Source organism: Rhamphochromis longiceps, linkage group LG18, assembly GCF_057381845.1.
Source record: "Rhamphochromis longiceps isolate RC_006_pf linkage group LG18, R_longiceps_female_GT1.1, whole genome shotgun sequence".
Taxonomy (NCBI): domain Eukaryota; kingdom Metazoa; phylum Chordata; class Actinopteri; order Cichliformes; family Cichlidae; genus Rhamphochromis; species Rhamphochromis longiceps.
Window position 1 is genome coordinate 21,802,353 of NC_140574.1, and position 142,304 is coordinate 21,944,656.

A 142,304-nucleotide genomic window follows, 5' to 3' on the forward strand; every position below is an offset into this window, starting at 1 on the left:
ATCCCCGTTTTAGGTTATGCATTTGACATGATGGCATACTCACAAGATTTCCCTTCACCCTGCTGGTGAAGCAGCAGGACTCATTCTCCTGTCGCGGGGGCGCTGATCGCAGTTTCTTCTGATTCTGCAGCGGGGAGTATTTCTTTTCTTTTTTAATTTTTTTAATTTTTATTCTTACTCCCATCTTCTTCATCCGACACCAAGTCCACGCACTGACTGGGCGCCTGCCTCTCTGATCCACAGATTACGTCTGTTTGAGGGGCAGAAGGGAGGGCATCCGGTTTACAGGGATCACTGAGTGGACTGGGATTGGCTCAGAAGAGATAGCTTGATAAAATGCGCGTCGGCTATTGGACACAGGGCCGGCGCGGAGGAGGGGGCTGAAGGGAGGAAGCGCAGGAGGGGGTGTCCATCGTGCATTATTCAGGAGAAACCGGGTGGGGAGTAGAGGAGGAGGATACTCAGGGCAAAGAGGCATATGCAGACAATGCCCCGTGTCTCAGAAATTCAGATTTCATTGGTGGGACTTATCCTCCACAGTTTTATGGCTTCCCATAATCTCTTCATATGGACTCAGAGTGAAACTGGAGCACCCAAGTGCGTGTTATTAGTGTTTATAAAGACCTCAGCGCACTTTATGTAGGCTCAGAGACCGCTATAATAACCCACATTACGGCATAACTTAATATGGGAAAAATGATGTAGCAGCCTATAGAGAAAATCCTAAATTTTACAGCATTACAGCAGCGTGCTTCTGCAGGGGTTTTTTTTAATCCGTCTGCTTGTCCTATTTTAAGATTAATTTAACAAAAAAATATGCAGAGCCATTCAGATGGAAGGGAATGACTATAAATAAATCAAACAACTATTATTCTGCAACATCAAACCTCAACGCTGTGTGTGTGTCTCTCTCTCTTGCTGTGTGTGTCCCTAAGCACAATGTTTATGGGGCCCTGAGTGTGTGTGTGTTTCTGCTGTATGTAGGCTACGACAAAGCTGGAACTGCAGAATTTTCCACACAGGAGCAGGGGAGGAAATGGTGCATGGATAATTCTGTCTTCAGATCCTCTGGTACTCACTCCGAGAGTAGTCGGCTGAATCAATACAGCTTAAAGCTTTCTCATGTTCCCCCTTCTCACATACTGTTGAGAGGCAGCGCGGTCCGAGCTGATCCATTCTAGGTGAGATCCTGCTTTTAAAAAAACCCACCACTCTGGCTCTATAATTATAATATTAAATCACCTCTTGACCTGTAACCCTCCTGAACACACTCACTCACATTCGCATCCGTAACACAGACAGTGAGTGGTTAACCTGTGCGAGCAGACAGAGAAATCCTAATAACCACAGCAGGGGTCTGTCCAGTAGCCATGGTGATTGAACACATTTCTCCACACAGCAGAAAGGCGGCGTGTCTGTGGCACACCACACAGGCCTTTATAAGGCCCAGACCCATGCTAGAAGGAAGGAAACACCAAGTGGAGGATCACACCCCGTTTCATTGTAGCTCTACGATTTTACGACAGCCACGAAGAAGCCGCAAAACGAGGAGGCGCCGCTCTCGTCCCTGTTAAACCTATAAAATAAGCACGCTCAAAGCTCCAAACAAAGCGCCACATCATTCGATTATTGTGTGCATTTTGAAGGCTAATTTGCATAACTGGTGGGAACGGTGCTCTCGAAAGTAAAGCACCTAGATTTATTCACTATTCGGTCTAATTTCCAACATCCAAATGAGAGCAACAGCCTTGGCTTGATTTCCGTTAAGCTTCTAATCTGTCTTTCCTCTTAATTTAGCCCCAGCTTCAATCACAGCTCTTTCACAAATCTAACCACGTGGGTGTTTATGCGCGCGGCTGCTATGGTGTGAAAACCTTATAATTCCTTAGTCGGTGCAATTCATCTTTCCTTTTAAACCAAAGCGTCACATGGTTCTCGGTGACTTTAAAGAATCTGGGTGCCCCTTTTTGACAAGGTATAGTGAAATCTAAAGTTCAGGGTTACCTTTTAGCTGACCTTCCTTTTGTATTTGATCTGATATGACATGGAATTCATCAGAAATGCAAAAGACACTGAATTCACAGAATTACATGTCATTAGTTGTTTACGATTGTTTCAGCGGTCCATTTTTAGCGAACACCACTCCTGTGTTCTACAAACACATTGTGTGAGCTAAACCAAACACAACACCAAACAAGACAAGATATCATACAACAGCACTGCTATTTAATGAAACTTCCTCCTGAAGACCTGTGCGGCGTCTGATGTGCTTGTCCTCTTCATCAGTTTTGCACTGGGGCCCCCCACTTGTCTTTCTGCTTTGGTTAGGGTCAGCTCTGTTCTGTGAGAAGGGTAGTATATGTGTGAAATCCCGGGGTTTCGGGCTGGGTGGGTTAGTTTTTTTTGCATGAAATTCCCTTTCAGTTCTGCTGACTTCACCAGGAAAGAGTCTTTTCGGTGATTAATAAATGCAGGTGTAACATGATAAACTTGCACAGTGACAGTAGCTGAAAACGGCCTTGCTGTAAAAGACAAACTGAAAAGATCCTTTTTGTCTGCGTTTAATTCGATGAACCACTCCTGGAACAGAACGATCCGTTTATCACAGAGCTCTCCACTGGGTTGGAATGTTCTTACTAGCGTGTTAACATTTATAACTACAGATACAAATTTAAAGCCTCATTTAAAAGAAGAAAAAACACCCCACATTTACTCATTACATACATCACATAATAACTCCAAACTTAAGGCTTCTTTGTTTGCTTGTGTTTTTACACTGGTAGAAAATGCACACTAATGCGAGAGCAGTTTTAAAATCAGTTGATTTTTTAAGGTATTTGTACTTTCATTGAGCCCTTCCATTTTATTCTGCTTTGTACTTCTAGTTAAGCACATTTAAGTTTCTTAAAAGCTAGCCTAGGTTGACAATCTAGATGACTAATTTAGAATCACAACATAACTATGAACGTGTCTTCTAACTGTGGAGGGAGACGAAGGCCAGAGTAAAGTAAACTCACAGAAAAACCCCAACGAGCTGGTGGATTCAAACCTGTCATCTCATTGCTGTGAGATGACAGCGCTAACCACTGCACCACTCTGTGTTATAGGTTAGCTCCAATTTCCTCAAACAAAACAACCCTCGATGCTGTACAAAATCCTATAATTTTACATCACCATGTGGATATTTTGAGCATGAGTTCACTGAACGGTGCTTTGATGAGTGGTCTTATGTTTTGTTTGCATCTCATTAGGACACATACACGCAAGCAGCGGGACGGCTGCCGTACATTTTGCGGTGGCTGGCTTTCATGTTATTCTACTGATACGTAGTGATGTGCCAAGAAGCACTGAAATCCATTGCGGACGCATAATCACATCTGATGTAAATAATGCACATTTTAAAATCTGCAGAATACAAAGTACGTCAGCTTTGCATATGAGGAGGAAAAGCTAAGTTTGGCAAATATCAAGCGTGTACTCTGTGCATTTGGAGAAAAACACTCACTGTAAAGAAATAAAACAGGAAAATTAAAAGGATTCCTTTGGATTGTTTGGAGTATTTGTTATAGTGTGGTGTTTCTCTAAATAATGCATCAGTCGTTACTAAAAACCATTTATAAAGTGATACACATAATCATTCAACTGTTCTGGATGATTTCATCTCCTGCAGATGAATCTAATAAACTCCAAATGTGTTTTCGTCTGTGTGACAACATGCCTGTCTGCTGAGTTTATAAAAAGCTGGCTTTTTTCCCCCTTTTTTCCGAGGACAATGAGGCTCAATTGCAGCTGCGTCCGCGTAAGCTCAACTGATGTACGTATTTACACTTACTTCCACGTGCCGCGCAATCCGGGAAACGAGCCGGCGCCGGACTCAAGGCAAGATGATAAGAGTCCAATGTGTTACTGTTAATTTTCATGACAAGCTGAGGCTTAAAGCCGTGGATGTTCCATACTGTGCCTAGTAAGAGTGACATCTCCAACTGCTTCAGTAATGAGCTGTCTAACATGCTGTCATCCACTACAGATGGAGAACATACAGTGGGCCACCCAACACTTTTGATAATCATCCAATCAGAGACGTCTTAAAGAAATAGTTTGACATTTTGAAGAATGTGCCCGTTTTCTCGCAGAGATTTGAAAAGCTTGACGCTTCATATCTGTAAACTGAGAGTGTTAACTTTGCTTAGGTCAAGAAGTATAAACACAGGGAGTCTAAATGTACCAACATCTCTAGAGATTTACAAATGAAGGGTAGAAATAACACACAGTAGTACAGATCAGCATCATTTGGTTGGAAAAGTTATTTTAGATTCCTGCTTTTATCTTATGCTAAGCAAATGTCTGACAGCCGGTGCTTCACATTTAAGTTAAACAGTTCCTTTAAAATGTCCTTTACATACAAGATACATCTACAGCTAAACAACATAAAAGGCTTTAGTGGATTTCAGGAATCTGGATTCCAGGTTTCTCAGAGCACAGGGGATAATACCAATATCCGTAAGTACCTATAAAATCCAGGTTATCGTTAGACACACACAGGTTTTGTTTACTTGATGGGTCAGAAAATCTTCACATAGCTGTTTTCTAGTAACTCTTCTCATACTGATAATTGCGAACCAACAGCGCGAGCGCCTCATCTAACACCATCGACACTATGTTAAAGTCCCCGCCAACTCTGGACCGCAATCCCGTGCGCGGCTCTGCCATCATGGATGCCTCCTGTTGGGTTTCATTCGTGCTCGATGCCAGAAGCGAATTCGGCGTCTCAATTAATCACTGAGTTTCTAATGGAATGCTTCCCTTCAGGATGAGGCCCATCACAGAGGGGGCTGCAGTCAGTGCTGTCGGTGAAGCTGCTCTGATTGCCTGAATACACTCCCAGCTTTGGAGTCACTGCAGATGTCTGCTAATTGTGGTGATTATGGTGAACGGAGGGGGGTAGGAATATGTAATGAATTTCCCATTGCTTTCACGCCTCACATCCTTTGGTTCTGTGCATCTGCTATAAAAGCAGAGCATCCGCAGGGTTTGGAGACGGACAAAAGTGACATGGTGGATTGGGCATGGGCTTTTGGATGGGCAGCCATTCTAGCACCAAGTGCAGCCAGATTGGGTCCATTTATTCTTTTAGTTTTCTTCATTGCCGATACAAAGCAAGTTTTAATTCCTCTCCTCTTCACCATGTTCTTATTCTTTCACTTCCTTTCTCCCCTGCTTTGGGTGAGTGACTTTAATAACATTTAACAACCTTTTTTCATTGGATAGAATTAGAGCCATCAATTTGACCATCACTATAAACTGGGGGGCGGGGGGATTCTCACACTAAAAAGAGGCTGAACGAAGGGGGGAAAAGAGGAGAAATAGAGGAGGGAAGAAATTAGCTCTCATATAGGCTATATCACAGATTATATAAATGGGGGAATCCCCTCAGCGGAGCTTCCTGTTTCATTTAGAGGTTATAGCGAAGTATAAAAGAATAGAAGGGGTTAAATTTAGGGGCTAAAATAGTCCCGAATGTGCTGGCATCTTTGGCTAATGAGCATTTAAAGCAGAAAGGCAGATTAATACTTAATACTGAGGAGTGAGCACATTTTCGTGCGCTGCAGCTGACGGCATGGAGATACTTGTTCTGTAATAAGAATGTAACGACACCCCACGACCTCACACACTCTCAGGGTTGTGTGAGTTTGACTATGTGAGCAGGTACAAATTTCCCTTTTTTGGGATTAATAAAGTCATCTGAACATGAATCTGGATCCCTCCACCCGTTCCTTCTTCTGACAGTACAGCTGTCATTAAGTTCCCACATGCTGTACTTCAGCATCTATAGTTTTTTTAAGAGCAATTTCTTTAGATGCGACTTTTCGAACAGCTTAACAAACACATACTGCATCCTGTTTCTGTTCAGAGGACAGTGAGTCTGCTAGCTAAATGGACTATGTGCCAGACTAAGAAAGAAGACAGAACAAATGATTTCCAAAGGTAAGCACTGACGTGTGGTAAACTAATTCTGGTTTAATTCTATATTTCTTTACAGTTTTAATTGGCTGTTGAATATGTTGATAGGTCGGGGGGGTCCATTCTGTGAATATCTTGCAAAACAAACTGAACCACACTAATTTTGTGTTGCTCGAAGGTTACATGAAAATATGAGGTAGTTAGTGCAGGCTAAACTGGTTACATTTATGGTAATGTACTGTGTTGAACTGGTGCAGAGCAGATTGTGTTGTTCATGCTCAATGCTAGATTAAATCAAGGGCAGCAGACAGCAATTTAAATTTAAGATGATGATGCTGATTAGATTCACTCACCGAATTCATCCTTTGTACAAGCTTTAAACTGTACAGGGTTGGAAAACCAGCATGATTATGTAACCTCTGCTTATATCGTGTTGAATTTCTTTGGCTAAACAACAGTGACTCTCAGAGCAGCTGCAGCAGCACAGGTCACATATAAGGATGTAATATAATTTCACACAGCTTGAATAGAAATGTAACTTCACTGCAGCTGAGAGTGAATGAATAGTGGCATTGTAAAGCGCTTTGGGTGCCTTGAAAAGCGCTATATATATATGCAGCTCAATATAAAAAATTATTGTGACATATTTCTAAGTGACCCTGTCATAAGGCCTTTACACAACTGATGCATAAAAATGTGTTTTGGGCTCACTTATTCATAATACAGCCTGATTTCGCTGGATGATTTTTTTGTGGCATTTAGCTCAATTTATAGGATCAGAATAAATAGAGCTGACCAGTCAGATCACTGTATTTGGCAGCAAGTGACCTACTAGTGCAAAACATACACTAGTACTGAATATACAATGATACTTACCTCTGACATACAGCTAGACACTGCTTGGTGTCAATCGGCTGTCTGAAATTATTTCTCTGCCTCCTCAGATGTGGTCCCAACTCTGCCAACAAGAGCTCAAACTGCTGGACTGACATCCTAAAATATGTACGAATCTGCCTTCTATTTTGAATTATATGAATCTGTTTTGTATTTTTCTTGTTTAGAAACTAGCTCGTCATGGTTTGATGTTAAGTTCGTTTTTTCACATTTCATTACACAGGAAGTTCAGATCTCATGTTGCTTTTTCACAGCATGCTTTTTGTGTAAAGGCCTTCAGGGTTATCCTAGCTGCCAAATCCTACTTTATCCCCCAATTAGAGCTCATAGCTAGTTCTTTTTAAATTTCTTTTAACGCAAGCATGAAAGTATAAAAAAATGTTGACTTCCTACACCAATAACAAGTAACAGAGAATTTGAAGCAGTGGCTACTTTGTAGCTAATTGTCACTGTCAACCAGTAGTTTGGAAGCTTGTTCCCGCCACAAAAATCAAATTTTCAAGTTAGTATCTCTAAGTCTTACTCATTTAGAAACAACATGTAATTTCAAGATGCTTATTTTTTGTTTTTTGTGTTTGTTTTGTTGTTTGAAATTATGTAAGCTAGATACATAACTCGAGTGGTTATCTTGAAATTTTAAGTTATAAAAAGTTACAAATTATTGAGGAACAGCAGTAGAATTACAATATGGACTGATTCTACCGCTGCATTATCATATAATAATATTATTATATATTTACTTTGTTTACTATAACTAGATTAAGAGATTGAAAACAGCTAAGCTATAGTCAGGCAGAAGCTAGCTTAGCTTAGCTGAGAGTAGAGAAAATATTTAGACTTGCTCATTCTCATAGGTGTGTAATTCATAAATAAATATATATGCTTGTTTATTTTATATATAACTTATGAACTGAAAAAAACAAAAAGTTATGGTTATTTGGTTGTTCTATCATTTTCTTTCTTTAACCCTTTAAAACCTGTTGGAGCAGCATGCTCTGTTTTGCGTAACTATTTTTAAATCCCTGTAGAACCGGTGTTCTGAGAAACCATCCTACTCTGACAAAATGTCCTACCCGTATTAAAATTTGACAGTGACTTGCGACTAAACCTAACCCTGCCCCTAACCATAACCATAACCTTAAGAAATATTCCGGATAGGTGAGAGAAAAAGAAGTTAATTCGGGGTTGGTGTTGTGCGCATGCACCGAGTCTGCGCAGAACCATTGGATAGGATGTTATTTCAGGTAGGATGGATTCCCAGAAGTACACTAGTGCAATAATTTCTTTTGCTTAAGAAACTGCAGGAGTTGTACTTACATCTTATGCCATCAGCTTATCCTAAGTCATGGTTTCCTTCCACATATGGCTTTGCAAAAACTGCATAAAAAGCACTTGCAGCAACAAAAGCATAATATTCCAGAAACATGCTTTGCCATCCGATCAGCTGTTCATAACACTTCCTATGTTGGAACAGACCTCAGCATGTCCGCCATTACCTGCCCGAAACCGGAAGTGACGTCATTTCGCAGAGAATGTAGTTTTTGTTTTGTTTTTTACCTTTGGGACCTTATATGCCTATACTGGTGTTTTTAAAAGTCATGTTTGACTTCATGCTTTTCTGAATAGTTTCTGGGATGCTTAGAACTCAAATTGCACTGCTGGAAATAGTTTCTTTTTATGCACATGCTTTTTTTGTTTGTTTTTTTCACAAATTTGCATTACAATATTTATTTTTGTTTTTCCTGCAATATATAAAAATTGGTGTATCTCAAAAATAAAACTATGAAGACACTCAAAATACATTTCCTGTTGTTGGAAACTATTTTGTGCAACTTTTTTGTATTTACAGTTTTGAGGGATAAACCTCGGAAATTTCTCTAACTAACTCTTTTTTTTTTTGTAGTTTATTGCACTTTTTTGCAATTTATGTAGTTATTATGCACTTAATGCATACATATTATTAACATTTCGGCTATGACGGTTGTATTGATGTATAACAACTTGAAATGCTCCCAAAAATGGCACTACAGCATGTAAAAATATAAAGATAAGCTCCGGTGGACTTGGTTATATGGTAGGTCTTAAAGGGTTAAGTTATCTGCTAACTTAAGCAAAGCTAAACAGCTCCAGTTTGTGGCCTCAAATCTAAGTGACAAACATGAATGTTGTAATCTTCTTATTAACATTAAGCAATAAAACCTAAGTATCAAACTGTTCCTAATTAATTATCTTCAATTTTATATACTAAGAGGAAATATTACATCACCTTAACCGTATCTTATATCGGTGAAACGCTCCAGCAAGCAAAAATAAACAAAATCGGGGATTCTTTTAAAAGTATTCTCCGTGTCAGGACATTTTTTTTTAGGAGAAATAAAAGTGGTACTAATTTAAAAGCTGTATGTAAATTGCTTGTGCAGAGTAACAGGCTGTTAAACTGAGCGGATTATACATGCAACCTGAATTTCTGCACATTCTGCTCTTTATGGTTATCATGGCACTATGGACATGCTAGTCTGGACAGTGAACTGGAACAAATCATATTCATACATTTAGCATATTAATGAAGCTAAATATCAAACGTTCTCTCCCCTCTGTTGCAAATGCAAGCACGCCTGATTTATTGTGGATGTGCTTTTTTTTGTGCAAGGCAGGAGAGTTAGCTAATTCCTTTGGGGCGAGTGCCCTTCCTGTCACACTGATCAAAGACTTTCTTTTGATATGAGCATAAACTGCTCCATGCCGCATCACCGTCAATGTCTGTGCATGCGTGTGAGTTTGTGCGCGTGCGCTTGCACAAGTGAATGTCTGCGTGTTGTGTGCACATGAGGTAAGGTGGGAGCTCTGTGTGTTCGTATCCATCCCCCCATCACCAGAGGCTGTATTATGCATTGTTGTTGGCATGGCCTACATGCTCATCCAAGCATGGTCCAGTGTGGTACAGTACACACATCTTCCCATCCCCGCTGCACTCCCTTGTCGTGTCCGCAGGCCCGCTTCATTTACTTTTGCTCCTGAATTAATGCTGGTTAACTGTCACATTAGCTCAGATCTGTTGGCTCACTTTGTCAACAGCATAAACTAGCCTCAGTATGTGATAGTTTATTTTTGCCTTGATACACAGAACACGCCTGAATGTGTGTAGGCTACCTAAAGCTGCACCCATCCATCCATAACCTTTATCTTAATCTGAACAAAATAAACTGTTGCGTAAGCTTTTAAAGCTGTATGCTGCTTTAAACAAAAATTGCAGAAAAATGCAAAACTTTCCCTCAGAGTGGAGCACTGGCCGTAACGCAGGTGTTTCTTTTAGTGTTCCAGTGGAGGCCAAAAACAGTGGGTGGGCAGTTGTGGGGTGCTTGTTTGAAAGAGTGCATGGCTTTGTATGCGCACGTCTTCTCATGTACATGTGTGCGGAGAATATATTTGCTCGCCAGGAGCAAGTGTGTTAAATTCTCTTAGCATGTGTGACGAATCAGGTGGCTGGGAAAAAGAGCCGTGCATTGCGCGGCCTCTCCTCTGTCTCTCACAAACTGAATTCTAAAGAGCCTATCGATCAGTCAGGGTCTCACTTTGTCTTTCGCTAGGCACCTATCTCGCTATCTTATCTGTCGTCTACTTCCTGCTCATTTTGAATGGCCCGTGTGAGAGATGCAGCAGTGGGTGAGACATAAAAAATAGAGGCACCCCCACCAACCCCTCCAACTTGCTCCATACACACTCATATGTCTTTCATCCTAATCTTTAGTCTCTGTCCAAGGAAGGGCCCCCTTTTCACTTGTCTGCCCTAAAGCCTCTTATATGTGACCCCTCTGTGTGTCCCCCGGGGCCTCTCTCTCTCCCACGGCCAGAAAACACGCTCACAAACACGTAGACATACACATGTTTGCATTTCAGCTTTGATAAAGGGAGAGTTGCATGTGTGGCAAACCACGTCATGTTTCCTGTGCGATGTCGGGATTTGCAGAACTGACACAGCCTCTTACTACATGATTTTGCCTGCAGGTGAAGGCAAATTTACTGGCAGGCTGACTAACACAGCTGCTGGGAGAGCGTGTCTCTCGTTAGAAGAATTGTCCTCAATAAAGATGGACGTTTGGCAGTGTGTTACGTAACAGACTGAGGATGATCCCGAGGGTGTGTGTGTGTGTGTGTGTGTGTGTGTGTGTGTGTGTGTGTGTGTGTGTGTGTGTGTGTGTGTGTGTGTGTGTGTGTGTGTGTGTGTGTAGCAAACCTTGCGTGCAAATCTTATACAAGGGCATTTAATGGTGTGTGAGAGTTCATAAGAAAATATATATATAACATATGTGTGAAAAGGATCCTAAGGGTGTCCAGCTTTTTTTAATACTTTCTTCAGATTCTTTCTGTGACATTAAAAACACTATGGCTACCTTTTTCCCCCTCAGTATCCTAAAAAATGTGAATTAACAGTATTTAATTCAAGGTTTTACATTTTCTATTAATTACATACCTCAGTTAAAACCTCAATTGCACCTGAAACCTGAAAAGATTTGTTTAAGTGTCACAAAATGTTCCATATTTCACCTTTTCTAAATTTCAGCATAAAGAACACATATTTGTTAATTATTATTCTTAACCTTAAATCAAGTCGCAACTCCAAGAGTCACGTATGCTGCTAACTATACACTAGATGGTTTTATAGTACGTACAGTGTACACTGACTTGTCTCTGACGTATAAGGATGGGTTCTGAAAGGCAGTCTCAGTTGTGCGCACTTCCAGCTAAAATCATCATATTCATGAGCTCTGTGGACAACAAATCCCTCTCTGAATCTTTCATTTATTAACTCTATTACAGAGTCTCTTTTGTCTCTTCATGGCAAAGCTGGTAATGTACACAGAAGCAACAAAGCTGTTAACAAGTCTGACGGATTGACATTAGTCAACTAAACCACTTTCTGATGCTGTATTTGCATCACGGTACACACAATACGCGGGTTGCTTAAATATTTATCTGCTCTCCTTCATGTTTAAGTAAGAACTTTGGGGCATTTTCTTTATAAAGCTCCACCTCCCCTGTCTGCTGGTGTTACCCTATATTCTGTGTGACCTGTCAGTTTATGTAGCCTGATTAAAACTTTAAAATGGCTCAGTTTTGATTCTAAACATGATTCAGAATCAGGAAAATGTTACAGAAACCATCTTGTGTTGCATAATCAATACAATTGAGTCTCACTGATTCTTTTGTCATTTATTAGTATCTTTGGGCTTTTTCATGTAGACATGTTCAAGACAACCTTGTAAAGTTCAAAGTGAGCATCAGAATGAGGCAGAGATGTGATTTGAGTGACTTTGACAGTAGCATGGATATTGGTACTTACGGTGGCCCCTAGAGACAAAGCACGTACAAACTCCAAAACACTTGCAAACTCCAAAACACATGCAAATTCCAAAACACATGCAAACTCCAAAACACTTGCAAACTAAAGAACACATGCAAACTCCAAAACACGTGCAAACTCCAAAACACTTGCAAACTAAAAAACACATGCAAATTCCAAAACACGTACAAACTGCAAAACACGTACAAAACCCAAAACACTTGCAAACTAAAAAACACATGCAAATTCCAAAACACGTACAAATTCCAAAACACTTGCAAAATCCAAAACACATGCAAACTAAAAAACACATGCAAATTCCAAAACACGTACAAATTCCAAAACACTTGCAAAATCCAAAACACATGCAAACTAAAAAACACTTGCAAACTCGAAAACACATGCAAATTCCAAAACACAACGGACGCTAGGGGCAGTGTTGAGCTCGATTTGCAAAATAAACGGCAAGTTTGTCTGTATGGGACGGTCTAGTCTCCGTCGCCCTTCCCAGGTTGCCTAGCAACCATGATACTAACCGCTGGAAACGTGTCATACAACTTGGTTTGACAGAAATGAGGGAGAACATATTTTGTTCATTTGTTTGTTTGTTTCTACAAGAGCTTTGTGTGATTTGATAAGTATCTGAGGCTGAGACCACAGGACAGTAAAACATGATTTTTGGGCTTCATTTCTGTACTGAACAGTCATTTAAGATTAGTTAGTAAATAAGAATTAGCTGATGTTGTTCATGAGACTAAAGTCATATCACTTTGGTAATGTAAATATAATATGGCCAATATTCTAGTTATTATATTAATCATTATTAGCTATTACAGCAGTGAACATGAACTCTGTTTCAAATACTGAGCTTCAGTACAGATTCAGTTATTTATATGTCTTATCACCTTAAATCTTCACTCAAAGACAAGTATCTTTGACAGTGCATATATAGGTGTATCATATATAAGAGACAAATGTTGTTCCTTCAGTATGTTGGCATTACTAAATTTGGCTCATTGCTTACATATATTTATAAAAAGAAAATGTACAAGCTGTGATAACTGTTTCTGATAAAATGAAGAGTAGACTGATATATGAAATATTCCTTTATTGGGTGAGAAAATCAGACCATGTCATAACTGCTTTCAGTCATACAGAATAGATATCAGAGCCTTAAACAGGCTGGCTTCTGCTAAATGGGTCAAACTGGGCAGAAAGTATACAAACACATAACATCCTTATAGAATATGATGTAACACTATAGATCAACTTAGCTCAGAATATATAAAGCATATAAACAATTACAGCAATATGATGCAACAAACACAGCAGTGCTACTGATCCAAAATACTCAAAGCTTCATAGAACTGGAACAAACATTTATTTTTAGCTCCATTCTGCTGCTGATACATACTTTAGGTTTCTGAATATTAAACTTGTTGCTGCCTTTCATAGTGTGTAACTTGAAGGCCCTGAGTACTTTCTCCCACACTGAAAACACTGGAATGATAAAATTATTTGAACATTACCTAATAAGACTGATTCAGGACAGACAATTAGTTATTTTAAACTTTTCTAGCAGTCCTTCACAAACAGGGAACGGTCTGTCTATTCTCTCCATCTGTCAGCTGCTGCTGGCTCTTCCTCCTCCTCTTCCTCACACACTGCTGAGTTTGTCCTGGTGGATCATCAGATGATGTGCAGCAGTGGGTCCCTCAGTCTGTCCTCACTCTGGACACTTGCAGTTGTCACACATGGAAATCAAATGTGTGATAAGCTGCAGGATTCAAACACAAGTGTGACTTATAAACACATGTTCATACTTTTATTCCACAATCAGAGAGAAAGAAACAGAGAGAGAGTGCAGGACAGACAGACAAGTGACAGTCTCAGGTGTATACACTGCTACAAAACAGCACAAGAGAAGGAGGATTTAGTGTTTGTGTTATTACGAAACAAGAGGAGTTCCCAGATGGTACAGTGGACACATGTGTGACTGCTGTGATTAAAGCATCTTTCTTTCAGCTTAACGAGTGAACCGTCAGCTGTTCAAACACACGTTAAAGTCCGTTTGGCTCGACACCACCGAACAGAGGCAGCAATATAACATAGCTAACATTAACAGTGCAGTGAATCCTCCTTGTGCTGTGATATTCAGGACTGCAAACCGAGCAGCATCACTGACTTTCAGCTTGTTGTGTTTGTGGATATATGACTGACTTTAATTATCCATAAAATCATCACATTCTCTGTAAGATTAAGGTCGACTATATATATATTTTTTAAAGTAAAGGCTTTAAAACCAAGTTAATTCTGAAAGTACAGACATCACTAATGTCACATAACTTTCCCGACATGTGGCCAACAATAATGGTTTAATGTTCTTCATTAAAAAAATATTTGCGCATAAATAAGTGACATAATATTCAGTACTTACTTCTGAAAGTTTACTCTTCCTCCGCTCCGCTTCCACCGTTTTTTTTCGGCAAAATTATCCACACCACCACCGTACTATGAAGTCTGGGATATGTTGGGCCATGAAGGCTACACCGACCCATCCTTAAAATTCAGGGAAATTATGGACGCATTTGAGGGCCGCATTTCGAGCAGCCTTTGAATTGGGAAAGCCTTCTCTTGTCGCTGTGACGTAATCGGCCTTAAAATGCGGCCTTTAAGGCTGCAGACCCCAAATCCGGTCATTGGTACTTCCTGGCTTGTGTAGTTACTAGGTAACAAAAGCTCAACACTGCCCCTAGCGTCCTGGAGCACTTCCGTTGTGTTTTGGAATTTGCATGTGTTTTTGAGTTTGCAAGTGTTTTGGATTTTGCAAGTGTTTTGGAGTTTGTACGTGTTTTGGAGTTTGTACGTGTTTTGGATTTTGCAAGTGTTTTGGAGTTTGTACGTGTTTTGGAGTTTGTACGTGTTTTTTAGTTTGTACATGTTTTGGATTTTGCAAGTGTTTTGGAGTTTGTACGTGTTTTGGAGTTTTTACGTGTTTTGGAGTTTTTACGTGTTTTGGAGTTTGCATGTGTTTTTTAGTTTGCAAGTGTTTTGGATTTTGCATGTGTTTTGGAGTTTGCATGTGTTCTTTAGTTTGCAAGTGTTTTGGAGTTTGCATGTGTTTTGGAATTTGCATGTGTTTTGGAGTTTGCAAGTGTTTTGGAGATTGTACGTGCTTTGTCTCTAGGGGCCACCGTAGGTACTAGATTGGCTGCTGTGAGTATTTCTGAAATCACTGATGTAATGAGACTGTCCCGCACAACCATCTCTATGGTTTGCAGAGAATGGTCCAAACAAGAGAAGATATCCAGTGAAATTCTTTGTGTGAAAATGTCTTGTTGATGGCAAAGATCACAGGAGAAAGGAAAAACTATTTTAAGCTGAGAGGAAAGCAACAGGAACGCAAATTTGTTAGAGCCAAGCTATGCAGATGAACACACAACAGGTGAAACCTTGAAGCAGACTGGGCCACAGCAGCAGAAGACCACACTGAGAACAGGAAACTGAGGTCACGCTTCACATGGGCTCAGCAAAGTTGGACACTAGAAAACTGGAAAACCATTTCCTGGTCTGATGGGTCTCAACTTCAACATTTAGATGGTAGGTTCTGAACTTGCTGTAAACAACACGAAAACATGGATCCATCCTGTCTTGATTAATGTGGTGACGGTGTAATGGTGTGGGAGCATCTTTTAAACACCACAGTCTGACTGTTCTTGCTAACCATGTCCATCCTTTTATGACTGCAGTGTACCCATTTTCCGATGGCTTCTTCTCAAACTGGTTTCAGCGAGTTCACTGTACTCAAAAGGCCTCCACAGTAACCACACTTCAGTCCTGCGGTGGATCTCTGAGGACTATTTCGAGGACATTGTTGAACCTGTATCATGAAGAATAAAGGTTGTTCTTAAGGCAAAAGAGGGCCCAACCCAATACTAGCAAGGTGTACCTAATAAAGTGGCCAGTGAGTGTAGATTAAATGTATCATTCATATGGTTTCTTGATTTTGGTTTTCTTGGCTTGCTGTCAGTTACAGAGGAGGGTGTGTGTGTGTGTGTGTGTGTGTGTGTGTGTGTGTGCTATGTGTCTTATTCCATAAAGAAACTGAAATTCCAGCCTTGAGATATTTAAGGAAGGCATAAAAACCACACTTCCTATAGAGTCACATTAATCCTTCAGAAATGGTTACGTGCAGTAAACTGCACTCAGAACAGAGAGGCTCTGTGTCTGCGCTGCATTGAAGGACTTGATCTTGGTTTTCAGTGTGCCTGGTGTGACCCCACCCCTGGTAAATACAGGGTTGGAGGTTTCCTCTGAGGATAAAAATACACTTGCCTCTCAGCCGAGAGGGGAAAATGCCAGAATTCCTCTTCTCTTGTACGCCCATTGTGCTCAAGACTTCCACACTTCCCCGCAAGAAGAGATCTTTTTTTCTTTGTCTTCTTGGCAGATGCAAACTATATGAAAAAGTTACCATACTATATGAAAATACATGTTAAAGTGTTAAATGTTTACATTATAAATAGAGGCTCTTAAGGACGGTACAGCTCTGTAATATGGAGAACCCACGGGAGAGCTGTAGTCTCAGTTGGAATTGAGGCTTCTTCCTGCTTCAGTCTTTTGTCCCTCTTGAGCTCCTGTACTTCGCAAGCTGTGACATCATCAGTATGTCCTCCAAAATTACTTCAGGCTGGCAGAGGCCTACAACTTCAGCAGGTACGTTCACTGGAAAAGTTTAGTGTAGAAGTTTGAGGAGACTTATTGAGGCTAGGGTTATTCTGAGGAATCATCGGTCTCTCAGAGCCTTGTTTTTGGATTTTAAGATAAAAAAGTTTCTATCTGAAAACTTAACTGAAGCAGAAAAGCACTCTTTGGGACTTCCTTATTCTGAGCTAGAAACACACACATAGCTCAGTCATAGCTTTTGGAACATGATGCTGGTCCTGATTTCCGTTGTTTTAGTCCAAAATGATCAGATGAAAGTTTATTTTACCTCTACAGAACATAATCCAAAGAGGAATAATGAAAGATCACAAGAGGGAGACAAAATGCTAAGCTTGATGTATTAAAATTCATTGAAGTTACTTTTTGAATACAGTTGAAGCACATCATGTTGTGACCACGTGTTAGCTCTGTGATTTCTGACACGTTTTCTTTTTTTATGCCTAAAGAAAGAGGAACATACAGGAAACGGCACTTCTTCAGCAACTCAAGTCCCTGAAGAACTGAGAATGGTTATGCTCGACAGTCACATGTGATCCCATCGACTTTGTTACACGCTGGCTCACAGGTGAAGTTGAAAATGAGTCTTGAGAGCCGAGCCAACCATGGGACAGGACTGAGGGATGTCTTTGACCTTCTTGTTAAGACACCTTCAGAACGACTCCTTAGTCTGACATTCCAGTTGGGTGACTCTCCTGAAGATAAAATCATACACGCCTTGTGTCTCATCGTCCTCCACAAGGAGGTGGAAGCTCTCGACAAACTCCAGATGTTGACGGACAGCTCCCTCGCTAAGCATGTGGCCGAGAAGTGTCAGATGAGAGGAGGCAATTTGGAAGATTTTGGATCTCATTGCGGTCTTTTTGAAGCCTTAACGGGAGAATCATTGGCAGAGCTGGCTCATGTTTTTAAAGTTTTGACAGAGCAGAGGCTGTGTGATCCACTGCTGAGAAATCTGGCATACAAGCGTGCTCTTTCTAGTGACTGCGTAAAAACAAGAAATGGTAATGACCTGGAACTATACAACTATGAATTCCTGGAGGAAGCTAAAAATGTCTGTGGGCCTGAGTGTGCAGAGTGGATGTCCCCCTCCAGTGATCAGAAGGCAGAGCCTGACTCCAATCTTCTCAGTAGTGTGGAAAAATCTCAGGTTTCATCAGCTTCATCTCTTCCCAGCCCCCTCAGTGCAAATCTCCCCTCAATGCCCTCTTACCCTACTCATCTGGAGATAAGTATGCCCTCAACAATCTTGTTTCAAGCACACAGAACCTCTCCAGGGAACCCAGGAAACCCCAAATCGAATCCTCCCGTCCTCAGCGTTAAAGAAAACAGAGCACAAAATGTGACCGAGCCACCTCAGTCATCTGAAGCTCAGCCTAAGACCACTGGATCTCCTCCATTTGACCCAAAACAAGACTCAAGTAAGTATGGCGCAGCAGCAGCAGCATCACTAGTGAGCAATGAGAGTGACACGAAATCAGACAATCAAACAAAAACGCCAAGTCCTAAACTACCGAAGACGAGTGTTCCTGGAGAAATACATGAAAGCAAAGCTGTGGAAGAAGAGGAAGAAGAAATGTTTTATGCATTTGTTATCTTGCATGCACCGGAAGATTCAGATATGGCCGAAAGCATAAAGGAGAAAATAGAAGCAGTCATTGGTGGTGAATTTGAAGGTGCGACTTTCTCTGACTTTTCCATTGCCGGAAAGACCACTATAAAGAGCATGGAGGACGCCATCAACAACTCAGCCTTCACCCTGCTGCTGCTTACCCGCAACTTCAACACTTGCATGCTGGATCTAAAGGCGAACGCTGCCCTCGTCAACTCTATAAACAAGGCACATAAATACAACACTGTGATCCCTCTGCTGCCACGAGAGAACTGCATGCCCAAACAGGATATGCCTATGGTGCTGCAGGGAGTGAATCCACTTGAAGAGAGAAAGAACTTTGAGAAAAAGATCCAAAAGTCATTGTTGCCTGCAAAAATTAAAAAACAGAGATGGATCTGGAAACAGGAGAAAGCTCAGAAACAGACAATGAAGCATTTAAATAAAATAAGCAATCTGACAATCTCAGTAGAACCAAACCTTCGACCAGGGCCCCCGACGGCTGCGTGGCACCCACAGCCAAACATTCATATTGAAAATGCTAACTACATTATGATTGGTAACGACTCTCGAATGAATGTGGATTTGGGTGGAAATGCAAACAGGGAGGATTCCAATTAAACAAAGGGGGAGCAGTGAAGCTGGACATTTTATGGCACGTGTGGCATCAGTTTATATGCTGAGAATGAAAGAAGTATTCATGTTTTTCCTGAACACTAAAGTGTTAAAGCTGTAACGACCACTATGAGGAATTTATTTGCTGTAGTTTACGTCAGTGCAATCAAACCTGTCAGCGAAAGAAATCCCAATAGAGCAGCAAAAGAGCCATTAAGTACATGAAAACAGTGTAGTAGTGATAAAGTATGCTGAACAGAGCAAGGGCCATTTTATGGTATAATTGGCATAGGAGTGCCATCTACTGACTAATAAGAGAGGCTTCCTTTTTAACCTCTTCAGCTGTATGAGCTCTTTGCAGACACTAGGGTGCAGCGCTCTTACACACTTCTCATCCATTCCCATGACTGCAGTCATCTTGCATAGTCACTGTCCAAAAAGTAATTTTAATATAATTTCCATATTCATCTCAAGTGCTGATTTGAGTATGGCCAAATGTAATCAGTTCAATTCAATTCAGTTTTACTTATATAGCGCCAAAACACAACAACAGCCGCCTCGAGGTGCTTTATACAGTAAGGTAAAGACCCTACAATAACAGAGAGAAAACCCCAACAATCAGACGACCTTCTCTGAGCAAGTACTTGGTGACTGCAAGAAGAAAAAGCAGAACCAGGCTCAGGGAAGGGCAGCCACCTGCAGGACTGGTTGGTGGGGAGGGGAGGAAATTGCTGTGTAAACTTTGGAACAGATGTGTAACATTTGGATGATGATTAAGTTGAAATGAAGGGGAAAAATGCAACAAGAAGCAACTTGTTGACAAACGGTGATTGGTTGGAAAGATGATTTTAAAGAACTTGCTGATCGGGTCATATTCATGTCAAAACAAACTACCAGGGAAAACTTTTAAAACCTTTCAAAAGAAACGTACATTTCCAGATGTCTTTTTAGTTCTGCTGATTCTTCTTCTTCTTCTTTTTTTTTATTTTTATAGATTTACTGTTAGTGTCATTGATATTTCATTTAAGTTCTCCTTGTGTGTCACATTTTCTGATGTAATATCAAACGGTTTACTGATGGTGATGATGATGATGTCTTTGTCAAACACATTTGTGCTTTATTTCATGGTACTTTTGTCTTCTGTGACTGATCCTCAGTCTCAGTTGCTAAGAAAGCATCTCAAGTTGTTATGACCTGAACTTCTGTCATGTAAGAATTTTAGTCCGTAAGCTTTGAACTACTGACATACTTCAGAAGGTTATGAGAAACATTTGCTTTTTGCACTTTATTGTGATATAAATTTATTTTAAATAAATTGAAGATAATGATAGTTCTCACATCATTTCCACACAGTCAAAGTCAAAATGTTGATTATTAGCATGTGAGTTGTGTCGCATCACGTATATTCACCGGGCACTGAAATCTAATGCAGCATTTCTGCTATTAATTCTATTTATATGTTCTCTATTTTCAGTTTTCAAACAAAATGTTGAAAAGCTGATAATTCTTCTTGGCGTTTATTATGAGGCAGCAGACGTTGGTGGTGGTGTACTGGGACTGTCTTCTTTCTTCTGTACAATATTGTCAAAGTTATGAGCATCCTGTCTCAGAGTGATGCTGAAAAACCCACATTTCCTCCAGGCTGGATTATTGTAATTTCTTATTACTGTGAGGTCCCAACAACAATCATCCAGCTGGTTTCAAATGTAAGTAAGAGTGCTGACAGAAACTAGAAAGAGAGATCGTATGCTTTTCATGTTAGGATCTCTTTATCTGCCTTTGTAATATCCAGAGGTAGCTTTGAAGTCCCTCTCCTCACACACAGAGTCCTGAATGGTCTGAAGGTCACATATCTTAAAGATGCCATTCTATCACGTAAGTCTAATAGAGCACTTTGCTTTCAGACTGTGGGCTTACCTGTGGTTCCTCGAGTTTCTAAAAGTAGAATGGGAGGCAAAGACTTAAGCTTTCAGGCTGCCATGGAATCAGCTCCCAGTTTGGACCTGAGGCTCTGTATGTTGCCTGAGAATACTTGGGTATGTGGACTGGAGAAGCAACAGATCAATCCACTGACCTTTCAATTGTTAGATGACCCAATCTACCCACTGAGCCAACTGAGAAGAAGCCCAGAGCCTTCTTCTGATTATAAATTTTCTTCCACATCACATTGTCAGGTTTCTGTGTACATTTTGTAAGGATGCCAACAGTATGTAACATGATACTATGTCTGTAGCGACAGACGGTCGTACACTGTGGGAGACTCTGTGCGCACCACTGATTGAATATTTTAAGCACATTTTTGAGGTGGGATGCTACTAATTCTGTCCTCATCTCCTAACACTTCAGTGAACTGCGGATCGCCTCACAGCATTAGGAGAACATGTTGAACTAGCTGGAAGTGTATTTCTCCTTGGAAACAACATCTGGGATTTAGTTAACTCCACCTTGGTTTATATTACACTGTGGCGACTCCTGTCAGGACTGAGCAGAGTGGGTGGGTGGATCGCGCGTGCGCAGTGCGCTCCATCCTCCGATCAGTGCGGCAGGAAAAGCGCAGGGGAGACGCCGCCGAGATACAGAGGGTGAGAAAACAGTTAGGAAAGGGGAAAAAAGAAGAAGAAGGAGAGCGGCATGAACACCAACAGCCAACTCGGTGTGACCGGGGAAGTGCCCCGTGGTGCCGGGCTCTAGCGCTCCTCCCGTGCCACACAGCTGCTCCGTTATGTCGGGAGACCGGAGGATAGTAATGTCAGGGAATGGAGGAAATCTTCAGAAATCCTGCCACTAAACTGCGCCGTGCTGCCAGGGTTTAAGGCTATCACGGAAACGTAACGCTGAGGATGGAGCTCATATGAACCGAGGGGCGCCGTTTCATTTCCAACTCGTCGTGCTCTCAGAAACCAGGCCAAAGTTGTTGGGTTTTTTTCCCCCTTTGATTCTTTTCGGTTTTTTTGGGAGAAGGAAATTTTGGTGCATTGAATTCCTCTGGACGGGATGTTATCCGCAGTCAGGAGGAACTCCTGCAGACTGAGCCTCCAGCAGCAGCAGTAAAGCAGCGGGTCCCTCACAGTGAAACAATGGGAGATGCGGCAGATGACAGAGGGATGAGACGGACCTTCATCGTCCCTGCCATCAAGAGCTTCGATCACTACGACTTCACCAGGGCCAAGATATCATGCAGTCTGACGTGGCTGGTGGCCAAGGCTTTCGGCTCGGGTAGGTGGTGCCTCGCTCCTCCTTTCCCTTTTTTTAAAATTTATTTTTTGGATGAGAATAGTGGAAAACGCTGTTAAGATAATTATCTAACGTGTAATAATAAGGCCTGCTGTCGTGTCGGACCAGAGGGTGTGCAAGTGAGACTGTTTTGTAAACAGCATCCTGTAATCAGACTCTCACTGTGACAGACAAACACAATTAAACCTCGTTATTAGGGCAAGAAATCTTCCCATTATTTCCCATTCAAAGTCCTATTTAACCGCACACTAACCTGGAGTCTATATGAAGGCTTAAACTAGCTGGAGCCCATAATAATGTCTCTCCTGGTTACATTAGGCTGGGTTTCTAAAGTCAGTCCATATGTCATATCAGCCTCACTGTATCCCTCCACTATTGGTTCAGGATTATTGGTTTAACCTTTTGCCGACCTGCTGCTAATTATTCCCAATAGCAGAAGTCAGGTTGGACAGATCGGATCAGCTTCTGCTCATAACTTCAGTTTAGGACTGTAACTTGTTGGTATATTAAGAGAATAATAGTTTGGTCTTAAAAGAAAAAAAAAAATCAAAATACTCCCCGGAAGAATGGATTATAAATAAAATGCACACGTGCATTTATTCACATGCATAAAATATGATCATTGAAGTAATCAGTGGGCTGAACCAAGCACAGACTCTTCTGCTTTGGCTAATTGTGTTTTTAATAATGGCAAACTTGCTTTTCTCTACATCAGGCCATCTGATAAATGTTGACCAATGATTATTAAACCCAAAGTTTGTGCCAAAACTTTAATTTTATCATTACATAAAGTGAAGAAAAATGGCAAAGAACCCATAAACACATGAGTTTCATCACATTTACTTAGTGGAAAAAACATTTAAATGATTACAATGAAGTTTTTTCATATCTCCTCCTGAAATGATTCTGTGTGTCTAACAGCTGCTTAGAGCTCACAGGTTCCAGGCAGCCCAGTGTTAGCTGTAGCTTCTTCTGTCATGGTGGTGTTTTCATGTGGATCTCTGTCTGTATATGTGACAGCATGTGTGTGTACCTCAGCGTTAGCCTGTCTCTTGTACTCTGTGAAACATCTCGGCCTCATAAAGACGGAGCAATTCCAGCATCGTCTGAGCCCAGAGGTTCATCCAGCTGTTAATGAAGTCTTTCAACATCTGCGTGGACACTACACAGACAGACAATGAGGCAGACCTCATTGATCTTACAGCGTTTTCTTCAGCCTCAGGAGCAATGACATGGTGGAGAGACATGCAGGATAGTAGCGTGTGAGAAGGCCAAGCTTGGTTGTGCAGGACCCTGCGGCTGTTGCAGCATGCTGCTGCTGCCACTTTGGTGGGGTTTTTTTCTCCCTCCGTGCCTCCGGTGACACAGTTTCAGCTCCCAGCACCGGCGAGAACTGTGGCCCAATTCATAACCGGTCCTCAGAGTCCTGTTTGGCCTAGATAGGAAGCATGAGCTATGGCTTGAGTCCGGTGGTGCTCAGTGGGAACAGCTCTGTGCCCATCAGTTTAAAGTTTGTGCCCCAACTTCAGAGAAATGGATCTGCATGCCATATATGTGTCTAAATATATACAACCCTGAAAATCTATCCTTTTTAAAGCTGCGGACTGATATCACATGAGCTGAAAAGATCAGCAACAGAGTTTGTGATTAGTGTGTGTGTGTGAAATAAACAATAAACTTTTGAGAGCTCCACGTTGGCATCAGATGAACTTAAAACAACAAAGGTCGCCTGAGTTTTTCAGCAGCACGGCCACAGTGCTAACTATTAATAGAATAGAGTATTCAAGGATGTTCTGGATAACGAGAAGCACCGAGTTTGGTTCTCTAGGTGCTCGTGGTTGTTACTGGCCTTTAGTTGACCTTATTTTAGGTGCTCCAGTGTAAATGCGCTCCCCAGCTACTACATCAGAAACTTAATGATATCTGACGTGTAACGAGCGGAGTTGTTGAGACCATAGATATTAGACTTACATCTACCACATCGACAGGAACATAACGTGAGTGTTCTTGGTGCTCCATGTCTGGTAGCTTATGCATTCACCAACAGTTTTCAAACAAGATGTCAGTGTTGTTTTCACACAAATGACCAAAGAAGTCTTTAAAGGTTTAAAGGGACTACTAATAATCAAGATGAGCACTAAACTAGACCCAGTAAAACTAATATGTATTCTATTTAAACATAGAGCTCTAAGGCAGCAGATATAAACGCTGCTGAGCGGTAATCCCAGAGGTCTCCAGGGGAGCAGTCTTCTCCATGTGGACTTCCTGTGGCAGCTACTTCCTGTCTGTTTCCTCTTTGATGGCCAACACAAAGGAGAGAGTTTTTACTTGACCAGGCAAATTTTCATGAACTCTACAAAAGCGGGGCTCTTCGTCCTAGCCTGCTTTAGCTCCTTGTTTAATTGTTTTATTGACCTTTAAGTGTAAAAGGTCATGTGATTTCTTTAGGACTTTAAAGTGACACAGAAAGCATTATTATCCAAGATCGTTGTCACAGCTCTTTGTGTGGAGTGCAGCTAAACAGTTCCAACAAAAGTGTAACTATCAGACACCAAAGTCGCAGCGATGTGAGCTCCTCTGTGCTAATCAACTTTATACTTCTTATAAAAACTCGACTGATTTTTGAACGCTGAGGCTGGATGCAGGAGGGCTTGTTATGGAGCCGTTTAACATCTGCCTGTTGCTTTAAATATCTCTTTTCATCACCCGCTGTCGAAGCACAGGGAGGCTTGTGCTAACCACAGCCACTGGAAAACTGCTGAGGTTTGATCACAAGCCTAATAAGAGTTTTTTTCCCTGCACTGAGCTTTACATATTTGATTTTTTTTTAAAGTTGTTTGGTAAAGCTTTTTCTTCCACACGGTTTTTCTTGTTTCGAAGAGGAAAGCTGTACCTTTAAGATGGATTCCTTCAGTGTCCTTTGTTTTCCTCAGGGTGATTCAGACGCAGGCAGAGAGGAAATGACCCTACACACCAGGAATACACGCGTATTGAAGCACACAGTCTTTTAAAAGTGTGTCACACACATTCTTATACAGGCGTCTTGTCTGAAAGTCATGCCTGTGGGATGGAAGTTCATATGCGCAGTATGTATGTCATTCAGTGATAGATTAATGACTAGTTCAGCTGTGAGTCACAACCTGTGGTTAACAACAGCATAGTAGGATGAAAAGGATCCGGAGTGAGTGACTTCTAGAAGCTGTTTTGTGTGTGTGTCTGTTTCTGTTTGGCTATTTTCTTCAAATCAGATTTACAGGATGAGGTAACAGGATTAGAAGGTGCTTCATGCTTTGTAACACACACTTCCACCAACACTAACACAGGCTCTGAATTGGACATGCAGTAGACCTCCTGACATGTGTTGATTACATTCTGAAAGTTTGTGAGTGTCTGTGTGTTAGAGTGTAGCGAATTGTAGCAAAGACGGGAAAAGCAGAGCGTAAAATTCAGGTTTCATTTTTATTATCTGTTTGATTCTCTGTGTGATTGTTTCTTAGCATTGATGCCTTCGGGAGTGTTCAAATCCTTCGTGGCGTAGATTCAACAAGGTTAAAGGTGAAAGTTGGACAGAAACGTTCCTCAGATTTTGCTCCATGTTGACACAATAGCGTCACACAGTTGTTCGCTGCACATCCATGATGTGAATCTCCAGTTCCAGCACATTCTGAAGGCGCTCTGTTGGGCAGAGAACTGGTGACTGTGGAGGTCGTTTGAGTACAGTGAGGTCATTGTCGTGTTCAAGAAGCCAGTTTGAGATGATTTGAGTTTTGTTATCGTGCTGGAAACAGTCGTCAGACGATGGGTTCACTGTGGTCAAAAGAGGCGCATGCCTCGTTCAGGGTCTCTTAAATCAACTTTCTTCCCCATTCGGGTGCTCGGACCATGTCTGCATGGCTAAATGCATTGAGTTGCTGCCATTATTGCAGATTTGTGTTAACGAGCAGTTGAACAGGTGTGCCTAATGAAGTAGCAGGTGAGTGTTTTTGTGGCCACAGTGTTGAGTTTGGCATGTTGTCCATCATCATCTTGTTTTTTGGGTTAGCAAGGCACATCCGTAGCCTGCATGGGTGCATCGCACAGAAGCAGAGCTACTAGGTATTCACTATTTTAAAAAAAACAAACCTGGAGCACAGACTTCCTGAATGGCCTGTTAGTAAAATGAACCACATGGGACGCTATAATTTGTGAAGCACTGACACAGAACAGAGAGAGCTGAGAGGTCCTGTTCAGTGAGCGTCATTAGCAGACAGCTAGTAGCTCCAGTCACCTGTTTCCAAGCCCACCTGTCTCTGTAGGTGGCTATGGTCTTAATTATATTAGCATAATATAATTTAAATGAGTAAGATCTGTGGAAATAAAAGGAAATAACCGTCCCGTGCAGCTTCATGAAGACCAAAACTGAATTTGATTTGTTTATTTCTGCTGTAAAAGTAGAATGGTCTCAAGTGGCCATATGAGGAACTGCAGGTGCGAACTTTGACCTGTCTCATTTTCTGTTTCTGTATTACCCCTCAGATGCAGTGCCAGAGGAGCTGGCTGAGCCTTTCTACAGGGACCAATACAACCAGGAGCACCTGAAGCCTCCGGTCGCCTGCCTGCTTCAGTCTGCAGAGCTCTACTGCCGGGCGGGAAGCCTGATCCTCCGCAGCGATGCTGTCAAACCGTTACTGGGACACAATGCTGTCATTCAGGCGCTGGCCCAGAAAGGCCTGTACGTCACAGACAAGGACAGACTGGTCACAGAGAGGGATCTGACCAGCACACCCATAAACATGGTGAGTGGAGATGTTTTTGGCAGAATGCCTGAATGAGTTCAGTGAAAAAGTAGGTGACACAGAAGGATTTCTCTGCCTCAATGAGCATTTATTCGTTAGATGTTTTTCATGAGCGTGGACAGCGACGTCTTTTGGATTTCAAAGCATGTGTGGATTCACATTTAAAATCCAAAGATCCCGGTATGGTATTATCCGTGTAGGCGTTATGTGTGAAATGTGTGATGACCAGTGTTGGTCAAGTTGCTTGAAAAAAGTAATCAATAACTAATTACTGATTACTTCCCCAAAAGTAATTAATTACTTAGTTACTTTTTAAAAACACGATTTACAACCTGAATAGGTGATAAAGCGATATATCTTTCAGCCCAATTCTACTTTTTCTGCATAATCCATCATACAAAATGTAATCAAATGGAAAAGTCTCTTTTTAAAACTTGTTTTATTAGTTTTAATCTTTTAACTTCATGCATCAAGCAGAAATTAAATTATATGCAACATTCTCTGACTGGAAGAAATTTGTTTAATATTTAAACCTATTTTCTGCACATTCCAGCACATAAAATAAAATATTTTTTGTGTGTTTACACTCAGTCTTTCAAATAGATGCAAGTAAAACACAGCAGAAAATAAATAAAATAATAAAAGACTCAGTGGTCCTGTTGCTCTATTTTCACCTGTAAAGCAGGAGTAGGGTAGGCGGAGGTTTACCCTGGTGCAGAGTTTCTCTGTGAGTTTCCCATTACGTCGTTGCGCACTCGGTGCTTGCTCGGAAGTTTAGGGGTTTTTTTCGCTGTAAAAAGAAGTTTTCTTCCCACGCACAACGGACGCTAATGTTTTTGTCACTTTTTATGGAATCAAACTCAAAGTAAGGTCAGTACTTCCACGCTTTAAACGCTGCATGCTCATACTCTCTCCCGCACTCTATATATTATCCATTGCTGATCTGCACACAGCTGTTGTCACGAACGTCACACTCGCTTACATCACTGTCATGAGACATTCTCGCAAAAAATCACGGTTTTAGTAACGCAGTAACGCAGCGTTCCTACGGGAAAGTAACTGTAATCTAATTACCGTTTTTGCGATAGTAATCCCTTACTTTACTCGCTACTTGAAAAAAGTAATCAGATTACAGTAACACGTTATAAGTAACAAATAAGGCGTTACTGCCCATCTCTGGTGACGACATCAATTAAATCTCTGCAAATGTACGCATGTGCTCACATGTATCATACTTTGTTTATAGTGACTGTTTACTCACATATTTTCATAAATCCTTTAGAAAATGTTCAAACAGCACAGAAACAGTGCCGGCGTTTCCCAGACCCCAATTTATTTTCAAATTGTTTGGTTTATCTGACAAAATTTCCAAAACTATTCACAACAGAGAAACCTGCAAACCCTCACTGCTCACTTTGAGGAAGTGGAAGCAGAAATGTGTGACTTTAAACATCATTTTAATCAATTAACCAGACAGCAGCTTTATTTGATTACACAGTTAGAAATAATTATACTGGCACTAATATGACCGTGGCTGTTACTGTGTGCTTTGCTGTGTGCCAACCTCATGTGGAATACGTATGAGTCGTACTGTTAAACCATCCTCACAGATCTGTCTTCTTGCAAGTAAAACAACGGCTAATGATGGGTTTCCTATAGCAAACTGTTCCTCACTGTTTAGCCACTGAATACAGCGCAAACTTGACTCAGGTCACCTCACTAAGAGATATTACACGTATAGTCGTGTGCTGTCAAAACTACATTCTGGACTGGATGGAAAACATTACAGTGTAGCGGCGTTACGTCATCGAATAAAAGCTCATTGTGAGGTTTGCGTAAAACATGTCAGAAAATGGTAAATTTAAATAAAAAAAAAACGCCCTGAGGTGAGTGTAGTTGTCATTTGATGCTATATAACTGAAATTGAATTGAAATTGAAAAAACTACTTGGCTTACTAGCTAACCGATGTCGTCTAATTGGTTGTTGGTCCAATCAAAGCAATGGTGGAACAAAACAAAGATGATCAGTTTGCTGTCGTATAAAACAGTCAGACCAGATTTCTCTCTCTCTCAAATAAAAAAAGGCTTCATCTTTGCTTGAAATATAATTGAAACAGTTACAGTAACTATTGATAATTTCCGATTGATCTACAAATTGATTGTCTCATATAAAGCCGTAATAATGTTGTCACCTTTTACAAGCTGTGAGAGGAGCTCACAATAGTGTATTTTGCTTTAGTTCTGATAGGATGGTGAGTTGATGCCTGCAGATCTACACACACTGCTAACACATGCACGGCTGGAGCCCGGGCACTTCTGCTGACGCCAAAAGGTGTCTGCATTGCAGTGCACCGTTTCCTTCTCCTCCCTCCCTCTCTCTCTCCACCCCTCTCCATCCTTCTTCCACCTTCACTCTCTCGGCCTCTCTCAGCGTTTCTCGTCTTTCTCTGTCTTTGCGTCACGTTAACTCTACTTAATGCGTGAAATTAAGCCAGAAATGATTTTCTCCTGAATTTTGGTGCAGTTAGCACTTTTCATTAAGCCTGCCTGTGCCGCTGCATTTTTCTCAGGCTGTAGCTGAATTTTATTAGCCCTCATTTTCAGCTCCAAGAGGTAATTCAAAGTTACGCAGCCAATTGAATTTTCGTGTCTGTGTTTGGTTGTACTCTTTGCCTCCTTCAGCGCGTGAGTGAGGTTTTCTTGAAGGTTGCCGCAGCGCTAAATGACCCCATGTCCTTGCACACCTGTAGAAGTGCACATAAGGACCGGCGTGTGTCCACACGCCTCCGTCTTTGTGTGCTTCAGGTGATTTAGTGACAGTCGTTAAGTAAACAAATGGAGCCCATCGACTCTCTAACTCATCGACCTTCATTTGTCTGACGCGCCGGCAGGCTATTAGTTAATCTCTCTGGTCTTATTGTTACTCTGTGTCCTTGTGATTTCATTAGATTGCCTCTGCAAAGCAGAGGATCTGTATGTATTTATGGACTCAGCAGGATCATTTCGGTCACACTAGAGTTGAGGCTTTTCATTTTGGGTTATGGTATATCTGCAGAGAAAATGATGAGCTCATGGTTTTCTCAGTGCTGTGCTACAGAAGAATAACTCATGTCAGGAGAGGGAGGAGGAAGGGAGGGGAGCGTGGCAGTTTGTCAGAGACCGAATGGATATATAGAGAGAGCGAGAGGAAAAAGTGGGGGAGATGTAGTTTGGCGGCTGCCATTTGGTTGCTGTCCAGGAGGAAAAGCAGGAAAGTAAAGCAAGAAAAGAGGGGAAAGGGTGAGTGTGGGAAGAGCTTTGGAAAAGATGTGAAGGAGGTATTGCCTTTCTGGCGGTCATGAGGACACGTGTGTGCCAGAGTATGTGTGGAAAAGGCCCCGTGTTAATATGGCCATCTGGAAAGACGGGAGAGGAGGAGGAGGAGGGAGGGGGGGGGGGGGGGGGGAAGGGGGGCATGACGGAGGAGGAGAGGAGCGGCATACGTGGGGAAGAGGGAGGGTTAGAGGAGAGGAGGGAGGAAGACGTGATGTGCACTACTGCAGCACTGTGGAGGGTGGGGCTCACACTGAGTCAAAGAACGTCTGGCGCACAAATTAGAGCTCCTTTAATTGCCCGTCTTCAAATTCACACCTCCGTGGAGCAGATGGAGTCAGATGTCCGGTGGCGTGTACAAGGCCTGCTTTATTTTCTCATTCCTCTTTGACTCGTCGCCCTCAGTGTTAAAACACTGAAACGAGAAAGTGACAAATGAGAGAGTGAGAGACGGAGCCTGAGCAGTAACTGATTTTTCTCTGCAGAGGGGCGTGTATCCCTCCATCAGCTCTCTGTTGAATAACGCAGAAAAATTTGGAGATTTTTGCAGATGTTTGCAAAAGAAAGACGGCTATCAGTCTCCACATCTGGGTAGAGGCAGGCGTGTAGGTGTAAAGTTGTGCAGTACAACCACTTGCGGGGCTCAGATGTCCCTGCACTTGTGATGTTTGTGGAGAATGACTTTTATTGTCTGTTTGCTTGGCTGTATTTTGTGCTTTACTATAAATGCCTTTGATCAGGGACACACGCACGCACACAGCTGTGGGAATGAATACCGATGAATTCCTGTTAGAAAATGTGCACGAGCGTACTGCAGCGCTTTACATGACAGGCGTCTGCCATCTCCACAGCCTTATAAGGCGTGTCTGTCACCGTGAGTGCTTTCTGTGCACAGACACGCACCACAAAGGTCTTTGTGGAGGCATAATAGATGGCACATGGCTCTTAAAATCTTGTTGTATTATCAACAGTAGCGTCTTTTTCCCCTGTGGATATCTGACCAGTCTGTAAATATGTAAGCAGCGACTGAAAACTGCCCGTCCTGCTCATCCTCATCTTTCAGGCTCACACTTTTATGTTCATCCCCATTACTCCAACATACATGCACATGGACATCGTGGACTATAATTTCTGCACAGGCTATTATTCTTGCAGCATTAGTGGGCACTCAGACAAAAAACCAGCCCTGCTTTAAAACAATGTTAAGTGGCTGTGTAGGTGCGAGCACATTGTGTCAGGTACTCTCTAGTGCACTTTGAGTACCGGAGCCATTCATTTGAATTGAATGTCAAACACTGCAGTGGGTTTTACTGGATACAACTCAGGATTTTACAAGTCTGGAAAGTTATCAGGGCAGCGCGCTACTATCTTTCATCGCTCAGGCTGCAGGGTAAACAGCAGAAATTGCCCTTCATCTAATCTGCCAGGAATGTGCCTGTGTGGACCTATGGTGGTACTGCTGTGTGTACTGTAAAGACTCTGAAAACCACTGGAGGGGTTAGCTGTTACAAAGCTAAAATATATAGAAGACAAAAAGTTGGGTCAAACGCACTGCACTGAGACTTAACTTTTTTTGTGTTTTTTGGACTTTTACGATTTTAGTTTTTTCTATTTTCTGGTGTTTTCTTAAGTTACAGTCCTCTCAGGGCCACCATACTTTTGCCATGGCGAGGCTTCCATCCGTCCATTTAACAGGTTACTGTCAGTAACTTTGTTTTACTTTGACCCACAAAGTCAGTGGAAAACAGAATTGTTTCCCATCCACGGTGGGAGGGACTTAATTAGCTTCTGTTTCTCTGCATAGACCACAGAGCTGCTTCAGTATGGGCAGTCTTACATTACCATAAAGAATAAAGAGAGCTACAGTAACTGTTGTCTGTCCTACCAGGTTACAGAGAGTTATGTGCCTTAACTAATGTTCTCCATAAAATATGACAAATAAAATGCTGGATGTCAGTGCTTTTTTTTTTTCCTGATATAAAAAAAATGTCAGCTTAAAAACATCCTTATTTAAAAAATGAACATAAGTGATTTGTCACAATCATTTAAATTCATGTGGCTTCTCTGCTCAGAGCCCTGCACACACTCATGCACACACCTACCCAAGCCTCTAACCAATATTAAAGATTTAGTAGTTTTATGTAAATGACTTAAGAAAAGCTTCAATCACAGAAAAAGCTCAGCGAGTTTCATTTAAATCACGGTATTTCACTCTTTAGCTTCGCTCTAAGCTGCTTGGCGTCTCTCTCCGTTCGTCTGTCCAGCCGTCAGCCAGACGTCCTGCAGCACACAATGTCAGACATCTGGCAATATCCTGAAGCTGCAAGAATTGAAAACAGTGTCTGTCTGCAGACGTTTTCATAAACAGCTCAATAAGTTTGGTAAGAATCATAAATTGGAGCTGTCCAAACAATCCTGGGCACCTGTGTAATGCGCTGCAGGTGAAACCAGCCACCATCCTCAGACGCACCAGCTTACACAACATATTTGTTTATATAAACAACTTAATAACTGATGTTTGTCAAGTCATGGTAAGCGTGAGAACCTGCTGCTTCTTCTGTTTTTCTGTTTGTTTGCATAGCTTCTGGTTTTGATGTGTTGGTTGGGGTTGGGATTCATATTAAATAATAAATTAACTAACTCAAGAACAGAGCTTACACTGGATAAGTATGAGCACTTGGTCTACATAACAGTATTTAATGTGTGCAACGTAAGCACAGCTAACTTGAGTAGCATTTACTCACATCAGGTACAGCTGATCAAAGCATCTCAGCACGTATTTCCATGAGGTCAGAGCTCATTTTACTCCTGCACCTCTCTGCATGTTTAGACTGGCAGGACGACATGCCGTGATGACTCGGAGCACCAGTGGAAGTGTAAACTCATAGCGCTGAAGCAGGAGTTTGTTTCTTTGGAAAAGACTTGGTCACACTGGCTGTTGCATGTGGCTCTGTGGTTATGAATAGAGGCCTGTGCTAGACACAGCGCCTCACTGCTTGTTTTTGTCAGTTTGAGTCACTTCGATCATGGAGCTCCAGATTTTAGATGGTTGTTTAGTTAGGCTGGACGCACAGAGCAATGCTGAGGGAAGCAGCAGGCAAATATGCTTACACACATACACACACACACACACACACATATATATACAATGTTTTTGACTGTAGGGTGACAGGAAAGGGAAGGGGAGGTCTGTTGGTCTGACCGGCCTGGAATGGGACTAGGAAGGCTGGGAGAATGTCAAGCTTTGTGTAGGTGTTGATGTTGCTTTTTTACAACCACTCAGATAAAGCCAATGACTCAAAATTGGACGAAATGTGCCTAATAGAAAAAAATAAGTATTTTTTTTCCAGCGTTTAACAGTGAAGCAGTTTTACATGGCTTAAGGCAAGACGGATGGTGATCAGAAGGCAGCTGAGCAGCTGGTCTGGTTGGACAGACTGTGTGAAAGTGAGGTGGATTTTTTAAAAAACAAATGTGCCATTTATATAAATTACTTTCATGGTTTGTTTTTTTCCCCACACTCTTTTTGGCAACTTTGCATGTAAAAATTCCCAGTTGTCAGTCTGTTGCTTTTGGGAAAACCTTTCAAAGAAAAAGATAAAATAAAAATTTCAAATCTGTAGCTGACTTTGCCTTTTTAACTTGATCTGGCTGCTGTGTGTCTGTGCAGAGTTCCCACCTGGCGCTCATAGACACCCTGATGATGGCGTACACCGTAGAGATGGTGAGCGTGGAGAGGGTGATGTCCTGCATCAACAGGTACTCCACAGCCGAACCATCGAACGGCGACGGACGCATCCAGGAGCTGCCTTACGACACAGAGGATGCAATCACCACCTGGATCAACAAGGTACTCGTATACACAAACACAGGGAGATGTTGTCTCCACGAGCTAAATTAAGCCTTAAGCCGTTTACCAAGGTGGCTTTTTATCGTTTCACTCTACTTACTTTGTTCTCTGGATTTAGTAGACACTCAAGCTCCTGGAAAGTGTCAGTTCTTAATTCCTCCACTGTTTGTAAGAAATCTAATATGTTTGCAAGAGGAGAAGATGGAAAAACTGGCACCGTGCACATGTGATAATGCCAGAGAGATTCCCAGTCTCTGTTAAAGCAGGATTAGGAAGAATAGTTGTACCTCAGTGGGGCTTTAAAGCCTGTAAAGCCCCACTGAGGTACGACTATTCTAACCTTGTAGACTGTATATAAAAGAGTGACAGAGCCAGCGTGATGGTGGTTAGTAAGTCCAGTTGTGAAGCCTCAATCTGAGCATTTTTCACTGATGTTTTGAAATCGGATGTGATAAGCAAATAAGCAAATGATGGATCATAGAGTAGCCATTTCTTTCTGCTTTGTTCTCCTCTTTCACTGCAATCGGGAGCATAATTTAGAAAACAAGCTTTGTTGTGTTCAGTGAGTCTTATAAGTAGCAGTTGTCACTATGAGCTCACCAGGAAAATATCTGCTGAAGTCACAGGGCGGATTTCTATAAAACCGAACTTCTTTCTTCAGTCAGAGGAGGCGCCACCTGCTGACCACCTAATGAATACAGGTTAAAAGAGCTTTCACATTGGCTTCAACTTTCAGATCTCCATCCATCTTCTACATACAGTCAGTATTTTTAACAACTTGATAGTAGTCTCACCTGTTTCAGCTAAACTACGACCGATACAGGTTTGTTTTTGTTTTTTTAAACCAATACTGATACTGATTTGGTGATATAAAAATCTAATATTCAAAAATATTGCATGATGTTACTCTTCACTTCAGACATAAACATGAACAGATTTCCTAAAACTTGTTTGCACTCTGCCTAACTTTGCTGAGAAGTAGTGCCCTCTGGTGTACAAACTACGCAACAACAACACTCGTAACATCTGAAGGGTGTTTCTCCAGTCTTTACTTAATTTTTTTAAATTTTCATTCATAGGCTGTTCTTGCTGTCAGAAAGAGAGGCTGGGCTTGGATTACAAAGGTCAAACTGAAAACACAGAACGTCAGCCAGACTTTGTTTATTGATTGCAAATCAGCGTTAAAGTTCCCACAATTGGAAGCTGCAGTGGCTCAGGAGGTAGAGCATGTAATCTGCTAATCAGAAGGTTGGTGGATGGATCCCCGGCTCTTCCAGTCTACATCCCAAAGTGCCGTTGGGAAAGACACTGAACCCCAAATTGCTCCTGATCCATCAGAGTGTGATTGCGTGTGTGATACTTAGAAAGTGCTTAAGGCATAGAATAAAGGGCTGTATGTGTGAGTGTGAATGAAGCGGGTGGTAAAAGCACTTTGAATGCTCAGAAAAGAAAAGCACTATAAGTACCACTCCATTTACCATGTGCAATCTCTCTTACTGTTTCTCTCAGCATTACAGTTTCAGGATGGTTCTGGCCTGTGGAGAGACAATCAAAGCTAATGGTAACATTAGCATTACAGCTGCAGGACGCACTAAAACAAAGATTTTCTCATTGTTGTGGAACATCACATATCAAAAGTCAATTTAATCTAACTGGTCTTCAGCTCTTCGAATGACTGCCAGACTCTTGAGTTTGGTTTTACATCCATGCACAAACCAGCGTTTGTGCATGTGGCTGAGAGATTTTAGATCCTACAGTGTTAAACTTCAAATTACCAAAAAAAGAATAAATAAATTACACAGGCACGAGTGGGCTGTGCTGGGAGCATGGCTGTGTGTTAGCAGATTGCAAAAAATGACCTTATTAATACCCTTTTTATTTAATCTTTTTGGGGTGCCATGCAGAGGGTTCTCTGGCAAAGGGTAAAACTTAACTCTGGGGTCAATCCACCACCTGGATCCAGCTGAAAGCACTAACACGTACCCAACATGAACCCCGTTAACTCTAGCCAACTGTGTAAATTAGAAGGTTAAGCACATTCCTGGAGGGAAATTACACTCACAAAGCTTGTTCACTTAAAATTGTGTATTAAAGAGTGAGCCAACACTTTACGGTCCATCTCAACGAAAGGCCGACAAATAAGCACCAAAATAATAAGAAACATCCATAATTCAACAAAAAAACTACAGTTTCCAGGAATACAAACAACACAGTATTTCAGTTTGATGCAATTCAAATTAAACAACTAGGGAAGTTTTACTCTTTACCAGGGAACCTTCTGGCTAGCACCCCAAAAATATAAAACAAAAAGAAAGAAGGTCATTCTTAAGTATTTGGAGACTTTCACAGTATTTGCAGTGACTATTTATATTAAAAATCCATTCAAATTTACCTTCAAGATGACAGCAGTTTGATCTCTGTTATTGCAGCGCTTTTAAAGATTGCTTGGTCAAATTAAGTGGTTTTTACTGTCCTTGATGAGTGTTTGAGGAGTAAGCTGAGTGTGAAACAGCCTCATCTCAAAGATGAATTCCTTTCTTTCTCCTTGAAATAATAAAACAAGCCTCAGTACAGAGTTCATCAAATGTAAGATCTTCTTATCATCAGCCATAATCCTTTCTGGAAGAACTCATGTGCTGTCTGCTTCAAGGCCAAAGACGGAAAGATGCACACTTTGCAGGATTTATTTACAGATACACACTTGGTAAAACATTGACGATTGTGTCTCTGCGTAGCCCCGAGGCGTGGCACGCAATGGCGGGGGGGAATGGCTGATGTGACCATGTGTGTCCTCTGAAAACAATAAAAACAAACCTTTAAACCTGTGCTTGCATCAGAATTTAGCCGAGTTCTGTATATTGGTTCGATGGTATATTTATACACTGAACAAAAATATAAACGCAACACCTTTGTTACTGCTCCCATTCCCCATGGGATGGACGTAGAGACCTAAAATTCATTCCAGATACACAATATAACCATCCCTCCCAAACAGTGGTCACAAATCAGTCCAAATGTGTGGTAGTGGGCACGTCTGCTATATTGAGATAATCCATCCCACCTCACAGGTGTGCCACATCAGGATGCTGATCTGACATCATGAGTAGTGCACAGGTGTACCTCAGACTGCCCACAACAAAAGGCCACCCTGGAATGTGCAGTTTTTTGCACTATTGGGGGTCTGGGGACCCAGAACCGGTCAGTATCTGGTGTGACCACCATTTGCCTCATGCAGTGCAACACATCGTCGCATGGAGTCTATCAGATTGTCAATTGTGGCCTGTGGAATGTTGGTCCACTCCACTTCAATGGCTGTGCGAGGTTGTTGGATAGTCGTGGGAACTGGTACACGCTGTCGTATACGCCGGTCAAGCACATCCCGAACATGCTCAATGGGTGACATGTCCGGTGAGTATGCTGGCCATGCAAGAACTGGGACATTCTCAGCTGCCATCTGCCCTGAACAATGTGAACCATGATTCATCCGTGAAGCGCACACCTCTCCAACGTGCCAGACGCCATTGAATGTGAGCATTTGCCCACACAAGTCTGTTACGGCGACGAGCTGGAGTCAGGTCAAGACCCCGATGAGGACGACGGGCATGCAGTTGAGCGTCCCTGAGACGGTTTCTGACAGTTTGTGCAGAAATTGTTTGGTTGTGCAAACCAATTGTTCCAGCAGCTGTCTGGGTGGCTGGTCTCAGACGATCTTGGAGGTGAACCTGCTGGATGTGGAGGTCCTGGGCTGGTGTGGTTACACGAGGTCTGCGGTTGTGAGGCCGGTTGGATGTGCTGCCATGTTCTCTGAAACGCCTGTGGAGACGGCTTATGTTTGAGAAATGAACATTCAATGCACGGGCGACAGATCTGGTTGACATTCCTGCTGTCAGCATGCCAATTGCACGCTCCCTCATTGCTTGTGGCATCTGTGGCATTTTGCTGTGAGACAAAACTGCACATTCCAGGGTGGCCTTTTGTTGTGGGCAGTCTGAGGTACACCTGTGCACTACTCATGATGTCAGATCAGCATCCTGATGTGGCACACCTGTGAGGTGGGATGGATTATCTCAATATGGCAGATGTGCCCACTACCACACATTTGGACTGATTTGTGACCACTGTTTGGGAGGGATGGTTATATTGTGTATCTGGAATGAATTTTAGGTCTCTACGTCCATCCCATGGGGAATGGGAGCAAAAACAAAAGTGTTGCGTTTATATTTTTGTTCAGTGTATTTAGCTTCAGTCGTTGATGGGTGGAGGTGGTGGTGACAAACAATCTTCTGTTTGATGTGTGCCTTCTTACTATCACCGCCGGTTTTTCAAGTCTTCAGCACAGACTCACTATTCACTTTCAGTGTGCACCAGATGCTCGTCTGACTTTTGACCTCGTTGCCTTTCTCGTTCCTTCTCTTTCTCTGAAGGTAAATGAACACCTGAGGGACATCCTTGTAGAGGAGCAGAAGTTGAGAGAGGCTTCACTGCAGGAGTCAAACGCCACAGCGCTTAAAGTAAGAACGCACGCATAGACTGAAATAAAAAATTCCACGAATGATCCAAATAACAGGGTGTTCAACGACCTGCTGATGCCTGTGCTATAAAACTCCTGTTATTAGAACTGCAAACATGGGGAGACTGTTAGCTCTTTTTATCAGCACCTCTAAATGAAACTCTGGTGTCTTGTGAAACAACAGATTGTAGTTTTTTTTTTATTTTATCCTTGTTCCAGCGTTTTACTTTACACACAGAGTTGCATAAATCTTCCAATCTACGGTAACTTCCAGCAGCAAAGTAAATGAGAAATTTGTATGCAGGTGTTGCAAAAAAGAAAAGAAAATCTATTAAATCTAGAGATGGACCGAACCGATATTACGTATCGGTATCGGTCCGATACTGACGTAAATTACTGGATCGGATATCGGAGAGAAATAAAAAATGTCATCCGATCCATTAAATATCAAAAAAGCACCTCACAAAACTTGCACGTTGGAGCAGTGTGCTCACGTGATAGAGCGGCTGTGTGTATTTGTAGCTTCGCTACCAAACCGGCATTTCATCTCCGATGAAGTTATCCCAGAGAGAAGTAAAGCAAGTGTGTAAGTTCATCTCTGAATGTTTGTAAAGCATTCCCGCATTAAGCTTAACAACCGATATATGGAGCGACGGCCTCTTCTCTCCCCTCCCTCTCCTGTTGCTACTTCAATCATGAAACTGCTTAATGATCAGCTGATCGGCTTTTCTGTCGCGAGTCCGTCTCTCTTCTTTGTTTTTGGCCCACTTCTCACCAGAAAGAGGAAACCAGCGGCTGAACAACAGCAGCACGTTTAACCTTGATAAGCTGTTGTTAGAATTTATTTAATATTACTTTCTACACCAGGATCTTTTTCTACGCAGCTGACGGCTGGTAACTGTGCAGGGGCGGATCTAGCAAAGTTTAGCCAGGGGGACTGATAGGGCATGAACAGGGAAAAGGGGGCACAAAGACATACTTTTCTTTCTTATTCTCATTTAAAATGTCTAGCTTTTAATAAATAATTATCTTAATCTTACACCCAAAGTTTTAATCTTATGTAAAATATATAGAAGTCCATTACTGTATATAGTAACTGTTAAGTCTAATGTAACCTAGTAAGCTATACTACTTTTTCCTTTGGGAAGGTACCATCTGTGCAGTCTGCAGTTCTGTAGAAGAAAGATGTTGAATCTATTTAAATATTGTAGAAAAATAATAGATTTCTGTGCATTTTTTTTTCCACACTGCATCAAATTAAAGTTGATTATGTCGATTAAGCATCATGAGGTGGAGGGTGGGGGGTGGTTCCCTATTTTTTTTTTTTTTTTTTTTTTTTTTTTTTTTTTTTTTTGGGAGTTTGCAACCCTATTAGTTAGGTTGCTTAATATTTCTGCTAAGTACTCTTTCAAATACCAGAATAGGAAGGATGGTGCAAGTTTAAGTTTATTAGATTGATCAGTTTTGCTGAACTATGAAATATTTTGGGTGCAGTTCATTTTTTACATACAGGTATAACAGAATAGCTTTAGTGTTGTTGTTTATTTAAACTCAAGTATGAACTTATACAAAATGCAGCAAGATATTAAAAAAACAGTTTTATTGATTTAAAAACACTATATCGGATTCATATCTGTATTGACCGATATCCAAATTTATGGTATCTGTATCGGACTTAAAAAAGTGGTATTGTGCCATCTCTAATTAAATCTATTTTTGAATTCTTTCAATTACTTCTCATTTTATCACCAATCGCGTTCATATTATTGGATTTTAAACGTGTGGACACACACACACACACACACACACACACATGCACACATGCACACATGCAGTCACATGCAGCTCAGTACACGGGGCTCTGTGAATCAGAGGAACAGATGAGCTCAGTCTCAGACCAGCTGCAGAGAAATGTTGGCAAGAGTTGCCACACTGCTGTTAAAGGAGACAAAGAAATGTGCGGGGAAGCCAACGAGAGAAAGGGTGACAGACACAGGGGTGGAAAAAAACAAGAGAGAGAAAAAGAGGGAGGAGGGATAATCAGAGATGGAGGAAAGGGAGAAATGACACCACAGTGAGAGACACTCAGGAACTTTGTCAGCTGTAGCAGAAGAGAGGCAGTGTCATCCTGCAGGCCTCGTAGTTATGCAACGCTTCGAGCCAGTCTACTGGCACAAACACACTGCAGTCAGATACCATCCTCTGCTGCTCACTTAACCGTGAAGCTACAGTGCGGTGCTTTGTCGGGCCTCGAGTTCTAAAACGGGCACAAGATGGCGAACGTTTAAAAATGGAAAAAAAGATTTTTATCTCACCAAGATGGAGTACAAACGGGGGAGGGGGGATCACTTGTGTCAGGTGGAAATGATTAGCTATACTCTAACTCAGAGAGGTAAACACTGATTGAATGGAGTGAAAGGACTAATTTCAGAGATGCAATTCAAGGAACATGCCTTTGTTTAGGATCTAGAATCTTCTCCAGGCCTGTGTGCCTCTGTGAGGAATGTTGGTCAGAGCCCAAAACTTAGAAATGGAAGTTGATGCTGACAGCAGAGAAAGTGTAGTGTCCTCTAAAGCTAGTGGGGTACATCATCTGGGAAACATGAATGTCTTTTTCCAGCAACCCACAGAACTGACAGATAGTTAGCCCAGGTAACAGACACAAAATGTTGATTTGACCTCTTTCATGCAGTGAATTAAAGGGGCATTCATACAGGAAGTGAGTAAGCTGCAGTGACAGGATGTTTAATACCTTAGGTTACCTAGGCAACCGGAGTATGGAATGTCCACCAGCAGCGAGTGAATCACTTCCTGAGTGGACACCTTAACTCTAAAACATGCTCACAGGTTAGTTCAGCAGCCCAACAGTAACAGTATCTTCTTATTAGATATTTGTTAGCGATTCACACAAATATGAACCTTTATAATGGCCGCACACGGAAAGTGAGGGCATCGTCAGAGTCGGCTGGATTCCTCCTCTGGGGAGCATGAATGTGCGGTGCACCCACAAAGTTACACTGCAGTTCACAGCTGAAAACACACAGTGTCGTGGATGAACCTGTTCGCAGGCAACAGGTCGTAAGTTTCCTGCACAGTGTCACTGTGAGTGTGTTTCCTCATATGGAGCAGAATTAACTGGCTCTTCAAAGAACTGCAGGACGTCACGAGTGGTTAAGTCAGTTAGACGAGAGCTTTTATCTGCTGTGGGAGTTTCTTGGCACGTTTTCTATTGCTTACTGTCTGTTTTGTGTTAATATAGTGACAGAGAGAGAGATCAGTGCCTATCTGCGATTGCGCTGTGGTAACACACGCGGGGTGTGTGACCTATCAAGGCTTTGTTAAAACAAGTTAGAACAAAGGAAGACTACAGCCTTTTTAAGGTTTTGAGAAATAGCTGGACGCTCAGTCAGTCAGCTGCTTTCCTCCATGCTCCATCACACAGCTCTGTCTTTGCAGTGTCAGAGAGATAGAAGTCTATTCACTTATTAGGATTTTTTTACATGTACACACACACTGTGCAAACACACACTCTCACACCAGAGGATGAGCACAAGACACTTCTCAGTGGGGCTTGTTTATTCTAGGATTGTGTGAAAAGTCGTTAACTATGGTCTTATGACCAAGCACTCAGCGTTTCTTTGTGTGGACTGAGACTTTAGGTCTTAATCGTATTATTGAGCAGAAAGTTAGAAAACACACAATGTTGGATCGTTACACAATATTTAGGATCTTAGTTGCAAAAATTAGGTCATGTTTGTGGCTCTGTAAAGTATTTTTAGCTTTAGGTTTCGAGTGCTTATTAGTTTGCAGCTTGTGTCAATAACTTTTCAAAAGGCTGCATTAAGTTTAATGGAACAAACTGAGAAGACAGGCCAAGAAATGAGGGATTAGACTTTGGATGCAGATCTGACTTTGAAACAGGCTTGTGCACATTTAAACTACAATTAAGTGTAAAATAAAACTGCAAGTCCTGCCTGAGCACAAATGGACTGGGAAGATCAAATCTGCAGTTAGTCTGGGGACCATGAATGAATATGACAAACTCGCTGACTGTTTTTATTTTGCCCAATTAGTTATTCCCATTAGCTCTCTGTACATTGTGTTAATAACTCATTTGCAATTGAAAAGGAGCTGAAATTAGGCAATAAACATTATATCTAAATACTAAAAATATAAATCACCTTGAACCTAAACTACAGCCTTCTATCTCAAAACACGTTGCTGTGTAGTATTTGTGACTTTGTGTGGTCTCTTTATGTATGGTACACATTATGATTACATTTACTTATTATAAATAAACATCCTCACTGACATTAATCCAGTTACATTACTTAAAGACACAGTAGGCTTTTTGACTAAGAGGAATAATTGTTTATTTTGATGATTGTGATTTATTGGTAAGGTACACTGCTAAAAAAAAAAACACCTACAGTTGATTGAATGAATGAGAATTATGCAAAATTGGAACATAAGGCGCTTGAAGCCAGTCGTTTAAGAAATACTTGGCAGCGGGTTGGTTGAGCAATCTGACTCTTGTCACACCTATGAAACATAGACAGACCCAGACAGCTGTGACCTTATTGGCCAGTAGCTTCTCAGGGGTTGCTGATTGGTTCAAACCAACTTTGTTTGGTTACAGATGCTTAAATTAAACTAGCTTAAAGTTGTAATAATGCAGGTAAATAATACTTAAATTTTTATTTGTATTAAATCACAAGAAATGGAGTGCAGCAAAAATAAGTGGTGTAAATAAAGTTCAGGGTCATATGTACCCATATGGAAAAGATGTATATAAGTCTTATAAAGTTTGTATCTGTCTTGTGTGAAACTTCTATGAAAAGCACACAAGAGTGAAAACAGATATAAGATCCCTTGAAAAATTATATAATGAAACTTGTATGTTTTGGATACTTACTAAAACAATATATGAAAGTAATGAGAAAGTGGCCACTTTCATGAGTAAATCATAAGTTTTTACTATTTCTTTTCCATGTGGGTAAACATGGGCACCTATGGGTGTATGACACAACTAAACTTCTGCTTTAGCAGATGCATCCTGTGATTCTCACTGTGTGTTTTGATGCTGATTTCAAATGTGTGAAGAAAGTAACACATTTTAAGTATTATATAGCTTTTGTAGAGGTATTAAGATGGTGTTTGTTCATGAGTCCTAGCAGCTGTAGCATATTTTTCCCTGCTGTTGTTTGGGGAAACACCTAACACCTAACATTCTCTCCTGTTGTTGTCCGATCATCATCCACCATCAAGTCTCCTAGCAAATGGTACTGGAGATTAGTACCTGTAAGTCGACTCATACTTAGAAACACCTCTTCAACAAACCCGCCAACTTCCTCCTCTCCCAAAAATCCCCCCGTCCCTTCACATTCACCTCCCGACTTGCCTTGTCAGTCACTGCATGCGGCCCTGACCCTCGTCATGGTTTGGTCAGACACCCCCGACCCTTCAAACCCAACCATCGTTTTCACATCTTAGACAAAAATCATAGTGACCATTATGACCTGTCATTAGGGAGCTACACCTATACTACTGGGCTATGCATAGCTCTTATGAGCACATAAACATGAGATCTTCTACTGAGTAATTTTATTGAACATAATCGCTCTGTTGTATGTGATAATTATTTTGTCTTCATGGGCAAACTAAGAATACCGATGCCCTGAATGTGTATAATAATATGTAGTAAAGTTGTTGCTGTGGTTTTGATAGTCCCAGAGGGACATGAAGAAAACTTGCAGGGAGGAAGGATGCACTCACACACATTATTATTTAACTCTAAATCACACACATTGTCTGCTGCAGCACCAGAGCTTCAGACTGCCTCAGTGCCACTGAGTTCTCAGTAGATGTTGAAATGGTGCAAACCGTTCATTTGCTAGCATGCATGCAGGGAATTAACCACGCCTCACAACCAGTCGCAGAGAGCAGGGTTGTGAGGGTTATGAATATGCGTCCTTCTTACCATTTATAACATGATAAATCTTATTGAGGTGTGGCTTAACTGAATGTTTGTTTGCATGAAGATGTTAATCTGTATTATTTCAGGTGTGTGTGTGTTTGAAGATCCTCAAATTAACACTTCTACCTTACCCGTGTGTGTGACTGACTGGAGCATGGAGATGTGGTTGTATCGATAATCAGAGAGCCGGCTGTACACACCCACCGCGATGACACATGTAGCTGATGTCTCTGTGCCGTTGCCATGGTTTCAGGCTCGCTACAGGAAGGAGCATGCCCAGAGGAGCGCGCCGTCGCTCCCCCTGGTGGAAAACCTGCTGAAGGACAACACAGATGGCTGCGCCCTGACTGCGCTGCTGCACTTCTACTGCCCGCAGGCCATCAGACTGGAAGGTCTGCAACCATCCCCCTCTTCTGTTAACTATCCACACTTTCGTCTGTTAGCTTTATTACACACAAGACTGCAAGACTAAACTCAGTTCAAACACACATATTAAAGGACAGAATAGCGAACATCAAACTAACCACAGTGACTTTCAGTCAGAGCACAAAAAAGTCACTGTTCTCACTGCCAGTCTCTTACAATAGCTTAACAAAGAGTGTATTAATAATACTTGCATTGTGCATAAGCGAGTGTTATAAATGCAAAACCTAATCCTTATATTTCACAATATGCATTTGTTGATAGTGGTATAAATAGAGGGATAGAGGAAGAAAAAGGGTACTAGGATTCATGGAGAACAAAGCCGTGTTTCCGCTGAGCTTGCCCAGACTGTCGTTTTTGAAAATGCCCCGGGTTGGAATGTGATTGGTCACGAGGGCTGTGTGAGGGAGAGGTGGAGCCGGCTGCTATTTCAAAGACAAACAACTCTGGTGTTCGACTGTAGTTCGCAGGAAGATCTCAGGCATGTGAACCAGATGTGAAAACAAGCTGTGCTTCGTTAAGGTTTCTTGTTGGCAGCTTGATTTACTCTACTGTCTTCACTTTTTTTTTTTAAAGTAAAGCGCAGAATGACATCACAGCAGAGAAACCAGCTGCCGTAGTCTTCCGTTGCCTTGTCAGACCTCCTACACATACACGGGCCGTCCTTATAGTAACGTCAGGGGATAAAAATCCTGATGATTCATCTAGAAGCACTTGAAGAGGGTTTGAACGTTTTCGTCACAAATTATTTCAAGGAGCTTAAGTGATTCAAATGAGAGGCTTCTTATGACAAATGCAGGACAATTAAGAGTCATTTCCTCCTCCTCTAGTCTTTTTTTAAACATAAACTCTTATCGTGTCCTCGGCTTCCTGTGTGGCGCGTTACCCTTTCCTTGTGTCTCTGTGTTTGACCCCTCCCCTTTGCTGAACAGATATCTGCCTCAAGGAGACCATGTCCCTGGCTGACAGTCTGTACAACCTACAACTGGTGCAGGAGTTTTGCAGGAACAACCTCAACCACTGCTGCCACTTCACCCTGGAGGACCTGCTCTACGCCCATGCTTCTATAAAGGTTGGTCAAACTGTATGTAGACAGTTCTGCTTTCACGGTGAAAGGAGATGGAGAAATGGTGAGACGTTTTTGGAGGGGGAAGAGCAAGAGTGGGAAATTACGCATGGGCAAAAATGAGTCACTCAAGGAAAAGTTTGAATGTGAGTAGGCTTGGCTCTTACAGGGATTGCTATTGTGTGTATGTTTCTGTGTGCGTGTCTATGTATGTATATGTTAGAGAGAGACAGATTACAACAGACTGTGTGTGCTGGTGCTTTCAGAGTGCAGTGTCTGTACTTTTGAGAGACTCCCTTCACTCCATCCCACTCCCTTCTCCAACAGAGGACAGATTCACATCTCTGCCCGCCTCTCTTGTTCTTCTCTCTTCATGTCTCTCTTGTTCTTGTGAAAAAACAAACAAACAAAAAAGACTTTTATAGACACAGAGCTCCTCCTTTCATGCTTATTTGGTTATGGTTAGGAGACCTACTTTAAGAGCACCCCTGTGCCATCCAAACACCAGTGCAGCAGTGCCAGTGTGGGTAAATAGTATGCAGAGAGTGTGGGAAGGAACATTAAGATTCAAGCCATGATCCGAGCACGCTGGGACTTTCCATTCCTCAAAAAAAATAAAACATCAGAAAGTTTTCGTATTTGCACACTGTTTTCCTTCATTTCTCATCCACTACATAAATTTTAGTGTGTGTGCATGTTGACTTTTTAGTGGTACAGTACTACAACAGTGGGGTGGATCACGAAGGCCAGCTAAAGGCTCTGGCACACTGCCCGTCCACCACAGACTCACTGCGCACAGAATCTTAACAAGTGTTTGTCTGCATGTGTCTGTTCATTTTCAGTACATTACTTTAAGTAAACACAGAGGAGTAGAGATCACAGCTTTCAGCTCTCGTTCTTTCCTTGTTAGAGGAGAAACGAAAGCAGCCCTCAGTACAGCAGGTAGTTCTGCAGATTTTTACCCAGGATGCCCTTCTTGACACAACCTCGGAGGGATTTGGGTCTTCTCTCGGGATCAATCTCAGGATCTTTTGCTTGTTAGATGAACGTGTAAACCATTACACTAAAGACTCACCTTGTTAGAGAAGAAATAAACTGACAAATTAGTTTTCTACAGATCATCATCTTTGCAGACCTCCTGAGCCTATCTGGTTATTACACTAACACATGCACAACTCGTGCTGCTTTCTGCATCCCTCCGTGCACATGTTAATTTAAACTCCAGATGGTGTTTTTTGGCAGTTTTCAAAAGGTGTATGGATTTGATATTAAGTAAATCAGACAGTCAAACATTTGAAAGTACATGCACACAAACCCCAGAGTGAGACAGGCTGCTGACTTGCTGTGACCTCATTAATCCATCCAGATGTTATCTGTTATGATTGGTAGCACCTTTACAGAGACACGGAGGGAGAAGTCAAGTGTTGTGCTCATTGTCATTTACTAATATCTCCAAATTAACCATTAAGCTGGTGTGGTCTTGCAGAGTAACTACCTGGTGTTTATGGCTGAGCTTTTCTGGTGGTTTGAAGTGGTTAAACCGTCATTTGTACAGCCCAGAATCTTCGACCCGAACGGTATAGTACAGCTTTACAACAATATTAGCACGCTGTTGGTAAATGATTGAAAAGCTGAATATTGACTGTATGTTTTTGTATGCAGCCTGTGAGCCTGTATCCTGTAGAAACATGGCTCCTGTGTCCAGTCCAGTCAAACAGAGCTATGCAGACAGACCTTTGAGCCCAGAGAAAATTCCTTCTGAAGGTAACGATCGATCATCTGCTGTGATATAGATGTTTTAGAGCATTTCTGATGATTCGTTATTCAGCAGTGTGGAAATAAGTGTGAAAAAGAGGCAAGAACATAAAACAAAAAAACAAAGAGCTTTATTTGACTCATACAATAAAATAATGTACTCTGAAAGTCACTGAGGGGCGTTAATACTAACCAGTGCATGGTTTTGTTTTGAATCAAGATGCCCTCTAGTGGCTGATTTGCAGCAGTAGAAACAATCTAAACATAGCACTGTAAAAGTAAACACTTACTGCACACACAGTGTGTGTAAATATTTTCATACAGCCAATAAGTCTCTTAAACAAATATACTCTGCGTCTCTGACAGGTGTAATGAAGAGATCTACCTCCATGTCTTATGTTGATGGCTGTGTCGGGACTTGGCCCAAAGAAAAACAGTAAGTGCTTGAAATCCAACAGCCCTGCTAAACTGTGCCTTCTTTGGCTTAAGTGGACCTTTTTTTCCTTATTAAACTAACAATTCTTCTCCTTTCCTCTTCTTTAGGTCCTCCTCTCGAGGAATCTCCTTTGAAATTCCTCTGGATGGAGACCCAACCTTCCCGCTCGATGAGGCTCCCTCCCTGCGCGGCATGACGCGCTCAGCCAGCAGCGACGGCCTTGGGTTCAAAGTTCACTACGCGTCCCGAGGAGGCATGAAACGCCAGCTCTCCATGATGCCTGTCAGTGTAAACGGCCAGAGCAGACACATACCAGAGGAGGATGACGACTTCACCTCACACAAGCCTCTGGGACGGAACAACACATTCACAGTCAAGAGCCAAAGCAGGTACAGTATAGCGGGCTTGTTTTGATCCATAAGTAATGGCTCCTGCCAGCTTTAAATGATGTTAGGGATGCAAAAACTAATGTTTTTTAATTCGTTTTACACATGTAGGTGGTGATTGAATGTAATAAATGCTCTTTCTAGAAAACAATTTATTTGTAGCATGTTGACATGGTGACACCAGATGGATTGATGGATGGTAGCTGGATAGGTGATGGTTGAAAGTTGAGATATAAAGGGTATCCAACACTTTCTTTCTGATTCTCACTGAGCAGGAAGTTAAAAGATTCCTCTAACCTGCACTGTGACTGTAATCGGTTAATTTACGTGTCTCTGTTCTCAGGTATTCTAACGGGGTCCTGCCAGACAGAAACAGCCCCAGCCACGCTGGCCACATCAGCCCATCAACTCCCCCGAGCATTGAGGAGGCCTTGAAGATTATCCATGACACTGAAAGACCACACGCTAGCTTGGGGATGGGGGATGGAGATAATGCCTTCTTTCTCCATGGTGCAGAACCTTCAGACCTTCCAGGAGCCCAAGGTAGAGGAGATGACCTGAGTCCAGCAAAGGCGCGACTCAATGAGCACGATCCTAACTCTGTATCCACTGATGAAGTCGACACAGGGATCCATGTGAGGACCGAAGACATCCACAGCTTGGATGAGGACTCGTCCTCGCTTAGAGACTATTCAGATATGGACCCAGACTGTGAGGCCATGACCCGGTCGTGTCCTCTGCCGGACAAGCTAGAAGGGGGAAGAAGCAAGGAAGGAGGACGCAAAGGGGTCGGTGGCCCTAACCCTGAGAGTGAACGGGGAGATGGAGTTGACAGAAACAGCCCCTGTCCCAGTTCAGCGCCCACGCTGCCCAGATCACACACAGTCAGCCCTGTCTCATCTTCCGGTGGTTCCGGAGGTGGCTTGGTGCGGATGACGAGCTTCGCGGAGCAGAAGATCAGAAAGCTGGAGGGAAGGAGCAGTGGAGGGACCACGCCAGAGAGTTCAGACCTCAATGTCCCCTATACGCACTCACCAAAAAACATTTCATCTCAGGTTTGTCATTCATTCTGAGCCACTCGCACAAATCTTTCTGGATTACACCTCACGCTGAAATAGCAATGAATCAGTGTTGCTGATGTTTACATTTGGTTCCAGATCTCTACACCTCCTCTACCAATCACATCACCCTCTCCAGTATCTCCTTCACCCAGAGATCCCTCGCACCTCATCGCCTCAGAGATGATTCAGCTGAGGATGAAGCTGGAAGAGAAACGCAGAGCGATCGAAGCACAAAAGAAAAAGGTAAACGGACTTAAAGAGATTCATAGCAACTTAGCATCACATATAAGTGTGTAAACATCACATGTCTCGCTCTTTAGGTGGAAGCTGCTTTCACGCGACATCGACAGAGAATGGGCAGAACGGCCTTCCTGAACGTAGTGAGGCGGAAGGGAGTGACAGCACCCCCCAGCTCCAGCTCAGGAGCAGAAACACCTCCGCCAGAGCCGCTCACTTCATCCAAGGACATCAGGCAGGGCAACATGGAGCGGGCCGAGAGGTGCAAGCCAGACGGGGCAGCTCCGAAATCTCCATGTGAAGATGGTGGCGGTACGAAATCACAGCACAAGATGTTTGTTTTTTTTGGGGGTTTTTTAGTGAGTCTTTCAAATATTTTGATTAAATGTCTGTATTGTTCTGCAAGTTGCTAATGTTTCACTCTTCAGCCTGGATCTTAGGAAGCTGTCTGAATAGATTTATTTAGGTACATAATTCACGTCATTGCTCATGTTTGCGGTGACGCAGGTGTGACGCCAGGAGAAACCGATATTGCAGAATACACACGCTCGATTGAGAGGCTGAACACGTCGCTGAGCTTCCTGCAGACAGAGATGCAGCGTTTGGCCCAGCAGCAGGAGAAGATCATGGCCATGAGACAGCAGCAGCAACAAGCCTGGGTCATCCCACCTCCTGCACCGTCTCCACACAGGTACCACCTAATCCAAACCACTTATTTGAATTGGTCACTTACCATCACCTTGCTACCATGTCACATGTATGTTGTGGGTATTTGCTCCACTCAGGCAGCTCCGTGAGTTGCGTAGCAGCAGTGTAACAGGCCGGGGATCAGGGAGAGGCTCGGTGGGTTCCTTATCGCCGATCCTGTCCTCCTCTGGTTCTCCACACGCACCCAATCGCTCCCCTGCCGGCATCAAACGACGACCGGCCTCCTTCCACGCCAGAACCCCTCGGACGCCTCGTCCAAATGATTTGAAGGTCACGCCCTTTAGCCGAATGCTCAACACACCCACTTCCGTGGACAGCCTGCCCAGACTGAGGCGTTTCACCCCCAGCCAAACACAGATCAGTTCTTTTGCTTACTTGGGCCACGATGAGGGTTCTGGGGAAAGCAAGCACGCACACACCAAGGACAACAAAGAAAACACTAAAAACGAAAAGCAAGCCGTGGTAAAGGCGAGTGCTGACACGCCTCCTACTAAAGAAGCAGCCAAAGAAAAGGACGATGAGCGACGGGAGAAGAAGACGGAGTTGAAGGGAGAATCCAAACAATCGAAAACATCACAGGTGCTCTCTCAGCCGGTGTCGGAGATCCAAGGGACGACAGACAGCCGGGTCAGAGGAGACCCAGAGGATCGGAAAGACGTGGTGGAGGTGCCTCAGTCGAACCTGAAGCCTCCAGAGAGCCAAGGTCAGGAGATGGCAGGAGAGGGAGAAACAGGAGAAGACCAAAAGATGTGCTGTGGCTTCTTTTTCACGGTGAGTTTCAGCATCAAATTTTTTAGCTCAAAACAAACCTCCAGATTTTTGTTTTTTAGCTTTTACAAATGATGGTGATTTAAACATGGCCTAACATTTCTAACATCAGCATAACCGCTAGTCGAGATGTGTAAGTAGTACCTGCCATGAAACGGGGCTGTTCAGTATTCACCCCACATTTTTTACTCTCTTCCCTCAACTGTAATGGTAATTGGTGCACGGCTCACCAACTTCTCATTAATAACACAGACTGCATGCCCTGATGGTGAAGGAAGAGTTTCACACTGTGTGAGTCTGGAACAGCATGTGCGGTGATGAGCCTGTTGAGCCATGAGCTGATCAGAGACAATACACCACGGGCGAATGAGGGCCGAGAATAACGGGCCAGAACACAAACTCGCGTTAGTCCAGTACACTCTGATAATGTACCAACATCAGAGCTGCCATCCTTACAAAGAGTCAGTTTTCTTACCTTTGATCCTGAGTTTCACACTTGATTTGCACAAATCACACTTTCTTCACCCAGCTTTCATTTCTTGTGCTTATAATTGGAGGTCTGTTATACATCTGTGTGTTTCTGTCCATGAAACACCAGGATGATGTGAAAGGGGAAGAGGACATGGCGGCCAAGAAAGCAGCTCTGCTGGAGAAGAGGCTGCAGAGAGAGAAGGAAGCTCAGGAGAGGAAACAACAGCAGGAGCTGGACCAGGAGCAGAAGAGGGAAGCTGCACGGTCCGTCTGTCTTTCTGACTTTCTGCCTGTGTTCAGCGTCCAACTACAGTTTGCATTTACCTACTTGTCTCTTGGTTTCCTTCTTTAGGTTGAAAGCGGAGGAAGAACAGCAGAAGAAGGACGACGAGAGGGCGAGGAGGGAATACATCAAGAATGAGTATCTGAGGAGGAAGCAGCTCAAACTGATGGAGGACATGGACGAGGTCATCAAGCCTCGATCTGGAAGTCTCAAGAAAAAGCCGCGGCCCAAGTCCATCCACAGAGACGTCATGGAGTCGTCGACTCCTCCCGCGAGAGCAACAGGTGAGCAACGCGACAAACCCAGCGAGCAAACGCACCCGAACTTTGTGACGCGTGGTAAAACCGCACCTGTCTGCTGTCGTTGCGCAGGTGTGCGTCCTCGAGGCTTCTCGGTGTCCAGCGTTTCTCTGGCATCTCTCAATCTGGCCAACAATGACAGAGATGCAGATAACAGGAAGAATAACAGGTAAGGCGCAGCCTGTCTGCCTGACGATCACATTTTGGACCCAAAAAGATCCAGGAGAAGGAACGCAAACATCTATCAACACCTGTCCATGTCAATGAAACCAGCCCAGGAATAAAGAATAAAACTCTTAATTTCAAAAGCAGTTTATTACTTGGATTGTGGGTTCGTGTCCTCCCAATTGTGACCTTCCAGCTGTGATTTTAATTCGAGGAAATGTTTCTTTTTTTCGTTTCTCCCTGTGAGGATCTGCAGTCTGCATCTTGATTCTCTCTTGTCCCTCTCTTCTTTTCTCCCTCTGTTTTGCATGCTTCCCTCAGAGGCCACAAACTAGCTTCTGCCAATATCCCGTTTTATTTAAGCTCTCCCAAAGAAAGAAAGGGAAGGTTAGTAACCCTGCGACGAGGAGCGCCTCAGCAGAGCGAGTGCATTAAACTGAAGTAGATGTGATTCTGTGTTGATTTACTGTATAAACCTCATTTCATTGGCAAACGCATAAAAGCAGATGGATGTGTCGACACTGAATAGCTGCTTCTGCAATAAGTTTCCCGAGACTCGCGTGGCTGAGCTGTTTCCACCTTTCTTGTTTTTTTTTTCTTTTCCCATCTTCCCGTCCTGTGCAGTGCTGCTCTCAGGCTGTTGTTTGCTCTCTCCTCTCTGCTGGCTGCTCTCTGCTTCAGCAGTGTATTTGCTCGTTCCTTCATAAGTACTTGAGCTCATCCCTCGCAGCACCTATAAAGACAGCACCGAGACTTTGCTTTTGCTTGGATGAACGTGCCGTTTCTGCCCCTCGCTGCTCCGTTTCATCTGACTATGACAGTACGATGATGTAATGCGGGACAACAGGCAGGGCTTGGAGATCTGTGTCACGGCGTCTGACCTTATTTTGCCACATCTGTGTGTGTGCATGTCTGTGTGTGTGTGCATTTTGTTGGCGTATGTGTCGGTAACGTGTCCACGCTCGTCTGTCGTCTTCGTGGTGGTTATGTTTGCGTGTGTCATTTGTTGGTTTGTGTTGCGATCACCTCCAGGCCAGACTCCGCGGAAGGCTTTTCTTCTTGTCCTTCGGCCGGCAGCCGTAACGGAGAGAAGGACTGGGAAAACGACTCCACCACCTCCTCCACCCCCTCCAACACTGAGTACACAGGTAGACACAGGAGTTTAGATAGTTTGTTTACATTTGCATAGCTGCTGAACAATGAAGGATTTTTTTTTGTCTGCAGTCTCACGCTTGTGCGTTGTTCCCACAGGCCCTAAACTTTATAAGGAGCCCAGTGCCAAGTCCAACAAGCACATCATCCAGAACGCCCTGGCTCACTGCTGCCTGGCTGGCAAAGTCAATGAAGGGCAGAAAAACAAGATACTTGATGTATGTTTTGTATCTGTGTGTATAAATATATTTTTCCTGACTAAAAAGAGCGTAACAAACCGTAATGAGATGTTTTTTTGTTTTTCTTTTAATTTGCCACCATAGGAAATGGAGAAATCTGAAGCCAACAACTTCCTGGTGTTGTTTCGCGATGCCGGCTGCCAGTTCCGGTCCGTTTACACCTACTGCCCTGAAACCGAGGAGATCACCAAACTGGCCGGCATCGGCCCGAAAAATATTACAACAAAGATGATCGAAGCTCTGTACAAGTACAACTCCGATAGGAAGCAGTTCAGCAAGATCCCTGCCAAAACTATGTCCGCCAGCGTGGATGCCATTACCATCGCCAGCCATCTGTGGCAGACGAAGAAACAGGGCACGCCCAAAAAACACCCCAAGTAGTGCCCAGATTGGGTTGGGCAGCATCTGGATGTGCTCCGTCGGAGCAAAAACACAGGACTTTGCGGATTTTGCTCTTTTATTGACATTCCCACTTTTAGAAATCACAACTGGAATGTAAGAACACGGGTGGGCCTCAGATTTACTTTCACAAAATCAGAGCTGGCTGTAACCATTTGGACAGCTTCAAACGAGCCCCAAGTGTGTACTCGTCAGCACGTGCATCAATGTTCTCATGTGCCAAAACAAAGAGAGAGATGGAATAAAATATTAAGAGGCGAACCAATGCCTTATCTAGTTGAACCACTGAAGCACTGAATGTCACGCCTCTGAAAGAGGCCGTTTGGTTTCTCTGAGTTGATCATGTGTGGCCTTATGCTTGTTTTGTGTCAGACGAACACACCGTGAGTGTTAACGTTATTTTGTCACCGCCTGTTGCGGCACAGATGAGGGATCAGCTTACCCCCCCCCTCCGCCTCCCCATCTTTGATCAGAGGCATGTAATTTTTTTTGTTTGTTTGTTTTTTGTACACGTGACTGAAAAACTTCTAGACGGTTAAATTTAGTGTCTGTGTGTGTTCGAATGAGCGTGTGTGTGTGTGTATAGTGAAGTGCCATGAAGAGTGAGGGTTCAAAATACCTCAGCTGGTGATTGCACTTACTTTCCGAATAAAATGATGAGATTATCGAGCATGTGCAGTACCATCAAACTGTTCTGGAAAGCACCTGCAATAGGCTCTTAATTTATTTCAGTGCGATTTCGATGCTTTGAAGATGATTTTTAAAAAAAGGCGTCTTAGATTTTATTCAGAGAAACATAATATGCTGTACCTGTATAAGTTAAATTAGTTTGTATATAATGGCAGTTCCATTAAAGATGAACAAGTCAGCTTGTGGTAGCTTTTTGAGTAGCTTTTATAATTTATCACGTGCGTGTCGGTATGTTGTCGTTCGGGGGCCTTTTGTTGTGCTACAGATGCAAAAAGTGTGACCGCTCAGCAGCGTCGCTGACGAGACTATCGTGAGTATTAGATTAGACGGACATCCCACACTGTGTCATCAGTCTGTGCAATTTAAGAGTGATTTCGAATGCTCGCCGTTGACCATGTTGCATTTGGATCTAACAAACACTACAAATGTCACTTTAATGTGGATAAACTGTTAAAGAGCGTGATCGCCCTCGAGGTCGTCCACAGTTGTAAATAGCACTTGAGGACCCCGTCCACTGTTGTCGAGTCTAATCGAAGATGTTCCCTCTTCAGGACATGCTTATTACATTTCTTTTACGTTACTGTTACATTTTCTTTTTTAAAATCATACGTTCCTTCAGTATGTGTTTACACTGTACAGATATATTTTGGCATATAGAAGTATTTTTTGTAACAACATTTAACTGATGGAAGTGTGTACTAATGGAAGCAGTGCAGATGTTGAAGGAAGTGTGCTGAATGCAAAGTGTAGCTGAGAGTGCGTAAAGTCTCACACAGGCTTTAGTGTGGTATTGTATAAAACCCAGCAAGTATACAGAGAAAACCATAGTATTTTTTTTTCCAACTCTGAACTCATTTTCTTTTCAATTAACAAACTATGCTCAACTGTTCATGGATCTCTTTTTTTTTTTTTTTTTGTGGTTGTTATTGTTTTTTCTATTCCTTTGAGCTTTATTAAATGCCAGCTATCAATAATACGTATGGTGTCTCATTACATGTCTGTGTCATAAAATGTGCTTTTTTAAATAAACTATCTGTGCTTGTCTTTGTGACGACTTAAGTAAAGTAAGAGCTGTAAAAATGCTCTTGTCCACAGTGTGATAATGATGAAAGTGCTGTGGGTTCATATGTGTGTGAAGGCAGACTAGGAAGTATGTTTGGCAGTATAGCGCAGTTTGGGGTCATTTGAAAAAGAATGCACTGCTTTGAAAACAAAACAAAATCCATTGGCAGCCAATTGTTTTGCTCTAGTTTGTGCAAAGAATTCGGTAGTACTGGTGGACCCGCTAACTCTGGTACGCTTGGGCAAATCCCAATTCAGCTTCATTGTTCTGGGCTTTGAGCACAGGTCTCACTAAAGGATGTTGAGCCCTCAAAGCTAATGTTTCTGACATTTTGCTCAGAAACATGCACGACTAGTCTGCACGAAGTACTCATTCTAGTACTGCTGCGCTGTTGATGCCCTTATATGGCCCTGTCCACTCTCCCTGTGTGTAATGGTCCACCTCATGGTTTCTCCTGCATCTTTGAGGAGCTGAATAAGCTGCATTTATTATCTTAGCCAGCAGTAGCATGGAAACTATCAAAAAGCAAAAGTAGAGAAAAATCCTTCAGGATAGATAAAGAGAAAAGGAAATATCTGTGGCCAGCACCTGCAAATCCATTCTCTTTTTGGGGGATGTCTTGTTATAACTTTCATTTGCACCAAAGCAGGTGAAATTCACAATTCACAGCAGATTCATAATGGTTTATGCTTCCTAACTGGATAGATCGATATCTCTGAAGTATACCTGTCTTGATGCAGGGCCTTCCTGCAATATTTGGATGGACTTTGTATTTACAGCATGCAATAAAAGAAAGAAGAAGACCGACCAATCTTGCAGGACAAACAGGCCAACATACATTAAAGGTACAATACAGAGAATTAATAGTAATTATATACAGTAAAACGTGGAATCAGTCTTCTTCTTCTTCAACCTTTATGTTTGTGAACTTACCTGGAATCTGAATCAGTGAGGCTTTTTAACAGATAGACCTCAGAAAGTGAAAGTCAACAATATCAGATGTACTTTACCTTCCACCGGTTCCCCTAAGGTTCGTGTCTCCACTTTTATTTATTCTTTATACAAATGAGAGTCAGAACCTCGATCAGGACTGACATATAATCAAATTTGCAGACGACTCAGTGGTCATCTCTCTGCTTCATGATGCAGATTGTGACCCAGTTGTAGATGAATCTCAAGCATGGTGTGGACAGTCCCTTCTAAACATTTAATGTGTTTAAAATGAAGGAAATAGTTACTGATTTTAGATAAGTTGGAGAAGAGGTTGGAGCATATAGTTAAATTGTGTAGCAAAGTGGCAGGTACTGAAGCTAAATGATCCTGACCTCATGTACAGAGGGAGGGTGACCCTTAAGGCAGAAAGGATTTGGGGTGATGGCACACATCCTTTGTTTCAGAGTATCAGCTGTTATCTTCAGGGAGGAGGCATTTTTTCCCTCGGTGCAGAAAAAAATCGATTTAAATTCTCATTTGTTCCTACGACTATTACGTTTTTTAATTATGTGACTTTATGTGTGTTATTTATGCTGCTGACTACAAATCAAATGTCCCCCTCGGGGATAATAAAGCTTGTCTTGATCTTGAAAGCCATCTCAACCTGCACTGCATGTCATGCATGTTGCACAAACAGACCACCAGAGGACCTCAAACACATCATCTTAATGCAGATGCTGTTAATTTCCGCCTTAACTGAAGTAATTAATTTAATTAATAGATTGATTTCTTTTTTTAAAATTATTATCTTTTTTTATAGATAGATACGTCCCGTATACTAAAGGGGTCACACATGGTTTATTTATTCTTTTTCCTTTAAATATGTGTCTTTACGTTCAAGAAGGCAACAATAAAAAAGCCTCACTGTATGCACACCTTCCCTTCACAAAATGCCATTATCTCTATAATACACTGTTTAATGCTGCTGATTGTGTGAAGTTTGGCTGTTTGCTGGGTGGGTGGATGGATGGATGGATGGGTGGGTGGAGGCGGTGCCCCTGCAGGCAGCAGACAGGCAGGCAGGCTGGCTGGGCAACAAACAGACCGCAGAGAAACATCCAGCAAGGAGGGGACACCGTCAGAGACCAGGAGGAGGAGGGAGGGACCGACAGACACCGAAACAAACGGCGCTGACAATACCGCACCGGTACCGTCGTGACAGCGGCTGTGGGCAACACGGAGCGGCGTTGAGGGCCAGCGTTTTCATCCCCTGTATGTTCAGAAACAGGTGAGGGTAATGGCAGCACGGCGGAGGGTTACTGTGGTCGGTGGGGACGCTGTCAGTGAGCACCCCGCCCGCCCAGCTAACTAGCGGATGATGCCTCTCTCCCCTCGGCCTGGCTGCAGCTAGTCAGCCAGTGAAATTAGTCAGCTTTGTATGAGCTCTGTCACTAACTAGCTGTTTGATGGTTTTGCCATAATCCGGAGGCTGGATCCAGGACCTATATAAAGCTAACAAGTAGCCTAAGCTTCTTATGCTGTTTGACTTGTGGCTTAGTGCCAGTGTTATTAGCTAGCCATCTCTCAGGCTAGCTTAGCGGTACTGCAGTGCGTGCGTGTGTTTGTGTGCCTGGCTGTGATTATCTGGAGTTTTATAAATGAAATCTCTCCGATCTCGACGACAGACAGCCATCAGTACACCAGAGGCTACATAGTATCACGACAGTCATATAACGTGCTGTTTTCTCCAGTGTAAACACAACCTCTGAGGCGGCACCTTAATGTTTTGACTTCAAACCTCTGTTTTGCCTGGCTTGTATGTTTTAGCGTGTTTAACACATTTACACAGACTGGCACACAATGACCTCTGTTTTTTTTTTGTTTGTTTGTTTTTTTTGGAAGACTTAATGCAAACCTGTAATCTCAGTCTTAAAATCTACTTTTTACAAGCTTCTGCATTTGTTTTGCCTGCTAAAAAAAGGCCCTAAATTAGTTTCATGTTTCATCCTGAAGTCACGGTGCCTGGCGATGCATTAAAACTAATCCTACTATTTTATCCTCAGGAGGTGGACAGTGTTACCCAGAATCCAGTTAATATAATATCCAAAGCAGTGAGATTTGTTCTTTTCAAAGAGAATGAATCTTCTTCTTTTGCCTGCTCCCTTTAGCAGCTCCTCTTCCTCCATCTCATCCTGTCGCCACCATCCTCCTCTATCACGCCTACTCTGCATGTCCTCAGTTACTATATCCATGACTACACTACATCCTGTAGTTTTCCTCCTTTGTCCGATATAGCCACGATCCCTCCTCTGCATATGTCCAAACCATCTCAGCCTTGCCTCTAACTTTGTCCATGGTTTTCACTCCCAACATTTTTTTAATCATTTGTGTTTTGCTTTTTTTCATCCTGTAACTGGCAGCCCGTCGTCACAATGACAGCAGAGGAAACCATAAATGTGAAGGAGGTGGAGATCATCAAGGTGATCCTGGACTTTCTCAACTCCAGGAAGCTGCACATCAGCATGCTCGCTCTGGAGAAAGAGAGCGGCGTCATCAACGGGCTCTACTCAGATGACATGCTCTTCCTCAGGTAAGTGAACTCAGTGGTCACTCTGTACAGACTAGATACAGGTGTGTAAGAATTACTGTGAAGTAGGAGCAATGGGAAACTGTTCCAGTCAGTCCAGTAAGTTTAGTGTTTCTGATGGCATCTTCTATGGTGAGGATAGTGTAACACTGCACCTCCACACTGGATGTTTGAGTGCTGCTTTGGAAGTAAGCCAGTCTGCTGAATCTGAGTATTAAAATACATTTTAGTGGTTCACCAAATAGTGTCAAGTTTCTGTTATACGCTGTCATTTTGTTGTAGTAAACACAAGATATTCAAAAAACCCTTATGTTACCGTGAGTCTTCTCATTCATAGGTCACATAAATATTTTGTTTCAGGCAACTGGTCCTCGACGGGCAGTGGGATGAGGTCCTGCAGTTCATTCAGCCTCTGGAGTGCATGGACAAGTTTGACAGAAAAAGGTGAGGCTTCCTATTCTTTTATTGCAGCTTTTCACATATTCAGTTCATTTTACCTATTTGACACTTTGTCGCTGATAACTAAAACAAACAGGCGATGTAATGTTTTCCTAAGTGTATGTAAAAATAGTAAAAGGACTGAATTTTGCCACCAGGTTTCGTTACATCATCCTCAAGCAGAAGTTTCTGGAGGCTCTGTGTGTGAATAACGCCATGTCTGCAGAAGACGAGCCACAGCACGTAAGTCAGAAAACTAAAGACTGTCATCAAAACCTGCCAAACAAAACCTGAATTTCCAACCTTTATAGCAGTCACGTGTTGTTAGGCTGTGAACAAGGTGGGCCACTGTCAAGATAAAAACAGGTAAAAACTGTTTGTAATGTGTATTGTTTGAAAAGGAAACCGTGGAAGTCTGCTTAAAAGCTCTCTGCTTATAAGTGGGTGGGTTATGTGTGTGGGTCTGTGTTTAATGGTGGCAGCACTGACATTTAAGGAGTGACTGATGGCCACACTGCGGTCAGAGGTTATCTGGATTAAGCTCTTTATTTGCTCCTTTGATGAAGTTGTTTGCTGTTGTGGATAAAACACTTAACAAAGATCATCTGTCCACCTGTGACAGCTGATTATGACTGTTTTCTCCCTCCTTGTTCTGGATCGCGTACACCAGTAGGACAGCATTAGGAACAAGGATCAGGAACACATACTTTATAGGCTAATGCTACGGTGGTACAGTGGTTAGCACTGTTGCCCCCCAGCAAGAACGTTCGGGGTTTGACTTCGCCGGCCGGGGGCTTTCTATGTGGCGTTTGCATGTTCTCCCTGTGGTTGTGTGGGTACCTCGGCTTCCTCCGACATCATGTTTGGTTAATAGGTCGTAGTTACAAATGAGAGCATGAATGGTGGTCTGTCTCGATGTGTTAACCCTGCGATGGACTGGCAGCCTGTCCAGTGAGTACCCCACGTTTTGCCCAGTGACAGCTGGATTGGGTAAAAGGAAAATAATGGCTGGATTTCTTGGTAATAGATGGGTTATTACATGTACCAGACCAAAAGAGTCCAGACATATTTAACTTTCAGAGCCTTTTTAAATGTTTTGCAGAAATAATATGTACATAATAAAATATTCACATTGTCATAAACTCCCCTGCTGAGGCTATAAAAGATTCATATGAGAGATGATTCTAATTTCTCTGTTAGTCCTAATTGCTAATAATTTGAAGTCAGACACACACTATTTTGTATAATCAGACAACCAGACTTGCATGAAAACTCCATCTATCCTCTCAAATTAGACTAGCTGTGAGTCTGCTGTAACATGATGTAGTTGTGGATGCTGCCTGTGATGCTTTGTCGGAGCCATCGTGTCCTGTTAAACTGGATTAGCTCACACTTCTTTGGACATCTGTGCATATCGTGTACTAGTGAGCATGCTCACAGTTAATATTGTAGCTGGGGGTGTGTATTACTTGTGTAACGGGCCTGATTGTGTGCTGGTGGTGATTTTTCAGCGCGTGGCAGTGCGAGAGGGCAAAAACCAAAACAATAGTGTGCTCTTTGAGAGAAGATTGATTCTGTTTTTTAGAGGAATCGTCTCCTTGATCATCTGTTACATAAAAATATATATTTCATGTGTTTTCAGCTGGAGTTCACCATGCAGGAAGCTGTCAAATGCCTCCACGCCCTGGAGGAGTTCTGTCCGTCTAAAGACGACTACAGCAAGCTGTGTCTGCTCCTCACACTCCCTCGCCTCACAAATCATGCTGAGTTCAAGGCACGCAGTCTGCTGTTACAGAATAAGACTTGCATAATATCGAAGCAGCAGGAGGAAACTGTCTATGTATTTTCTTTTGTGTCTCATTTCTCTGTTGGCGTCCCCTCAGGACTGGAACCCGAGCACGGCCAGAGTTCAGTGTTTCGAGGAGGCCTGCACCATGGTGGCCGAGTTCATCCCCGCAGACAGGAAGCTGAGTGAGGCTGGATTCAAGGCCAGCAGGGATCGACTATTTCAGCTGCTTCTCAAGGGAGTCCTCTATGAGTGCTGTGTCGAGTTCTGCCAGGTGTGAAACGCTAAAATTTAACGTAAAGACTGCGGCCTGAGTGAGTTTGTGCCTCTAACCGGTCTTTCTCGGACGCTTATGTGCAGAGCAAAGCGACGGGCGAGGAGATCACAGAGAGCGAGGTCCTCCTGGGCGTCGACATGCTGTGCGGTAACGGCTGCGACGACCTGGACCTGTCGCTGCTCTCCTGGATGCAGAACCTCGCCCAGACTGTCTTCTCCTGCGCCTTCGAACAGAAGCAGCTCAACATCCACATAGACCGCTTGGTCAAGCCTGCTAAGACTGGCTACTCTGATCTCCTCACCCCGCTCATCAGCAAACTGTCGCCATACCCCTCCTCCCCCCTTCGCCGCCCGCAGTCCGCTGACACCTACATGTCGCGCTCCTTGAACCCAGCGCTGGACGGGCTGTCCTACGGGCTCTCCGGCCAGGATAAGCGAGCGAGCGCAGGGGAAATAGCGCCGGGTAAAGGGGTCTCTCCGATGTCCCACTCGTTTGCCAACTTTCACTACCCGGGAGCAGGAGGGCAGAGCTTGAGCAGGAGTCTCATGATGGAGAGCTCCGACTGCCACAGCATCTTTGAGGAATCCCCTGAAACGTAAGAGCTTAGATTTGGAGCTTAAACAGATTTCCTGTCTCTAAATCTTTTCCTAGAGATACAAAAAGGGAGCAAGATCCATTATTGATGTTGATTTATTTGATTGATTTTCTGGGGTTTGTGTTTTCTCGGTGAAGGTCGAGGACAGACACACCTGTGGATAAGATGATGGGCTCAGCTGGAGCCCAGAACACGCGTCCTGCCTCAGCTCCGGGCGAAGACGCTCCGTCAGCTGGTTCTGCTGACAGGAATGAGGTAAACATCAGCGACTTTTGCTTTTTGAACTGGTTAGGCCTGTTGCATGCGAACACATTTCCAAACAAGTGCTGTGTTTTATTAAGCTTCCCTAATTGTTTTCTTTCGTTAATGGGTGTTGCCTACAGTACCAGTTCCGATTAGTCTGTATTTGGTATTTTAGTCTTTCTTCACTTCTGATTGGCAGCCCAGGTTTTGTTATCTAGTGTGGATGAGAGTGCATTAAGGAAATCGTACATACACATTTGTATTATGCTTTCTAAAGTCATCACTAGCTATTTAAACATTAATAATATGCTCTGTAACGATTGCTTTGTGTAACCAATGAGGCTGGTGGATCCAGGTCATGATCCGGGGTCAGTGGGGACATGTGGCTCGAGAGCCTAGGAGCACAGCCACAAAAATGATTCATCAGTGCCCTCGTGTTGCCCGTAAACACATCGTGAACACAGTATCTGTGTCTGTCTGTCACATGGTTTCTATTCTGGGGCCTCTTGTGCAGCTCAGTGTGAAGCTGGTGCTTTCCTCTGCCTTCCCCGTCACCTTGGAGACACACAAAGAGGCCAGAAACAGAAGCAGACTTTGGGACCTCTGTGATCTCACAGTCACGTCCCTGCCCTCTCTTCCTCTCTGTTCTCTGTCCCTTTTCCAAGCTGGCGCGATGCCAGCGTCTCTGTCCTCCCCCCCAACACCCGGTAGGTCTGTTCCCATCAGATTGCGAGGACAGGAAGCAGAGGACAGAGGGGGGAAATGATCTGTCCTCAGCTCCCTGTCTGACCCCTCCTTCCTCCGCTGATACCTGAACTGGCGCGGAGCAGGGGTCACATGATCACACTTCTGCCTTTGAGCAGTGTTGAAGCTGCCTGGTGTGGCTTGGTTTGTGCAGCTTTTTCTTTTAAAGCGTTACATTAGAACAGTTTGCATTGTTTCTGCGTGAGTTTGGATGTCCACTGTAGAGATGCATTATGTTGAATATAATGGAAAGTACATGTCAAAAAAAGTAATTTGTTTTTGGCTGATATTTCGACCCGGTTACTAGTTTTTAGATCAAACTGCTCTCAACAAGTTTTGTGATTTCATTTTTTTCTTGAAAGTTTTTTTTTCTTTTACTCCTCAGCTGTTAAAGGCTGCTGGTGTATTATTGTCACCTTACTGGGCGGGGGGCGTAATCACCCAAGTTTGTGAATACGGTAACTCAAGGATGAGGCGACCTAGGATCTTCAGATTCATACCCTAGAATCTCAGTGACCTTTTCAGTCAGAGGTCATGATTTCTGGAGCGCATCGCTGCATAGTCTTCACAAATTCAGTGTACTTGAGAAGGCAGACATCTGTGACATCAGCTGATCTACAAAACTGTGCAATTCACAGTGAAACAATCTGAATGGAAATCTGATTTCACATTGAACTGAACCTTTAAAATGAATGAAGCAGTAGAAGAAAGTCACGGTTGATGAGTAGCTTCATCAAAGCCACCATCATCCTGTAAACTTCATTATGGTGATCCTCTGCGACGGCAGGCCGGGTCAGGTCTGGTGGAAACACATTTTGATTTCATGGTTAGTTGCAACACCATGTTTTACAGGTTATCCCTTCAATTGTGTGCAACATGATGCAGCTCAATAAAAAGAAAGGTATAAATAATGTGCTTCTAATATTAAATATTTATGCTTCATTCCCAGCTTCGTGACTCAACAGAGAAGTATGAGGAGTTTTATCGCCAGCGCCTCCGCGTGCAGCAGCACCTGGAGCAGAAGCAGCAGCAGAGGCAGATGTACCAGCAGATGTTGCTGGAGGGAGGGGTCCAGCAGGAGCCCCCGCCCAGCGACATGCAGCACAGCCTCACAGAGAAGTTCCTCAACAGGTACGAACGCAGCGAACGAAATGACTTAAATGCTCTTTGCAAGATGAGGAATGTGCGTTCTCTGTTTGCACATTCAGCCAGAGGTGTGGTTCACACAAAGAAACCAAAGCAGACACATAGACATGGACGGGTGGCGTCTACTTCAGCACTATAATCATGCTGTTTACAAGATCTTTTATTTGTTGAAGCTCATCCTTTCATTCACAAAAACTTTCTTATTCTAAAGTCCCGTCCTGCTTTTTTGTATCAAGTCAGCTGAGTCAGCTAAACTGCTGACTCAGCCTCCGCAGGTAACGGCCTGATTTTCAGGGCTTCCTGTTGGGTTTTTGGATATTCAGGCCAAGACTTCCTGTTTAGTCTGCCGGCCATTGTTTTCAAATGTGGATAAAGTGATAAAAGTTAATAAAGCAGATTCTCCATTAAGCATTAGTCAAGTTTGAATTTGAGCAAATGCAGTCTGCCTTTAGCTCGACTTTATGCCTGCACATGACCAAAACCTTCAAATGTTATCGGTCATTAGAGCCTAACAGATGATAAATGGAAACCAGAAAGCTTCCAATACTAAAAATTTTGCTTGCTTGCAGATTCTTCTTATTCATATACAGATATCTGTCTGTAGACTGCATAACCAAAGCATTTTAAAAACTGAATTCTTGTTATTTCTTGTTATATGCAGTTGATTTATTCATTTAATCTCATCCAGCAGCTATATATATAGCCCTGCAGATGTTTCACTGTAAACACGTGAAGGGTTGGGTTGTACCAACAGTGCAATGCAGTAGCTTAAACTGGGGAGAATGGTCCAGATCCCCAAAATGAGACTTCATCTCACAGTTCGGGGAAATATGGTACAGACAGCTGTTCAGTCGTATGGCGCACTTGTCATGGTAGTTGTGGGACAGCTTGCTGAAGTGAAGCCTGCATGACATTGACCGTCGTATAACAGCAGAGGAGCAGCTGTCAGAAAAGGTTAACATATTAAGGCTCTTAAAAACGACGAGTCCCATGTGGATTCGCTTGCATGGCACACCCCCTCCTGTCTATACTGCACCATCTGCTCTAATCAGCTACAACATAACACATGGGACCACCACCTCATGTGTGTTTGTGTTGTACACAATATTAGACACAGTTTCCTCTCAAAACTGCAGTAGCATTATGTTATATGTATATTTTTACTGTATGTTCTCTAACCACAAAACCACTTCAGTTAGCTTCAGCTCAGTGATTAAAAATGAGGTGACAAAATAGTTTTTTGTTTTTTTTTCTTCTAGCGGGACAAAAGCTCTTTGATTTGCCCTCAGAGACATCCTCCCCATCCTCCCCATCCTCCCTCTCCCAGTCTACGTAGCACTCTCCATTATTCACAAGGCTAGCTGTGAATAATTACATTAATATTTGAGTTTTCCTTTGTAGTTCTAACCAGGCTGTCGGCCTGCAGGTACAAGTCTTTAGTAGAAAGAAGAAAACAAGTTGCCTCTTTGGAGACAGAACTCGTGTGTTTGGTTGTTGCAGGTCCATCCAGAAGCTGGAAGAGCTCAACGTGGGGATGGAGAATTTGGGAGAAGAGGTAAAATCTCTGACGCAGCAGTGTAATGGCAACGGGAACACGCCCGCCTCCGAGGACAATAACAACCCTCCGTCTGTAACCCCCGAGCAGAGCCGGACCCAAGGGGGAGGGGTGCTCAGCAGCACCCCGCAACGCACCGTAGGGGGTCGGCCTGTGCCGCCTCCAAATGAGTCCCCTGTCGCCACAATGAGGTTTGTGAGTTTGCTTTTGTTTGTTTTTGTTTTTTAAACCTGCTTGTTGAATTACTGGCCCCTGTTTTTTGTTTGTTTGTTTGTTTTTTACAGTGGGCAAAAACCAAAAGGAGGCCAACAAGGTGACTCTCCAGGCTCTTTATCCCGAATTAAAGAGGTAGGGACGGACACACACACACACACACACACACACACACACACACACACACACACACACGGTGACAGCAGAATGACAGCCGTCATTAGAAATAACAGTTATGATAGACCTGGTGTTAATAATCAGTTTCAGGTTGTTACTCAGGTGTTACCCTTAGTTTAGCTCTGACCTTGTGTGGTGTGATTTTAAAGTTCAGCACATTCTCTGTTGTTTACATTGTACTTTAAAATGATCCAGTGTAATGCTAATTTGGCTAAGCGGATTATAACAGTTTTATCTGAATGGCAGTGATGTCACAGCAGTATGCATGTCATAGGGTAGAGAAGATCAGATGAGATTACGGTGCTGTAATCTCATTGCTAATGTGTGTTTTTCGTATATGGCGTGTTTTCAGGGTGACAAACCAAAAAGCCTGTTTGTACCGGTGCATTCTTTGGAAGACACTCAGGCTATTCGAGCCGTTGCCTTTCACCCGTCTGGAGCGCTGTACGCTGTGGGCTCCAACTCCAAAACGTTACGCGTGTGCGCTTATCCAGAGACGCTCGACACGAGGTAACAAAAATCAAAAAAGTGAATGTTAAATGTTAACAGATGTTCTCTTTTCCATTTTTTTTTGTTTAGTATGATCCATCACATCTCTGTTAAAACCCATCTTTTTGTTTCTGATCCTTTAAAATATGAGTGAAAAGTAGACTTTTTAGTACCTTTTAATGACCACATAACAGCCAGCAACTAGATGTGCAATACACATTTTTCCCTAGCGACTGGTGGTTGCCATGTGGTCACTGATCTGTCAGTTAGCTTATAAACCTCTCTTCCATATTAGTTAAAGTTAGTGTGTAAATAGTTGGAAAGTTCAAACCAGTAACTGTTTATTTTCATCTCTGCATACAGTAGCTGACCACCTTTTCCTCTCCTCAGTGGTTCAAGTCCAACAAAGCAGCCGGTGGTTCGCTTTAAGAGGAACAAACACCACAAAGGGTCCATCTACTGTGTGGCCTGGAGCCACTGTGGGCAGCTGCTGGCTACAGGCTCCAATGACAAATATGTCAAAGTGCTGCCTTTCAGCGCAGAAACGTGCAACGCCACAGGTAAGTGTCCTCAGCGTGAATGTGTGGTGGTCGTCCCGTTTGTGGCATTGCCAGTGTTCTCATTTTTGTTTATTTTTGTGCATCCTAGGCCCAGACCTGGAGTTTAGTATGCATGACGGTACCATAAGAGACCTGGCCTTCATGGAGGGGCCTGAAAGTGGAGGAGCCATCTTGATCAGTGCCGGGGCCGGAGACTGTAACATCTACACCACAGACTGCCAGAGAGGACAGGGTCTGCACGCCCTCAGTGGACATACAGGTAACTGCTCCATCCCTCCATCTGTCCAGCACAAATCAAAGTGGAAGTCAGAGAGAGTAAGGATGATGCTGAAAGTGGACAATGTGTAATCTCTCTTCAGGACACATCCTGTCTCTGTACACGTGGGGAGGCTGGATGATCGCTTCCGGCTCTCAAGATAAGACGGTGCGTTTCTGGGACCTCAGAGTGCCCAGCTGTGTGCGGGTAGTGGGAACTGCTTTCCATGGCTCAGGTTTGGCTCGCATCATGTGTTTCACCTCTTAATATAGCAAGTGTTTGGGAATTGTGAGCCAAGATACCAGAAATAGTAAATGTTATCATTGGTTCTGTTGTTCTCGATTTGAAAATAATGACAGTTCATACAACTACACCCCTTCTTTACTACACAGGGAGTCCTGTTGCCTCAGTCGCAGTTGATCCTAGTGGCCGTCTCCTAGCAACAGGACAGGAAGATAGCGCATGCATGCTGTATGACATCAGAGGAGGACGCATCGTCCAGGTGTACCGGCCGCACACCAGTGACGTTCGGTCCGTTAGGTTTTCCCCTGGAGCGCACTACCTGCTCACTGGTTCCTATGACACAAAGGTTGTGGTCACCAACCTCCAAGGTATGTCTACCTTCAGAGCGCATACAGTGGTTGCATCTGGATATGATGTGGTGTAGCTACAATAGTTAAAACATCTGTAACAGCACTTAATTCAATAGAATCACTTCAAACAAAGTTTAAAAATGTTTCATTAAAAAGCCACTCTTGTTTGATCACTAACATCTGGGGGAAAAAACAATCTTTTGAGTCTTAATAATCAGAAGTAATTGTAATAATAATAATTATAATGATGATGATAAGTATGCCTGTTTTATAGAAGGTTTCCCCACCTCCTTAAATAAAATATAAATTAAAAGGATGATTGTGAGATTGGCTCCAGGTCTGCCACTAGAGGGGACTGAGTTACATCATAGGTGCATCACATTTGGACGTGTCCAAGTTTTAACCATTGAGCTGTAGATTCGAGGTGAAGTTGGAAGAATTTGGAGGTAATACTCCTTTATCATTATTCCATTCATTTTGTGCAATGTCCCAACATTAAACAACCCAGAGCAGGATGCTACCACCAGCATGTTTGACAGCTGGTACAGTGTTCTTAGGGTTGAACGCCTCCAAATATACTGCACCTCTTGTCACTGTGGCCAAATAACAATCTTTGTCTCGTGTGACGGTAAAGAGTTTGGTTTGTCCATGTGGGCAGCTAGTTAAGATGTCGCAGATCCTTTAACACCACATATTAAAAGATTTAAGAGTGTATGTATATATTTGAGGCCACATGTTAGCGCGTGTCTGATGGTTTTCTGCCTCCTCCTCCGTCTCTCTAGGTGACCTGACCAAACAGCTGCCTCTGACCGTGGTGGGAGAACACGGTGACAAAGTGATCCAGTGCCGATGGCACACACAAGACCTGTCCTTCCTCTCATCCTCTGCTGATCGCACTGTCACACTTTGGACACACAATCCATAACACACACACACTTGTATGCGCACACACACACACACACACACATACACACAGAGCCAGTTGTTTCTATCTGACACATTCCCCTAAAATATTACTGCTCCTCTGCATTGTAAACACTGACCCACCCTTACACACACACACACACACACACACACACACACACACACACACACACACACACACACTCATAGGTACACAAACTGGTGAACAAGCCTTTCCCTCCTGTCTGTAGTAAAGCAAATGGGACTCACACCTGGGACACATCAAAAGCACACTTGTTGCATGTTCTCCTTTCTTGATCACCACACTGAGGAGTAAAACTGCAGGATTCTTCGTCGTTCTTCGTCCTGTAATTCGCCCTGCGTTTTTGCTCTCTGCTCACACCAATCAGTTGCTGCATGTCCTTTTTCCTAAAGGGATGAGTAGGAGAGACAGGACAGGAGTGCTTTGTTCATGATGGTGCCTTCCTTGAGTTCTCAGTTTCCATAACAAAAAACAAAAAATCAAAAAATGGTCCTTTTTTTAATATCAAATTTTGTTAAGTCATTTTGAGAATCATACATTCCTCTTTTTGCATATCATTATTTTTTACAGCTGGTGAGACGCTGCTATTGTTTAAGAAAGACAAAAATTTGATGTAAAATGTAGTTTTTCCAGTGTTTCAGTGGTGAGCTTTTCCTCTCGGGAGGCCGAATCTATGGAAGTCAGGCTATCTCGTGCTTCCCCGTGGGGTGTCTAACATTACTGTATGCACTGTATTACTGCAGCTCCAACTGTGTAAACGAGCTAGTGTGTTTAAATTTAAAATCAGTGTTTGTTTTTTTGTTTTCTTTCTTTTTTTTTGCGCTGAAGCTGTTCTGGTGTCTTTGCAGTGGCTTGCTCGTTACTATGTTAGTATCAAAGGGAAGTACAGCATGTGATTATTGGTTGGGCGCCCTTGCATACAGTTTGGATTTGGCTGTGTTCAAAAGCTTTGGCTTGTCTACTGCTGTGTGTGTGTAATGTCAGTAGATGGCAGTCTTTTCCCCAAACAAGGGTCTGACCGTATGCACAATGGATTCTGGATGGACGCACGGGTGTTTTGATATTTATTTAGAACCAGTGTTTGGGGCATATGCATATTATTTTATTTTTTATTTTAACCTGCGCACTTTGTCCTTTTAACATCGTCTTCTAATATTGACTTACTTGCAGAGATGCATATTTAAGTTTATATGTTAATGTATAGTATATATTATTTTAACAATGAAGGCCAAACTAATACGTACATAGATGTATTTATTTCAGTTGTGTTTATGTATGTACAGTTAGTTTGTTTTTGAAATGCTAGTGGCTCTTGTATTAAGCCTTGTTTTCAAAAGTGACAGATGAGTTCAAGCTAACTGAAGTCTGACTGCTGGTACTTTCAATAAAGTGTCTTTTACACAAACTCTGCATTTTGTGTTTTGCTTTTCTTCTTTGGATTAAATACTTGATGCTGAACATTTTCTTTCTTTTTTTTTTTTTTTTCTTAAGATTTTCAAATAAGTCACGATGGCTACATGAACAGACATGTTTTATTCCTCTGAACTCATAGTATTTAGTACAAAAGGGTAAGAGACACGGACTGTACATGGGTTAAATCCATACTTTATCAGTTTGCTCATAGTAGCTTTTGTAAGTGCCTCCTGTGCGACTTCAGGAACTTAACTCAAACAAAAACCTCATACAAACAGACACACACTCTTCTCAATGAGATTCATAAAGCACCATGGTCACTTTTTCATGAAAAGTTTCCACAGAAATCAGAACAGATCACACCTTCAAACATTTACATTTTACTTGCAACATGGCACAACTCAGAAACTCCATGAAATCACATCAAACAGACACGCACAAGACACGCACACTGCCATGTATGCCACATCTGTAAAGGGCTGTAATACATGAAAAGAGTGATTTAAAACACCACTATGAGTATACCTCTACTACTTCATAGCAGTGGGACGGCAGTTCATGGGACAAGAACAATAAATACAAACATACCTGCAGTGGTGTATTTAAAAATACACAGGGTGAAGTGAGAGTATGCAGCAGTACAGAATTATTAAAAACAATTATTAAAAAAACACTTTTGTCCCTGATGCTACTCTGAGTTCATCTTTGTACAAGCTGTGTGAAAAGTCCTTGTTAATCTGAGTTCCCCCGCCCCCCCATACTGTCAACTGCATACAGTGCTGATAATGCTATGTGTTGTCCTAAAGGACAAGGAAGTGATCACTGGTCCATCACGATACTGTCCACACCTTCATTAAACAAAAGACCTCACAGTCCCTTTAGTGCTTTGTTTAGTTGGAGCTTGGCCTAGATGCAGCGTTTGCAGCAGAAGGCAGGGTGACGCGTTGTTCGTCCATTCGTTTGGCCTGCGACCGCATGATGAGGCTGAAGAAGTCCTCATCTGGTACGGTGGGCCCTCGGACTGGAGGAGGGGGAGGAGCACACCGCTGGTCATCCAAACGGGAGCCCTGGAAGGAATACGGTGAAAGCAAAGAGTATGACTTTGATGTCTGAGTAACAGGATGTTTATAATCTTGTTTCTAACTTTTTTCTTTGTAATATACTTTGCTCCTTTGTGCAGCTGATCTCTTGCAAGGTAATAAGAATCCTGCCTCCTGACCTCTGGCTACAACAAACAGACATCACTCTTCTACTTATGTTACACCGGCTTCCTGTTACCTTCAGCATCCACTTCAAAAACACCATTCTTGTATAGGATGGATTCCACTGTTGGGACTCTTTAACTACACAATTATTTTAAATAGGAGCTAAAATATTTCTGTTTATACCGGTGTTTGAATATCAAGTGTGCCCACCCAGCACTATATAAATGTGTATTAGCAAACTATTCAGTAAACTATGCTTTTTCTGTTACCTGGCACTTGACAAGCATATCAAAGAAGTCATCATCAGGCTCAGCGCTGTCAGCGTTGGCCATCAGGTGGCTGAGCACGGCCTGGTTGCTGTTTTGGTTGAGCCTGAGTCCTGGCAGGCTCCCCCCTGCTGCTGATGACTCCTCTAAGCGCCTGCCCTGAGCGCCTGACACATTGGCAGACTCTGACATGGCTACAAATGAAAATAAATAAGTACGCAAATTATAAATTATTTTAACAGTGGTTATATTTTTTGTGTGGGTGGATTGCATGGACCTACATTTCCTGATGGTCCTGGGAGGTGACTCTGGGTCGCTGTTTAGCGATAACCTGCTGCCTCGGTCCTGTATCGAACATCGCTGGTCATCCATGCGGTTGCTCTGGAATCGGCTCAGCAGGTCAAAGAAACCGTCGTCTCCGAGCATGTCGGGGCTGAGTCGCTGGAAAACAAAAGCAAACAACTTGAAAAAAATAAATAAAAATAAAACAGCAAAAGTTGTTTGATCTTGAATACATGAGTGCTCTCTGAGTGATCTTCAAATGAATGCCCCAGGTCTGCGTACTTTTTGTGGTCCCTGTGCAGGTGGCTGACTGGTATCCAGGGTATTGCTGGTGTCCTGGAGGACCTTACTGGAGCCACCAGACTTGCACTTCTTCCCTCGCAGACGACCAACAAAGAAGAGCTTGGAGGAGCTCTTAGCCAGCGAGGGTTTGGACTGTTTGGTCAAGATGTCGCTGTTCCACTTTTGACCCTTCAGCACAGAAATGGATCACAATCATCACAAGTTCAATAGCAAAGGGTGATGTAACAAGAAGCCCTTCTTGTAGATGAGGTGTGAGCAGAGCACTACAGTGGAGCAGTTCTTACATTTACTTTGTCTGGAGTAAGCTTCACCAGCTCCAGGTTCTCCATGCTATGTCGTTTGCTCATCCTGGGCCTGGCTCCTGTAAAACAATAACAATGTTACGTAATCTACACATTCAAAGCATCTGAAATATTATAGCAAGGGGCATAGGGAAGGTCACACAGTTTTTACCGTGCAGGCTGTAGTCGATATCCTTATTTTCGGAAACAGTGGAGGTATTTGTGCTGTAGCTCAAACCCAAAAGTGTCTGGAGATCAGATACATTCATACGAGCTGTCAGCTCCCCGCTTCTGTCTCCAGTCTGAAAACAACAACAACAACAAAAAAACAGAAGGAACAAACCAACTTTTAATTTTACTGCTGAAGGATTTCTGTATCTGTTCTTAACAAGTTTGCTTTGAGTACTTCTGAAATGCTTTGCTGTGAAGATAGTATGAGCAGTGCATACCTCTCTGCAGATCTCCAGGTGTTTCTCAGCAAAGTGCATGGCTTGGTCATGGTTTCCCAGTGCAGTGTAGGCATTTCCAAGACTCCAGCACGCACGGCCCTCACCAATCCTACAGAATGAAACCATACATAAGCAAATACTATTTAACTGTGGCATACTGTAGTTACGTCAAAAGAAGCATCATAAAACCTTGTGTTTGCATCTGTACCTGTCATTGAGGTCTTGAGCTATGATGAGATGTTTGAGGTGATAGTCTATGGCTCTCTCATAGTCCTGCAGAAGTGTGTAGGTGTTGCCGAGACTGTAGCAGGCCTGAGCTTCCACGGCTCGGTCCTTTAACTGCCTCGCCAACTGCAGTGTCTTCCTAACAAGCAATCAGACAAGATGCTTCAAACAATGCACACTGGCTTTATGTTTTCTTCATACAATACAGGCCTGCTTTCCCAGAAGGAGCTCATAGGAACATAATATAATGCATAAATACAATGATAGAATTTTAGATATTGCCACTATTGTGTAAGGAAAAGAGTCTAAAAATGTTACAGTTATTTGATAATTCAATTTCCTCTTTTTTGGGGGAGACAATCATGGTGACAATGTAGGATCAAGTGATTAAGGATCCAGTCACACATGCCTAGAGACCAAATGCGGCCAACAACAACAAACATTAATACACATATGTAGGTGTGGCTTACTTGTAATGTTCAGCTGCCACTTCAAATTCCCCCAAAAAGATATACGCATTCCCCAAGTTGCAGCAAGCCCGCCTCTCTGCTGATCGATCCCCAAACTCCTTAGCAATGAGCAAACGCTGAAACAGAAACACTGAATTTTAACATTGTATTTAAAAAGGCGTAATAAGTAACTTACTAAAAGAAAACATCATCATGGATGCTTGTGAACTCCTTACCAAAAGACACCCTCACCTGTTCATGAGAAGCTACAGCTTTGCGAAAGTTTCCCAGCAGGTAGTGTGTGTTGCCAAGGTTGCCATAAGTTCGACCCTGAGCAGCTCGATCTCCAAGCTCCTTCACTATCGCCAAGTTTGCCCTGACAATGCATATGCAATCAAACGGTCAGCCAGCAGCTCACTTTGTAATACACTGGATACTTGACACAACAGTCAAAGTAACAGAACTTGTTATTTCTAATGTTAAATGACTCTGATTAAATCACACGCTCTCCTTCTTACTCATAGTACTCTGCTGCTTTCCTCAGTGCCATCATGACATCTTCTGGGAAATCTCCGGGCTCAGCTCCGCTCCAGCAGATACTTTTGCCTTTGGCATGGTACACATTCCCAAAATTATAGAGTGCCCTCGCTTGCCCCACCTAACCGGAAACACGAGTGGTGAAGATCACTTTCTTCTGAAACTCTCAAATACATGAATACAAATATCTGACTTTTATTCTTTATTGCTTATTTTCTCGAATACGTTGCCTCACCTTGTCATTCATGTCTCTGGCTATGTCCAAGTGCCTCTGACAGCAAACCACAGCCTCATCGAACCGACCCAGCACCTTCAATGTGTTGCCGAGGTTACCGCTGGCTTTGGCCTCTCCGACCAGGTCGCCAATTGTCCTGAACAAGACACGTCACGCTGTTAATAAATAAACATTGTGCTGCACTCAGCAGGGCCTTTTACAGAGCTGTTTCTCATGTGTCCAACCTCGTCAAGGTGAGATCGTGCCGGTGGAACTCCAAGGCCTTGGCATAGTCTTGCAGGTGGAAGTAGGCATTTCCAAGCTGGCTGTAGATGGCACTGAGCACCTGGAGGTCCTCTGTGCCCACTTGGATGGCAGCTTCAAAAAAGGAGACGCCTGCTTTGTAGTCACCCACCTTACAGAGGCGCTCACCCTCCAGCGCCAGCTCCAGGCAGGACACCTCCATCCTAAAGAAGAGAGGAGCACAGTCTGGACTTCTCTTCTTCAAAAACATAAACTCTAAAATCTCCTCGTCCTCTAATCGACAGCCAAATGGCTCCGTCCACGACTGAAAAACAAAACGTCCTTCGAAGCAAAGGCTTTCAGCAAGTAGGAATGTTTAGCCACTTCCTTCCATCTACAGAAAACAATAGAGCGTGTTTATTATAGTAGATCTCACATCCTTTTGACCTACCCCAGAAAGCAAAACAGGTTCCTTTTCCAATCAGCTGAACCAAAACTGAACCTTTGATATTCAGTATTTGTAATGTTTGCTGCTGTTGCTTTAGAACTTTAAACACCTTATAACCGATCATTTAAAAGATCTTTGCTGGCAAAGATTAAAAAAAACATCTTAAATTTCCTAAAATATTGCTTGTGAAAGCAAAATGTTTGATTCCCAGCAACCAACACTGGACATCTGTATACTTCTTCAAAAGAAATAAAATCAAAACACCCAATAAATTTGTTTTTGAAGTACAGCAAATACATGAATGTCTGTAACAAACACTCATGGGGTTTAAATGTTTTAAGCCAGATGAAAAGAGTGTCAGTCAGTGGCTGTGAAGGCAAATTTAGTGGCATATTTGTGCTTAGCAAAAACTGTCAGATAAACCAACTTTGTTTTTCAGGAAACTGTACTGTTAGTGACATAATGGCTTAACAAAAAAATCTATTCAGTTTGTATAACAAGATTTCCTCCTGTAACCACCCTATGGTTATCTGAAAGCTCGCAAAAACAGACCCAGAAATGACGCAAAAACACCAAACAGCTTGTCTCACCATCCAGCTAGGCTATAATTTGAGAACAAAGGCAAACATGGTGTAAGAACAATAAAGTTCAATAGAGCTCAGCGCAGCGGCCTTAGGCCTTATATTAAAGAGCTTACTTTGTGTTTACTGCCACGTTAACACTATCATTTAACACTCTAGCTGAGGCAAATGCTAGCCTACCTGCTGGCTTTTTGTGTCTTACAACAACAGCAGCAGCACATGGAACATCTGAGAGGCATCTACTGAGGTATCCACTGGAAAAACCTCCAGGCTGCAGCTCCTTCTCTTTCTCCGAAGCATGGAGAGATTACCTTAGACCAACTTCGAGTTGAAAAGATTTTTTTTCTCTTTTAAATACAAAAATGCCCTAAAAACTAAACTGCATTCGTCCTAGGTAATATCAAAACCATAATTCATCTGACGTCACAGAGATAATTTAGCATCACGCACTGGAAAACCTTCAAGGAGACGCGTGTGATGTTGTCACAGCATTAACTTCCAATGCCTGCCAGCAAGGAAACTGCTCTATCAGCGTTTTCTCGGCTAATCTGCTTGTCTTTCGTCCAAGCCCCGCTCTCCTGGTGACCTGGTCACCTGAGATTACGGCTGTAGAGTATGCACCTGAGAGATTACAAAGCCGGTGAGTGCTGTACAGATTGATTAGATCTGTCAGACAAACAGAGTCTGTAGCGACGTGTAATGGAATTAGGGATGCACTGATGAACGGGTGAAATTCTGCGCTGATACCAGTGTTTAAAATAACTATTTCACCACTACCAAGTAAAAATGTTTATTTTGTTTTTGATATCTATTCCCCTTTATGTTCCAAGCACACAAATAATTCATTATGACAAATAAAATCTGTATCTGCACAATGTCTTATTTGCTGATTAGCCAATGGCAGTCAAACAAAGCTGTTTGTTCGATATATATTTGTGCACCTCTAGGTGGAATAAATTTACTGATGTCAACAATCTAGCCAGTATTGTAAAAATAATCCACCCTCTTACCAAACACACGCCTAAGCTATCTAAATAAAATGGACACGCATGTGGACATAAACACAGGGAGCAATGATGAATATTTCAGGGCTTGTTTAAATATTGAAGCTGGCGGGCGCAGGTCTTTATGTGGTTGGCAGGTCACATCTGCTACCCGAGTGCTTTACCTGGCAATGTAAGGACAGCTGCAAGATGCTCCCCCCTTTTTTTTTTAAAGAAAACTTACCTGCCTTAGTCAACAAAGTCCCAGACCACAGTGTGAAATGATTCCTCCAGTCTATCATTTAACTTTAGCTTCAATACTAAACATAGCGTCACTTCTTCAACTGGGTACGTGAAACATCTTACATTACAAATATTTCAATGACTATAAATAGCATTGCTCCTCTTAGGCATCAACAAAACACTTCACCAACACTCCATCTGAAACTAGAGACTGGGAAAGCAATCACACTTTCTACACTCTAACTACACTTTAGTGAAAAGACAAAAGTCCTACCTGTAGCGGACGTGAAAGGACTGTTCCTCAGCACGCGTGCTAACCACTGAGCCACCTGTATCCATTGAAGTGCATAATATGAGGGAAAATCCCAGTTTCGTTCCCGAAAAAATGGTTGCGTTTAGCACCAAGACTCTGAGAGGAAAAAAAACAAACTAAAAAACTCTTCGGTGAACCGAATGGTCACCCAATGTGTTCGAGTCTGCAGCAGTCCCTCTGCTGAATGTTGACAGGGGAAGGTAAACCCACGACTGTTAAAGCTGCAGAATCCTGAGCGTCAGTCCACACAGCTGCTTTCGTGTAATGTGTGTTTTGCGTCACTGGCCCTCAATCGCTTGTTAGCGGCCCTCTGTGAAGAGAACACAAGATGCTGCATGTGAAGCCTCTTTCTGGCTGCACGGTGCCATGGCAACACCAACCAAACAGCAGCGTGAACAAGCGGGGTAAGCAAGAAGCGGGAGAGTGGGGCGGAAATGAATGCACGGGGCCAGCCAAACTGTCAATCTTCTAGGATGGACGGGGACTTCACCCAGGCTTGGAGAGGTTGTGTGCTCCACAGGTATAGCAAAGCAAGAGGAAAAAATATCTACAGTGTGTGTGAATGGAAATCATGGCCTAGGAAGTAGCTGAAAAGAAAGAAATAGCAACCAGAAACCTGCTGCATGATTGGTTTAAAAAACAAACAAACTCAAAAAAACCTCTCCCAAAAAACAAGGTAAACTGAAAATCTGGGAAAAAGCAGAGAGACTTGCTGCATGTACGCTACCTCCACCAAAGGAAAGGACGGCAATAAGCGTGCTACATGGAAAGTAGAGACTGCTTCAAGTAAAAATCTAAACCAGCCATTACCTAATTTCAGCATGAGGTCATTCTTGCCACACCCATTAGCTCCCCAAGTTTAAACCGTCAGCCCCGCCCCTGAACGCACACACACACACACAGACACACACACACAATATGGGAAATGGGGCAGGCCAGTTATTTGCAAACTGGGTTACATCTTTATATTAAATAGCAACTAAATTACAAGACAGACATGCAGTAGGTGGCCTATCTCTATTATATTGGCAGCTGAAGCCATAATGAGTGATTATTTGTTTCCAACAGAGCATTTGTTCAGCTACATCAAAGATAAGCTGGCTCAAATTAAAAACCCCAAAATGAAGAAGTGATCAGGATGGTAGTAACAACTGAGAATGGTCATGATTATAATTAGATTACGTGATTGATGAGTGCTATTTTACAGTCAATGAAACATTATATTATATTAGGTAATATTGCTTACTAAGTTTACAAATCCATACATAACAAGGAAGCCAATATTCACAAAAACCTAATATCAGGAACTTTGATTAATAAACTGTTCCTCTTGTTACGTATTAGAGTTAATCATTAGACCCACAGCAGCGCAAACAGGTGCTTTGATAACAAGAAACATTTCCCATCACTTGAATTCAATTTTCAATTGAGATTAAAGACAAAAATCTCTAAGGCGCAATGCAGTAAAACTGAAAAAAATCTATGCTGCACATACAGTGCTTAACAAACGTATCCAACCACCACCCAATGGAAGGTTAATGCCACACTGCCCTTAATTAAATTGTTAGTTACCAAAACATTTTTATATTTCTGTTATATTACAGTTTTTGCCCGTTGCTTGAACACTATAAACCCATGCTTAGACTAAAGTAACACAACGTGAAGCTGTTGTTACCATACCTCAAACACATGTACCCCTACCTTAAACAAAAGCGCTGCTTTGCACCCCAGTACCAATTATGCAACACACCTACTCCCTCATGCAACACACATGGTCCTGCATGCTACACTCTATTTCATACATAAGACACTTCGCTCACAAAATGAAATCTCAGGGTGCCATTCGGAAAACACATGTATCCAAAATACAAAACACATCGGGTAATTGCAACCACTCAAATACACACCTGAAGGCACCTACTTGCAAAACCGAACACCAATTAGCCAACTACAAAAAGCCCTCAGCGTAGCCATTCCAAGAACTTTGCAAGCATGGATGGAGGGAGAGCAAGAGGATATTTACCCCGGTGCCTAGCGGGAGAGGACATTGCTTGCGATGTTGATGAGGTCCTGTGGCCAGACCCCAACAGACGGCGGGATCCATGAGCCCACTTATGCACAATTGTCATGGTTTTTTGTGTTTACAGTATAGTGTTTTTTCTATTGCAGTACTATTGTGTTGTTGTTGTTTTATTTGCTGTACCTGTATTCATGGTACTGCAATGTACAGTATTGAGTAGGTCTATTTGCGTTTATGGTTGTTTGGAAATGTGTCTCCTGTAAATGTGCCTTCTGAATAAACAATGGGAATCAAGGACTGCAGTGTTTTATGTACAGCAGACTAGTGTGTTCCCCCTGATCTGTGAGTGTTTGCATATGGTGCAGGTATGTGTCATTTTGTCAACAGAGTTACATTTTGACAAAGGAATGTTAGGTTTTGACAGCAGAGTTTAGGTTTTGGGAGTAGAGTTCCAATTTGGCACAGATGTGAATGGTATATTTCCCAGTGTTGTGTCATGTGTACTTGTGTGTACAGTTTTGGCACAGCGAGCGGGGTTTTGCAAAATGTGTTCAAGCAGTGGGCAAAAACTGTAAATCCACTACTATGTGCAAAGCCTTTTTTTTAGCTTTTCTAGCTAAAATGTAATTTTTGTTATTATTCAAGAATATTCAAATTTACCATTTTGCAAAAAAACTGAATAAAATAGTGAAGGACAATAATTATACATAATTCTTTATTAAGATGACAGGTTACAGTTATTTACTTAAAATCCTGAATAGGAAATTAGTTATTGTGGTGAATGTTACGTTGGATTACTTTCTGACTTCTCAGACAAGTCCAGTGTACCGACTCTAATCTTGTTTGTTATTTGTCTACTAAATAACAACATAATAACATTATAATATTTAGTTTTAAAAGTTTTTGAGAGATTTCAATATTTTGCAGTTTTTAATGACAGCTAAATAACAGCAAATCTCTCTCAAACTCTGCCCTGTAACTTGCATGTGTATATACATACATACATATATATACATACATATATATACATACATATATATATATATATATGCATATATATATACATATATATATATATATACATACATATATATATATATATATATATATATATATATATATATATATATATATATATATATATATATATATATATATATATATATATATATATATATATATATACATAGTTGGTGGAGTCAACTTTTTGACAATCCTGTTATTCCTGCTGCTCTGTAAATGCTATAAATGGTTGTGACTAATGCCCAGAGCTTTGGGAGCTTTGCCGTACATGTTCCTGCATATTAATATAATGATTGACTGTTTTGTGCCAACATCCTTGCAGCTTTTTCCAACACTGTATGCCATCTGGGTGTGTTTCTGAGAACTCTGTCTGGCTCATAAAACTACAGTGTGCATGAACAAAAGTGAAACAGAGAAAAGTTACTGATGCATAAAGGTCCAAAGAAAGAAAAATAAAGATGCCGTTTTTAATGACAGCTTCACGGGAGCTAATCGCCGACTCCTTTTTGAGTCACAAACAAGAACATGATTTCATCCTTAACACACAACACATGTGAGCTATTTTCTGTGTTTTGATGCTCTAAACTGAATACTGCCTCTGACAACAAAACCTAAATATGGAAGCAGCACTTGGCATCACACCATGAGGCAGCAAAAAACCCCACACCAAAACAAAAGTTAAGTACTGGGATACTGACCGGTAATTCTTCCACACAGGAACAGGAAATCTGGGAAGCCTGGAAGAAACAATTTTACAACCATAAATAACCTCAAAGTTCATAAGCATGTGTTGCAATTCTGGCTATTCAATTTTTTTTTTTATATTAAAACATGGCTAAATACAGACTACATTAAATATTGAATTCCATGCTCTTGATGACATGCACACAGCTACACCTACCTAAAGGATAGACTAAATAAACAAAAAGCCGGTTGCACTTGTTACAGTTAAGTGCACCTAATATGCTGGCAACTGGGTATATATTTTATACACCGTATAGTAATAACAATACAATCAGATGTAGAGGTATACAAGACTGTGCGTTTGAGTGCATGCTCTCATGACCATTACTACACTAACATGAGTGCAACTACGGTAAGAAATGAATTATGTACGATAAAAGTGGTCATAATCATGCTATATAAACCATCTGCACAAGTATAACACTTGTTAGCAATACACTATAGCCTATACCAAATTATATACTATATAACAAACAGTAAATCTATGCCCTACACTACACTGATGGTGACAATTCATCTATAGCATTTTAATATCAGCTCCAGTGATAACTACTTTAAAGTGAAGAAATTACTTCGCATTATGGACACCACTGTCAGGGCTGTGGTGTCCCAAATGAGTTCATCTTACGGCTGTCTCTTTAGCTTTATTCATAACCAGTTAATTCATTCACACATCTGAACCAACATCCAGCCAAAGACTAGCACCGTTAGCCTGTTAGCTGCTAAACTTACGTTAGGCGATCCAGCTCGAACAAAGGTGACTTGTCTTCTTTTCTTTAGTGTCTAACGAGTTTAAAAACATGGGTGCGTTTACGGGGAGAAAAAAAAGTGGACGCCTGTAATATAACAATAAGCTGTACTATATTCAGCCTACGGCTACATTATCCTCCAACTTCGGTAAAAACTTCGATTTAACTTCGATAAATATGAAGAAACCCCTTTGCGGGTGCACTAGCTTTGTGTGTTTTCGTCAAGTAGCCAATCAGAGAGCGGCATTCAAATTTAGTCACGCCCCTGCAGAAAAATCATTGGACGAACACATTTGAATGAAGAAGGGTGACGTTTTTGTGATAATGTAGCTGAGACAAGCACGAGCTTTATTATGTTTGAAAGTTTGACACGCCTTGGCTTTCAGCGTGCACACTTGTGGGGCTTCGGCACTGTGTATTATTATTTAGGAGGGTGAAAGTCTGCACATTCCCATACTTATTTTTAAAAAGAGAATAAGTATGTAATGGCCAATAGCCCAAAACTGTCACTTGCTAGCAGCCTTTTGGAGGAGGTTTCAGCACCGTTACCTAGCAACGAGACCCCGCTAGTTGTCATGCATGCTGCTGTCACCGCGAGTCCAGACGTTCAGCGCTGCCTTTTATCCATTATTAATGATGCCACAAAAAACCTGTTCAGGAAGGCATATGTCAAGAAAGATGGGGGAGATATTAAACCATCGCTGCTAGTTTCGAGACCGGGATCAACTTAAAGGTAATGGCACACTGCTGAAGAAGAACCAGCCGGCTAAACACAACCAAGGTAAGTAACCACCGCCAGCAAAGCATTTCAGTAGTACTATGTCACTGAAATGCAGCTCAGACTTACATGCAGAAACAGTACAGACGCTTAAACGTGTTTGGTAACACTCACGTGTAACTTGTAGTAGGAGATATATGTACTTTATATACTTTTGCTCCACTACTCTTATGAAATGTAGTTATTACGATTATGGTATCAAGTACCTGAATACATATATCACATGACAGTTTTTGTTAACATACATGCAAAAACATACATATACAATACAATAATAATAAATTATTATTATTGTATGGAGGACATGTGTCAGATGTAAGATTTAGGAAAATCAGTACAGGTTTTATATTGAAAACACAGCTTTTAGAAAGCAGTTGACTGACAGTCTTGCGCACATCTAAAAATGTCAGTATTCACGTCCATCAGTGCCTCATCAGCCACATTGTATCTAAATTTTTACCAAAGTCACAGATACTAAAACTAAGGATTTTTTCTATTTTATGAAGGAAGAACCCATTTAAAACAAATTATTTATTTCTGAATGAAATAGATGAATTACTTTTTAAAAAATATTTATCTATATATTTATTTATAAGCCTTCTGCTGCTGTCAGACACTCAAAACAGACACAATACGTTTCACCCAAGCATATAATTAACTCAAAAACTTTACACCCTTGCAGCACGCAATCTTCTGTGCACACATTGTATTGATTGTTGAATAATTGACACCTTAGTGCTTTTTGATCCAGTGTTGTCACTTTGCAGGTTGCGTTGCTAAGAGATGAATGGTGCTTCGTTCAGTTTTCTCACCCTGCTTTTTTCTTAACAGAGGTGAGGAGATATTGAACAGTGCATCCATTTTTCTGTTGCAGAGTCCATGGAGGGAGACCTGGGAGAGTCGGATGAGGATGTTCAGGGGGAGGACAGACCCGTAGTGCTGTGGGAAAAATGCATCGAGCAGAGCTTCTTTGTTGATCTCAGTGAGGATGAAAGTCTCCACTTAAGTGATCTGGAGAGTTCTTTGGCCTTGCATCTGTCCCCGGCAGAGTCTGCTGCCTCTGAAGCAAGCATCCATCTTAGTGGTAAGACATGCAGGCACTGTTGTTTATTGTGTCAGTTTTCTTGTATACTACGGTGAATTAGTGCGTATATAATCAAAATTTTACATAAAACAATTTTTTTAATAATACATCATTATAAATATGTTGGCATGCAGAATGTTAAACATCTGCTATGTTTTTTTGCTCACTTCAGGTGTGACAAAACAAATGCAATGACACATATATTGTTTTTGCAAAGTCATGAGCTAGTTTTCACTCTCATCATTAAATGGCCTGCAAATGGTAAATGGCCTGCATTTGTATAGCGCTTTACTCAGTCTCTAAGGACCCCAAAGCGCTTTACACTACATTCCGTCATTCACCTATTCACACACACATTCACACACTGGCAATGGTAAGCTATGTTGTAGCCACAGCTGCCCTGGGGCGCACTGACAGAGGCGAGGCTGCCGGACACTGGCGCCACCGGGCCCTCTGACCACCACCAGTCAGTCACCACCATTAGCCTTAAAAGTTACAACAACCTAATTTAATGGAATCAACATGACCCTGTAATTAGGTTTTCATGGTATTTGGGTTTTTAATTTGCAGGGGACGCGGAGCTGTCTGGCTTGGATGACTCCTCCTCAGAGAGCAGTGTGGGCAGTCTGAGCGGGAGGGTTCTAGAGAGCAGTTCCAAGAGAAATCTCTTACATGTGTCTTCCCAAAGATCAAACACCATGCAAGATAAGCAGGGAAGTGAGGACACTGGACAAAATACCAGTGATGAGGATCAGGAGGACTTGCCATATGATGGCAACATTGGAAGCCCTTACTTCAACAAGAAAGATTATTCTGAGGGAAACATTAGCTCTGATGGAGGACACACTGTTCATACAAGTCCTGATCTTTCTGGTCAGCTTGAATTGGTGCAAGAAGATATCAGCACAAAGCAGGACAACGTTTTTGATGCTTCCAAGCAAAGTGAGCTTGGTGGACCGCATCCTGGTGCTGCAGACATTAACCAGTTATTGCTGCGGCACTTCTCCCACGAGGAATTGCTGCGGTTGGGTAGGCTGATCGAGGCAGAGACCCTGCCAGAGGTGTCCCTGTTGGAGAGTGCAGACGACAGTGTTTTTAGCCAGGCTCCAACACACAACAGCAAAGCAGTGAATAATAACCACACAGAGAGCTCAGATGAAAAGAGTAATGCTGCATCAAAAAAAGCAAGTTCAGAAGAGCAGATAGAAAAGAAGACTCCTACTTTCACATCTGGTGCTTGTGCAAACAGCATGTCCAACTCTGAAAGTACAGATTCTAAGCAGAGCATTGGGGATTTCAGTGCAGATGAAGTAAAGCAGGACAAAGCAGATGAGGAGGAAGAGCAGGTTCAGAGAGTTCCTCTGGTGCATACAAGATCCTTCAGTGAGATGAAGTATGGCCAAGGCCAAGTCCATTACCCGCTCCCCGACTTCTCCAAGGTTGCCCCTAAAGTGAAAATCCCCAAAACCCCAGCCAGATCACTTCCTCAGTGCCCTAGCACCATTCACAGAGCTCAGTCTTCCCCAGGCATGTTAGAGGTGATCAGCAGAGTCTTGGAGGACTCAGTCCTGCCAGCCGGGAAAGCTAATGTCTTTAAAGATGAAGAAAAGCACACTCCTCCTGCACTGGTGCACCATCTGCAGGTAGAAAGCATTCAGATCATATCTTTGCACTGCAAATAAACCTTAGACTTTCAGTTTCTTTAGCTGATATTTTCTGTCATCATTGCATTACTGTTTTCTTAGATAGAGCTGTAACATCCATCCTCTCTATTTTCTTTAGGCTGAATATGATAAATTACTCACCAAATACGCAGAGGCAGAGAACCTCATTGATCAGATGAGACTAGGAACCAGTGTGAGTTCTAAGGTTTCTTCCTGGTGTAATTCACACAGGCCTGTGTTAAATTAGTTACATTTCAAATGTAAGATACAAAGGTATTTATTGCTTTTCACAGAATCAGCTCTCCTCAGAACTCATGCTTTATTTAGAGGATGATGATGAAGATCAGGGGCAGTTAGCTGAGCTGAGCCATCTTGGATACAAAGCTCCTCATCTTCCCTCATCAGGTACGGCTCCGTGTCCGACATCTGATATCATGAAAGGTTAACTGCCTTCTACTACATGAAAATAAAGTCTGACTGGATTCCTCAGAGAGTGATCAGTTTAGATGACACATTTTTTAATGAAACCTTTTAATGACATTGAAAGAATAACTGAATATTTATGACAAACCAGGCCTGTGTATCTTTATTTAAACACCGAATGATCAGAAAGTCGAGTTAAACACTACGTTAAAGGCATGTTGTGCTCAGGCCGGCAGCTGCTCTCCAGTTTGTTGTCATTTTAGCTGGAAAATAGATTGATTATTTTATTGAATCCAGTATTTTGCCTTAGTTTTGTGGTGCCCCCTAAATATTTTGCATACTGATCCCTCCATACAGTCGGTGTGTGGCTCCTGTCCAGCTATAAGACACAGATAGTTAAGAGTTAATACTACAGAAATGAAATGAAATGTGCCATTATTCATTTTAAAAGGCCATTCTGTTAGAGTAACCAGCTGCTGGCTGTGAGCAGGGCTGCAGCTGCTCAGCCTGGCTGTGGTGATTGAAGCTGTTTACAGATACTGCTGTTGTCCTCCAGCTGCCAGTGTGGTTTAACCTGCACTGCTCTGGACAGCTACAGTAGCATCTGAGCCTGCGGAGCATCGCTGACGGGGACTCGGGCAATGAAACCATCACTGGGTGCACATAAAAATTGGTGTATAATGTTACAGCAAATAAAAACAGTCATGTTAAATTTAGAGTTAAGGTGGCATGTCATTCTGCTGCAGTAATCACAGCTACGGTCTGTCTCTACGGCGGTTCTAATAAAGCTGCAGAACCAGTAAATCTAGCACCCTTTGTAAACACAGTGGTGCAGATTTAAACCCCAGCATGCAGCAGCAGCGAGGGCTATACTGACTAACTGTAGTTTAATAATTTAAATAATACTTTATAGTAATGCAGAAAAGCCTTTCTCCATAGGTGATACTAGATAAGGGAGAGGTAACACACAAGTTTTTGTCAGGGACTCTAAAGTTAGTGTTGCCATGATCCTTGAGGGCCTCTGTTGTGATGTTATTCCCAGCCTAGTGGTTTGAGCTACATTACATCAGCTCTGACCCAACCCACCCTAACCCTATCAACTAATCACAGCAGAGCGTCCCTCACACTGCCACGCCTCTGGCTGAGCTAATGATTTGGTCTGGATGCATTTTGTGCTTGGCAGCATTATTTATAAAAATAAGTAAATAAAGCTACAAAGGAAGATATATTGGCAGTACAAATCCCAGAGGATGTGTCAGGAACATTTTACTCATAACTTATTACCTTAATTATGTTGAGTGTGTATGACTCCCATGTTGGCTTGTTTTCAGAAAGCTTAAATGAAAAAGCTGAGTCAGCTCTCGTCAGCACCATTAAGGAGGCGGCCTCAGCTTCCTCCAGCGAGCTTCAGGATAATCCCAGTGATGGGGAAAGGATGACCGCTGAGCTGAGAGACATCATCAGCCAGTTCATGCAGAAGGTGTGTTTGAAAATGACTACAGCTATTGTACAATTAAACGCACACATATTTTAAACGTTTACAAACCTTCTGCTCTTCAGGTGGATGAATTTAGATTTACTGTGAGCAACATGGCTGTAAGCACAGAAGAAAAGCAAATGGTAAGGATCCTTTACATCCTACATGTAAGGTAAACTACATTTCAAGCACAATTTGGGGCCTGCTTTTTTTCTGCATGGGCATTAGTATAGACTGATCCTTTTGCAGATGTTGAGGAGCATGATGGAGGCTCAAGACCAGTTGGAAAGAAACTACATCAGTAAGAAGGAGGAGCACAGAGCTCTGGAGATGCAAAACTACATGGGCTTATCCAGGAACACTGGCACTTTTGATGCTAACAGGTCAGAGAGACCCCGGGGTGGCAGCTGTAAGTGTCAGTATCATGTTTGTGCACCCATTTATGTGTGTGTGTGTGTGTGTGTGTGTGTGTGTGTGTGTGTGTGTGTGTGTGTGTGTGTGTGTGTGTGTGTGTGTGTGTGTGTGTGTGTGTGTGTGTGTGCGCGCGCGTGCAGACTAGTGGAAGGAGACATCTTTAGGATAGGCATGCATCTTGAGGACATTAAGGAGATCATAGACAAAAACGTGTGTGATCAGATTTCTCCTCCTCACTCAACATCCACTCCCACGTCCACGACTGTACCCACTCCTGTCTGCATGTTCACACCTTCACCTCCACCTTCTCTGCATGAGGTAAAAGACACACAGAAAATTCACGTTTAATGTTTTTGCCACACTATTCATATTCTCTGATTTGGGGCCTTTTATAGTCAGAATACGCTGTGAATAGTAAAAATGCAATGCTGCATATCAACAGTTCAAATTCATACTAGTAGCAATGCAATTGTAGGTTTCCAAAAATTGTGTTGTTATGTTTAATTATTTATCTGCAAAAAATGACATTGTGAATATTTTAAATGCTTGTTTTGAATAAAAAGGTCTTTGCAACATGAGGTGTGATCAGAAAGTTCTGAAAAGCCTTTTCTGACTTAGATTTAGTCTGGATCGTTTTCAGCGTAGCTGCTACTTTCAGATCTGTCAGCGGAACTTCTGTTATGCACTCTGTTGGATGCTGGAGGAGCTCCAGTGTTTTCTTTGTGCTCATTACCTGAGGCTCCACATTAAAGCTTGTAAACTGCACTCTTCAGCTGAAAATTGCTGTTGGCCGTTTCCTTATTGAATTTCTCCACAGGATTGAGCTTCTGTGAAGCATCATTTGAGGCTTCTTCACAGAAAGCCTCTGTCACCGTGATTGCCTCAAGTTTCTCAGGCTCTTCTTGGGCCTACAATTCATTTTCTTTTCAGAGCATTTGTTTCAGCTCCAGGGTTTCTTGGATGAGACCGTCCACCTTTGCAGATGACTGCTGACTGCTAGTTTGTGTATACATTCATCTACAAAAAAAACCAGCCTCATCTGCTTTGGCCTCCGGAGCTGGTGGTTAAACTCCATGATTTTTTAAGAGGGTTTTTCCTCTCTTCCTCTTCTTCTCCAAATTAAGCTCAGCTAAAAGCCTCTTATAAGTAGCTAAATGTTTGGTTTTCATGTTTTGAACAGTTGCCTTCACACTGGTCACCTTATCTACATTTTTTTTCTTGGAGTGCAGTTTTATATCTGCTTTTTCATGGTGGCTGCTTTCTGTCTTTTAGAGTCAGAAATATAGATTGAGAAGAAATTATAATAATCTCCTGTGCTCATGCTGCCTTTAAGGCTGAAATATATCTGCTCAGCCCTGTTGGTATGATAGGGATCCTTATTTGCATCCATGCCCTGCATCTTCATTTGTGACAAATCCTTTCCTGGTACAGATGCTAAGTATGTGCATATGTTTGCATTAACTTTTATGTTTCAGGGGCAAAGTTATAAGATGGACACAGAGGAAGAAGAAGAGGAAGAAGAAGCAGAGGAGGGCAGTGACCTTCAGATAAATGGTGGATCAGACCAAAGTAGTGAGCTCGTAACTGCTGACCCTCTAGTGAAAAACTCTGGACATGGCAGCTGCCAGTCACGGTACCAATAAATTTCTTCTTTGCAGTCTAATGTTTAGGTTTTAAACTTAAAACTTAAATTTTAAATCTTTCTTTTGTAAATATAACATTTTTATAGTTTCTGATATGCAGCTAATATACAGCTCGGTGGCAAATGTGCTGAAAAATTAAAGATGACTTGGATGGATATAAGTATACTGTAATAAACCCCCTTGTCCTGGCTAGCTGTTTATGCTGTGAGCGGTGCATACGTGTGTGTTTGTGCACGTTCTCAGCCTTCCTGTGGGCAGGTAGTGTTTCGTGTACACAGCTGGTGTTGGGTTGCACAGTACGGAGGGAAGGGAGTGCTTGGATCTGTGTGCAGGTATTCTTCTCTGGCCTGTTTTAGGGACTCAACGGGCTCCTTGGTTGGACTTGATGTCTGTAAAGATGAGGATGAGGAGAGGAGCTCTGGTTTGTCAGAGGTGGCAGATCACAGTGACATCTTAGCTTACCTGTGTGGAAACAAGACCACCTCACACGAGCAGTGGACAGTCAGCAGGTCAGTGTTGTGACTGTGAGGTGACTGACTCTCTGTTATGGCTTCTTATTGCTGTTTTTTAGTTTTATATTTAAGTCTTCATAATGCAAGAGATCTGTTTTTGCATAATATATTATCATGCTCAATACAGAAAACATAGGCATTGTCTTCTTCTCATAATGCTTTTCATATCCTACTGTTAAAAACAGTTTTGAAACAAAACCACTGCTGTTTATTACACTTAGACTTTATACAGTAAACACTTGCTCTTTCTGCAGCCACAGCATCAAGGATAGAGTCTCCAGACAAAAGGATGAATGTGATCTGGGTGACTGTGTTAGTCTGGCAGTGGAGGTCTCCTGTTCCTCTGATGCACCAAGAGGCTCAGAGAGCCACAGCCTCTCAGAGCCGGATCTCAACACCTCATGTGCCTCGCAGGTCAGTTGCAGATACAAGCTAGCCTGTTTGACCGCTGCTGTCTCTTCCACACAATTAAAATGCAATGCAAATGTTCATGCATATCTTTTGGTTAAAACCTTGTTATTGATGCACAGAAGATGGTGAGTTCAGAGACAGACAGCGGATTTGGGAGCTCTTACTTGAATCATTCGGGCTCGGGATCATTTCAATCAAATCTGCTTCCAGAAAGGTGTGAGTGAGAGTATTTTAATGACTGGTTCACCATCATAAACATATCACATGAGCCTAACATGAGAATACCTTAAGCTGAGCTTTTGCTTCTGCAGTGTGTTGTCCCAGAAAGAAGGTTTAAGTAGCTCAGACAGTGAAGACTCGTGCTCCCACCTGCAAACAGCCATCCACCCTGCCATCACTGGCTACCAGTGGGCCAGCCCCCACCCATCTGTCCTAACACAACACTGTGGAGCAACAGCTGGAGTGGATCTGTGGGTGGACAGTACCACTAAGAAACCTTCAGCAATGCTGCAAGGTGAGTAATCTCCATCACTGCATGTTCACTTTTTATGTCATGTTTTCTGGTCAGTGCTAAAGTTCCTCGTGTCCACCACTGACCAAACAGGATCTGACCAAAGCCTGTCTGCTCAGCACCATCAGCTCGTATCTCAACCTCTACTTGGCACCTCCATGGATACTGATGGCAGAGGCAGCCCTCTGCGCTCCTGCTCTTGTAATAGGTCAGTATGCCGAAAACAAACACCAGTGTTAGTGAATAATCACTGCACTGCTGTGAATTCAAATGTTAAACCACTGTGGGTAAAATTATGAAGAGTGTGTATAATTAACATGAAAACAGCAGCAAAATAAAGTGGCACTTTATGGGAGTGGGACTTTCACCCTTTGAAAGTGTTGGTGCTCAACCTCTTTAAGAAGAAATAAAAGTTAAAGCCAGAGGGCAGTGTAGGACGCAAATTTGGTCTTGCACTTTTAAAGTGGCAGCAGACAACTGGTTATAAGGCTTATAGGAATAAATCTAATGCAAATAATTACTGTTGAGGCCACTCTTGAAACCTTTGAATTCTTAGAGCTCTCCCTTGAAAAACAGCTCATCTGAGATTCACCCTTTTGGTTTCAATCTCTCTGTGTTGTTGCCTTCATTACCTCGATCAACAACTGTTCTTTTTTTTTTGTTTTGAAGGGGTTTCACAAGTATGTGGCTTTGTTCTAGCAGTCAGCATTTAAGCTAAATATTTGCCCGTATCTACTGGAACTTTATCATGACCTTTTTTCCCATTTTATGAACATTTACATTTCTGTGTCGCTCGTGTGTGACCAGTGAGGCTATCCTGGCCTTGCAATCGGAGGTGTCTAGGCTAAAGAAGGACCTGGAGGTGGGCTTAGTGCAATTACCTCACTTAGCTCAGAAGATGGACTATCTCACCTCAAAATACAGACAAGAGCGCCAGGAGCGCCGGTCCAGAACCAGGACTTACCAAAGTCCAGCCTGTAACAGGTGGGACTCTGATCATCATGGTCAATGAATGAAAGATGGACATTTTGTAAGGTGTTATCATGTTGATAGTGACATGTATTATATCTAGTAAACTAACAAGTAAGAATTTCAGTTTCATGATAAACATTTAAACAGAAATAACCATTTAGAGTCCAAATGTCTTCTCATATTGATTATTTGTATCATAACATGTAGAGTGGGGAATATCAGCAGCAGAGATGTGAGTAACTTCAGTTTCAGTCAGGCAAGGCTGGAGGACTGGATCTCATCAGACATGGACCCCAGCCAGAGCAAAGGTAGACCCCCACCAGCCATAAAACTGTGTAAACTCCAATTGTCTGGCTCTAAGTTCCCTTCCCTGCTTTGATATGAGTGCATGCAGATGTTACTTCATCCTTTTAATGTAATTTGTTCGTTTGCTCTTCAGGCACAGACAGCAGTGAAACAAGCTCTGAGATAATGTTGCAGTTACACAGTTCACCAGCAGGGAGCAGAAAAGGTGGCAGAGGCGTATCCTCGGGACCTGAGTTTCAGTTTAAACACCAGGCGGTCCAGCCCAAAGGAGGTCAGAGCCAGAGTCACAGCAGAATTTTGTTTCACTTTATTTGGATGATTTTCTGTCTGATTGTCTTTGAACTGAACATTCAGTTTCTCCTGCTGCGTGGACAGAGGGAGGCCGCTCACTGGAAACTTCTGGGTTGAGAAGCTGCAGTTTAAAAGGAAAGAACGACATGATGTCTGACTTCAGACCACAGAGTGAGAAACTGTTTCATGTCAGGTTTTGTCCATCAAGGTTTTGATTTAATGAGTTATGAAACTGACCTCAGTAAATGTATTAGTGTTATCTGGATGAATAGTGTAAGGGCTGTAATACTGTAAGGTGAAAAGGAAAATCACTGCTGTCAATACGTACTAATTCTTACTGAGCACACTGTTGGTCATGTTTCTGTGATCTACAGTTGTCACAAATAGTTTACACTCCAAGGACAGATGGTCTCTTCTCTCCAGCTCGTTTCTCCAGAAGCCGCTGTTGCAGGTCAGCTACGGCTCCTCCTGCAGTCTGCCGGCCAGGTAAAATACAAGCATTAACTGCATTGATAGAGATATTTATCAGCTGTACGCTTCATAGTTTTTTCTTGGGATAAATCATTCTTTTTTGCTACGTGTTGTCAAATCCAGCTATAAATTCAGGGAGCCACCGCTGCAGTCCATGTCCCATCACAGAAAACCTTCCACTCAGTCAGACACAGCACTCCTGCCCAGCAATGTGTACTTTCAGCGGACACCGTCTCCATCATCCGTGCCCTTCAAGACTGGCAGCAGGACAAGCAGACGTAGCAGGAGCAAGGTCAAATGTCTCAAACTTTAACGCAAATCAGATAAACCAGTTCTCTTTATATACAGGAACATCTGCTGTATATCATAATAAAGATCAGGTCTTTACTGTGACATACACAAGTCTTACTTGGCTTAAGGGACAAGTTTCTTTGGTTTTCTAGGAAGAAGACGTGAACAGGACTCTGGACCAGGCGATTGAGATGGCTCGCAGCATGAAGAGGACCACTGACCGCATGGCCAGGAGGCTGTCTGTAGATCTGGCTAAGGCTCAGCTACACAGGAAACTGCACCACATGCAGTCACAAGGTGGAAGGAAACATCTGGAACCTGGCTATGGATGAGTTTATACTCTCATCTCTTTGCCTGATACCTTTATGAAATATATTTTACAGTTTTTTCTGATTGCTTAAGCCCTTTTTTTGCAACTATTGGCTAATTTTGCAAAACTCTTCACACAAATAAGAAAACCTGTCACCCAATCATCAAAACATTGTAGTTCTCTTGCAAAAGCAAACACAGCTAGATTAACTCTTCACACCTTCATAAAAATGGTGTTTCCGTATCAAACAGTACACACAAGCCATCATCTACTAAGCACACAATGCGCCAACTGCACACTGATGGTATGAATACAAAACACATCTGGCTGTTTGCTTTCTCTGTGCACAAGGTAGGCTATGTCAGTTTGAGCTCATACTTCTGTCATAGATCCATAAGCATGGAGGGATCCAAACTTCAAGTACTGGTGTTTATTCAAACACATCAAAACAAACACAAGTGTTCATTTCCAAGTATAGGATTATTTGCAATCGCCATAATGACTATATGGGTTACGTGGTCTGCAGTGAACATGCTTCCTCTGCCCCCTCCTCGTCTTCCTCTTGCTCCTCCTTGTCCTTGTCGTCCTCTTCATCCTACTTCTTCACCTCCACATCCTCTTCCTCGGCCTCCTCTACTTCTCACTCTTTCTGCTCCCTCCATTGTACTCCGCACACACAGCTTACCTGTATTATAGTGCTTAGGCTGATTGCAAAGTGAACTAATTATCTAAAAAAGTTTTCACATGTGAAAGTGTGCCAGACAGTTGGCAAATTAGTGTTAATGATAGCCATACATGTGTATACTTTTGCTAGGAGTGTGTTGGAAATTTGGTAATTGAGTGTTGTGCAGTGAATTGTGCCTACAGTTTTGCAAAGTGTGTGTTACGAAATTGCAAACTGAGTGCAAGGCAGTTTTTGTGCTTTTAGTTTTGCAAACTCAGTGAGTGGTTTTGCTATAAGTCTGAATAGTTTTAGAGATTGTGCTACAAGAATCACAGTTAGGGTTTAAGCATTCAGAAAAAACTGTAAATAAAGTATATCTGATTCACAGATGTGATCTGTGATACGTTTGTTTTTGTTTTCTTTTGGTTTAAACAGTATCGTCTATAGTAGTAACATGTATAGTACGTTTATAAAGTTACTGATATTTTTATGAATGGGCAACATTTTTTAAATATGAAATGTCTTCATGTTTTGATTTGATCTCAAGGCCTCTGAAGAACATTTTTATCCATCCATCTTAACTGTATTCTTACCAAAATGTATTCAAAAGAAATGCTGTGAGGCACAATGTGATCTCATAGTGACGACAACAGTAGACATAGAGTACATTGCGACAAGTTGAAGCAATAAATGTAAACTTATTTTCACAATGCTCCATGTCACTGAACACCCTGGTAATCTTTTTTTAATGTCAGGTGAAATATAAGAAGTGAAGCTACAGTGAATGTATGATTTACAGATGGAAAATATAGGAAGTAAACACATAAAAAATATAAAGTGACATAAAATTCAGCTTGATCCTTTTTAATTGGGTGCCGCAAGTGAAAATACATCCTTAACCATCCTTAGACATCAGGTGACTCTCTCTGATATTTCACCTCTTTACTTTGCCTGCTTCAGTTGTGTGTTTGTGATCATTTTCCTGCAGAATCATGCAGTGAGTTTCATGCGTTTGGCATTTGTAGTTTTTTCCTGTTTGTACCTACTTTGTTTTTTTTCTTTTAACTGTGATGTCAGTGCACAGATTTGGAGACAATACCTCTTTCTTACGACTCTCAGTAAATGATAAGAAACAGCAGCACAGTGCAAAGATTCATACATGTTGTCGACACTGAAATGCACCTTAAGGTCCCCACACAAAGATACGGGCACACACCTGTCCTCGGGATTAAAGCTGATGTTATTACAGGATTGCAGGAGGTTATTGTCCGCCGAAATTCAAACACGCTTTGATGTGATGGCCTTTCTCAGTCATGCACTGGATTCTAAAACTTCTTGTTGTGCTGTGCAGTGAACAGTGCGGTAGTAAAGGTTATCTAAAACCCACTAGTTTAATTGGTTTAACCAGTGTGTGAATGGGTGGATGACTGGTTGTGTAAAGCGCTTTGGGGTCCTTAGGGACTAGAAAAGCGCTATACAAATACAGGCCATTTACCATTCATATTTTAAAACAAAAAATATTCTGGCATCTCTTAAAGAAAGTTCGTTTTTAGCTCTCTTCCAGCAAACTGACTAAACCAGCTGATCTCCTCTGCACATCTAAGCAGAAAATGCAGAGATCATCCTTTTTTAAATCAAAATAAATAATAAAACTATAAAAAAGATGAATGAAAGACAGGGGCAGGTGGTTAGCAAGATGACAAAAGGCTGATAACTAGCAGGAAAAAAAGACATCACATTTAATACAATCACATATTTATTTCAACAAATTATAAAATGTGACAGAAAAACAGTGATGCAAAAAACTTGACAGTAGTATAAAGTGAAGTCGAAGCAAAGCTCTAGCCTTTTACTTTTTAAAAATACTGCAACTTTCTGATCATGAGCATTACTGCAGCTGAACAAACTTTATTTAACACAGAAATAAAAGCAGAAATATTTAATGTACTAACAGGAAATAAAGTCACTAATTAAGATTTCCTGTGACAGCAGTCCTACTAGCTGTGTTGATCTTGGACAGCAGGGGGCGTAGCTTTACCAACTATATAAATCTGGGACTCTCCACCATTTGACCCTAGAACAGAAGAAGCTTCTCGGATGAGAGGTGAAACGTCTTCAAGCAACTTAAAGAACCTTCACAGACTTATAGTGGTCAGTAGAGTACAGCAAGTTCAACAAAAGATGTTGTTGGGTGGTAACATGATGTGAAAAATTTCACTGATCCTATGCTGTGTCAGAATTACTCAGCACATTACAGCCACATGTTGGATCAGTGGTGTCTGACATGCTCTCAGAAATCAGTATATTTTCCTTGACTTCGTATCTTCACAGATGGGTGAATGAAAACACTACATATGTCCCACAAAAACTTGTTAGCCACAAGGACGGAGTCAAATGCAGGCCTGATTAAATCTGCGGGGGTCTAGTCGGTCCTACTGACACAAACCAGCCTAATGTGACCAGATCCCAACAAAGTAAATGCGGGTCAGTGAGTGTTTTTGTTTGGGACATGTTACTGATGGTGAGAGGTGGTTTGAAATTTTCATACATTTAGACATCAAGCATGTGAAGGAACTGACATTAATGTTAGAGATATTTTTGGTCTTTGTAAACTTGTGGACTCCACTTTTCTGTTGCAATAAAAGGCTGACAGTTTAGCTTAGTTCAAGAAATCATCAAATCAAAGTCAAACGTCATAAACGTCATATTTTAAGTTATAAGCGGCATGGATGTGAGTCTTGAGTCACCCCTGTTTTCCTTATATTCGCTATTTCTTAATGACATGACTTTCAGACACTGTTGATCTGCTCATCTTTCTGACTCCTGTCATGTCTTCACTGCAAATTGCAAACCACACTGAGATGTACAAGCTAAAAAGCTGTTGGATGATGTCATTCATTTAACCCCCTCTGGTCCCGGCTGCATACTTCTCCTTCTCATCACTGTCATACATTCCTGCTGTGAGTGCCACAGGATAGGAGGCTATAAATAAGGGAACTTGTTTTTTTTTAATGGCAAATAATTTCAAACACTCGAGAGTACAAAGACATCACAAACTGACACATATTCTGTCTAGCTAAAGATAGAGGTTATTGAGGGAAAAAAATACTTAATCTGTAAAAACTTCACTTTTAGAATCAGAGAAAGATGAAAAAAAGAGAGAGGACTGGAGTATATATGGACTAATATATATCTATATACATATATAGAAAGAGATAGATATAGATAAAATCAGATAGTGGATTTTACAGTTTTTTCTGATTGCTTAAGCACATTTTTTGTAACTATTGGCTAATTTTGCAAAACTCTTCACACAAATAAGAAAACCTTGCAAAAGCAAACACAGCTAGATTAACTCTTCACACCTTCATAAAAATGGTGTTTCCGTATCAAACAGTACACACAAGCCATCATCTACTAAGCACACAATGCGCCAACTGCACACTGATGGTATGAATACAAAACACATCTGGCTTTTGCTTTCTCTGTGCACAAGGTAGGCTATGTCAGTTTGAGCTCATACTTCTGTCATAGATCCATAAGCATGGAGGGATCCAAACTTCAAGTACTGGTGTTTATTCAAACACATCAAAACAAACACAAGTGTTCATTTCCAAGTATAGGATTATTTGCAATCACCATAATGACTATATGGGTTACGTGGTCTGCAGTGAACATGCTTCCTCTGCCCCCTCCTCGTCTTCCTCTTGCTCCTCCTTGTCCTTGTCGTCCTCTTCATCCTACTTCTTCACCTCCACGTCCTCTTCCTCGGCCTCCTCTACTTCTCACTCTTTCTGCTCCCACCATTGTACTCCGCACACACAGCTTACCTGTATTATAGTGCTTAGGCTGATTGCAAAGTGAACGAATTATCTAAGAAAGTTTTCACATGTGAAAGTGTGCCAGACAGTTGGCAAATTAGTGTTAATGATAGCCATACATGTGTATACTTTTGCTAGGAGTGTGTTGGAAATTTGGAAATTGAGTGTTGTGCAGTGAATTGTGCCTACAGTCTTGCAAAGTGTGTGTTACAAAATTGCAAACTGAGTGCAAAGCAGTTTTTGTGCTTTTAGTTTTGCACACTCAGTGAGTGGTTTTGCTATAAGTCTGACTAGTTTTAGAAATTGTGCTACAGGATTCACAGTTAGTGTTTAGGCATTCGGTAAAAACTGTAAACTTGTGTGTGTTTCTATGTGTTTCAATTCTATTCTATTTCTTGGACCGCTTCCTCCTCAGCCTCCACTTCTTCAGCTCTGGAAACATCCGTCTCATTGTTCTCCTTTTTGTCTGATTTCTGCTTTTTGATGACCTGGAGAGACGATACACAATCCATGTTACTGTTCCTACACTTCTCAGCTACTACTCAGTTTCATACATGCTTTTATTTACTCTGATGTACCTTATAGTAGAAATGAAGGGCAATGTTCTCCAAAAGCAGAACCAGAGGCAGGAGAACATATCTCAGGATTGGAGTTCTTGAATCTGTGGAAAGAGATCAGTCATCATCACTTACCACAGAACAAACTGTCATATAATTTATTTTGTTTTAAAGACATTGAAACAAATCTTGTGAAAAATCTCCTCATAAATCATGTTAACATCAATAGATTATAAAACAATGGGCTCCCAGTGAATGAAAAAACCCTCTCCACGAGATGGAGGTGTGTCCTCAACACAATATTACCCAGTTATGGTTTAGGAGGCGTGGCTCGATCTGACAAATATGGTGACCACAATACAACATTGCAGACTGTACAACAGCCACTAATGAACTACCTACAGTTAGGTTTAGAAAGCTTTAGATTTGTGTTATTTTAAGTGTGTAGCCACACTTACATGATGTAAATGTGAGACTCAAAGTGATTTTGAAGGATTCAACAAAAGTATTTAGTGTGCTGTGAAGAAATTAACATTTTATAGCCACAATTTTCAGGCACTTAACAGGTGTGGGTTATTTCTTTGTTCAACTTTTTTCATAACATATGGCATCATTAAACTTGATTAAAACCACATACTTACAAAAAATGTTTAAATATTCCAAGTATTTTTTAAATCCTTTTTCTGTGTCATCGAAAACCTTCCAACATGATGCAGTCAAACTATCACTGCCATGATCAGTAGATGCTACTGACTGTGTGTAGATGGAAGAACCATTAGCAGATGCATAAAGACTGAGAAGACTGAACTAAAGTGTGCCATTTCTTTTGGCTAATAACAAGCATTAGCAAAACAAAGGCCAAAAAGAGAAACTGAAACCCTTAACATGGAAAACACACTAGGGCAAGATAAAGACCTGCTCTGTCCTATGGAAAAAGAAGACTACGACTTTATACAGTACAGACACACACGGGCAATCAGGGAAGCAGAGAACATTACGTAAACTGACCCATGACACTCACAGCAAACAGAAATATTGAGTTCTGGTGTTTGCTTAACTTACATATAACGGAGACATAAATCCACTCCGCCTCAGGAGAAGTGAATGTTCCTTCTGTCAGAGTTATCTCATACACACAGCTGTAGCGGCCCTCGTGTCCAAAGTCAGCTACAGGGAAACTAAAGGAGGCTGAGCTGTTGACAGATGTCTTATTGTGTTTCATGTTGGAGCCAGAGTAGATGAGATTGAAAACTCCTCCTGAATAGCGATCATTGTTTGAGCAGGTGAAGATGGAGCTGTAGCCCTTCATGATTTCTATAACCATAGCAAGTCTTCCATCTGGAGATGTCACAGAGATCCTGGGCTGCTGCAGCAACACTGAAAACAAAATAAACAACAAATAAAGAAGCTCTATTGAAAAAGAGGCACCACCTGGTGGCAGAAAAAACTCTGTCACTCTTTTAATGCGTGTGTCATGTGTGAATATGATCCAGATCTTTTTAACTGACTGAAAACATTTAATCCATCATTAAACAAACAAGACAGCTCAGGATTGTTGAGGTGCTAGAATCGTTTATCCCTCAAGAATAGGACAACATTTCTCTCCCAAAAGTCCAGCAATTCTTTGGTGCCCAGACAATTCAGATTAATTCAGTTTTTATAGATATTGAGAATTCAAAACACCTCAAGGCGCTTTATATTATACGATAAAGACTGTACAGCATTAAAGAGAAACTGCACCCTATGAATTAGCACTTGGCAACATTGGGAAAGAAAGGCTCCCTTTTAACAGGAAGAAACCTTTGGCCAAACCAAGGATTTAGATTTTAGATTTAACAGGGAGTCAATGAAGAAATGCCAACATGGGAGAAATATGCGTTCTCTTTCTCTCAGTCTCTCGCAGCTGTATTTTGGATTAACTGAAGGCTTTTCTGGGAGTTTTTAGGGCAGGATGAATATGAAAATCTTTATTCACATGGCATGTATTTTAATTTATTGATTGCAGTGAACACTGGCATGAAATTAAGTTGGGTTTCTGCAATCTTAGACATAATTGGGAAGTGACTATTAAGTGTTGTCGTTGATCGATGAACTGCTGAAATTAAGACTTCTTATCTTAATGGATGTTATATTTTCATGCTAATAACCTGTAGTGGGCGTAACAAGTAAACACAGTATTTTCCTGTCACTGTAATATAAGCAATAGTACATTTTATTACCAGTAACAGAGACGGTGACAGAGTCACTTGTGGAGATGCTGGAGTCGTGTGAATATTCACACTGGTATAATCCATCCTTGTCAAAATCTACTTTGAGGATCTTGAATGTAGCAGAGTTGGTGGTTGATGGTTTTTTCTGACTGAATGAGCCTGAAATCTGCTTCAGAGTAAATTCTCCTTGTAGAAGCTGCTGGCTTTGAGGTGATATTGAACAAGTGATGCTGACATCGCTTCTCCGCTCAACTTTACCAGCAGGAATCATGAAGATTCTGGGCTTTGGAAGGATCACTGAGGAAAACAGCAGTCATGGAGAGACGATTCAATTAAAAATGGCAAAAATTTACTTTATATATTAATAATTGTCATGGAAATTTCAAATAAACCCGCAAACATCTTGGTGAGCATGATTTCAAGTGAGCTTAATAACATATTGCAATATGAAGAGACTCTGGTCAAACACCTAAGCGGTCTCTGACAATGGCTGCCATCCTCACATCTTATATACCCACACTGACAAAGACTCTATGTAACTCTTACATGTTACACATGTGTGTTAGAGCATAAGGCCCATTTACGGTGCACATGCATACAACTGGTGAAAATGTGCTTCTACATTACTAAAGTGATATGGTTAAACTATGTGATCAATACAAAAAGAAAGAAATCTCCCACCACATAACAGTATTTAAATATTATTGATATTTAATGATAAATATTTAAAAAAATAATTTCTCACCTGAGCAGACAACACCAGCATCCTTTTGGTGTGTACAGTCATGTGTCCCAAATCCTCTGTGCTGACACTCAGTCAGAGATCTCTCACTTCCTGAACAGTCCACATCATCAAGCCAGATGGATCCACTTTCCTCACCAAAGCGGGCTGATACAGCAGCACTCTGTGCCGTTCCACAGCCGAGCTCTCTACAAACCACCTCAGCATCATTTATGTCCCAGTTATCATCACAGACTGTTCCCCAAGTGTTGTTGTAAAAGATTTCAACTCTTCCAGAGCACAAAGTGCTTCCAGATAATCTGACTGGCACACCTGGGCACAATGAGCATAATAAACAATAAGACAAAACATTTTGATGGACTGAATGTTATTCAGTGTGTAATTGGTTCATGAGTGCAATCATTTGCAAACTTTACATCACTGAGCTGCTCAATGATCATAAAAATCAAACAAAAGAACAGTCCTACAGTCCTATTTATATACTTTATGTTAAGTTCACATTTCAGTGTTATAGGACGCTTCAATCATATTAAATCGGTTTCTTTTGACAGTTCTCACTCATCACTTTATTTGTCAGGCTGTGAATAATTAATATTGAATGATAACAAACAAGTCAAGCTAATAATTTTTCATAAATGCTGGAGTCGTAAATAATATTAATGACATAATATTAAAGACAAAACCAAGAAGTAATGAAATAAATAGTAAAAAATTGTATTGACCTTTATTATTAATTTACCTTTGATTAGTAAAGTTTCTTACCTGAACAGACAACACCAGCATCCTTGCTGTGTGTACAGTCATGTTTCCCAAATCCTCTGTGCTGACACTCAGTGAGAGATCTCTCACTTCCTGAACAGGACACATCATCAAGCCAGATCGATCCTCTTCCTTCACCAAAGTGAGTGGACTTAGTGGCTTTCAGTGCTGTTCCACAGTTTAACTCTCTGCAGACCACCTCAGCATCATTTATGTCCCAGCCATCATCACAGACTGTTCCCCAAGTGTTTTTGTGAAAGATTTCAACTCTTCCAGAGCAACGAGTGGACCCAGTTAATCTGATGCGTGCACCTGAACTCAGAGTACATGCATTTAATATTTTAATTGAACATTATTGTGAGACTCATTTCTGTACATTAAATAAGTTTCATTCAGCTCACGTTCACTCAGACTCACAGTGCACAAATACATGGCAATAACTACACACAGACCCACATTTATGTCTTTTAATTACTGGCAGTTTAAAAAGATGATGGAAAACATATTTCTCTGTAGATTACAGCTACATTCATAGCAGAACATTTTCAGGGGTGTAATTTCCGGGAGGTTATGACCCCCCCCCCCCCCCTCCCCAATAAAATTATGAATTATCTCGCATAAATAGGCTGTTCATATTCTTTACTCATTTCAAGTATTAGTATTATTTGTATTAGTATTATTGAACATTTTATTACTGAAAAATGCAGGATGTGCAGGATGGTTACTTTATGAGATGATTTGCAGTGATCACCCTGAATTTTAGGACAAAATAGGCAGAGAAGCAAAACTACTGTGAGTTAATGATAAATCTGTTGATGATGAGAGATGTACCTGAACAGATGACACCAGCATCTTTATGGTGTGTGCAGCCATTTTTCTCAGACCCTCTGTGCTGACACTGGATTATAGACCTTTCACTTCCTGAACAGGCCACACCATCAAGCCAGATTGGTCCACTTCCTTCACCAAAATGAGCCTCTTTAGGAGGTGCTAGTGCTGTGCCACAGTCTAACTGTCTGCAGACCACCTCAGCATCATTCAAGTCCCAGCCGTCATCACAGACTGTTCCCCATCTTTTTTTATTGTAGATTTCAACTCTTCCAGAGCAACGACCTGACTGATGCCCAGATAATCTGATTCCTAAACACAAAACACAGAAAACATATATTTGATTATGATTGTAATGCGTTCTCCTATTTAATGAAGGAAATGGTTTCAAAATCTTCCGACAAGTGAGCCTTTATAACTGTTGCAAAAATCCAAAAGACAACAGGACTACACACACACACACACACACACACACACACACACACACACACACACACACACACACACACACACACACACACACACACACACACACACACAGGGGATGGGATGCAGGCTGGTACTGAAGAATGCAAAGGTTGGACTGCAAAATGTTCTTCTTACTTCACCATAATGTGTTCTAACCCTGTTTTTTTCTTCCATACAGGTCATTCAAACAAGGAACAGTCTGTGAAAAAAACAACATTTGGGGCTAGATTTGCTAACATCTGCAGTAGCCTTCATGCAAACTTCAATTAATGTCAATTAAAACGTCTCTGACACACAACTTACAACAAATTACACAGATCCTAATGCCAAATTACTGGATCACAGACAGCAGCAGCTATTTTAACATTTTTGGATGATTTTGTTTAGAAGTCTCAAACATGTAAATCTCATTCAAACAGATATATTTCTCTCTGGTTTAGAGCTGGGTTGGATTATTTTGAATTGAATACAGTGCGTGATTTAAAAAGAGTCTCACCTGAACAGATGACACCAGCATCCTCACCATGTCCACAGGAATGTGTCCCAAATCCTCTGTGCTGACACTCAGTTAGAGAACTTTCACTTCCTGAACAGGACACTTCATCAAGCCAGATTTGTCCTGTTCCTTCACCAAAGTGAGCTGACTGAGTGGCATTCAGTGCTGGTCCACAGCCTAAATGTCTGCAGACCACCTCAGCATCTTCTGTGCTCCATCCATGGTCACAGACTGTTCCCCATATTTTATTGTGATAGATTTCAACTCTTCCAGAGCACTGAGTAGACTGATGTCCAGCTAATCTGATTCCTTATCAGAAAACACAGAAAATATATATTTAGTTACAAATATAATGTTTTAATGATAGCAACATCTGTGTCAAATATATTTTTTAAATACAAGTCAGTAATTTGAAGTTAAACAAGCGGGTAAAAAAGATAATAACCAGACAATAGCCAGGAAGCAGATTGGTGGCATGCAGAGAAGCTAATCGAGGAGGAGATAAACAAACATGAAGACAAAACCTACTTCACACCAGAAGGAATAATGACAAAACAGAGATAAGATTAGGACAGAATGGACACAAAAGGGAACTAATATCATCTGAGGAACTAGAAATATGGATAACAAAATGGCAAAATCTAAAGGAGAAAACAAAAATAGCAATCCAAAAACACAACATGGAAGACAAGTTACACTTCAAGAACATATGAGCTCAAACAGACAATCAGACCGAGGGGAAAAAAAGGAAGTAAAACCTAAACGTAACCTTCAATGTAAAACAGGAAGTAAAAAAACATGATGCCTTTGTGTAGATATTTCACTCATTTGAAGCACAATCAAACACACAGTTGATGATGCAAAAAATAGCACAGCTTACATATTTCTCTGTATTACAGGTGCATGAATCAAAAAGAGTCTCACCTGAACAGATGACACCAGCATCCCGATGATGTCCACAGGAGTGTGTCCCAAATCCTCTGTGCTGACAATCAGCTAGAGAACTTTCACTTCCTGAACAGGACACTTCATTCAGCCAGATGTCTCCTGTTCCTTCACCAAAGTGAGCTGACTGAGTGGCTTTCAGTGCCGATCCACAGTCTAACTGCCTGCAGACCACCTCAGCATCATTTAGGTCCCAGCCATCATCACAGACTGTTCCCCATGTTTTTTGCTGGTAGATTTCAACTCGTCCAGAGCACTGAGTGGACCCAGAACCAGCTAATCTGATGGGCACACCTAAATGCAGAAAACACAAAGAATCTATATTTTAAACAGAGAATAAAGTATGTTTTGAATGTTTTCAGTTGTTGATTATGGTAACTATTTCAATATGTTCATGAAGTTTTGATGACATTAATTTTTTTCCCCACAGTTAAAGACACAAATGACAAAAGCCACATATAATCCCCACGGTGGTGTTTGGCCAAAGCCACCGACAGTTTTAAATTGATGAATAATGGACAGATTCCTGTTTGGATTACAGGTGCATTGATAGTAGAACATGTTATTACTCAGTACTGCACAGTTCATACGGTTACTGTATGAACTCAGGTCCTCTGCTTACCGTGAAGTTCAGGATAAAGCATAATGACAAAAAACACTTCTAGGTGGTAAAAATGATAAGACAGGAAGTTCATTTACTGGCATTTGACATTTTTTGGACAGTCCTAAATATATCTTACCTGAACAGATGACACCAGCGTCCTTTTGGTGTGTACAGTCATGAGTCCCAAATCCTCTGTGCTGACACTGAGTTAGAGAACTTTCACTTCCTGAACAGGTCACATCATCCAGCCAGATTTGTCCTGTTCCTTCACCAAAATGAGCTGATTGAGTGGCCTCCAATGCTGATCCACAGCCTAACTCTCTGCAGACCACCTCGGCATCATTTAGGTTCCAGCCATCATCACAGACTGTTCCCCATCTGTTGTTGTGATAGATTTCAACTCTTCCAGAGCAGCGAGTTGACTGAGGCCCAGTTAATCTGATTTCTAAACACAAAACAAATAACTAATTATAAATGAAAAGTTTTATTCTATTTAATAAAGGCAGCTATTTCAACATCTGTGGCAGATACATCCACCAATGTCCACTAATTTGAAGTTTAAAAAATGACAATAACTACACACAGTCCAGTGAGTATCTAAATGAAGAACATGAGAACACGTTACACTGGGAGAACATTGGAGCTCAGAGACAAAATCAAATCAAGGGGAAGACATATGAAGGTAAATATGTTTTAAAATTTGAGAGCCCGTAGAATCAAAAAGTGAGAATATGTAGAAAAACTTGTATTTTAAAATTTTGTAAATTGTAAAAAAAATTTATACACTAGTGTTTTCAATTCACACTTACAGAAAAATATTCACAAACCTGCAGAATGATATTTATATAAATATACTTTGAGCTGCAAACTTGTAATTCAAATTTTACTCATCCAGAGATCCATCTTCCACTTATCCAGGGCCAGGTCAGGGGGCAGCAGCCTAAGCAGAGAACATCAAGGCGTTCCCAGGCCAGTCAAGAGATATAATCTCTCCAGCATGTCGTGGGTTAGCCCCAGGATCTCCTCACCTAGTGGGACATGCCTGGAACCACTCACCCAGGAAGCATCCTTGTCAGATGCCCAAACCACCTCAACTGGCTCCTTTCGATGTGGAGGAGCAGTGGCTCTACTATGAGCCCCTCCAGGACGGCTTAACTTCTCACACTAAGAGAAAGGAGAGGCACTGTTCTTTTTCAAACATTTGTTTCAGTGTCTTACTATGGGGACGTGCAGACCCCTGTATTGACAGATAAGCTCATCTGAACGACTGACTGTCATCTTAGGACTCACACTTAAGACAGTGTGGAATAGAGATCGTGTAATGAAATCAGCCTGTTGCAAAGGTCAAAGGAGAAATCCAGCTTGGTGCTGCACATATTTCCTCTATAGCGACACCACGAAAGAGGGCCCATAAGGTTGCCATTCCTCTTGTAGAATGAGCACGGCGCTTCATTGGGGTACAGACTAGTGCTGGAATACTCCAACTTAATTACTGCTGCAGTCCAGTGGGAATGTGTTCTTTACTAATAGGCTTGCCAAAATGTGGCTTAGCCCAGGAAACAAACAGCTGGTCAGACCTCCTGAAAGCCCCAGTTCTCTCCATAACCGGACAGTGAACGTGTAAGCACTCCTGTTCATGGGAGGAGAAAGCAGTGGGGGCCAAACACCACTAACTCCAATGGCATGCATTGGAGAGAAAGGTATTTGAGGACAAAGGCTGGATTTAGCCTGAATGTGACCCATTAATTATCCAGCGTGAATTGGATGCACTGTTTCTGCATTGGCAGTGTATGAATATTGCTGATGCCAGCAGCTTCAAGACAAAATTTCTTCTTCAAGACAAAATTTGTTTCTCCACTTGACTTAGTAGCTCAGATGGTGGCTGTGAAACTGCCCACAGCACTAGGGATGAATCCCACTGGGAACAAGAGGTTTAGCGGACTGCCTTGTAGAGATTCTGGCAAACTATCAGGCAACTCAGGAGGAGAAAGTGGTGCTCTACCTGCACTGTGTATAGTGTGGGTGGAGTGCTGCCGACTTCGACTGAGAACATTGTCAGGCGGTGGTAGGAATGCTTCGAGTCCCTCTTTAATCCCACTGGCACATCTTCCGTGGAGGAAGCAGTGTCTGGGGACGAGGGGAATGACTCGTCTATCTCAGGGGCGAGGTCACTGAGGCATTTAAACAAATAGTTGGTGGCAGAGCCCCTGAGGTGGATAAGGTTCACCTTGAGTTCCTGAAGGCTCTGGATATTGTAGGGCTGTCTTGGCTGACACGTCTCTGCAATGTTACATGGAGATCAGGGGTGGTACCTTTGGATTGGCAGACCGAGGCGGTGCTTCCCATCTTTAAGAAGGGGGACCAGAGGGTATTCCAACTATAGGGGGATCACACCTCTCAGCCTCCCTGGGAAGGTCAATGCCAGGGTGGTGGAAAGGAGAGCCCGTCCATTAGTCAAACCTTGGATATAGGAGGAACAATGCGGTTTTCGTCCTGTTCATGGAACACTGGAGCAGCTCTTTATCCTTTTACTTAAACCAAAAACACAAAACTCTGGGTCGCAGACCCAGTACTGTGACACCATGGTCCTCGGCTGGAAAAGGGTGAGGACCAAAGGGGTGAAGTACCCATTGGAGTTCCTGCCCCAAGTGGAGAAGTTTAAGTATGCCGGGGTCTCGTTCACGAGTGACTGGAGAAGGGAGCGGGAGATTGACAGATGGATTGGTGCTGCAGACACTGTACCAGTCCGCCATGGTGAAGAGAGAGCTGAGTGTAAAAGCGACCGAAAGAACAAGATTGAGTATACAAGTGGCAGAAATGAGCTTCCTAGGAAGGGTGTCTGTGCTCTGACAGAGTAAGAAGTTAAGCCATCCAGGAGGGGCTCAGAGTAGAGCCGCTGGTCCTCCACATTGAAAGGAGCCAGTTAAGTTTGACTCAGCAGAAGATGGATGGATGGAATGAGGTTTAGACATCCATTGTGCCATCATGCCCCTTTCATTAAAAGACAGACTGCTATTCCCAAGTTCAGAGCCCCTAGAATATTAGTAGCCCTCAGTCACAACAGACTGATGCTGCTCCAAATTATCAGTTTGCGAGCCTATATGTGCAAAGGACAGGACCCTAACCCACCCTGTCTGTTGATGTTCGCCACCACAGAGACGGATGATAATATAAACTAGACTAAACTCAGCTAGGACAAACTAATAATACTAGTAGAACCTTAACAATCAAAATACAAAATAACTCAGCATGCTGGGTCACAGACCCAGCACCATGACACACGTGTGCGAGAGTTAACCAGATCCAGTCACACAACAGCTTTTCTAAAAAATATATTTTAAAAAAGGTTTACAAAAAAATAACTAACAGACATATTTCTCTCTAGATTACAGCTGCATGAACAAATTGTTACTGAATACTGTTCATGATCCAAAAAGTGTCTCACCTGAACAGATGACACCAGCATCCTCATAATGTCCACAGTAGGGTATCCCAAATCCTCTGTGCTGACAATCAGTTAGGGAACTTTCACTTCCTGAGCAGGACACACCAGCCAGCCAGATTTGTCCTGTTCCTTCACCAAAGTGAGCTGATCGAGTGGCATTCAGTGCTGGTCCACAGTCTAACTGTCTGCAGACCACCTCAGCATCATTTAGGTCCCAGCCATGATCACAGACTGTTCCCCATCTGTTGTTGTGATAGATTTCCACTCTTCCAGAGCAAAGAGTTGCCCCAGAATTATCAGGATCAATTAATCTTATCTGAGCATCTAAAAAAAGAAAGAACAGATTATGAGAACAGATGTGTTTTAGTTTTTAAATACTTAAAATCAAGAAGCAAAAGGTAAACGAGCTAAAACTTAGTTATTCTGATCCTCCAAACATACATTTCTGAGTAAATCCATTAACAATTCAAATAAGGAAATGCAGTGAGGCAACAGAAAAAAAACTGAATTCATAATTAGATTTTTTATTATTTACTTGTCCTCTTAAATTAGAGTTTAAAAAAAATCATCAACATGATATTATGGCAAAATGTGTAAAACGCTGGTCCGTTTCACGCTTTGCTTCACCAAAGCATGAAAGGGACACTCATGCAGAAGTTGCAGTTGCACACGGAGATGTTTTATTTCAAACAGTGGCGGTACTAGCCTGTTTGGTGCCCTGGGCGAACACTCCCTCTGGTTTTAATTTTGAACTCCAGTATGAACACCCATCCCCCAACTCGAGGATCACCACAACATAACCTAACAGACCTACACCTTAGTTTGCAGATTCACTTTGTTTAGGGTTTATTTCTGGGATTCCACACAACCCAGGATTCAAATAATGAATACACTTACAAATGTAGATTGCTCGTTTGAGCTGCAGCTGCTTAAAATTGGTAACAAGGATCCTTCCTACTATGCTGTGGTGTATCGTCCACCTGGATATAACAGGTTATTTTTATCGGAGCTCAGTGACTTCTTATCCGCTACTATGAGGCTGTCTAGAGTGCTTATAGTTGGGGACTTTAACATTCACGTTGATGATGACTCCGACCTATTCGCCAGAGACTTTATGAACATTATGGATTCTTTTCATTTGACTCAGCATGTGTCCGGTCCTACACACAGTAAAGGTCACACACTGGACCTTGTTTTTACTTTGGGTTTAAATATTGATTTTATTTGCTCTGAGGACATTTTTATTTCTGATCACTACAGGGAGTGCAGAATTATTAGGCAAATGAGTATTTTGTCCACATCATCCTCTTCATGCATGTTGTCTTACTCCAAGCTGTATAGGCTCGAAAGCCTACTACCAATTAAGCATATTAGATGATGTGCATCTCTGTAATGAGAAGGGGTGTGGTCTAATGACATCAACACCCTATATCAGGTGTGCATAATTATTAGGCAACGTCCTTTCCTTTGGCAAAATGGGTCAAAAGAAGGACTTGACAGGCTCAGAAAAGTCAAAAATAGTGAGATATCTTGCAGAGGGATGCAGCAGTCTCAAAACTGCAAAGCTTCTGAAGCGTGATCATCGAACAATCAAGCGTTTCATTCAAAATAGTCAACAGGGTCGCAAGAAGCGTGTGGAAAAACCAAGGCGCAAAATAACTGCCCATGAACTGAGAAAAGTCAAGCGTGCAGCTGCCAAGATGCCACTTGCCACCAGTTTGGCCATATTTCAGAGCTGCAACATCACTGGAGTGCCCAAAAGCACAAGGTGTGCAATACTCAGAGACATGGCCAAGGTAAGAAAGGCTGAAAGACGACCACCACTGAACAAGACACACAAGCTGAAACGTCAAGACTGGGCCAAGAAATATCTCAAGACTGGTTTTATGGACTGATGAAATGAGAGTGAGTCTTGATGGGCCAGATGGATGGGCCCGTGGTTGGATTGGTAAAGGGCAGAGAGCTCCAGTCCGACTCAGACGCCAGCAAGGTGGAGGTGGAGTACTGGTTTGGGCTGGTATCATCAAAGATGAGCTTGTGGGGCCTTTTCGGGTTGAGGATGGAGTCAAGCTCAACTCCCAGTCCTACTGCCAGTTTCTGGAAGACACCTTCTTCAAGCAGTGGTACAGGAAGAAGTCTGTATCCTTCAAGAAAAACATGATTTTCATGCAGGACAATGCTCCATCACACGCGTCCAAGTACTCCACAGCGTGGCTGGCAAGAAAGGGTATAAAAGAAGAAAAACTAATGACATGGCCTCCTTGTTCACCTGATCTGAACCCCATTGAGAACCTGTGGTCCATCATCAAATGTGAGATTTACAAGGAGGGAAAACAGTACACCTCTCTGAACAGTGTCTGGGAGGCTGTGGTTGCTGCTGCACGCAATGTTGATGGTGAACAGATCAAAACACTGACAGAATCCATGGATGGCAGGCTTTTGAGTGTCCTTGCAAAGACAGGTGGCTATATTGGTCGCTGATTTGTTTTTGTTTTGTTTTTGAATGTCAGAAATGTATATTTGTGAACGTGGAGATGTTATATTGGTTTCACTGGTAAAAATAAATAATTGAAATGGGTATATATTTGTTTTTTGTTAAGTTGCCTAATAATTATGCACAGTAATAGTCACCTGCACACACAGATATCCCCCTAAAATAGCTAAAACTAAAAACAAACTAAAAACTACTTCCAAAAGCATTCAGCTTTGATATTAATGAGTTTTTTGGGTTCATTGAGAACATGGTTGTTGTTCAATAATAAAATTATTCCTCAAAAATACAACTTGCCTAATAATTCTGCACTCCCTGTATGTTATTGTTTTTAACTTGTCTTTTAATGAGCCTTTGTCCCCCGTCAGACGGATGGTTAGCACCTGCTATCTCAATCTCTACCCCATCCCGGCCCATTATCTTGGATACTTTCTCTCTGGTTTCACTACCTGAGCTAGTGAAATTAGTGAATTCAGTGAAAGCATCCTCCTGTTCACTTGACATTATACCTGCATCATTATTCAAAAATGTCTTCCAGTCTATTGGCCCATGTGTGCTCACTTTAATCAACTCTTCACTGGCATCTGGTATAGTTCCGGTTTATTTTAAAAACGCTGCTATTCTCCCACTTTTAAAAAAATCTCAGCTTGACTCCTCTCTTTGGAGCAGCTACAGACCTATCTCTAAGTTACCGTTAATCGCTAAGCTTCTAGAAAAGGTTATGGCTAAGCAGCTTATGGCAGCTCTGGACAAACATGGCATTTACGATAAGTTTCAGTCCGGTTTTCGTCAATTTCACTCCACGGAGACAGCTCTTCCTAGGGTCTCAAGTGATATCTTGATGAATAATGATGCAGGAAAATGCTCTGTTCTACTCATGTTGGACCTCACATCAGCTTTCGACACAGTTGACCATCACATCCTCATTGAAAGGCTGAAAAAATGGGTTGGTGTATCTGGAACTGCTTTAGAGTGGTTCTCCTCTTATCTCATCCTTTTCTGTGGCAGTCTCCGATTTTAGGTCATCCTCTACCTCCCTTACCTATGGTGTCCCTCAAGGGTCAGTTTTGGGGCCTTTATTGTTTTTAATTTATCTTCTCCCCCTCCTGCATATAATGGGCTCTTTTGAGGACATTTCTTATCACTGTTATGCTGATGATATTCAGTTGTACGTTTCTTTTATGCCCGAGGATTTATCTAAGCTTCAGCGTCTGAATGATTGCTTAGATTTGATCAAACGTTGGATGGCTGCAAATTTCCTCCAACTCAACGAGGGGAAAACCGAAGTCCTCGTATGCGCCCCTGATAGGTTTCTATCGCAGATAGTGAAAGCCCTTGGTCCTCTCTCACTTTATGTTAAATCCTCTATCAGGAATTTAGGTGTCACCTTTGACTCAAGTCTCACGTTGGATCCCACCAAGATCAGGATCCCACCAAGATCAGGATCCCACCAAGATCAGGAAACATTGAACAAAATACGCAAAACAAAACTAGAATTAAATGAGATAATTGATAAAAAAACAAAATTCTTAGTACAAAGACTACGCCTACAAAATTATGAACATGGTAATAAATCCGGTCAATTTCTAGCAAACCAGCTAAAAATAAATAAAGAAAAAACAACTATATGTGCTGTTCAAGATTCATCTGGGAACACATTATATGAACCGATACAAATAAACAACATTTTCAGGGATTTCTATAAAACGTTGTATTCACCACAAATAAACCCATCTAAAAAAGAAATTGATCAGTTTTTGGACAACATAACTCTTCCAAAATTATTGGACACTCAAGCAATGGCACTGGATTCACCACTGACACCAGGTGAACTCCAGGAAGCCCTGATAAGTATGCACAATAATAAGGCTCCAGGTCCAGATGGCTTTCCTGCAGAATTCTACAAAGAATTCTGGTCGATTCTAGCACCAGTTTTCTACAGAACGTTGTTGGAAATTAAAGAAAAGGGCAGACTTCCATCAAATATGAATTCTGCAAACATTAATCTCCTGCTAAAACCAGGCAAAGACCCTGTATATCCCTCAAGCTATCGTCCAATATCCCTTATAAATGTAGACCTTAAAATAATCTGCAAAGCTCTCTCAAAGAGACTGGAGAAAATAACCCCCCTCTTAATTCATCCTGACCAAACTGGTTTCATAAAAGGTAGGCACTCATCAACAAATACACGTAGATTACTTAATTTGATAGACTACTCATACAGTAAAAACCTAGAAACTACAATATTCTCTTTAGACGCAGAAAAAGCATTTGACAGAGTTAACTGGAAATTTCTATTTGCAACTTTACACAAATTTGGTTTTGGATCCTCTTTCATAAACTGGTTAAAAATATTATATAATTCCCCAACAGCTTGTGTTAGAACAAATGACCAGACATCCTCCAGCTTCTGTCTCTTGAGGGGCACCAGGCAGGGATGCCCACTCTCCCCTTCACTATTTGCAATTTTTATTGAACCACTAGCAGCAGCAATTAGACAGAATTCAGTAATTAAGGGCATAAAATGCAAGAACGTGGAACATAAAATCAGCCTTTATGCGGATGATGTGTTACTCTTTCTCCAAAATTCACAAACCAATATCTCTGGGGTGATTGAATTGATAAACTCTTTTGCAAGAATATCAGATTACTCAATTAACTGGTCAAAATCTACAGTCCTACCGATTAATTGCTCCTTCCATAATTCCTCTTCTACACCACTGCAATCGGGAAATATAAAATATTTAGGTATTAATGTTTCTCCCAAGCTTGCAGATCTAACTAAATTAAACCATATCCCACTTTTAAAGAAGGTAGAAGATGATCTGGCTAGATGGAAATGTCTACCCATATCACTCATGGGAAGGGTTGCCGCTATAAAAATGATGGTCTTACCAAAAATAAATTATTTATTCTCAATGATCCCAACTAAACCGCCACAAGATTGGTTCAGATCTCTAGATTCATGTATGTCCAAATTCCTTTGGAAAAATAAACCCCCACGTATAAGCTTAAAAACACTACAAAAGACCAAGGATAAAGGAGGACTAGAACTGCCTAACTTTCAGCACTACTTCTTAGCCAACAGGCTTCAGTTTATCTCAGGATGGCTAAAACACACCCTCTTAGATGAACCTTGGCTAGATGTAGAACAAGCACTCTGCAATAATCTAGAGATCTCAGACCTACCATTTATCAGCTCAAACATCCAACGACATGAATGCTTTAAAAGCATCAACATCAGCTCTTCTCTGACAGCATGGTGGGAGTTTCTCAAATTGACGGCGTCTTCATTAATCCCATGCAAACGTACACCTATCTGGAACAACCCTGACATATTACAAAACAATAATATGATAAACTTTTCAGATTGGAGTGATAAAGGAATCAAATATTTAGAACATATACTAGAAGGAACAGAATTTATTTCATTTGACGGACTAGTTACACAATATGGGATCAACAAGAAAAGATTTTTAGAATATCAACAAATTAAATCCATAGTAAAAAAGAAATTTAAACCGGGTCAAGTTGAACTACAAACACCACCAAGTGTGGTTCAATTTCTTACTCTTAAACCCCCCAAATTACTATCCAAAATATACAGAATGCTTTCTAAAACAGATGAATCAATATCACTTCCTATTGCAAAATGGGAAGCGGATTTATCAGTTAACTTAGACCTAAACTTCTGGTCTCAGATTTGCTTAAAAACCTTTCATCTAATTAGAAATCCCAGTCTTCAATTAATTTAATACAAAATATTACATAGAGTACACTATACAGGTCATCGGATGTTCAAGATGGGCTTTACGTCTACCAACAACTGCTCACACTGCCAAACCAATTCACCGGACAATTATATCCACGCTCTTTGGTTCTGTCCACCAGTTCAGAAGTTTTGGCGCGAGATATGTGAAGACTTATCGAAGTGTCTGAAATGTAACATTCCAACTTCCCCCTTAGTGTGTTTGTTGGGCAGCTTAGATAATGTCACTTCAGAAAAGAATATCGCCCATATGGTTTTCACTGCCCTATGCATAGCCAAGAAAACAGTCCTCATGAACTGGAAAAATAAAAATAATCTTAATTCTAACCAATATAGAAATTATCTATTAGATTACATTAGTCTTGATACAGCCTCTGCCACCACATCAGATCAATTGCTCTGGGCTCCTTTGATCAGCTCCATCACCTAGTGGGGGTGGGGGGTCATAGTTTGGTCCCGCCTTCACTGTTGTGATTGGTGTGGGGGTAGGGACAGGCTTAGGGCGTCGGGGGGTTCCCCGGAGGCATCTTCCTTGGGGGGCTCAACCCGGGGTAGCGGTCATGTCCGGTTAGGGGCTCTGTTGGCTCTCCGGTGACTGTTTCCTCGCGGCTGCGTGCAGCGGGGCTAGGGGAGGGTCTGTGCTGACGGACGTGGGTTACTGACCTGGTAGCCTGGCTGCCCCTGGGTGGGTCCGGGATGGGCGTGAGGTTCTGGGGGCGCTCCGTCTCTGGGCTGGGACCCGGACTGGGCCTCGGGGGCTTGGGTCCTGGTTGGTGTGTTGCCGGGGTTGTGGGCGGGTGGGTGCATGGGGGCCCAGCCCTGGAGCAGGGTGCCGCCGGTGCGTCGAGCCACCTGGGGGGCTCTTCAACTGGTGGGGGAGATTGTCACATCTTGCAGGAGCTTTCCTCTCCTCAGGAGCTCCCTCTGCAGGAGGGGGAGATACAGGAGAGGTGGAGGAAGATCTCAGCCTGGGTGTTTATTGTCTTATGTAGTCTGGAAGATGAGTGGATGGTGGGGTGGGTGCAGTTTTCTCTGTGGTGGGGTTGGGTGGACTGTCCCGGGCTCTGTGGGGCCGGGCGGCGCTGCTGCACTGGGCCCGGTCTGGATGGGCCTGGGCCCCCTTTCCCTGGCGGGTCGCGGAGTATGGGGGTGCCTACTGGGGTCAGCGGGGGAGCTGGCCCCAGGGAGGGGTCACTTGCCCCTCCCTTCCTTCCCTCCCCATCTCCAGCTGCCTCCCTCTTCCCGCTCCACCACAACCACCCACACATGCAGGGCCTTGGAGTAGGGGTATGTCACCAGGGTGCAGAGGAGGCTACCCCCCCCTCTGTCCCCTTCTGGCTGCCTCTGCCTCAATTTTATCCCACAACTTAGACATTCACATTACTCACACTCTCATTACACATACATATAGGATCTTGGGGGTGGGCACGATACACGGAGTCCAAAGTACCATCAGGGTGTACACCCCACCCCTGGCATCGTTGCCCACCTCTCAATTTTAAATACACGTAGACATTGAGGGCTAGCAGGAGGGACCATGCGCTTACCTGCTGCTCTCTGGCAGGTAGCTCCATGCCCTCCTGGGTTTTAAATGCACCTTAGAACACACATGCATCAACATTACAATGAGCGGGTGGAGGGAGGTTTGGAGTCTTCTCTCACCCCCGTTCTCTGCGACCTGCTGGAGCAGGGGGGCTAGGAGGAGGAGTTGGCCGTCCGACTGCGGTCTGGAGTGTGGAGCCTTCCTGCTGCTGCGGAGTCGGGGCGGTCTGCCTCCCCCCACCGCAGGGAAAAGGGTAACACCACCTGGGTCTGGGTGCAGTTTCCCCCTCCAGGGGCAAGGGTACCTAGACCCGGTTTGTAGAGTATGCTTGGGGAGTGTGATCGTGTGTACAGCGTCTCTTTATGTCTGTCTCCACGTTGGTTGAGTGTGGAGTAAGTGCATATGAGAGCATGAGGGTGGGAATGGATGTTTGTATCTGTGTGTGCCTGTATGTCTGTGTCTATATGTCAGGTTGGGTGTCAGGCGCCACCTCTCTGGGGACATCTCAGGCCCTCCAAGGTTTGGAGGCCTATCTCCCCCTACCACCACTTCCCCTGCCAGTGGCGGACCCCCTCAGACATCGGTGCGTTGGTGGTTCTTTGTGTCCGGGGATGGGCGTCCAGGTACACACCGGCTCACTCCTTGGCGGCCGCTTATCGGGGCCTGGAGCCTGGGGCTCGCTCGGGCCACTTCGGAGGTGGGGTGCCCCCGGCCTCTCGGCCTGGGGCTCGGTCACTCAGGCGCAGCTGGCTGCCGGCGGAGCTCACGGGCGCGTCACTGCAACTCCCCCTGGCTTCTGCTCCGCGGCTGCTGAGTGAGCCCTCATCTGGGACTCTCCTCAGCTCTTTCCGGGACAGTGGCGCAGCTGCCCCTCTGTTGGTCTTCCTTGGTCTCTTGTGTTCTGGGGGCCTCTGGATGTCTGGAGTTTTGATCTCCTCCACACCTGCTTCACGCCCTGGAGGACGGGGCTGTGGCCCCCCCACACCCTCTAGCAGATTATTACATGAAGGAACCTTTTAAAAAACAAAAAACAAGCGCGTCCATGCTCACAGGTGTACACACGGGTGATCACACCCACAAACTACACCCTTTTTGGCTGCTACCTCAAAGCACACTGTGTTCTGTTGATCTTATGTGCTGCACAATAATGTTTAACATTTAGTATTTACTGTCATATTCCCATATATCATTGTGATGTTGTTTATTCTATTACTCTTGTTCTCTTCTGCTTGCTTTCTTTTTTCTTTCTCAGCAGGTGATACAGGTGATTGATATATGCATTTTTTTTCTCTGTTGGTTTTTGTCTTTTGCCCTTCTCCCCCGTCCCTCTTCTCAGCTGTTTCTCTTTCCCTCTTTCTCTCTCCCCTTCTTTCCCCCAGTCAAGTCTGTCCCGTATTCAGTAAGTGAAAATAAAATAAACAATAAAAGGTGAATCAAATGGACCATTACGGCAAGGCTGGGATGGTCAGTTTGGTAAAGTAAATCCGTTGGGCATCTTTCTTTGCCTTTAGACAACAATTCTGATGGCAAAAGAGCCAAACGGGACAGGCCAAAAAAAAAAAAAAAAAAAAAAAAAAAGTCTCACGTTGGATGGGCATGTGAAATGTCTGGTTCGCTCTTGTTTTTATCATTTAAGAAATGTGGCTAGGCTAAGCCCGGTTTTATCTCGCTCTGAACTGGAGATTGCTATACATGCATTTATTTCGTCACGCTTGGATTATTGTAATTCGCTGTTTATGTGTCTAAGCAAAGGTTCTCTGGATCGTCTGCAGGTTGTGCAAAATGCTGCAACTAGACTTTTGACAAAATCCTCCATGTACTCACATGTGACACCGTTATTATCTCAGTTACACTGGCTTCCTGTTAAATTTAGAGTCGATTTTAAGATCCTGGTCTTGACCTACAGAGCTGTGCACGGACTGGCACCTGCCTACATCTTTGATCTGCTACAGCCCTATGTCTCTAGCAGGTCTTTGAGGTCATCTGATCAGGGCTTACTTGCTATAAAAAATACTAAGAGGAGGACTAAGGGTGACAGAGCTTTTTCCACTGTGGCCCCTACACTGTGGAACTCTCTCCCCCAAGCATTAAGAACTGTGGACTCAGTAGCTGTTTTTAAAAAACAACTCAAAACTTACATTTTTAAAACTGCTTTTGGTTAATTTTTTGCCTGTTTTATTTTCTCTTTTTAAATCTTTTTATGACTTGTAATCTTATGTGCAGCACTTTATGATTCTGTCTTGAAAGGTGCTATATAAATAAAAAATTATTTATTTATTTATTACAACACTGGACATTATATTTCTTCATTTCTACTTAATACTGTACAGCTGCTGTTATTGTCTATACATATTTATATTTCTTCATACATTCTTATATATTTCTATACTGTGTATTTGTATATTGTGTATTTTGTTGTACATTTATTTCATTTTTAACTTTAATTTTTATATTTTATTTTATTCCTTCCTAGTTAAATTGACCCTTTTTAATTTTCATATTTATTTCCTATCTTTTTCATAGCCTTTTTTTTCTTTAGGTCATGAGCAGTTGTGTAAGCATTTCACTGCATATCATACTGTGTATGACTATGTATGTAACAAATAAAATTTGAATTAGAATTTTGAATTTGAATATATAATGGGCTTGGATTTACAACATTATGAATGAAATGTGCTCTATTTGGAAGCAGGGCCCTCCTCCCCTTTCGACGGGTTGTGTGTGAGACTTTAAATCATCAAACTGTAAATTATAAATTTTAAATTTTTATTGATCCCTTTACCCCTGGTCCTAAAGTGTATATTTATTTTCTTACTCTTCTTATATTTATTGCACTGCTGTAACTGGAGCCTCGTCGTCTGGTCTCTCTATAGCAGGGGTGCCCAATCCCGGTCCTCGAGAGCTACCGTCCTGCAGCTTTTAGATGCATCCCTACTCCAACACAGCTGAATCAAATGAATGGCTTGTTATCAGGCCTTTGCCAAACACGATGGCATGCTGAAGAGGTAATCAAACCATTTGATTCAGCTGTGTTGGAGTAGGGATGCATCTAAAAGCTGCAGGACGGTAGCTCTCGAGGACCGGGATTGGGCAGCCCTGCTCTATAGACTGGACTGTATGTAGCGGAGATGACAATAAAGTTTTACTTTCGTGTTTGTTGGTTTATTTTTATTTTGTTTTATTTTGCGGGTTGGTTATTAGATGCCGCTCCAGCCAGCCAGAGAATCCCCGCCGCCCTGCCCTCTCCTCCCTGAGCCACAGGGGCGGATCTAGAGAAATTTTCTTAGGGTGGCAAAGAAATCAAATGGGGTGGGAAAATCAAAGCCTTTTTTTTCAAACACATATGTAGGTGGTTACATATGGTTAAAATGATTCAAATGCAGTAAGTATACACGTTTTCATATAAATATAGTCTATAACTTAATTATTGTCTGTAGCCCACATAATTACACACTTTAGTTACATAAAACATGTGAGTTTTGATCTTATGTACTGTATAGCCTGTATAATAAATAAATATGTAGCCCAATAAGTATAAACTCTAGAAAACTGGGCGGTTCATTTACAAACACAAGTCTAACTTAAGTTTCACACTGTTTTTTGTTAGAAAACAATCACATTGTTACACGCTTAAATTACACAAAATGTCAGAAATCTGCACTGTCATGAACAAAAATTTAAACCTAATTTTTCATGATTTGTTGGATTAACCCACTGAGGTCTGAAATACAACCGGCCATTTGTGACTCCTTTTGAGTTTACGTTTGTATTTCACCCTCAAATTGTTTCATTTTATTTTTTTCCCCTTGCCTTGTTTGGTGTCATTCTTTTTCAGCTCATCTGAATTTAGTTGTTTTTTTCACTGACATACTGCATTAGTACTACTATTAATAGTACTTTACTGATCTGAAATCACACAAAGAACTTAAAATCCTAGTAGTATTTTTACTGTAAAAAAACCACAGACATGTTGACTAAATTTTTATAACTTGAAATGCAAATATAATACAATTGTACGTTTTGTAAACATATACAGCTATTTATCTAAAAATGCAGCCAATACACCTGCCGTTTTTTTTTTCATTTTCTGCAACCATTTAAAAATATTGCTAAAACTAAAATGAGAGAACAATCAGGTGTTGCAATAAGATGCCCCACAAATGATGTGTGCCAGTAAAAAAAAAAAGTTTGTCCACCAAAAGACAGGAGAAGAGCACAGGGATAAACCTGCAGGCCTGACAACAGGAGGTATATCACTCCGCTGGTTTTCTACTTAGTGACAGTGTTTACATTGCAAATGTGCCTTTGTGACATTCATTAGTGCCCTCACTGACACACAAAACAAAACGATAACACAACAGAACAGCTACTCAAGACAACACAACACACTAAGTATACACTCCACACTAAACGTCACAAATCTCCCACATCTAAGCTCTCTCTCTCTCCCTCTCTCCCTCACTCGCTCTGTCTCGCTGCCCTCACTCCCAAAAACTTCCCCCTCTTCCTAAACAACCAAAACCCACATGTTGACTTTTTTTTTTTAAAAATTGGTCGACATGGTACATTTTTCCACCAATAGGAAAGAGGTGGCTTTTTTCCCTTTCTTTACTGTTTTTGTGCTGTCCTTAGAAAACACTTAAAACACACACACACACACACACACACACACACACACACACACACACACACACACACACACACACACACACACACACACACACACACACACACAAAAGCGTGACGACAGTATTTAGAAAAAAGCGTGGCTTATATATATATTATCACAACTCTGGATTTACTGGCCTGTAATTAAAATTTAAAAACTTTAAAGTCTGAACTTTCAATGCGGGCTGAAATAGAGAGTCAGCGTGGCTGCAGCTTGTTGCTATGTCAGCTTCAGTCACGTGATTTGGAGGTGCAGCATGTCCGTGGACCACAGAGGGTTAATAACACTCACCTTCCTTCCATTTCCAGAGTGTAACATCCAACCACCTGTGTAAAATCCGAAATTCCCATGGTGTTGTTCAAAATGTGCTCTGGCACAATCAGAAGCATCACTTGTTACTGAAAACAAGAAAAAAGCTGGTCCTGCTATGGCCTGAACCATGATAATGGTGGAGGGGGGGAACACTATCCAATATATTCTTTTTTAGCATTTATATTCACTGTTGACTGTAACTATGCTCAAACTGTTAATGCTATCTTATTTTAATAAACAACACTGTCATATGCAAAACTGGGGTGGCACTTGCCACCCCATGCCACCCTTCTAGATCCGCCCCTGCTGAGCCGCACGGAGGGCGCCCTTACTCCCAGCAAATGGGCGATAGAAAACCGATCGGTGCCTATGCCATTCCCAATATGCGCTGGCACAACATCGGGGCAGCATGAGTACGAGCAATTTTTTTTTTTTGGCCGATGCCCGTGATGCCGCCCCCCACCACGATGCTGCCCCGGGCAACCGCCCGTCTCGCCCGTATCAAAAACCGCTACTGATTTCAAACCAACATGAAAATAATCACGGAAAGTGTCTAAGCAGACATTATGAAGACAATTACATGTATATACATATTAGCTGCCTCGCTTAATCATTTTTGGCAAATAAGGACCCTGAAATGTACTTTTACTGTTTTGTTTTGCTCAATGCCAACCTCTTGACTTTTAATATATTATCGCCCCCTGCTGGTAATGCAACTTCTGCACCAGCGTGTCTATTACACGTTGTGATACTGAGTTGAAATAACAATCTTAAAAAAAGAAATTAAAAAATGTCACTTTAAATCACAATTTTTTATTTTCGTTTCCCATTAAAATATTGAATAATCATTTGTTTATACATAAATAACCAACTTTTTAAAAGTATTGTTTACTTACCTGGATGATTGAGCATGAATCAAGACATATTCATTGTTTACTAATATAGTTTACAGTCTTTCATAATTAACTAATCTGCTTGTGAGACATGCTCAGAATTATTCAATAAAATTTATGAGTATTGAGACTTTTGAGTAAAACCAATTTGTGATTCAGTTCAGTTCGTAAGTCAGTGTCTTCCCTGAGTCCAGCAGGAAGGGAACGTAAAATTCAGGCAAAGATGCAGATATGAGAGTACTGTGGGGCAACCTCCATAACAGAAAACTTGAGCCAATCTGGAATTGACAAAGAGTGCATGTCCGATAACCAGAAATATACTCCATATCAAAGTACCATTTTCTATATCACAAAGGGGAAAAAATGATAGACAATGGATAATTTAAACAAACAAGCAAAACGATTTGAATAATGCTGGTTCATGCTGGTGTATTCAGCTACAATCCTGTTTATTTCCTGTGCTTCTCGCAATATATTTTCATTGCTGTTAAAATAGAGTTCTTAATGTAGGCCAGTACTGTTTCTGTCTAGTTGCCAGTATACTTTTCTCAACCTCAATCAGGGATTTTAATAGAAGCACAAGACTTTTTAGACATTAGTCATTGTGTTAATATACTTTATAAATTACCAGTATAACACTGTTAAGGTCACATACAGATAAGACTGACAATGCTTGATGTTGATAATGTTCCCACATACATGTAATGAAAAATCCTAAACCGGCATATTACTTTGTAGATGGGAAAGACTAAATGTTAACCATGAGCTACTGTTTTGCTGACAGTGCAGGAAAAGTAAAAAACAAACAAACAAAACAAAAGGAGGCTGTTTATAGTAAACCAATGTTTACTCTCGGATAAGTACTGAGGAAACATGGAGACTCTATAAGGCTACGTCCACACTAGCCTGGATAGATTTGAAAATTTTTGTCTCAAAACGCCCCGCGTCCACAATAGCGTTTTCAGTTGTTTTCAAAGAGTTCACTTCCTGAACCACTAAAATGATCGAAAACGCTGACGTTGCAGTTCCGCGCATGCGTGAAACGCAAGACGACTCGACTACCAAAAATGTGAGCAAACAAAACAACTGCTGTCCGATGCCATCCGCCATCTTGGTTTAAGTTGTTACATGACTGCATCATATGACCTACATGCGTCATCGTTTTCAAAAGTCTGCGTTTTCGAGTGTCCACACTGCGACGGGACAGCTCTGTTTTGAAATGTATGCGTTTTTGAGAGCGTTTTCAAAATGCTGTGTTTTTCCTTGGGGAAAACGCCGTGTCAGTGTGGACAGGAGGCCAAAACGGAGAGAAAACAATGCATTTTCAAATGAAAACGCATTACTGTGGACATAGCCTAAAACTGGTGTTGCAAAAAAAACCAAAAAACCCAAAACAAAACAAAACAAAAAATCCAAATTGAACAAAAAAAAAAAACAATATTTAATTTCCAGTGAGGGAAAAAACACCATTCACAATCAGAGCAGCGGGGACAACAGTACACACATGACATCTGCAAATCAATTTTCTAAAACTCACGTTTATTAGCTTATTACTACACCACGCTAGCACAAAAACTGTCAACTATTAGGACATTAAACCAGCTCTTTGCTCTGTGATGTTGAAAGGAGAGTAGGCTTCTTAACAAAATGAATGACTGAGGTGATATTTCTACCTTTTTCATTTTTAAGCTACCTGCACAATAGTTAGTGTTTAGTACACAAGCTTCTTTGGATTCCCTGAACCCATATAGACCTGTTTCTCTTTCTATCAGCATATTCAATTATGACCTGCTGGTGTCAAGGGGTGTTTTGAAACAGAGAGTTAAGCATGTCAAAGATTTTCAAACATTAGATTTGTCAAAGCCTTGGTTTTTCTACGAAACCCATAAAAACCTTTTGAAACTTTCCGGGCCACACAAAAATGACCAAGTTACTAGTTTTACAAAATATTATTTTATTAAATTAAATATGAAGGTATATAAAGGTACAATATTGATTATTTTGTAAAAAGACAAAATAAATTTCAGTTATTTTACAATACTGTTCATGGGACAGCTGTAAGAATATTGCAGTTCATTTATGCAAATGTACCATCATCAGACATTGGATTGATCTGCGTATGTTTGCTCTTTAAGTTCTTTAATGAAATCACAAGTTTCAATGCTGAGTCACATTTTAACAGTGGTGAGATTAAACCTCTTGCCTACATTTCTGTGAACTTATCTTTCATTATAAGATCAGTTAAAGGCTTCAGGCGATGGAGGTGTTTAATCTTAACCTCAGTTTTTACCTTCTTCAGAATATCTGATGTTCTGATATAAGTAATCTGGTGCCCTTGAGATAATTATTTCTTTTACACTTTTAGTTTTTAGTTTTGCATTATATTAACGTTAAAAATTATGTGGAAAATCAGCTGATAGATTCTGAAACGACAATTTATTCTTTTAGAAGTCTGCATATATCGTTCCTGCAAGATTTACTTTGGGGGCCAGCAATCTAGTTTTATTTTACAAGTTTAAAGACATCTTTCTTTGTAGAATATGAATTCTGCAGACTGCAATTATGTCTATTCCTTAAATAAGTTGTGCGTTTGCTTTCTCTGCTTGTAAGCAAAAATATTTTATTTGTATCAGAAAAAGGTTCATATGTTAATATCAAAAGTAATTTTAGAATATTCACTGGGCAGGTTTATGTGGGTTTATATTCTCAACCTTCCTTTAACTGTTACAGTAAAGGAAAAAAAATAGGTGAACAACAACCAGATGCTCATTTCAGGCACAGAAATGCTGAAAATTAGAGAAATAGAATAGAACAGAATAAATCTAATCAAAATGATTATACGTACAAAAAGCACTACATTTATCATAATCGCAGAAATATATATGTTGAACTGACCAATCAGATCATGGATATAACATTTTACAAAATGGGTGTAAAGGCATGAACCTGTGTTTTATTATGAAAAAGGTACATGCATGACTGACCTGCAGCAGCTGAAGATCCAGACAGATGAAAGACTGTAGAACAAAAAATAACTCATTATGTGGGAAAAAAGTGAGCACTGATTAGAGTCTCTATTTGTATACCAGTTTAAGAATATCTGAAAAATATGAAATGCATCTCACTGATGGCCAAGTAGAAGAAATTTCTCCATTGTCTCCACATGGCTGAGACACAGAAGCTGTGTAAAATGAGCCATCAGTGACAGAAACTTAAGTTAATATATTTGGTCCATGCAAAAGCTTCACATTATATTTTTTCCCTTCTTAAACTTCATTTTTAGATTAAAAAAATGCATCTGTAATGTCGCTTTTGATGTAGATTATTTTATTTAACAGTAAATATAATCATTTTAGATTTGTTCTGTAATTAACAGCAACTCTGAGCTGTGTCATATGACCCTTTATTTAAACAAGCACAAAGCAAATCAAAGAAAAAAGTATCATTTGGTGTCTGCATGAAATGATGTTATGTTCATAAACTGTTCTTTTATGTCTAAAATTTTTCAAATAAACAATTTTTTTACACAGCAGGTATTTTACGGTTCCTAAACTTGTACACATACAACTTGTCTCTATGGTATGTTGTTTTTAAAGGCTTTTAATTTGCATGAACATGACACAAGCAGTTAACAGCTGATGTTTAATTTTATGGTCATCCAGATGGAATAAAAATAAATTGCTACTCTTACCAGTTCTGTAATCCACAGCAGTTAGAAAGTGAAGAGTATTGCTTGCTAGTTGCAGTTCTCTGGAGACGTCTGAAGGCTGCAGGTATATTTTCCACATGCAGTCTCAAGCAGATGTGATGTCGTATGTTGAGAAACCACAGTTATGTAAATTAAGACACTGGCCTGATATTTGTGCTCTAATGCTACAAAATAACCACAGGAACCTCAGTGTTTTCTGACATTTTCTCACACTGAAAACACTTCAAATTGCACCATGAAACTCTCAATCTCCAAGTCCCTCAGAACTATACTGTTACTATACTGTCCTTTCAATGAAACAGGGAAATATATTTTCCCCAACAACATTTTCACATATAAGCAGAGATGGGCAATAATCCGATTACTTTTTTCAAGTAACGAGTAAAGTAAGGGATTACTATTGCAAAAACGGTAATTAGATTACCGTTACTTTCCCGTAGGAACGCTGTGTTACTGCGTTACTAAAACCGTGATTTTTTTGCGAGAATGTCTCATGACAGTGACGTAAGCAAGTGCAATGTTGGTGACAACAGCTGTGTGCAGATCAACAGTGGATCATATATTGAGTGCTGGAGAGAGTATGAGCGTGCAGCGTTTAAAGCGTGGAAGTACTGACCTTACTTAGAGTTTGATTCCATAAAAAGTGACAAAAACATTTGTGTCCGTTGTGCTTGGGAAGAAAACTTCTTTTTACAGCGGAAAAACCCCCTAAACTTCCGAGCAAGCACCGAGTGCGCTACCACGTATTTCCGTACCACGGAAATTCACAGAAAAACTCGCGGATTCTTCGGCACACCTGCACCAGGGTAAACCTCCGTCTACCCAACTCCTGCTTTACAGGTGAAAATAGAGCAACAGAACCACTGAGTCTTTGATTTTATTTATTTTCTGCTGTGTTTTACTTGCATCTATTTGAAAGACTGAGTGTAAACACACACAAAAATAATTATGTGCTGGAATGTGCAGAAAATAGGTTTAAATATTAAACAAATTTCTTCCAGTCAGAGAATGTTGCATATAATAAAATTTTTGCTTGATGCATAAAGTTAAAAGATTAAAACTAATAAAACAAGTTTTAAAAAGGGACCTTTCCATTTGATTACATTTTGTATGATGGATTATGCAGAAAAAGTAGAATTGGGCTGAAAGATCTATCGCTTTATCACCTATTCAGGTTGTAAATCGTGTTTTTAAAAAGTAACTTAGTAACTAAGTAACTAAGTAATTAATTACTTTTGAAAACAAGTAATCAGTAAAGTAACGGGATTACTTTTTTGGGGAAGTAATCAGTAATTAGTTACTGATTACTTTTTTCAAGTAACTTGACCAACACTGCATATAAGACATCTGAATACAAGCTACAAAAAAAAGTTGCTTGGATCACTGTGAAACTTGCACAGCAAACATCGTGGATAAGTCCAGATATACACATAAAATAATAAGCAGAAATATGCACAGCTTTCCAAGTTTAAGTTTACAAAAAAATAGTTTTCATGCATGCATGAAACACATCAGCAGTGTTGCAACATTTGGTCAGTGGTTTTAGACACTGTTTTTTTATTTTTTATTTTTTTTTTAAAGTTGTCATCAAAAAGTACCACTGAGGCTGGAACAAACTGTGAGTGGTTAAAAACTCTCAGGTTGGCGTGTCAAGTGTTTAGTTTCTCTTCATGTGCAGTACCCACATAATATGTCTCTTTATCTCTGCTGATGTGACTTCTGCTGTGAATCTTTTTATTTCATTGCACTAATCTTTGCAAACAGAGAGAAACTTTGAGTTTGAGCTGGACATATTAACGTTGTCCTTGTCCTCAAAATTGTCTTTCAAATATTCTGCAGCAGATTGCAGAATCACAGTAAAGCATACTGGGATATGGTTATGACATTTGACACAATCATTTGCAATCATGGCAAATGCAATCATTTTAAGACCTTAAAACACTGAGCTATCCTCAACACTGACACTATGGAGAGTTTAAAAGTATTTGACTTATAAAAATCAGACCAAACCTGATTTAAAGCTCACCCAGATTCCTGTCACCTGTAAAGTTTCTCTAAATCAAGGGTTCCAAATGCAGGATGTGACAACTGGTAGAAGTTTAAGGATTTTTTGAGGGAAGTTAAACAATTGTGCAACCAGTAAACGAAGTAAAAATTGCAGAGGTCGGTATCCAATTGTAATTGGGGAGGATGGGTGGGCAACAAACACAGATAGCACCGTTAATGCTGGCTGACACACGGAGGAGGAAAAAGAAGAGATACTAGTTAAATATTAGGCAGGAAAGTTACATCAGCATGAGGAAACAGGAAAAGGCAAATCAGTGCCATTTTTTTAACTAGTAATGCCAAGTGTACCAAATAATAATAAAATAATATGAATTCCCCACTCGCCCCTGCGGGTGTCTATCCTTCAAGCTTGGGTCCTCTACCAGAAGCCTGGGAGCTTGAGGGTCCTGCACAGTATCTTAGCTGTTCCCAGGACTGCGCTCTTCTGGACAGAGATCTTGTGATTTGCTGGAGCCACTCGCCTAGCTTGGGAGTCACTGCAACGAGTGCTCCTATTACACTGGGACCAGAGTTACCATCACCCTCCACATCTTCTCGAGCTCTTCTCTGAGCCCTTGGTACTTCTGCAGCTTCTCATATTCCTTCTTCCTGATGTTGCTGTCATGTCACTATGTCTATCACTACGGCCGTCAAAACACAGTTTGTGGTCCAAAACAACCCCTTAATACTCTCCTCAATCTCAATATAAGCAGCTTTAATGATAGTAGGTGAATAACTATACAAAGACTTCCTGAAATCAATAATCATGTCTTTTGATTTTTACACATTTAATGAAAGGAAGGACTCATCACACCCAGCTACAAAATCTTCTACAAAGACTAACAATCTGGGTGTAATCAGCAAACTTCAGGATGTATTTGTTAGTGAAGTTACTGTGACACTCATTCGTATACAGAATGAAGAGAAGAGGTGAGAGACAGCAACCCTGTGGGGTGCCTCGCGTTTGTAAGTAATTGTTTGTGAGTATGAATAACTCCAGGTAAACCTCGCAACCAGCAATAAAAATAAAGGTTAAAAAATCTCCATCTCGGCAAAAACCTCATGAGAAACAAATCAGGGAAGCAAGCCGTTCACTCATAAAGTTAGAAGCAAGGTTAAAAACAAAGTTAGAAAACACAATAAATGTCCCTTCCCACACATAGCACATCCATCAATCCATTCTCTTCCGTATATCCTTTTCAGGGTTGCAGGGGGGCTGAACCCTATCCCAGGTGTCTTAGGGCGAGAGGCATCGTACACCCTGGACAGGTCGCCATTCTGTCACAGGGCTAACACTGTCACATAATTACCAATACTAGTAATTATGTGATAGTGCATTTCAGGTCATTTTATGGAGTACAAAGACATAAAAAGTCATAAAATGACATAATCTCTTTTCTTATATTTTTCTTTTTTCACGTTGGTTTATGAAGACTAAAACGCTCTTTGTGTGGGGGGCTCTGCTGCAATGACAGTGAAACTTGCTGACATTTCACACTCCAACCTTGAGGCTTTTATCACTCACAGTTTGAGCCTTCGGACCACATGGTGCTTATGCCTTACAAAAACAGGTGTTAAAACCACTCTGACCATCACTCCATCTTCCCTCCTCCATCCGGGCTTGGGTGTGCACCACCCCCCACCCTCTTCTCATATACACCCTCATAGACACATGACTGTGATGGCTAACCAGGTGGGGAGACAGCTGGAGTGATTACACCAAGGCAAAGCTGCAGACTCTGATTGCATCAGTTCCAGGAGCCTGAAGTCCTGTGCTGCTCAGATATCTGGCATTCTGCAACATCTCCTCAATCTGAGTTTGATACAGGAAAAGGTACAGCATGTGTAGTGCCAGTACCAAAGAAAGCTTCAGACCTGTTTCCTTGATGTTACATGTAATGAACATGCTAGAGAGACTTGGTTGGCTTCGCTTGCGGGTGAAACCTTCTCCCAACACGCTTCGGTTTGCTTACCGGCCTGTTATGGGGGTGGTTGATGCTGTTATCTACCTGTTGCAGCATACTCACTTTCACCTGAATGGTAACAGTGGTATTGTAAGGTATTTGTCCACTGTCCACAATATCATCCACTTCTGCAGAGTGAGAAGCTGCTCGGGATGGGTGTCACCACTTCTACTGTTGCCTGGATGGTCTGTAAGAAGTTACCTCCTGAATATCGGCAAGACAAAAGAGATGGGTGTGGTCTTCTGGAGGACAAAAACAGCAACTGGGCCCATGAGCATCACGGGTGAGGAGGTTGAAACAAATAATAGCTACATGTACTTGGGCATTCACCTGCTTGACAGACTCAACTGGAGGACCAACAGTGATGCTGTGTACAAAAAGGGCAGACTCTATTTTCCAAGGACGCTCAGATCATTTAATGTGTGCAGCGAGATGTTGGAAATCTTCTACTGCGCGTCCTTGAGCCTTGATTCCTTCCTGTTAAAAGGGAGTTTTTCCTTCTCACTGTTGCCAAGCGCTTCCTCATAGGTGGCCGTCTAAATGTTGGGGTTTTGTCTGTATTATCTTAGGGTCTTTAATTTACAATATAACACCTTGAAGCAACTGTTGTTGTAAGTTTGTGCAATATAAATATATTCAAATTGATTTGAAAAATCAGTCGCCCAACTGATTTAATCGGGCAATTTCTTTATGACACCAATTAGTTCAAAGTGTAAAATACAAATAAAAACATTTTATAGCAGTGGCAGTGAGAGAGTGCAACAGGGAAATACAGGAAGTACAAAATAATATGTTGTCATATGGGAACATGATGTGAGAAATTTCACTGATCCGAAACGATGTCAGAATTATTCAGCACAAAACAGCCACATGTTGGATCAGCGGTTGACCTTGATTTCTTTCCTTTGCAGATGGAAAGATAGAAAATAAACTCACTCAGACTATATATAACTATATATACTTTACAAGTTTGTCAATCATGTGAAAGACAAATATAAAATATTTTACTGAAATCCAGTAAAATTTTTCAATTATCTTATGAGCTTAAACGAATGTGAAAGGTATGGTTTGTCTTTGTACATGTATGGATTCCACTTTTCTGTTTAAATAAATGTTAAAATTATTAACAGCTATTTTAGCTCCTGTTCTGCCTGGTAATCTTTGGGTTTCAGATGGGATGCATTTATAAATCAAATCTTCTTTTTGAGCTACAGTTTCTTTGTAGCCAATCAAAATATGGGGAAATGTATTAATATTTGGGGTGAAGGTTGAACCAGGACATAAGGTCCCCAGTCACACTAATGTAGTTGAAATGGGTTTTTGAGAACAGTAAATAATGAATGATTTTTGAACGCAAAAATAATCTTTTAATGAAAACAAAGTACCAAAACCTCAAAAACAGGACATGAAGAACAGAGTCCTCGATGACAGACTTATCAGAAGAATGTTAATAGAGAGAGATATAGCTTTAGAGCAGGTGCAAAGATTTCTGAATACAGAAAATATCAGCTAAAAACGAATTCATTGTTACTAATAAATGTTGTACAATTTATTTCGTTTTCCTGAATTTTATCTTTGTAAAGCAGTAGCAGTTATAAGATACCCTTATCTTGATCACACTGACTTCCTGTGTCTCTGCTGGCAGTAGTTCTCAAAATAGACATTTGACATGTGACGGTAACATCAGTGCTTACAGAGTGACTGCTATCTTTCAGTTTTAGCTTTTTTTTTTACAGCCACATGTCTGTGGCTAATCTGATCTCGCAAAACAAACTCGGGATCTCGCAAAAGTTGAATTCCAACAATGGCGGCAGCTACTTAGTTGTAATATTACTCTTTCTGGGTCACAAAATACACTTTTAAGATATTTTGAGGCGTGAATGTAGTTGTGTAAACGTCAGATATCTGCTCGGTTTACAAGACACCACATATTTGCAAAAGTGCTCCGACGTTTTCGGAGATCTGACACCCACCATCTCGAAGCTAATGGGAGGTCGGACCTACTACAGCCGGCACATCGTGCCTCGACCTCCTGGTCGGCTTCGAGCTGGCGGCCTCCGAAGAATGCGGCTAAAACTTTTGCGAGATCCCGAGTTTGTTTTGCGTGATCTCGCAAAAGTCTGTCTTATTTTTTTTTCTCCCACGTCCCTTCGTACACCAGAGCAAAGTTTGTGTAACAGTTTTTCCTGAAAGGACGCTCCAACAGAATACTCAGGTTGGCAGCTTTGGGGTTTCAAACTCTTTGCATATGTAAAACAAAAAGTAACAATTAACAAATCTCCCAGTAACACTTCTGGCCTGATCTTGTGCAGTTTATTGCTTTAAAATGTATTTCGCAATTTATGCAGGTAAAAATGTTAAGGTCATTGTGACTATATTAATATGTACACTTGCTCTTCTCTGTCTGTTCTCACACTCGATATATTTTAAGTTCTAAGCAGCATGAATATGAGACAGCTTTATATTCAGGTATATTTAACAGCATGTTTTCTTTTCAGTAAATATTCATTCATTCAAGTCATAAAATGACATAATCTCTTTTCTCATATTTTTCTTTATTCATGTTGGTTTTTGGAGGCTAAACTGCTTTTTGTGCAACACTAACATCTATCTGAAGAAAGAACATATACATCTGATAATCTGTGTGAGATCACCTAATTTACAGCAGATAACTGAGAGCAAGAGTGGTTCAGTCGGGGTGGGGGCATGGAGTCTGCAATTACAGTGAAACTTGCTGACATTTCACACTTCAACCTTGAGGCTTTTATCACTCACAGTTTGAGTCTTTGTACCTCATGCTGTTTATGCCTTACAAAAAAGGTGTTAAAACCACTCTGACCATCACTCCATCTTCCCTCCTCTATTCTATATTAATATGTGGAGTGAAGAGTTAGGGGATCACATGTTTACCAGGGCATAAGGTCCCCAGTCACACTAGTGTAGTTGAAATGAGTTTTTGAGAACAGTAAATAATGAATGATTTTTGAACGCAAAAATAATCTTAGTTGTAATAATAAAATAATAAAAGATTATTTTCATTAAAAATAATCTTTTAATGAAAACAAAGTGTCAAAAATATAACTCACAAACATGACATGAAGAACAGAGTCCTCGATGACAGACTTATCAGGTGAATGTTAATACAGAGAGATATAGCTTTAGAGCAGGTGCGAAGATTTCTGAATACAGAAAATATCAGCTAAAAACTAATTCGTATTTACTAATAAATTTACCACAGTTATTTTGTTGTTCTGAATTTTATTTTTGTAAAGCAGTAGCAGTTATAAGATACCCTTATCTCGATCACACTGACTTCCTGTGTCTCTGCTGGCAGCAGCTCTGTGCTCACACTTTAAACATTAAATGTTGTGAGACAAATTTTTATTCAGTTCCAAGTTACAGAATGAAGAATTTGTTTCCAGTAGATCTTCATACAAGACCATCATTTTCTTTGTAGGCATTGTTTTGATGTGCTTTTTCTATGTACTCATCTCAACTGTTTACTATCTATAATGTCTTTGTCAATAATGTCAATTTTGCAATCAAACTTCAAAGAACATAAAAAATATATGTCTCTGCTTCCATTTTATCTTAAGCAGTTCTCAAAATAGAGATTTGACACGTAGTAACATCAGTGCTTACAGAGCAAGTTCTGTCTTCTAGTTTTAGGGGTTTTTAGGGTATATATGTAAAAGGAAATCATACAGTATATACACGAATCTTAACATGCCTCAAGATTCCACAAATTTATATAAGAAACACACATTTTCATCCTGTTTTTTACATTGTTTTCACTCTATTCTTCACCTTGTTGTGTGCTCTATAGTTGAACCTTGTCACTAAAGAGCAAATTCTTTTCTTATTGTATTTATTTATCAACCTGTGAGAAATGATATTTGGGTGAAAGCCTCTCCACCTGTGTGTGTGTGTGTGTGTGTGTGTGTGTGTGTGTGTGTGTGTGTGTGTGTGTGTGTGTGTGTGTGTGTGTGTGTGTGTGCACGTGTGCGCGTAAGACTATTCTATCTCTTCTGCTGTTTCCTCCTCAGCGTGAACTTCTTCAGCTCTGGAAACATCCGTCTCAGCGTTCTCTTTTTTGGCCGGTTTCTGCTTTTTGGAGACCTGGAGAGACGGGACACAATCCATGTTATTGTTCCTACACAGCTGCTACTTGGTTTAATACATGCTTTTACTTTCTCTGATGTACCTTATAGTAGAAATGAAGGGCAATGTTCTCCAAAAGCAGAATCAGTGGTAGGAAAACATATCTCAGGACTGAAGTTCTTGAATCTGTAGACAGAGATCTGTATCATCAGTATATCATCAGTGAGAGTGAGGTTTTAAAAGCCTTAGAAAACAAAATTTATATATATATATATATAAAAAAACACCCAGCACGCCCCTGCGGGCGGTTTATCCTTCAAGCTCGGGTCCTCTACCAGAGGCCTGGGAGCTTGAGGGTCCTGCGCAGTATCTTAGCTGTTCCCAGGACTGCGCTCTTCTGGACAGAGATCTCCGATGTTGTTCCCGGGATCTGCTGGAGCCACTCGCCTAGCTTGGGAGTCACCGCACCTAGTGCTCCGATTACCACGGGGACCACCGTTACCTTCACCCTCCACATCCTCTCGAGCTCTTCTCTGAGCCCTTGGTATTTCTCCAGCTTCTCGTGTTCCTTCTTCCTGATATTGCTGTCATTCGGAACCGCTACATCGATCACTACGGCCGTCTTCTTCTGTTTGTCTACCACCACTATGTCCGGTTGGTTAGCCACCACCATTTTGTCCGTCTGTATCTGGAAGTCCCACAGGATCTTAGCTCGGTCATTCTCCACCACCCTTGGGGGCATCTCCCATTTTGACCTCGGGACTTCCAGGTTATACTCGGCACAGATGTTCCTGTACACTATGCCGGCCACTTGGTTATGGCGTTCCATGTATGCCTTGCCTGCTAGCATCTTGCACCCTGCTGTTATGTGCTGGATTGTCTCTGGGGCATCTTTACACAGCCTGCACCTGGGGTCTTGCCTGGTGTGATAGACCCCAGCCTCTATGGATCTTGTGCTCAGAGCTTGTTCTTGTGCTGCCATGATTAGTGCCTCTGTGCTGTCTTTCAGTCCAGCTTTGTCCAGCCACTGGTAGGATTTCTGGATATCAGCCACCCCCTCTATCTGCCGGTGGTACATACCGTGCAGGGGCCTGTCCTTCCATGATGGTTCCTCGTCTCCCTCCTCTTTCTTGGGTTTCTGCTGCCTGAGGTATTCACTGAGCACTCGGTCAGTTGGGGCCATCTTCCCAATGTATTCTTGGATGTTCGTTGTCTCATCCTGGACTGTGGTGCTGACACTCACCAGTCCCCGGCCCCCTTCCTTCCGCTTAGCGTACAGCCTCAGGGTGCTGGACTTGGGGTGAAACCCTCCATGCATGGTAAGGAGCTTTCTTGTCTTTATGTCAGTGGCTTCTATCTCCTCCTTTGGCCAGCCTATTACCCCAGCAGGGTACCTGATCACGGGCAGGGCATAGGTGTTGATGGCCCGGATCTTGTTCTTACCATTCAGCTGACTCCTCAGGACTTGCCTGACCCTCTGCAGGTACTTGGTGGTTGCAGCTTTTCTAGCGGCCTCTTCATGGTTCCCATTCGCCTGCGGGATCCCCAGGTACTTGTAACTGTCCTCTATGTCTGCAATGTTGCCTTCTGGTAGTTCAATCCCCTCAGTTCTGACTACCTTCCCTCTCTTTGTTACCATCCGACTACACTTCTCCAGTCCGAACGACATTCCAATGTCATTGCTGTATAGCCTGGTAGTGTGGATCAGTGAATCGATGTCTCGTTCACTCTTGGCATACAGCTTGATGTCATCCATGTACAGGAGGTGGCTGACAACTGCTCCGTTCCGTAGTCGGTATCCGTAGCCAGTCTTGTTAATGATCTCACTGAGGGGGTTCAGGCCTATGCAGAACAGCAGTGGGGACAGAGCATCTCCTTGGTAGATCCCGCACTTGATGGTGACTTGTGCTATGGGCTTGGAGTTGGCCTCTAGTGTTGTACGCCACATCCCCATTGAGTTCCTGATGAAGGCTCTTAGGGTCCCATTGATCTATATATATATATATATATATATATATATATATATATATATATATATATATATATATATATATATATATATATATATATATATATATATATATATATATATATATATATATATATATATATATATATATATATATATATAAATTTTGTTTTCTAAATTTTGTTTTGTTTATATATATATATATAAACAAAACAAAATTTAGAAAACAAAATTTATATATATATATATATATATATATTAAAAACACTCCCTGTAAATCGTGCTATTTAACATAAAAGAAATATTAAATGATGGGCTACCAGTAAGTGGCATATAAAATTCTACCCACCCATACCCCCATCACACTTAAATGTCCCAGACACAATGTGGTGGCCACATTGCATCACTGACTGAACAGTAGCTACTAATGAACTACTTACAGATAGGCTTGCAAATCTTTAGACAGCCTTTAGATTGTTATTTTAGGTGTTTAGCTTCAGTTTTATGATATGAGGGTCTTAAAGTGAGACTCTTTTAAAGGACTGGAAAAAAAAAACATTTATTAGATGTATTTTCCAGTGTATACCCACAATTTCTCAGGTTCTCAGCAGGGGTTATTTCTTTGTTCATCAGCCGCTCATAACAATTGGCATGTTTATGTTTGAGTTCAATCATGTACTCACAAAAAATACAATTAAAAAATAGAAAAGGAATAAGTTTTATTTGTATTCCAGATACTTTCTTTATTCTTTACTGCATTATTGGAGTGATGTTTAAAAAAACCATGTAAATATGTTGCAGTGAATCTAGTGATCTATGTCATTCATTTACTGCCATTCAACAGCAAATAGAAATGTTGAGTTCATCTGTCTACTTACATATCACAAAGGCATGAATCCACTGAGCCTCTTGAGCAGTGATTTTCCTTGATGACACTGTTATCTCATACACACAGCTGTAGTCGGCATCATGTTCAAGGTCAGCTACAGGAAAACTCAAGGAGGCTGAGTTGTTGACAGATGTCATGTTGTATTTCATATTAGAGCGAGTGAAGATGAGAAAGAAAACAGCTCCTGTATAGTGTACACTAGTTGTGCAGGTGAAGATGAAGCTGTAACCCTTGATGATTTCTGCACCTTCAGGAACCTTGACCAGTCCCCCATTTGGAGACGTCACAGAGATACTGGGCTGCTCCAGTGACACTGAGAACAAAAGAAACAACAAATACAAGAGAACAAGAAACTATAGTGAAAAAGAGGTACCAACTAATGGCAGAAAATCTCTATACCACTGATTTAATGTCATAGCTTTCAGCCTGTGAGGGTGGAACTGAAGGAAAAAGAGGGAGTGAGGTTGGGGAAGGACTTGCATATTTCCGCAAGACAATACTATTCATGTTAGAGGAGTACGGGAGCTGACTCCCTGCAGTACAGTCCTTTTCCAAAAGTCAAGCAGCTAATCTCCTCAGTTCACAGATACTTACAGGCTGTCTGTTACAGCTCTAACACACCTGTGTTGTGTGACCTTTGCTCTCTCCAGGACCCAGGTGTCGTTGTCTTTTCCCTCCCTTTGGATAGACAAATTTGTGTTGTGGTTTTCCTTTCTTGTTTTGATATTGATATAACGGCATTGGGGTCTCTTTGTGTTAAGAATAAAGTCTATGATTTTACCATTTCTGCATTTTTTCATTTCTTTCTTTCTGTCCAGGCTTTATTCATTGTTGCTCCCCATACACTCCCCCAGACTTCCATCTTGGGGACGTAAGACTGTTGAAAGGTGAGGGGATGCTACAGTGGTAAACATGACCCAGATTTTAGGAAGTAAAAATGAAAACTATTTTTCCTATTTTCGTATTTTTCTTACAATCGTATATTTTCTCAGGTCAAACACTCTTTCAGTGTTCAATTGTAAATATAATATTGGTTTATGAAATTTGCTAATCATTGCTTCCTGTTTTTACTTTGATTTTACACAGCAGCCCAACATTTTTGGAAATGTGTTGTACTTGTTTCTCCATAGCTATTGTCTATTACAGCTCACTCAGGCAAACTCCTGCATAGATGAATATTTTCATGGTTTGCAGATAATATAGTCACATGAATATGATTAAGATCATGTCAATTTTTATTTATTGGTCGCAGTATATATTGGCATGCAATGGAATTTAGTTCATGCCCTCAAAGAGATGATTGGGGAGTGAGTGTTGCTGGTATTTCTTATCTTAATGGATGTGATGTCATACTAATAACCTGTAGTGGGTGTAACAAGTACACAGTATTGGTCCTGTCAAAGAAATCACTGTAATATAAACAATAGTACATTTTATTACCAATAACAGAGATGTTAGCAGAGTCACTTGTGGAGATGCTGGAGTCGTGTGAATATTCACACTGGTACAATCCATCCTTGTCAAAATCTACTTTGAGGATCTTGAATGTAGCAGAGTTGATAGTTGATGGTTTTGTCTGACTGAATGAGCCTGAAATCTGCTTCAGAGTAAATTCTCCTTGTAGGAGCTGTTGGCTTTGAGGTGATATTGAACAAGTGATGCTGAGATCACTTCTCCACTTAACTTTATTAGCAGGATTCATGGAGATTCTGGGCTTTGGGAGGATCACTGAGGAAATAGCAGTCACAGAGAGAGGATCCAATTAAAATGGTAAAACATTTACCTTATTATATTAATAATATAATAAGAAACAATTTAATTTTTCACCTGAGCAGACAACACCAGCATCCTGACTGTGTGTACAGTCATGTGTCCCAAATCCTCTGTGCTGACACTCAGTCAGAGATCTCTCACTTCCTGAACAGTCCACATCATCAAGCCAGATGGATCCACTTCCCTCAGCAAAGCGGGCTGATACAGCAGCACTCTGTGCCGTTCCACAGCCGAGCTCTCTACAAACCACCTCGGCATCATTTATGTCCCAGTTATCATCACAGACTGTTCCCCAAGTGTTGTTGTAAAAGATTTCGACTCTTCCAGAGCACAAAGTGCTTCCAGATAATCTGACTGGCACACCTAGGCACAATGAGCACAACATAAAACAAACACTTTTTTTATGGAATGAGTGTTATTCAGTGTGGAATTAGTTCATGACTACACTCATTTACTCACTCTGCATGCTGAGCTGCTCACTGATCATAAAAAACTACTAAAGAACAGTTTTATTTATGTGCTTCAGTGTTGAATGTTATCATAAGATGTTCCAATCAGATAAAATATTATTGTTTTGACAGTTCACACTCTAATTATATACTTCCATCTACTTTTTATTTTGATATTATTGGGATTTTTTGTGCTTGTTAATCAGACCTTCCTCTCTGTCACGTCCTCACTCTGTTGCTGGTACTACTGTTGACGTTGCAGCAGCAGCAGCCCTGACAGTTAACATGACCATCAATTTGACACATTTTACTGCATCTATTTCTTTTTTCTATTTCTCACGTAACTTTTCAGATCCACCGTTTCACCTTCTTTGTCCATCATCAACTACATCTGCCACTCTAAACTCTGTTCTACAAAGTGCATGACAACACAGGGAAAATAGGGGAGGGGCTAGTTGCGTAAGTAAGATTTGTTTGAGGAAACGTCGGTAATGAAAATTAAATAATGGGCTACTGTTAGTGGTTGTAAGGTGCACAGCAGCCTTTAAGTCATATTTTACATGATCCAAAGAACATCTCACCTGAACAGATGACACCAGCATCCCGATGATGTCCACAGTTGTGCGTCCCAAATCCTCTGTGCTGACATTCAGTTAGAGAACTTTCACTTCCTGAACAAGCCACATTATCAAGCCAGATGTCTCCCTTTCCTTCACCAAATTGAGCTGATTGAGTGGCTTTCAGTGCCGTTCCACAGTCTAACTGTCTGCAAACCACCTCAGCATCATTTATGTCCCAGTCATTATCACAGACTGTTCCCCAATGTTTTTTATAGTAGTATTCAACTCTTCCAGCACACGGAGTGGACCCAGAACCAGCTAATCTGATACGCACACCTAAATGCAGAAAACAAATAACCTATTTAATTTTAAATAGAGCATATAGTATATTTTGAGTTTTGATTACTTGTTAATGATGGTAATAATGATGGTAGTTTCATTAGACTCATTTGTGTTTCAATTATATAACCTTTACAAACAGTTAATGACACAAATGAAAAAAATCCACATAATCCCACTGTGGTGTGACACTGGCAGCTTCAAAGTGTGATGAACAAAGAACATATTTCTCCTTGTATTACACCTCTATCCATACTGAATCATATAATTGCTCATTACTGCACATTAAGCTCACGTATGAGCTCAGGTTGATCACTCACCCTGAATTTTAACACAAAATTTACACCAACAACAAACAACACTTCTAGATGGTAAAAATAATAAGATGGTGATGAATAATCCTGAATTTATCTCACCTGAACAGATGACACCAGCATACCAAAAATCTCCACAGTAGTGTTTCCCAAATCCTCCGTGCCCACACTCAGTTAGAGAACTTTCCGCTCCTGAACAGGACACATCAGTTAACCAGATTTGTCCTGTTCGTTCTCCAAAAACGTCCTCCCGAGTGGCACTCAGTGCCGGTCCACAATCTAACTGACTGCAGACCACCTTGGCATCATTTAGGTCCCAGCCATAACCACAGACTGTTCCCCATCTGTTGTTGTGATAGATTTCAACTCTTCCAGAGCAACGAGTTGACTCATGTGGGTTGACTAATCTTATTTGAACACCTAACAAGAGAAAGAGATAATTATATAATATATTTATTAGTTTTTGATTACTTAAAATCAAAGAAGTAATAATGTTGCTGAAAG

General features: G+C 41.7%; 8 protein-coding genes and 1 long non-coding RNA gene across 17 annotated transcripts in view; 4 read left to right on the plus strand and 5 right to left on the minus strand.

Annotated features, from left to right (window-relative positions):
- The window catches only part of LOC146648219 (uncharacterized), an 11,337-nt gene extending 11,102 nt beyond the window's left edge, over window positions 1-235 (minus strand). The window contains exon 1 of the long non-coding RNA XR_014908547.1: window positions 44-235. This is a non-coding gene — a long non-coding RNA (uncharacterized LOC146648219). The remainder of the gene's footprint in view (window positions 1-43) is intronic.
- Window positions 236-16,788: 16,553 nt separating this feature from the next.
- Window positions 16,789-20,433, plus strand: ticam1 (TIR domain containing adaptor molecule 1). Its single transcript, XM_085390132.1, has 2 exons — window positions 16,789-16,912; window positions 17,368-20,433. Exon 2 carries the CDS (start codon window positions 17,499-17,501, stop codon window positions 19,149-19,151), a length of 1,653 nt encoding a protein of 550 aa, XP_085246258.1. The 5' UTR covers window positions 16,789-16,912; window positions 17,368-17,498; the 3' UTR covers window positions 19,152-20,433.
- A 1,246-nt stretch (window positions 20,434-21,679) lies between these two features.
- Window positions 21,680-56,363, plus strand: camsap2b (calmodulin regulated spectrin-associated protein family, member 2b). The gene is made up of 21 exons (XM_085388552.1): window positions 21,680-22,361; window positions 26,895-27,154; window positions 34,137-34,316; window positions 38,741-38,827; window positions 45,057-45,195; window positions 46,159-46,298; window positions 47,779-47,869; window positions 47,955-48,056; window positions 48,414-48,483; window positions 48,591-48,872; window positions 49,213-49,924; window positions 50,027-50,173; window positions 50,251-50,479; window positions 50,675-50,858; window positions 50,953-51,646; window positions 52,242-52,378; window positions 52,467-52,681; window positions 52,769-52,865; window positions 53,894-54,009; window positions 54,113-54,231; window positions 54,337-56,363. The coding sequence occupies exons 1-21, from the start codon at window positions 22,223-22,225 to the stop codon at window positions 54,631-54,633; spliced, it is 4,437 nt and encodes a 1,478-aa protein (XP_085244678.1). The 5' UTR covers window positions 21,680-22,222; the 3' UTR covers window positions 54,634-56,363.
- A 2,060-nt stretch (window positions 56,364-58,423) lies between these two features.
- On the plus strand, window positions 58,424-70,119 carry wdr47a (WD repeat domain 47a). Of its 3 annotated transcripts, none has more exons than XM_085388166.1 (17): window positions 58,424-58,625; window positions 59,758-59,927; window positions 60,285-60,368; window positions 60,521-60,605; window positions 62,005-62,136; window positions 62,246-62,422; window positions 62,509-63,020; window positions 63,158-63,275; window positions 64,957-65,138; window positions 66,654-66,899; window positions 66,993-67,056; window positions 67,451-67,608; window positions 67,978-68,147; window positions 68,236-68,406; window positions 68,507-68,638; window positions 68,796-69,014; window positions 69,779-70,119. In XM_085388166.1, exons 2-17 carry the CDS (start codon window positions 59,770-59,772, stop codon window positions 69,919-69,921), a joined length of 2,751 nt encoding a protein of 916 aa, XP_085244292.1. In that variant the 5' UTR covers window positions 58,424-58,625; window positions 59,758-59,769; the 3' UTR covers window positions 69,922-70,119. The 3 variants fall into 3 exon arrangements, with proteins under 3 accessions (XP_085244292.1, XP_085244293.1, XP_085244294.1); XM_085388167.1 differs by having other exon boundaries at window positions 58,424-58,609; XM_085388168.1 differs by lacking the exon at window positions 58,424-58,625 and adding an exon at window positions 58,689-58,856.
- A 1,283-nt stretch (window positions 70,120-71,402) lies between these two features.
- gpsm2 (G protein signaling modulator 2) lies at window positions 71,403-83,135 on the minus strand. 3 transcript variants are annotated; one of them, XM_085388170.1, is made up of 16 exons: window positions 82,897-83,134; window positions 82,119-82,157; window positions 78,339-78,687; window positions 75,812-76,033; window positions 75,588-75,723; window positions 75,334-75,473; window positions 75,068-75,191; window positions 74,837-74,952; window positions 74,350-74,505; window positions 74,142-74,250; window positions 73,865-73,994; window positions 73,696-73,772; window positions 73,391-73,579; window positions 73,108-73,267; window positions 72,830-73,020; window positions 71,403-72,422 (listed from the first exon to the last, which is right to left on the minus strand). In XM_085388170.1, exons 3-16 carry the CDS (start codon window positions 78,401-78,403, stop codon window positions 72,246-72,248), a joined length of 1,992 nt encoding a protein of 663 aa, XP_085244296.1. In that variant the 5' UTR covers window positions 78,404-78,687; window positions 82,119-82,157; window positions 82,897-83,134; the 3' UTR covers window positions 71,403-72,245. The 3 variants fall into 3 exon arrangements, with proteins under 3 accessions (XP_085244296.1, XP_085244295.1, XP_085244297.1); XM_085388169.1 differs by having other exon boundaries at window positions 72,830-73,267; window positions 82,897-83,135; XM_085388171.1 differs by lacking the exon at window positions 78,339-78,687 and having other exon boundaries at window positions 82,897-83,133.
- Window positions 83,136-83,220: 85 nt separating this feature from the next.
- Window positions 83,221-94,535, plus strand: aknad1 (AKNA domain containing 1). Of its 5 annotated transcripts, none has more exons than XM_085388161.1 (22): window positions 83,221-83,694; window positions 84,566-84,775; window positions 85,346-86,418; window positions 86,558-86,632; window positions 86,733-86,844; window positions 88,194-88,342; window positions 88,423-88,482; window positions 88,589-88,722; window positions 88,894-89,071; window positions 90,229-90,386; window positions 90,753-90,905; window positions 91,163-91,322; window positions 91,439-91,533; window positions 91,631-91,833; window positions 91,924-92,038; window positions 92,638-92,814; window positions 93,010-93,110; window positions 93,242-93,379; window positions 93,463-93,570; window positions 93,774-93,885; window positions 93,994-94,162; window positions 94,314-94,535. In XM_085388161.1, exons 2-22 carry the CDS (start codon window positions 84,571-84,573, stop codon window positions 94,491-94,493), a joined length of 3,855 nt encoding a protein of 1,284 aa, XP_085244287.1. In that variant the 5' UTR covers window positions 83,221-83,694; window positions 84,566-84,570; the 3' UTR covers window positions 94,494-94,535. The 5 variants fall into 5 exon arrangements, with proteins under 5 accessions (XP_085244287.1, XP_085244289.1, XP_085244288.1 ...); XM_085388163.1 differs by having other exon boundaries at window positions 93,484-93,570; XM_085388162.1 differs by having other exon boundaries at window positions 91,442-91,533.
- Window positions 94,536-99,339: 4,804 nt separating this feature from the next.
- Window positions 99,340-101,994, minus strand: LOC146648225 (uncharacterized). The gene is made up of 4 exons (XM_085388732.1): window positions 101,733-101,994; window positions 100,576-100,890; window positions 99,535-99,617; window positions 99,340-99,444 (listed from the first exon to the last, which is right to left on the minus strand). Exons 1-4 carry the CDS (start codon window positions 101,992-101,994, stop codon window positions 99,340-99,342), a joined length of 765 nt encoding a protein of 254 aa, XP_085244858.1.
- Window positions 101,995-102,341: 347 nt separating this feature from the next.
- Window positions 102,342-107,632, minus strand: LOC146648226 (scavenger receptor cysteine-rich domain-containing protein DMBT1-like). Its single transcript, XM_085390059.1, has 9 exons — window positions 107,622-107,632; window positions 107,453-107,505; window positions 106,702-107,010; window positions 105,941-106,255; window positions 105,017-105,325; window positions 104,056-104,364; window positions 103,228-103,536; window positions 102,469-102,777; window positions 102,342-102,349 (listed from the first exon to the last, which is right to left on the minus strand). Exons 1-9 carry the CDS (start codon window positions 107,630-107,632, stop codon window positions 102,342-102,344), a joined length of 1,932 nt encoding a protein of 643 aa, XP_085246185.1.
- A 27,788-nt stretch (window positions 107,633-135,420) lies between these two features.
- The window catches only part of LOC146648227 (scavenger receptor cysteine-rich domain-containing protein DMBT1-like), an 8,330-nt gene continuing 1,446 nt past the window's right edge, over window positions 135,421-142,304 (minus strand). Inside the window, exons 2-8 of the mRNA XM_085390061.1 lie at window positions 141,903-142,220; window positions 141,169-141,483; window positions 140,193-140,501; window positions 139,806-140,093; window positions 138,355-138,678; window positions 135,611-135,693; window positions 135,421-135,525 (exon numbers count right to left, since the gene is read on the minus strand). Coding sequence (XP_085246187.1) covers window positions 135,421-135,525; window positions 135,611-135,693; window positions 138,355-138,678; window positions 139,806-140,093; window positions 140,193-140,501; window positions 141,169-141,483; window positions 141,903-142,220 — 1,742 coding nt within the window. The remainder of the gene's footprint in view (window positions 135,526-135,610; window positions 135,694-138,354; window positions 138,679-139,805; window positions 140,094-140,192; window positions 140,502-141,168; window positions 141,484-141,902; window positions 142,221-142,304) is intronic.

Bases quoted from the DNA above. Each gene is read 5' to 3' on its own strand.
- ticam1 (XM_085390132.1), top strand. From the start codon at position 17,499: ATGAGTCTTGAGAGCCGAGCCAACCATGGGACAGGACTGAGGGATGTC.
- camsap2b (XM_085388552.1), top strand. From the start codon at position 22,223: ATGGGAGATGCGGCAGATGACAGAGGGATGAGACGGACCTTCATCGTC. The intron at 22,362-26,894 runs GTAGGTGGTGCC...ATTACCCCTCAG, and splicing joins GGCCAAGGCTTTCGGCTCGG to ATGCAGTGCCAGAGGAGCTG. The intron at 48,484-48,590 runs GTAAGTGCTTGA...CCTCTTCTTTAG, and splicing joins ACTTGGCCCAAAGAAAAACA to GTCCTCCTCTCGAGGAATCT.
- wdr47a (XM_085388166.1), top strand. From the start codon at position 59,770: ATGACAGCAGAGGAAACCATAAATGTGAAGGAGGTGGAGATCATCAAG. The intron at 60,606-62,004 runs GTAAGTCAGAAA...ATGTGTTTTCAG, and splicing joins CAGAAGACGAGCCACAGCAC to CTGGAGTTCACCATGCAGGA. The intron at 65,139-66,653 runs GTACGAACGCAG...TGGTTGTTGCAG, and splicing joins ACAGAGAAGTTCCTCAACAG to GTCCATCCAGAAGCTGGAAG.
- gpsm2 (XM_085388169.1), bottom strand. From the start codon at position 78,403: ATGGATACAGGTGGCTCAGTGGTTAGCACGCGTGCTGAGGAACAGTCC. The intron at 74,251-74,349 runs GTACAGATGCAA...TTCATTCTGTAG, and splicing joins GCTCAAGACCTCAATGACAG to GATTGGTGAGGGCCGTGCGT. The intron at 73,773-73,864 runs GTAAAAACTGTG...ATTGTTTTACAG, and splicing joins TATCGACTACAGCCTGCACG to GAGCCAGGCCCAGGATGAGC.
- aknad1 (XM_085388161.1), top strand. From the start codon at position 84,571: ATGGAGGGAGACCTGGGAGAGTCGGATGAGGATGTTCAGGGGGAGGAC. The intron at 89,072-90,228 runs GTAAAAGACACA...TTTATGTTTCAG, and splicing joins CTCCACCTTCTCTGCATGAG to GGGCAAAGTTATAAGATGGA. The intron at 93,886-93,993 runs GTAAAATACAAG...TGTCAAATCCAG, and splicing joins TCCTGCAGTCTGCCGGCCAG to CTATAAATTCAGGGAGCCAC.
- LOC146648225 (XM_085388732.1), bottom strand. From the start codon at position 101,994: ATGATTCCTGCTGGTAAAGTTGAGCGGAGAAGCGATGTCAGCATCACT. The intron at 100,891-101,732 runs GTAATAAAATGT...TTTTGTTTTCAG, and splicing joins TGTCACCGTCTCTGTTACTG to TGTTGCTGCAGCAGCCCAGG. The intron at 99,618-100,575 runs GTAAGTTAAGCA...CTCTTTCCACAG, and splicing joins GATTTATGTCTCCGTTATAT to ATTCAAGAACTCCAATCCTG.
- LOC146648226 (XM_085390059.1), bottom strand. The intron at 103,537-104,055 runs GTACATCTCTCA...CTCTGAGTTCAG, and splicing joins TGCTGGTGTCATCTGTTCAG to GTGCACGCATCAGATTAACT. The intron at 102,778-103,227 runs GTAAGAAACTTT...CATTGTGCCCAG, and splicing joins TGCTGGTGTTGTCTGTTCAG to GTGTGCCAGTCAGATTATCT.